The following is a 125,415-nucleotide window of genomic DNA, read 5'->3' as shown; positions in this document are numbered from 1 at the left end:
TTTATTGAAGCACAAAGTTAAACAAAGTACAAGAAAGCAAAAAGCCCTCCCGAGAGTGAGTGCCTTGGTGCCGTTACAGGGGTGGTAAGAAAGAACAGAAAAGTAGACGTCCAGAGTTTAACAGAGTATAAGAAAACACAGAAGCCCTCTCGGGAGTGAGTGCCTTGCAGCCGCTGCAAACAGGGGAGAGAGGAAGAGCGCTCCCTCCCAACTTTACTACGGCCCTTTATAGCCCAATCTCACACCTCCTCCTGCTGTTATCAGGAGGAGGGGGCATATTAAGATGCTCTTCATACAACAGTTTCATGACTTGGTCTCGGGGGCTAGCATGACAAATAACTTTCCCACGTGAAAACACCTCCCACCTGGGCACTGCCTCGGCCTTCTATCCATATTTTCACATTACTTAAGACACTTTTGGGGTGGTCTTATCTCGATTCACACATCCACTCCCTTACAGTAGCCCAGGTGCGCCTCCAAACCCCCTTTCCAAGACACACTCCCCGCTACTTGACCTCCCCTCTGGCGATGCTGGGTCAAAAGTGCACTGTGTACAAAGGTGAACTTCTAAAAAGGTGGGGGTGCAGTACTCCTAGTGGAAAAAAACCAGGCCTTGGGCAGAGCAGGCCTCAGTCCTCTCCACTCACCTAAGACATGCAATGTTCCAGTGTGTGAGTGACAATATATGTGACAAATAATATATGTGACCATTAATTCAGATTAATATAGGTACTAATAAATGATATAGTAAAATACCAATATCAGATGATAAAAATATCCAACACATTAACTTCAAAAACAAAACATCTTTGTGATTTGGTGGCACAGACTCGATTCACTAGATTAAAACCTTTAAGAGAGGAGAGTGTTAACAGTAATAAACATATTCGGACTGAGATACTTAATTAAAATGACACCCATCGATCTGTGTTTGGATTGGAGGTGTCTGATTTGAATGAAAATTTTGCGTTGCTTGTTGCATTTTGGCAGATGTAGAAGTATTTTTGTGAACAGCGAAATAAAAATAGGATTTTACTAGCGTGAGATTTTTTTTTTTCCTGTTCAGAGAATTGTAAAACAGAAGTCATTGTGGTTACCTCTGAATGTTATCAACAGACAACAAAGAGACTACGAGCTCTTGCACTTGATCATGAAGTGTTGTAATCAAACAAAAATTACAATAATGGATATTCAAATAAACTATAGAAAGTGTCAGTGCAGGGCAACAATATTCCAACTGAGTTTGTCTGCATGTATCATGGAGCCATGGTTCAGTGGCTGAGGATTCCTAACTGAGATGGACCCTGAATGGAAAACTCTGGATTTGTGTGTATCCCTCCCTCTCTGCCAATACACCTCCTCCTTCAAGTTCCTCCTTCTTAGCTGCACCAGAGGATTTTGTTAATGGGCATCAGCCAGTAGGCTGGAGTTTCTTGATCCTGTTATCTGCACTGCTTCCTCAGTTCTCACCATGAAAGCCTCAAACATGTGTACAGTGCTGTCCCAGCCATTCATGTGAAGTATGCACACTCCTCTGGAGCTTAGTATCACCCAGGGCATGAGAGGAGGTTCATTCAGCCATTGAGAATAATTAATTTAGAGATGCATTCATTTTGTTACATTCACAAATGGTGAAGGGCAGGAAGTTTGGTCACACAGTTGATCATCTAAAATAAAAACTTCATAGAATCCTCGTGATCTGTATATTCCAGCTTTCGCTCCACCTCTTCTATACAACACAAATAAACCACTTAGAGACTTTATCATAGCTCCGCCAGCAAGCCTTCTATCATTCGTGAGGTCACATGGTTGCTTGTTTTTTGGTTTACTGCTCATTTGGAATTTTTTTTACTCTTATTGCCTTTAAGCACATTATTACAGGCCGATAACATCACAAGGCATCTTGTGACTCAGAACCGTCGTGAAATCAAGCTCGATTCATCATATTAAAGAAGGAGAGGAGGAAAAATAAGTAAATGAATAAATAAAATGGGAAAAAAGGAAGACAGGAGTGAAGCGAGAAACATATTCTAGGTATTATTGACTCTACAATTACTGCAACTAGATAATAAAATTGATAATACTATGGGCATAAGAGTTCCAGGCAAGATATTTGGTAACTGGTTTCTATTGTCTTGTAAAAGTAGGCATTTTTAGCTGTAGCCGGGCAGTTATGTTTTCCATCTTATATACATGCTTCACCTTCTGTAGCCATTGGACAATTGTGGGAGGGTCAGGCTTCCTCTAATTAATAGTAATCATCTAGCAATCATCAGCAAAATATGTAACATGTAGCATTGTTCCATGGTAAACATGTGGTCAGGAAACACATCTAGTAGAAATAATAAAAGGTCAATTGGAAGATTCATTACTAAAATATTTCCCAGTTCCTCCTTAATATTTATCCAAAATGTCTGTATCCTTGGACAGTCCCAAAATATATGAGTGTGGTCTCCCACCATGTCACAGTTCCTCCAGCATTTATTGCTGCTGTGGTTCTTAGATGCAAAGGTTGTTAATGGTGTCCTGAAGAGCCTCATTTTGGTCTTCCAGTTAAATTCTTTCCAAAGTTGGCTTCCACTCCCCTTGTGACATTTGAAGCATGTCCTCCCAGGAGTCATCGTCCATTACTCTGTTCAGTTCCAGTTCCCATTGATGTTTTTTATGTTGCATGTTTCCAGACATATCCAGCATTAGTTTTTTATACAGAAGGGAAACGTGTCTTTTTTTTTGTTACAAGGTGGTGTTCAGACAGAAATATGAAGTGGTTTTTCTGTGTGGGAGGGTTCCTTTCTGATATATTCCCAGGCTATGTTTTGTAACAGCTTCTAATTTGTAAAACTTTATAGAGAACACTTTGGGGTAAGTCAAACTCATCTCTAAGTTGTGTAAATGGTTTAAATACCTGTCCATTGAGGAGTTGTGTTAATATAGTCAATCCATTTTCTGCCCATCTTGTATAAGCCCTGTCAGATGGAGGTGCTAAAAAACTCTATATTTCCTGCAATTGGCACAGCCCTTGACAGTGCTACACTTCCTCTAAGTTTCTTTTGGACTAGATTCTATATTTTCAGTGTGTTCTTAATCCATATGGTTTCAATTTTAATGCTTTATGATTTATGGCTCAAAAAATGGAGTGCAGATAGGGATATTTGAAAATTTAAATGATGATATTTGGAAGGATTAAGGATAGTTTTTGAACACAGGACTCTCTTAACCAGAAATTTTAACATTAAAAAAACAACAAAAATTATTTTTGCTTGCGTTTAATCCACCCCACCCAAAAAAATTAAAGCTCCGTCCATCCCGTGCACTCCCTACAAAAAAAATCAGTGACTTATATTTGAGCCAAGTCAGTCTGTGTTGTGGACACACGTCATGGTTTAACAATATTCCTCACATCATTTCAGGAAGGAACTGCAGTAAAACTGTCGTGGACACATTGGTCTGTCCTCAGAAGTAAACTCCTACTGAGCAGTTATTGAAGCAGACCAGTGACTCACTGCTCAGCATCTCATGACTGCGCTAACGTGAAAATCTTTAAACTTATGACAGCAATCATGAAGTTGTTAATACTGAAGTTGTATATTGTGATAAATTAAAGAAAGTCAGCTGGGATAAAACAGATGATTGCATTCACAGTGAGATGTTTGCTGCTTTTAATCTCACTGATGCAAACCACAGGTAGAACTAAACACCCCGCTTCAGATGTCATTAGTCCATTAAATGGACATTATTTGCAGTAATCAGCTTCATTGATATGGGCTAGTAGGGTAGTAGGTTGAGCAGCTTGTTATCATTGGTGTGGACGATCACTGACAAAGACCGAAATAGGACTACATCTTCTACAAATCCAACAGAGCAGCTCGTCAGAGAGCCTCTTACACCCCAGCACCAAACATCACTGCCCATCTAAACCACAGGATGATATGGGACGTTGTTGCTGTTTCATCATTTTCCATTATTAATGCTGGAGGGTTTAAGTTGATTATTTATTTTTTAGGATGCATTACAGTTTCAGCCTCATGTACATAAGCCCATTGACAATGTATTTTCAATTCAATTCAATTTTATATATACAGCACCAAATTACAACAAACAGGCACTTTATATTGTAAGTTAAGACCCTACAATAATCACACGCAAAACCCAACAGTCAGTCTAATCTTAAAAATAGAGAGGGTGTCTGTGTCCTGAATCCAAACTGGGAGCTGGCTCCACAAAAGAGGGGCCTGAAAGCTGAAGGCTCTGCCTCCCATTCTACTAGTAAGCCAACCGGCTGAGCAACAAGTGCTCTATTGGGGTGATATGGTACTGTGAGGTCTTTAAGATAAGATGGGATCTGATTACTCAAGACCTTGTATGTGAGAAGAAGAATTTTAAATTCTATTCTGGATTTAACAGGGAGCCAATGAAGAGAATCCAATTTGGGAGAAATATGCTCTCTCTTTCTAGTCCCCATCAGTACTCTAGCTGCAGCATTTTGTATCAGCTGAAGGCTTTTCAGGGAGCTTTCAGGACAGAATTATAATAATGAATAATAATAGTCCAGCCTCTACTGATCAGATCCACCAATGACTCCTACACAGTCAGTTTTAGCTAACTGCTTCAGCTAGCTGACATCAGTTGGCTGGTGAACCATCAGCTGAGTAATCAGCTGTTCCAGTTACAGTCTCCATTCCAGTTGCATTTGATTCTTCACACGGCTCCAATACGAGCTGCTGATGAAGCTACTGAACAAACCGAAAGAGGTACTTACAGTTAGCATGTGGTGAATCCAGTAAAGGGTTCCAATTGACACACACACACACACACACACACACACACACACACACACACACACACACACACACACACACACACACACACACACACACACACACACACACACCTGAGGAGTCCTGCAAGGAAAATGAGGCTGAGACAGTAGATGGCTCCAGGACCATCCCTGAAGAGGCCTGTGTGGCTGCAGAGGTAGATGGCCCCTCATCAGACTCCAGGACCATGTCTGTGGCTGCTGTGGAAGTATCTGACTCCTCATTTTGGACAGTGGCTGCTCCAGCTCCAAAATAGTTCAGAAGTGCCCCTGAATTTACAATTAAGATAATATTATAAGTTAGATGACACTTACATCATACATGCATCAGTTACCCTATTAAAATGACCATGATGCACTTTATTAACATTTGTTATCATCCTATTAACTAAGCACAACACACAACAATTTATTTTAAAAGATATATGATATGTAGCTTACAAAATGCTATGTCAATGTATATTATAAGTTATTCAATTTAGTACAGCGTCTAGCAATAAAAACAAATCCACAGTCAGAACATATGTGTGAATTTGCACTTGTTGTGTTGCAAACACAAACCAGACTAAGTTGTCTGAGTGAAATTAGTTGCATGACATGATGCCTCAATTCTAATTCTAATTCAGCAAAACTAAAAACCAAATACAGTCGCCCTCTGTGACTAATTAGCAACATATTAGCAAGAGGCTAATAAATAGCCTATCGCCTAATGTCAATCACGTCACTCACAGAAATCTGCATACCTTTATCCTTTGCCCGTTTCTCCTCTTCTTCTTTTTCTAAACTGTGCACCTGATGGCTTCTTTGGTCTTTTACCTTGATCCATATTACCTTTCACAAGTCCCTTCACCCATCAATCAACCAGAGTCACGTGACGTAAACAAATTCACATAGCCTATGACTTTTTTTTTCTTTTTTACATTTTTCACATAGGTAACCCAATTAATTACATGAAGGTATGTGGGTCTATGTTAATTTTAGGAATGAAATACAATTTATTTTAAAGCAGTTTGTGTTGTGTGGCCTGGGATCAGTCTATCCCCTCGCCTCGCACCCCTCCCCCTTGCCTCCTCTTACACACACAACCTGTACGACTCTCACTCCGCAGCAAGTTGATGTGACAGTGAGGGCGCCCTAGCGCCCACTTCACTAATCTGACATGGAAATGAGCGGTAGTCTAACCCTAACCCTCTACCTAACCCCCAAAACTGACGAGTTTTGTTTTGAGTTTTTTTTTTTTTTTTTTGATACAGTTGGCAAAGTGGTTCAATACTACTTTATTACTTAATTTGGGTATCACTACCGAGCTCATGTTAGTCATGAGCTTCAGGTACCGCGGTCAAGTGAGCCCTAATTTGCGAAGACGCAGTCAAGCTAGCCGCACATAGAATTACGTTGCCCATTTATACCGCATATTACGGTACGGCTGCCAGTCGCCCTAAATAACACATCGGAAGTGTTGTTATCCTTCAATGTACACCATTGCAATGCATTTTTCATAAAAAAAAATACTGTCACGCCTCTAAATACTCAGCTTTGTAAAGGTGTAATTTATTTATCATCTCAATCTTTTAAAACAAAAATGAATTCATGTATACTCCACTTTTTTACTCAAAGTGACATTTTTGAGGTGTATTCATAGGAGTGCTGTTCTAGGTGACGCAGAGCTTTCGCCTGATTCTTGCTCACCTTGACCCCCACTGTATATGGACTGACTTTCATCTCAAATAACTGTACGGTTTTCGAGAAAATTGCTTTCAAAATCCCAAGTACAGTAATGTATTATATTGGTATTTTTCAACTGTATTCATAGGAGCGCTGTTCGAGGTGACGCAGCTATTTCTCTGCCAGTGGCACATGCCTATTTTACCGATCAGAAGATTTTAAAATTTACAGTGGAGGAATTCCAAGTACATTAGATAAGGACATTGCAGATGGAGCTGTCAGGCAGGAGGAATAGAGGAATAACACAAAGGAAACTCATGGATGTATTGAAGGAGCACATGCAGAGGGGTGATGTGATGGAGGAAAATAATACAGTGAGTTACCAGCTGAAGTGACGAAGAAGATCCAAAAGAATATTACTAACAAACATTCAACTTATCTTGTTCTTAAACAGACATAATTAGGGCCATAACAATTTTCAGATCCTTTGGTGGTTTACTGTGGTCACTGTTGCCCCATTATTGTTAAGACCCTGTCTTTGAATTACTGTAGTTGCAGTTGTATTTAATCTGGGTTTGTCAATAAAAGACAGTGGTTTAATAATACTGTCAATTCAACTTTTGTCTTTCTTCAGTCTGTGCTAATTTGTGAGACTTTACTATTGACACAGTCAGTGCACTACTAGGGCAATTTGTATGTAAAGCTTGCAAGCAATCCAAGAAAACAAACATATAACAATAAAACTATTGTCCATTTTTACCTGCTGGTTTTTTATTTTTTTCTACATTATTTGAAATCGTAGTACAAGCATGTTCTACATGGCCATGACCTCTCAACATCTTCTCACATGAATAGTTTGTAATTTTAGAAAACATCCTTTAGAGGCCTTATAGCTACCTACCTACTGACATTATCATTGATAATTATACAATTTTCACAGTTGAAAAAAATTTATGGTGCTTTCCATCATCACAGAATCTTTTGCTTTCAAGAAATATTTATGTCTCCTTTTTAAAGCAGTTGTAACATTTAACTATTTAATACTGCAACATAGCCAGTATTTGACAGCTTGACAATGCCAACTTCCCAGAGGGCCGTTCTTTTTCATATTAATTTAGTGTGCTATTATCAGATCTGTTTCTCATAGGTTACATAAAATCAAGTTTTACTTCACTGTTAAAACACTTACAAAGTTTTACCACATCTGTAAAGCAGCCATTCAAAAAATCAGGAGTCCTGTGTCCCACTTGAAAACAAGAATTCCATGGGCCAGTAATCTTAAATATTCAATATAATTAAAATACGTTAATGTAGTTCCTCAAAATTTAACAAATAAAAACACTCATGTTTAATATAAATAAATAAATAACTTTATAAAAAATATGTTACTACTTATTTGATATTTTCTGATATGAATTACAGAGTTAAAGAATTTATTACTGCGGCCCACCTGGAGTACCTTTGTAGCCCACCAGGGTGCCCTGGTGACATGGATTACTTTGGCGCAATCTTTGATTGCAAACTGAGACAATATTTAATTGATCTTTTTTGTTTTGTTCGTTATATTTGTAATTAAAATGAAAATGCATAGAATAATCATAGTGCTTGACTTTAGATGGCCAAAGCAGTAATGAAAGCCTTCCCAGAGAAACCAAAGATGAAATTTGGGACCACTAAAAAAGAGATGGCCCAAGCACGAAGGTCTTTGGCCCAGACAATTATTGATGCCTCAGGTGGATAAGATTTTATTGTTAAATTCAAGTCTGTATATTAAGCAATATTACTAATCTTAGATTTGGTTTTAGTATTTGACAGCGACAACAACTGTGCCATGTGTGCATCAAGTAAGCCACCATGTGCAGGGCCATCCACCACTGACTGGGTACAGTAGTCCTTTATATATAATTTCCTTTTCATTCATTCATTTCTTAAGTACATTGTTCTCTAGGACAAAGTATTTTCCTGTTTAGGAGAACATTGATGTATTTATGTCAAACTCATCTACTTGGACAGTTATAACACCCAGTTATTTGTTACAGATACAGTGTGATAGCTGTATTCAATTCAATTCAATTCAATTCAATTTTATTTATATAGCGCCAAATCACAACAAACTGTCGCCTCAAGGCGCTTTGTATTGTGGGTAAAGACCCTACAATAATACAGAGAAAACCCAACAGTCAAAACGACCCCCTATGAGCAGCACTTGGCGACAGTGGAAAGGAAAAACTCCCTTTTAACAGGAAGAAACCTCCAGCAGAACCAGGCTCAGGGAGGGGCAGTCATCTGCCACGACCGGTTGGGCTGAGGGGAGAGAAAGACATGCTGTGGAAGAGAGCCAGAGATTAATATCAATTAATGATTAAATGCAGAGTGGAGTATAAACAAAGTAAATAAGGTGAATGAGAAACAGTGCATTATGTGAACCCCCCAGCAGACTAGGCCTATAGCAGCATAACTAAGGGATGGTTCAGGGTCACCTGATCCAGCCCTAACTATAAGCTTTATCATAAAGGAAAGTTTTAAGCCTAATCTTAAAAATAGAGAGGGTGTCTGTCTCCCGAATCCAAGCTGGGAGCTGGTTCCACAGAAGAGGCGCCTGAAAGCTGAAGGCTCTGCCTCCCATTTTACTCTTAAGTATCCTAGGAACCACAAGTAAGCCAGCAGTCTGAGAGCGAAGTGCTCTATTGGGGTGATATGGTACTATGAGGTCTTTGAGATAAGATGGTGCCTGATTATTCAAGACCTTGTATGTGAGGAGAAGAATTTTAAATTCTATTCTAGATTTAACAGGGAGCCAATGAAGAGAAGCCAATATGGGAGAAATATGCTCTCTTTCTAGTCCCTGTCAGTACTCTAGCTGCAGCATTTTGGATCAGCTGAAGGCTTTTCAGGAAGCTTTTAGGACAGCCTGATAATAACGAATTACAATAGTCCAGCCTAGAAGTAATAAATGCATGAATGAGCTTTTCAGCATCACTCTGAGAAAGGATGTTTCTAATTTTAGAAATATTGCGCAAATGCAAAAAAGCGGTCCTGCATATTTGTTTAATATGTGCATTGAAGGACATATCCTGGTCAAAAATCACTCCAAGATTTCTCACAGTGTTACTGGAGGCCAAAGTAATGCCATCCAAAGTATCTGGTTAGACACCATGTTTCTAAGATTTGTGGGGCCGAGAACAAGAATTTCAGTTTTATCTGAATTTAGAAGCAGGAAATTAGAGGTCATCCAGGCCTTAATATCTTTAAGACATTCCTGCAGTTTAACTAATTGATGTGTGTCATCTGGCTTCATTGATAGGTAAAGCTGAGTATCATCTGCATAACAATGAAAATTGATGCAGTGCTTTCTAATAATACTGCCTAAGGGAAGCATGTATAATGTAAATAAAATTGGTCCTAGCACAGAACCCTGTGGAACTCCATAATTAACCTTAGTGTGTGAAGAAGACTCCCCATTTACATGAACAAATTGGAGTCTATGAGATAAATATGATTCAAACCACTGCAGTGCAGTACCTTTAATACATATAGCAAGCTCTAATCTCTGTAATAAAATGTTATGGTCAACAGTATCAAAAGCTGCACTGAGATCCAACAGGACAAGAACAGAAATGAGTCCACTGTCAGAGGCTGTAAGAAGATCATTTGTAACCTTCACTAATGCTGTTTCTGTACTGTGATGAATTCTGAAACCTGACTGAAACTCTTCAAATAAACCGTTCCTCTGCAGATGATCAGTTAGCTGTTTTACAACTACTCTTTCAAGAATCTTTGAGAGAAAAGGAAGGTTGGAGATTGGCCTATAATTAGCTAAGACAGCTGGGTCAAGTGATGGCTTTTTAAGCAGAGGTTTAATTACAGCCACCTTGAAGGTCTGTGGTACATAGCCAACTAATAAAGACTGATTGATCATTTTTAAGATTGAAGCATCAATAATTGGAAAGACTTCTTTGAACAGTCTAGTAGGAATGGGATCTAACAAACATGTTGCTGGTTTGGAGGAAGTAACTATTGAAGTTAACTCTGAAAGATCAACTGGAGTAAAAGAGTCTAAACAAATACCAGCAGTGCTGAAAGCAGCCGAACATGAAGAATAATCTTTGAGATGGTTATGAATAATTTTTTCTCGAATGTCTAAAATTTTATTTGTAAAGAAATCCATGAAGTCACTACTAGTTAACGTGAAAGGAATACTCGGCTCTACAGAGCTCTGACTCTTTGTCAGCCTGGCTACAGTGCTGAAAAGAAACCTGGGGTTGTTCTTATTCTCTTCAATTAATGATGAATAGTAAGATGTCCTAGCTTTACGGAGGGCTTTTTTATAGAGCAACAAACTCTTTTTCCAGGCTAAATGAGCATCTTCTAATTTAGTGAGACGCCATTCCCTCTCCAGCTTTCGGGTTATCTGCTTTAAGCGGTGCGTTCGTGAATTATACCACGGAGTCAGGCACTTCTGATTTGAAGCTTTCCTTTTCAGAGGAGCCACAGTATCCAAAGTTATACGCAGTGAGGATGTAAAACTATTGACGAGATAATCGACCTCACTGGGAGCAGAGTTTAGGTAGCTGCTCTGCACTGTGTTGGCACATGGCACTGAAGAGCATAACAATGAAGGAATTAGATCCTTAAACTTAGTTACAGCACTTTCAGAAAGACTTCTACTGTAATAAAACTTATTCCCCACTGCTGTGTAATCCATTAAAGTAAATGTAAATGTTACTAAGAAATGATCAGACAGGAGGGGGCTTTCAGGGAATACTGTTAAGTCTTCAGTTTCTATGCCATATGTTAGGACAAGATCCAGAGTATGATTAAAGTGGTGGGTGGGCTCCTTTACATTTTGAGAGAAGCCAATTGAATCTAACAATAGATTAAATGCAGTGTTGAGGCTGTCATTCTCAGCATCTACATGGATGTTAAAATCACCCACTATAATTATTTTATCTGAACTGAGCACTAAATCAGATAAAAAGTCTGAGAAATCAGACAGAAACTCTGAGTAAGGACCAGGTGGACGATAGATAATAACAAATAAAACAGGTTTTTGATTTTCCCAATTAGGATGGACAAGACTAAGAGTCAGGCTTTCAAAAGAATGAAAACTTTGTCTGGGTCTTTGATTAATTAATAAGCTGGAATTGAAGATTGCAGCTAATCCTCCTCCTCGACCTGTGCTTCGAGCATTCTGACAGTTACTGTGACTCGGGGGTGTTGATTCATTTAAACTAACATATTCATCCTGCTGTAACCAGGTTTCTGTAAGGCAGAATAAATCAATACGTTGATCAACTATTAAATCATTTACTAACAGGGACTTGGAAGAGAGAGACCTAATGTTTAACAATCCACATTTAATTGTTTTATTTTTTGGTGCAGTTGATGAAGCTGTATTATTTATTGTTTTTGAATTTTTATGCTTAAATAGCTTTTTGCTGATTTTAGCTTTGGTTTTTGGTGGTCTGGGAGCAGGCACCGACTCTATGGGGATGGGGTTTTGGGGGGATGGCAGGAGGAGAGAAGCTGCAGAGAGGCGTGTAAGACTGCAACTCTGCTTCCTGGTCTCAACCCTGGGTAGTCAGTTTTTAGGAGGGTTAATAAATTTGGCCAGATTTCTAGAAATGAGAGCTGCTCCATCCAAAGTGGGATGGATGCCGTCTCTCCTAACAAGACCAGGTTTTCCCCAGAAACTTTGCCAGTTATCTATGAAGCCCACGTCATTTTTTGGACACCACTCAGACAGCCAGCGATTCAAGGAGAACATGCGGCTAAACATGTGGCTCCTGGTCTGATTGGGGAGGGGCCCAGAGAAAACTACAGAGTCCGACATCGTTTTTGCAAAGTTACACACCGAGTCAATATTAATTTTAGTGACCTCCGATTGGCGTAACCGGGTGTCATTACTGCCGACGTGAATAACGATCTTACCAAATCTACGATTAGCCTTAGCCAGCAGTTTCAAATTTCCATGAATGTCGCCTGCTCTGGCCCCTGGAAGACATTTGACTATGGTCGCCGGTGTCTCTAGCTTCACGTTTCTCAAAACAGAGTCGCCAATAACCAGAGTTTGTTCCTCGGCGGGTGTGTCGCCGAGTGGAGAAAAACGGTTAGAGACGTGAACAGGTTGGTGGTGTACCCGGGGCTTCTGCTTAGGACTACGCTTCCTCCTCACCGTCACCCAACCGGCCTGTTTTCCCTGCTGCTCGGGATCTGCTGGGGGGGGAGCTAACGGCGGCTAAGCTACCATGGTCCACACCCGCTACAGGGGCCTGGCTAGATGCAGGATTTTCCAGGGTGCGGAGCCGAGTCTCCAATTCAGAAAGCCTGGCCTCCAGAGCTACAGACAGACTACATTTATTACAAGTACCGTTACTGCTAAAGGAGGCCGAGGAGTAACTAAACATGTGACACCCAGAGCAGGAAAGTGCAGGAGAGACAGGAGAAGAAGCCATGCTGGTAGTGAGTCGGCTAAGGGCTAAGCTACTAGCTGAGCTAAGCTAGCGAATTTCTAAAAACAAATAAAGTGAGTAATGTGAATACAGGTGATTCAGCAAAGAGTATGCTATTTAAAGTAGGTGAAGATTACACTAAAATATATTATTATCCAGATAAATCGAGTTATACAGATATAACAGCTAACAGACAGCAAAACACTGTGCTCCGAAACAGGAACAGGAAGTGATACAATACCGCAGTGAGAGCCAACACCAAGTGACAGCGCCACCACTGACAAAGTGTGCGCTGGTTCCACTCAGAATGCCTGGATATAGAAAAAGCCCAGCTTGTCCAAGCACGCAGCACAGACTGGAATTGCGTTCTGTGCCTGAAATAAGTCCCCATGTCAAAAATGTATTGTTACTGCTTTATAAAAGCAAGATATTTTAAATATTAAGTGGTTTTTTTTTTTTTGAACATGACTTTCTAGATTTAATTATCACTGTTCATGCATGAATGTTCTATATTGCCAGTGTGTTTAATCAGAAATCTTTTTCAAAATCTTTTTCAAATACATAGTTGGAATTCATCTTTGTCCTTTCTATCATTCTGAAATTGTCATTCACTGTCTTGACTGGGACTCCAATTTCAATACACAAGCACTAAGGTCCGGTAATATCACAAACTAACCACTTATTAGCGGTATCACATTTGGTAGAAACTTTATATAACCTTGAAACTATGCATATATTTGAATACATTAAAACTGATTTTGTCTTATTATTGTGGGTCCCAAAGAGTACACCAATTTTAGGAACAAATAAAGTACAGAAATGTAACTGGTTTTTGAAAGCAATTTTCTCGAAAACCGTACAGTTATTTGAGATGAAAGTCAGTCCATATACAGTGGGGGTCAAGGTGAGCAAGAATCAGCTGAAAGCTCTGCGTCACCTCGAACAGCGCTCCTATGAATACAGTTGAAAAATACCAATATAATACATTACTGTACTTGGGATTTTGAAAGCAATTTTCTCGAAAACCGTACAGTTATTTGAGATGAAAGTCAGTTCATATACAGTGGGGGTCAAGGTGAGCAAGAATCAGGCGAAAGCTCTGCGTCACCTCGAACAGTCCTCCTATGAATACACCTCAAAAATGTCACTTTGAGTAAAAAAGTGGAGTATACATGAATTCATTTTTGTTTTAAAAGATTAAGATGATAAATAAAATTCACCTTTACAAAGCTGAGTATTTAGAGGCTTGACAGTATTTTTTTTTATGAAAAATGCATTGCAATGGTGTATATTGAAGGATAACAACACTTCCGATGTGTTATTTAGGGCGACTGGCAGCCGTACCGTAATATGCGGTATAAATGGGCAACGTAAATCTATGTGCGGCTAGCTTGACTGCGTCTTCGAAAATGAGGGCTCACTTGACCGCGGTCTTCAGGTTTGTCATGGCAGCCTTTTTTTTTTTTTTTTTTTTTTGTCATGGCAACCTACGTATGCTCTTACAGAAACCTGTGGATAGATGGAAAAATGCACCATATCAGCCAATCAGAAAATTATGCGGTAACACGATGCACTAAAAAAGTAGACTACTTTGGTTTGTTTTGGCGTGAGATGGTGTTGTCCGCGCGCTCTTCATTGCGCGTGCGCGTTCTTTATCGAGCGCGCGCACGCGACTTCAAAGAAGCAACGTCATCATCCTTCGAGCCTTTCACCAACAATAGAACTGAACACTAATTAACAATTTGTCAATTTGTCTTCGAAGAAAGCTGACACAGCTTTGTGAAGAACGAAAAAAGACATTTAAACCTTTGAGAAATATTGAATCTGAGGACAAAATGTCCAGTTTGCCCGAGACAGAAACGAAAACGGTAGGAAAAACAACTTTGGCAAAATTTTTAGGCCATATGTCAAGAAAATAAGAAAACACAATTTTTTGAAATCTGTTGAAAACTTGTTTAAAACTAGAACTTATATTGTTACTTATTAGGCAAATAAGAAACTAAATTCATGTTTTTGTACCCAAATTTGGGGAGACTGGACTTTTCTAAGAAGTCAGAAATGAATCCAGTGTAACACTCAACTACTAAAACAAATTTCTCTGTTCAGGAATGCCACTAAATAACTAATCCGCCTTCCTAATCAAAAAAATAACCAAGTACTTTACTTTAGTATGACGTTAGAAAACAATATATATTTTCCACACATTGTTAATATCTAACATTGAATTGTTAATCTGTCATGTAACCTTAATGCTTCAAGTTAATTATTTTATCTGTTGTGTTTTTTCATGCGGACAGCTTTCATGATTTTAAAGTGCCATCACAATGAGAACTTTTTGTTGATGTGTGACACCTGTCTCCTTACTAACACTTGTCTGTCTTTCTTAGATCCCATCAGATGAATTTGATGAAATCAGCCGTAGTCATCTAGACATGCCTTTGTTCACTTTTCCAGTTTTTAAGGAAACCGTCAGCAATTGGATGGATAATTTATCAGATGAGTAAGTCACACGTTTAACATCATCAAGCAAATTATCACCATAGACACAGAAATACAGCAGCTAATTTTTTTTCTCAATCATTTTCAATGTTTTTTCTTCAGTGATTGGTTGGATTTACACAATGATGAAAATGGCATACATAAGCTTGCCCTGATATCCGACATGTCCCAGGCACTTATAGAAGAAAATGCCATCTTTTTACTGAATCACATAAGAATCCAGATTTCAGCCAACCCACATGAACATGTTCCCATGGACAACAAAAGCTCCTCTGCTGACACTTCTAAGCTGTAAGTCTAACGCTTCCTCAACAGCAAACACAGTTTTATGCACTCATATTTTGTTCTTCTTAAATAAAGCACATTGCATGATCATCAGGTGATTGTGAAAGTTTAAAGAGCAACAGAATTGCTTCCTGTTGCCTATTAGAATATTTTCCATTGTGTTAAAAATTCATTTGTGTGTTTTGTTCTAATGAAGCCCTTAAGTTATGGAAAAACAGGGAGAAATAACTAAACACCTGACTAAATTCTCTTTTCCTTTTCTAAGGGTGAATAGTCAACCTCTGTTTGATGGGTGCAGTTACTGCAGGGTGACGCAGGATGATGTTCAGTCCAGCTTTGGAGACGTTCTTGATACCTGTTTTGGTCAGTTCATGGGAACAGTACAAAGGCGGTCCTTTGACTCAGCCAGGATTTGTACTTTACTTTCCGTGGAGATTGCAAAGCATGTGAACTCAGCCCTGAGTCATAGTACAGTGCAGACATCTGTGCGATCACGTAGATTCACACCACAATCAAAGTTGAAAGAAATAGCTCATCATGTGATCAACATTTTTTGCATATGCAAGAGCATGACGCATGCTCCACCTTCTGCTCAATGCAGCCAGAGTAGTGGTGCAAAGTGTCCTTGCTGCTCAGGCTTAAAGGGAGATGTCAACATTCAACCAGACCGTTCAGAAGGCCGCATAGTGGTTCTGCCTCTGCCAGGGGATATGATTCCTGGCTTCTCAAACTTTGAAGATGTTCAAGAAAGCCCTGAAGAGACCTGCAGAAAGACCCTTGAGCAGCGCCGTGCGGAGAGCTTTAAAAGAACTCGCTCCACAAAGCAGAGAACTGATTCTTTGTCACGTTCGACTGCATGTCTACTTCCACAGCTTCCTAAGTGTTCAGTTGATGAGAAGTTTCTCAAGACCTGTCTTATAAATTTAATCGATCACATTACTTACAAAACCCATAAATCAGTTATAAACGTGAGGTTCTATCAAATATTGGCTTGTGTGACAGAGAGTCTTGTGGGAGAAGAGAGTTACACTGCACCAAAAAGTGCTAAAAACTTCCACATCCCCATCTACAAAGAACTGTGTCAGAAATTTACATCCAAATATAACCTTCAGGCTTTGATGGAAAAGTGTGATCCGGCTTTTGTAGCTGCCTTTGTGGAGACGCTAAAAGGACAGCTTAAAAAATCCATGGAAAAAAAAAGCAAGTTTAAGATGTTGAGAAAATTTAGAAGGAACAACAAGATGCCTTTGTGTGCCTGTGAGACTAAAGCAGCAGAGTCTCACAGTGAAGAAAATAAAAAGGAGAACAGACAGCGCAGCGGTATCAAGAGGATATGCGCTTCCATATTTAGTAGTTTGAGGAATGCATTCACTTGCTGCATAACCAAGCAGTCAGCAGCAAAAACAAGTGAATAATTATCTTGAAAAATGACCATAAGTTCATTTTAAAAGCTAAATAATATTTCAAGTGTGTAAAATTTTGTGTAAAAACTGCGCTAGCTTGAGAATTTAGGGTTGAGTCCCAGCTCTACTTGGTCAAGCTCTTAATTCTAAAAAAGATCTATGTAATGTGATGTTACAACCCTCTTTTCAAATGGAACAATTTCTAGTATTTTAAAGTAGCCTAAACTAATGCACAGGCAGAATGCTGCCCCTCTCTGAGCCTGGTTCTGCTGGAGGTTTCTTCCTGTTAAAAAGGATGTTTTTCCTCCCCACTGTCGCCTAGTGCTTGCTCGTAGGGGATTGTCTGATCATCGGGGGTTTCTCCCTAATGCTGTGGGGGTTTTTACCTTGCAGTTTTGATCAGTCAGACTACAGGACAGTTTTTAAAATCGGACTCTGTCCACCATAGATTGATTTTGAATGAAAGGAGGGTTGTAAAAGCAGCATGGTGGTTCTGTGGGCCCTCCCACAGTACAAACATGCACCTTAATTGGACATTCAATTGTTCACATAATTTGGCTCTTATTTGAAAATAAAGTTAATCAGAAAATGAAATAAATGCATGTTTGTGTCTTTCTCAAGAACGTTTGACTTGTTGACTTGTAGTAAATCTAATCAACCACAATATGGAGACAAACACTGTGACCCACAGAAACTGAAACACACCTGTCACTGGTTTTGTTGTTGTCAGTTAGATGTAATAATAAATGCATTACTAAATATTTGACTCAAAGGAACACTAGATCCTGTAATAGAGACGTTTTGGCTCAGAGTGAAAATATCCTGATGCTCCTACTCAGTAGTTTTGATTTTAGCCTAAATGATGAAGGTGTGTTTAGTCCCATTAGCAGCTTTTTGCTGTTTTGAGAGACAGCACAGAATGAAAAACTGAGACTTCATGATTCTTTCTTTTCTTTTATTAAAGGTTTGTTTCTGTTTTTTTATAGTATGATGTTTTTTTTTTTCATTTGAAGCATGTATTTTTGTTTAATCCATCCATCCATTCGCTTCCGCACATCCTGTTAAGGGTCGCGGGGGGGGCTGGAGCCTATCCCAGCTGTCATAGGGCGAGAGGCAGGGTACACCCTGGACAGGTCGCCAGCCTGTTGCAGGGCCAACACAGAGGGACAGACAACCTTTCACACTCACATTCACGCTCTCATTCACACCTATGGGCAATTTAGATTAGCCAATTAACCTAACCCCAGTAAGTGCATGTCTTTGGCATGTGGGAGGAAACCGGAGTACCCGGAGGAAACCCACGCAAGCACGGGGAGAACATGCAAACTCCACAGAGAGAGAGGGAGAGGGAGAGATGGTATTCTAACTGTGAGGCAGCAGTGCTAACCACTACGCCACCGTGCTGGTCTACCGTTTAGCACCTTTTTTATTTGTTTGTTCACATTGTATTTTATCCCTATTGTGGTCGGTTGCTTCAGTTGTTAGTCTGTGTCCTTTTCCACTTGTCTATATTCAGACTGGAACAGTGTGAATATAGACACAGTCCACAACAAGCAGGGTTTAATGCTTTACGAGGTTCATGTTAGAGTACATAACTACTCTCTTTAACTAGAGTCTACATTTCTGTAGATGTGCTTAAACTCTCTTAACCCTTCCGATTGATTATCAGCGGTAGTTATTTTCAGTATGGATGTAATACTCCCTCTGACCATAATGTGGTCCTGCTACACTTCACATTTCACATACATCAGCATCATCATATCGCACTGTTTAGCTGACACAACAAGTACACAGTTCAAAATCTTAAGTTGACAGAACTTTATCGTTTACACTTTTGAGTTGGCTCAACTTATTTATGTCTCTCAGGTCAAAGTTGGACCAACGTTTCTCCAAGGTGAAATATTGAGTTAGTGCAGCTTTTTATAGTTGCTCTTTATCCTCTCAAGGATATTCGAGTGTGCGTGGGAGTTTGCCCAACCAGTCTACATGTGCTTTGTAGACTTGGAGAAGGCATTCGACCGTGTCCCTCGGGGTGTCCTTTGGGAGGTTCTGCGGGAGTATGGGGTGTCTGGCCCATTGTTGTGGGCCATTCAGTCCTTGTACAACCACAGTGAGAGCTTGGTGGGGAGAGGGAAGCCTGGGCTTCTCTGCTTAGGCTTCTGCCCCCGCGACCCGGCCCCGGATAAGCGGAAGAAAATGGATGGATGGATGATGGCAGTGAAAATCTCTGAATACCAGCCATAGACAGCAGCACAAACCATGAAGTACAATCAGCACCAAACATGCAGAATGTGGCTGCAGAGAAGGTCCATAAATACTGCTGTCTCTCCTTCCTTACAGATTTCATGTTTATACCGATCACTAATCTTTAATTACTAAATACTAATTAATGTTGTTCCAGGAGCCTCACTGAAACTGACCAATCACATTTTAGTGACATGCGACGCTCTGCGACACTGAGGGAGAAATGAGACTGGAGAAATGTTAAATGCTGAACCGAAAACTGACCTGAAACCATGTTATCCAAAGTGCCAGATAAACAGCTGGCAGCAGTGTGGGCATACTGGTATGCTGTGGGCCCACAATGAATTCAAAAACAAACCAAAAATAAACAAAGTAAATAAGGTGAATGAGAAACAGTGCATTATGTGAACCCCCCAGCAGACTAGGCCTATAGCAGCATAACTAAGGGATGGTTCAGGGTCACCTGATCCAGCCCTAACTATAAGCTTTATCATAAAGGAAGATTTACATAAAATTTAGACCTACTTGTGTTGAACTGGCCTTTGAATCTCGAACCAGTCAAGGTTAATAAAGGTTTGGGCAATCTGAGGTTAGCTAGGACAAAAATACAGAATATGAGGAAAATATATTATTGTTGCAAATTTGCTTTCAGCCTTCATGGACTTTGGCATTAAGTGTGTCAAGTGTATCACTGGAATATGTTTATGATATTCAGTATTTTGGGCTTTAGGCTGGGTTTTTCTGCAATCATGTACAGAAGTGTGTGAATGTGTTTCCTTGCTCGGAAGTCTTCAGTAGTGCAAATATGTTATTTGGACACAGGATGGCGCTGTTGACCACAGACTCCTTCAGTCTGGCCAGCATTGAATCATGAATTTTGTCATTCATGACTTTCTTTCACATTTAACCTGGAAGTTGGATTCAACTTAATCAGACTATTTTAAATTACCATTCAATAGTAATATTATTGAAACTGAATTGACAGTAAAGAGTAGTTTTGTATCTTCTTTTAAGAATCACAAACGCATACAAGTTTGAAATGTAGATATTCTCTCTATCACAAACAGTATGTGGAGCAAAATATTCTGTGATGCACCTTGAGGTGAATGTTTGTTGTTTTGGTGCTATATATTTAAGTAAAACTGTATTGAATATTATGTGTGATTACAGTCAATGTTTTTGAATTTAACGAGTACATAAAGTGAAAAGTCTCTTTTCTACCTGGTTTCTTTTGAGGAGTTAGCAGACCACAGCAGTTCAACATCGCACCTGTGAAACAAGCATTTCTTAGCCATAAAAATAATAAAAACAATAAAATGACTAAACGTTTCCACATTAATCTCATCGGATAATGCTCTGCTTATGATTACATCAGAGAATGTGTGACTTTAATGAGTTGACTTGCAGCATTTTACTTGTTTTTGTTTTATTCTCTTGTTTTTTTTTTAAATATTACGTTATACTGACTGATTGCTTGAGGGTTAGAATTTTGCCTATTTTTCCTCTGATATAGTTAACAATCAACCAGTACTGTCACCGTTGCAGCTATCTGCTTCACTGAGTTTAAAATTAGAACTGTCTCACTGTGAATGCAATCAGTGCTGCAGAACAGCTACATTTCTTTGTAGTATCATGACATACACATATGAGCACAGTTTGTGAAGTACTTCAGTGTGAAAGCACCCAGACTGTCCTTTTCATAGGTTTTCATATCAGCACACAGTTCATGGATGCTGAGCAGTGTCATTAAGCTGCTTAAATAAATGCACAGTAGGAGCTTACCTTTAATTAAAAACTGATGTATCTGCGACCATTTCATTGCAGTGTGTTTTTCCACTTTAATTTTGTGTGTGACTCCAAATCCAGGCCTCCATTGGTTAATAAATTTGATTTCCATTGATGATTTTTGTGTGTTGACAACAACTTTGTACAGAACAAAGTATTCAATGAGAATATTTCATTCATTCAGATCTAGGATGTGTTATTTGAGTGTTCCCTTTAATTTTTTGAGCAGTGTATTTTATTAAAGTTGACATTTTAAAATATTCTGCTTTCAGGTAGATTTATCTGCCAGTTAAGTTATACAACACATCATCAAACCACAGTGGCTTGATGATGTGAGTTTTGTCACATACACTACTGACTTCATGGAGGTGTTGCTAAAGTATTCACTCAGCCATCCAAATCATTGAATTCAGGTGTTCCAATCACTTTAATGGCCACAGGTGTGTAAAACCAATTTTATTATTTTAAACTGCAACCTTGGTTCTACAAACATCTGTGAAAGAATGGGTCGCTCTCAGGAACTCAGTGAATTCCAGCGTGTTACCGTGATAAGATGCTACCTGTGCAACAAGTTCAGTCGTGAAATTTCCTCATTACTAAATATTCCACAGTCAACTGTTAGTGGGATTACAACAAAGTAGAAGTGATTGGGAACGACAGCAACTCAGACATGAAGTGGCCACGTAAAATCACAGAGCAGGGTTAGCGGATGCTGAGGCGCGTAGTAAACAGAGGTCATTGACTTTGTGCAGATTCACTAAAGACCTCCAAACTTCATGTGGTCTTCAGAGGAGCTCAAGAACAGTGCGTAGAGAGCTTCATGGGTTTCCATAGCCGAGCAGCTGCATGCAAGGCTTACATCACAAAGCACAATGCAAAGTGTCGGATGCAGTGGTACAAAGCACACCACCACTGGACTCTAGAGCAGTGGAGATGTGTTCTCTGGAGTGATGAATCACACTTCTGTCTGGCAACCCGATGGATGAGTCTGGGTTTGGTGGTTGCCAAAAGAACAGTACTTGTCTGACGGCATTGTGCCAAGTGTAAAGTTTGGTGGAGGGTGGATTATGGTGTGGGGTTGTTTTTCAGGAGTTCGGCTCAGTCCCTTAGTTAGTCCCTTAGAACTCTTAATGCTTCATCATATCAAGACATTTTGGGCAGTTTCAACCTCCCAACTTTGTGGGCACGGTTTGGGGATAGCCCCTTCCTGTTCCAACATGACTGCACACCAGTGTACAAAGCAGGTCCATAAAGACATGGATGGGCGAGTTTTGATATGAAAGAACTTGACTGGCCTCCACAGAGTCCTGACCTCAACACCTTTGATTTAGAGCAGAGACTGTGAGCCAGGCCTTATCATCCAACATCAGTATCTGACCTCACAAGTGTACTTCTGGAAGAATGATCAAAAACGCACTCCTATACCAGAAGAAGCTGTTATAGTTGGAAAGGTCTACACATGTGTAGATGCGCTGCAGTACAGGAGTTACTGAAAGGAAAGAGAACTAGAATGACCTGCAAGTGAGTCAAGTGATGACTACACAGGTGCTGGATTGGTTACCATATTATTGTTTGTGTGCTTTCAAAGTGAGATTATTCTCTCTTATTTTTAACATATTGTTTCTCATCAATACTGGCACTTGTATTCTGTGACAGCTCTAATCCAAGTATTGAGAAAATTTGGAATAGGAAAAAATTACTGCACTGAAACATGTTTTAGATTAAATGAATGAAGTTTTGTAATTAGCAAAGTATATTTTATTAAATAGTGCTGTCTCTCACTATACTGCCTGTGTTAAACTATTTTACCCAGTGTCTTCTGCAGGTTCTCAGAGGGATGACCTGCCAGGCTGTACTTCACTGTCACACAGCCCTCTGCTGCCTCTGAGGGCAGAATTACAGTGTTTGAAGTCATGTTAATGACTGTCATCGAATACCTAAACAACAACATGAGATGGTGCTGCTCTGACCCTGAAAAAGTGCTGTGATTGGTGGACAGTGACAGACACTTCCTTTGGTAAATCCCATGTGACTGAGATGTCAACCACAGTTGGCATCAGAGCAAATCGCAGCGACTGCATCACCTGAAAAATAATGAAAAACTCTCCAAATATACACAAAGAGCTGGAACAGACATTTTACTCACTGCAGGTCTGATCTCAAATATCAATCCAATCCAATCCAACTTTATTTAAAGAGCCCTTTAAAAGACAACAAAGTTGAACAAAGTGCGTTCAAGATAAAAGACAGCAATACAACACAACACAAAAAATAATAATAATTTAAAAAGGATTAACCATAAAAGGAGCTCTAAAAAATATAAAAACAGTGCCCAAAATGACTCAAACTAACTAGAGACTAGCATTTTGAAATGCCTTAGAGAAAAAGTTTGTTTTTAAGTGAGATTTAAAGACATCTAGTGTTGGGGCCAGCTTAGCATAGAGGGGCAACTCATTCCATAGTTTGGGCGCCACCACAGCAAAAGCTCAGTCGCCCCGGTGTTTCAGTCTGGACTTGGGGACATCAAGTTGTGATTAAAGTCACTAGAAAATAAATTTAAATCAGTGCAATGTCTTCTGAAGTCATGCATGCAAGATTGTTTGTGCTTTGTAATTGTTTAACACTTTTTTTTTTGGTACTTTGTTTTTCCTGTGTATTCTAATGCATTTAACTCCTGAGTTGAAGAAAGAGGATAATAAAATGTGAATTTGAAAACTAAAAACTTCACTAATTTGTAATCGCCCAGCTCAGCAGAGGCCTGCCCTGCCTCCACCACAGCAGTGCAGTGGTGAGCATCTTTGTAATAATTCAACAGCAGTAATACTCATATAACTGCAAAATCAAAGCATTCTCTGAGATACTGATTCCCAGCCTTTTTCATCTGAAGTTGCATCTGTCACAGTGCAGCAATGTGGCAGGCAGGATGAGGACCCAAAATGCAGACTTGAGAGACTTGTGTAAACTTAAAGAAAACCACTTTCTTGTCTTTCTTTCTTTTCTTTTGTAGGCTTATGGCTTATGAGGAAAATAATCCAGAGAACAATGTAACAAGGGAAGAGCAGAGACAGCTGGGAATAAACCAGCCGAGACACACAGTTTAAGAGTTTATCAGCTTGAGTACTGATATTAATTTTGTGCATCAGGGAGACAACATGATAAGTTGGAGTCTGTCAGTTCAGAAACCACACACACACACACACACACACACACACACACACACACACACACAAGTGTGTTTTGCTATCTTTGTGGGGAATTTCCATTGACTTCCATTCATTTCTACAGCCTAAACCTTACCTTTACCCTTTTCCTAACCCTAACCATCACATACCTAACCCTAACCCTAACCTAAACTCAGTTCATACCTTAGCCCTAACTCTGACCCCTGACCCAAAAACAGGGTTTCCCCTTGTGGGGACAAGGTTCCAGTCCCCACAAGGAGCAATTGGTCCCCACAACGTAGTATATGTCAGGAAAATTGTCCCCACAAGGTATTATAAACATACGCACACACACACGCACACACACACACATACAGTTTTGTCAACAGAAGAGCACAACACAGTATCAAAGTTTGCCGGTGCAGCTATGCCACACTGAGCTTTATTATAGTTGGACTCAAAAACAGCATTATAATCAGCTGGAACAGAAACACAAATCTACCAGCTAAGAAACAGAAGCCAGAGTCTGAATATTTAGAGTGCCGGGAACTGAAGCTTCGTTTTTTAAGTTTTTCATGTTCTTTCTCTGAACATGAAAAACTAAGGAAAAATGTCTGTTTAACTCACATTTCTGGAATCAGAAGAACCTTCGTCAGCAGATGCTGTCCAAACAGCCGTCTCTGGGTGCGATGATTTCTCAAAATTTTTGTGCAACCCCCCCCCAAATCGTGCAATGCTAATTTTTGCTCATGTGGATCCCAAATTTTGTTTGGGTCCAGGAGTGCCTCCAGTCATTTGCATTTTAGTTTTATTTTGCACTCTTTAACAGCCTCTGAAGTTGTAAAAGAAGAAAAACACTCCATCATTCATATTTAAAAGTCAGATTATGTGCATAACTAAGGACAGAAAAAACACAGAATTTTAAAAGTATAACTACGTAAATCAGTATCATAACTTAAAATCTCCACAATTTCTTACTCTGTGACTATAGATATGTCTCTTACACACACACAACAATTCTTACAAAAAAAATACTAAGACAGATTCTGTATCTGACACATGGTACATGTTGCAAGGCACTGAAGAATATTTATGTGGTTTATGTGACAGACAACAATCTCAGCGTGCATTAGCCTCAGTGTACACAGAAACAAGTGTTACCTTCCTGCAGGTGAACAGGAAACACTAGTAAACTGCAAAGCTTTCCTTTTACTAGTACTTGTATGGAACCACGTGCAATGTCCATTAGATCATTAGATCTGCAGCTGCTTGCCAAAGTCTCCCACTGATCACTTTCTTTCACATTTTAGACACTAAAATTCCCTCTTGGGTGTTTTATGGCTTGCCAGGGCAGGGGTGTGAGGCCCAGCAACAAAACTATCTTCTCATCTCTTGTTTCTCTTTCAATTTAAACTCAAACACCAAACAGTTCGGTTCAAAGAACCAAAACAACCTAAAACAACAGAAAACCAAAAGCTGAGACATCCTGTATTCTTCATCACCTCAACCACAGTTCAATCCCACAAGCTCAACACTCTCTTTGGAGTTGTCTAGCAACTGATTCCCCTCTTTGCAAAGCCTGAATTGAGAGAGCGGAAAGAGTTGTAGCGTCTGCAGTTGTGAAAAGCACTGCTTTTTTTTTTTTTTTTGGTTTCGTGAGGAACACAGAGTGTGATAGATGACAATGAGGGGGGTTGGGGTAGGCCCCGGCTGGTAATATATGCAGCCCTATTGTTGCGATTCAATGCACCGTACTTTAATGGGGAGGTAAGGAGGGGCAAGGCGAGCTATGATGAGATATCTTTTGCCCCACGGTGCAGCCCTAAAGCTAAGAAACACACCCAAGACTGCACAGTGTCAACCAATCTTATATCTGAAGAAAGTGCCTCTTCAGTTCAGGTCTGGGTTCTTTTTTTTTTTTTTTTATATCTCTGAGGAGCAGATTACTGGCAAAAGCTCAAGGACACATAAATATGAAGACTTTGTTAATTTGTTAAAAAGACAAGAATGCTGTGATACTGCAGCGATTTTCTCCACTGACAACTTATGATATAAGTCTACGTTGTCACACTTCTCTGTACTCTGGATGCAGTGCTACTGATCAAATTCTACAGAGAGAGAGAGATACAGGATGAACTGAGGTGAGACTGTTTTTACCAAATTCTCTGGTTTTGACTAAAGCTCTGAACACATGTTTGAATTTCCCTGCTAATATAAACGCTAATAAAATATGGCATACAGTAGCTCATTTTTGCACTGGACTGTGGGTATGAGGCCAAGAAATTGCTTAAAGTGACCAACACTAAATAAGTTTTTGCTTTTCTGAAATTAAAACCAGGGAATGGTTATCAGTACTGTGACAGGAAACTTTTATTTGTCTCAAATGAAGAGACCATGACAGGAGCTTTGTGAAAGCACAGACTATGACAACAATAGCAAAGAATGTATCTGAATTAAGATGACAAAGAACAATAGGAGCCTCTGTGCAGGCAAGAGAAAAACCTGAGAGGATCTCTGAGGGGTGATGGTAAGGAGTGGGTGATGACATAAGAGCACACACAGGGTTGAGTGGCACAGAATGATCAAATTAGCACAAAACTTTGTTGAAAAATAGAGATCAGGTCAGTTCACATGCTTTCAGTTAAATGACTAGATCATGAAGCATTGCAAGAATCATTTCAGGCTAATGACAGTGTTTTTATTTTACAATGGGACCTGCTCACTCTTTCCTCCAGAGCACAATGTCACAGGGCAGAGGAATCTGGGAAAGAAGTCAGAGGCAGGTGCACCCGTTTGCCCTCGCTTACCTTCTTCTCCTGGCTTCACCGTGCATGGGCTTCCTGCCTAACTTTTGGTCTTGGGTGTTAACCCTGTCCTGGGAGTCGCACACTCACCAGTATATTACAGAGCGAACCATCCTAAATGTCACCCTGGAGACCCTAAGGGGAATTAAGAAACCTGAGGGAAACCATGAGAAAGAGCAGGTGAGATCGTGTTTGCTGAAGGAGTGACATCAGTGGCTCATAAAATCATTAAATGACCACTTTACTGCATTAAAATGGAACAATTTCATATATGGAAATTTAACAGAATTTGACCACAGAATTAATTTTTTAATGTCTAACCATCCCAGATCAGACTAGACCGTGGATTTTGGAGAGCTGTCGGAGAGGTGGTGAAATCCAATGCAGCCATGGACTTCCGGAGCTCCACCAGGTCTGACCCAGTCTACCACTTTGATTCAGAGCGTATTGAAGACGCCACAGTCATGTTACGACAGTTCTGGACAAACACCGTGCTCTCAGTACGGGCCAAAGAATACCAAAGTGCCCGTCGTAGCTTGGGTCAGCTGTTTCATTCACTGCAGGTAAGCTGCCACACAGAATTTAATGTGAACAACAGGGGAAAGGTTAGCTTGTGTATGTTTTATAAATTTGGCAAAGTGAAATGTTCTGGGTTTTTTTTAAACATCTGCTTTGTCAGGACTTCTACAGCCACAGTAACTGGGTGGAGATGGGCCAGCACTCCATATACCTCCACTTGCTTCAGCCAGAGGAGCCTGCTGTGCCTGTAGCTAAAGGTAATTCATGTATGTCATCATGCTATGGCTCATTTTAAGGACCAAAAATTGCTCATTGGCCAGGATGATAATGACATATTATTATAAAGGCTCTCTTGACCAAGTTAGTCTTTGTAATCATTCTTTTAAAACGGGGTTTTAAAAGATTCAGTTTAAATCATTCATTTAGAATTTAGAATAATTTATTGTCATTATATACAATGAAATTGCGTTCCAGAACACTCATCCAAGAAATACAAACAACAAAACAAACATGGGGAGACAAGCGTCTGAGGTCATGCAGCCGTTACAGGCGCTACCATTAGCAGGAAAACAGCACTAAGGAGAAGAGGGGAGTGGCTGCCAGCGGAGATGAGTATCCAGTATACTGTGATGGCCAGCCAGCTTCCTCTATAAGCAGGTCATGATAAGATGGAGTAGTCAGCCTTGGTTGCCAGGATACCAGTTCATACAGGTCACAACACGGGCGGGGGCGAAGAGCATCTGTTTACACAACATCTCCAGGAGACAATTTAGATAGACAGCCATCCAAGGCCGTCTGGGAGCCAAATTCCAAATACTACAATTGTTTTGGTTCAGGCCGTCATAACTGATTGCTGACAGACCTTACAGTTTTCTGGTTACCTCTCAGAAATCCAATCATCCCAATTTTTGGTTCTACTCCACCACGCAGAAAATATTGCATTTAGCACAGACACCCAACATTTCTGGAAGCCTGGATGTACATAAATCAATATAAGATATTCATCACACCATCCAAAAAGAATAAAAAATAATTCATGATTATAAATAAATTCATTTCAAAAGTTGGTGCCCTAAATCCATTCACGAAAAAGTTTATTTACGCAACACAGTGACACTAATTTATGGTTAACATTGCTGCGAATATGTATTCAGTCCTAAGAAGGAAATCCCATTTAAGCAAACGATGTAAAAAAAATAAAGTTGTCATAATTTCTGCTTTCAGAGGACACACCTACCTGTCTGGAGTGCTTCAGTACTACCTGTCGAAACAACCTTCTGGCAACACTGAAAACCACACAGGAAGACTCCCAGCTGCTCACCACTGGATATTTCAGCACTTTCCCCCCAAAACCTCAGGGTATGTCAGGATAACTTCAGCCACCTGCAGGCGTAGTGCTGCCACAAAAAAAAAAAAAAAAAAAATCAATAATGATACAGAATAGAGAATATTTTAAAGATTTTTTTTTTCAATTCCTTTTCAGTCTGTAAAGCTGTAAAGACATCATTTATTTTCCAGGTAAATGCAGTCATGGAGGTATTCTAGACAGAAGCCGCTACAAGAGTGCCAAAGGGGGCATCAACAAGGACAGCACCTCACCGCTCTTCTCCCCTCACCATTACCTCCATGACAAAGCTGCCACGTTGGCTACTGAGGCCACCCTGACTGTGCTGAGAGACCTCAGAGACACTGTGGGCCATAGAAACTTTCTCAAGTAAGCTTCAACCGCTGTTACATCGGCCTGAACTGAAGGGTTGTTGCTTCTCAAATGTCTCCTTACAAGATTCAGGTGATGATTGACCTTTCTGTGACAGACTCTTCAGTGTGAACCAGGGTCCTGCGCTGGTTTTTGTCATGGACACCACAGGTAGCATGTTTGAGGAGATCTACGCTGCTCGTCTTCGGGCTCTCTCCATCATACAGAGCCGAGCCAACAGCCCAGAGCAGCTTGGTACCTTTCTGCTGGTGCCCTTCCACGATCCAGGTGACAGCGGGTCAGAAACAGTATATGTGGAGCTGAAGGACAGATCAGCATGAAGAGCTTTTAGCCCCTGTATTGTGTGACTATGTGCACCACAATACACACATCGTTATATACTTTCGTTCATGATTTTTTTTAAAAATCTTTTCTGTGTGTAGAGGGTGCAGAAATTTGTCCCATACTAACTGTATGTTCTAAACAAAATTTGTGCCATTTTTACTGTTTCCCTGGGTCTCATGAATAATTGTGTGAACCTCGATATAGACCTCTATGACTACTTCTTGACAGCTTAAAGAGCAGAGTCAGTCTTATCCAACTGTCAGTAAGAAAACAAATAAGTGTATTTCTCAAGGTGATGAAGCATTTCATTAAACAGACCGTAAGGGCCTGTAAAAATTGCTCTTGTAATTACATTAGATTTCAAAGCTTTCAAAAAGCGGTTACTTATCCAGATCTTTAATAATTTCTACTTACTGTACTGATCAGGAGTGGGACCAGTATATGAGACTGATGATCCAGACCAGTTCATGCAGCACATGGAGAAGCTGATGGCCCTCGGAGGAGGGGATGAACCAGAGATGTGCCTTTCTGCCATCCAGGTACTTTTAAAGGATAAATACTCATGGGAAATAAGTGATGTGTGTGTGTGATTACATTTACAGTTTCTATAGATGCACATGCAGCAGCTAACGTGCTCTCTTGTTATTAGCTGGCACTCACTCACAGTCCACCGCTGTCAGAGATCTTCGTTTTCACCGATGCTTCCCCTAAAGATGCCCATTTGTTCGATGCGGTAAAGGCCCTCTCGCTTGAGAAACAGAGCAAGGTAGGTGCACCTTTGAAAGGAATTCTTCTTCCTCTCTCACACTACATTATTTTCAGTACAATTCAGAGTTGTTTTGAGATTATCAGCAAAGAAAAACACAAGTCCAGAGACGCTGTTTAGGAATACCCTATCTTTAAAAATATTCCAAATAGTCTTCACCTTATGTCACTGAAAATGTAGACCTTTGATAAGAGCGCAGATACAGATTATATGTGTTTCTTCAGAGAAATGGTAAGGTACTGCATGAATTCACTTTTCAGATGGGTTTCAATGGAAATCAGAATTTCCTGGAGAAACTGTGACTGCTGAAAGCTGGTGATTACCTGGCTGATGGAGCCAGCAGGACACACAGTGTATTGTAGTTTTAGTGACTGGCCGGAGGGTGGTGTTATTGTATCGTGAACATTTTTGACTAAGAGACTCAGATCACCAGGGGCCAGCTCTATTGCAGAGCACATTTGCAGTTTTTGAAATATTGATGAGTTCTCATTAAAAAAAAAAAAAAAAAAACATCACAATAACAAACTCATCTTGTTTACCTTCTTGTACTCAGTGTGCAGTTTGGGGAGAAAGTGTGGGGACTGCAGTCAAGCAAACTGTATTTCAGCATCCTTCCAGCTGTCACTCATTCTGGCCTCATTTTCCCACAGGTGACTTTTCTTCTTACTGAAGACCCCAACTACACCAAAGAGAGCCGAGGCAGACTGATGAGGAAGAGGAGGAGTAAGGGCCGTTTATCCCCTGATCGTTTTGCTCTCTACTCTTCATTGGCCTCTCTGTCAGGAGGACTAACAATATTCACCACCAACTCCGACATACACAAGGTCTCTACAATAGTGGAGGACAGCACAGCAGCTGACAAGGTGCAACAATAAGACCCTGAGATATGAAGCTGTTAACATGCAACCTTTTCTCTTTTAACCAAATGCAGTTTTCCTTGTTTTATTTCACTAAGTCCAGTGGTCTTGATTTCCCACCTTCATAATTCATCTATTGTTTCAAATTAGAAAGTTGTTTAAGGTCGTTATTTGTATTACGACTGATCAGCAGTTCTTCTCTTTTCAGAGACCAAATCTGCCAAACAACTGCTATTAGTAATGGGTTAATAACACCAATGCAATTTTATTTTCTCCATGATGATCAACATTTCTACAGCTTTTTAAGAAAGCAGTCTATGACAGCTGCAGCTTTGTGTCTAACATAAATGTGTCTCAATTTTATAAAATGCTACATTACAAAGTGACTGTAAATTCAGGTGTATTTTCACCACTTCTGTTACCTGACAAAGAAAACAACAGCTATTTTGTACACAAAAACCATGCAAAGTATTTTCTTATTTTTTTCTACTTCTTCTCAAATAAAGTTATTTATTTCTCAAAAAGTCTTTCGGGATACTTTTTCTTCTCCGTCCTCAGGTGACCCTCCTCCATGTGGAAAGTGACCAGGAGCTGATGTCTGTTCATACATTCAGAGTTGACAGCTCAGTAAAAAATGTCACCCTACATCTGTCTGGCACTATGTTAGAGTGTATCCTTACCAGTCCCTCAGGTAAATAAGACCAGTCTTTTACTTTTTTTTCTTTGGTTTTTGAGGGTTTGCTGTTGGTTTGAGGCTGTTTATGCTTCTCTTCTCAGACCAAAGCCAGTCTCTGCTGAAGGAGGAAGGCCCCCTCGCAGAGCTGGAACGCTTTCAGGGACTGTACCGCATCAGCCTCTTTTCTCCTTTACAGCCTGGCCAGTGGAAACTCCAAGCCAAGAGTGAAGGCCACCTCACATTCAATGTTATAGGTAAAAGAAATGACATGGTGGACATCAAGCTGATCAACTGGCAATGCAATTACAGCTCTACTGTATTATGAGACAAAAAGTATTTGTCTGTTGATCTGCTCCACCAGGTGACAGCAGTGTCGACTTCCTGTATTATTTTGCAACTGTAACCAATGAGACTCACCCAGGTCTGGCCAGAGTGGAGGGTAATCCCATTGCAGGTGAGAGATTTTGATGAATTTACATAATAATAGTGATGTATTAGTGGCAGCATACTCATAGGGATGCACCCTTATGATTTTCAGGTGTTCCTGCCTTACTGGTGGTGGCTGTTACAGGCCTGGCTTCAGATAAGGAGGCATCATTTAGTCATGCAACACTGCTGGGGGCTGAAGGGGAGAGTCTTCAGCAGGTGAAGCTGAACTCCTCCTCTTCATCCATCTATTCTTTGGAGGAGCTGGTAGGCTTGGTGGACCCTGTCCCCAGAGTCCCCTTCTGCATTCAGCTTTCAGGCCAGGACAGCAGAGGAAACAAACTGGAGAGGGTTTCCACAGAGATGGTGCAGCCCACTCACATTCAGATACAGGTAACTAGCAGTAATGCTGAACATGCTTCTGCGGGAGAAAGTAAAGTTTTTGATTACCTGAAATATTTTCTCAAGTGATGACCTTTCCTTGGCCAGTGGTCCACGCGGTTTTCACACAGTCAGTTTCACATGTTGTTCAGGTGCTTTCTGTTCCCCACGTCGTGCCTGGTCAGAGTGCAACGGTGGCCTATGGCATCCAAAACCACGGTGCGGGACGACTCTTTAGTTTGACAGCTGATGACGACTGTGGATTTCTTCAGACGAGAGAGCCGCGCAGGTACAGAGAAAAGTAAATGAATGCATCAGGTGCAGAGTGAACCCAGAAGAACTTATCTCACTACCTTATTTCTTATGTCTCCTTTGCTGGCATTCACTTTAAAGTCATGTACAGGTAATTGTGTGATTTGCACACTATTTAAACAAAATAAGGAAGTTAAACAAAATCATTTTTAAAAGCAGTCATATGATACAGCACTGTGCATAAGTCATGAGTCACCCCTCATTTATTTTAAATTTGCTTCCAAGGAGACAGACAGGCTATGTCACGATTTTTTGAAGTGGTCTTCAGCGGGAGTTCTCCAGGCTTTTCTGAAGGGCTTTCAAAGTTGTTCTTTGGAATTTGGCTGCTTTTCCACTCATTTTCAGTCCAGTCCTTGTACCTGATCATTTTCAGAAGAATGCTTTTTGTTTGTTAAGCCACTGACCAATGAGTTATTAAAGCCTCAAAAAGGCACCTACGCATGGGATGAACTAGTGTTGTGTCTACACATAACAGAAAACTTAGTAAAGAACCAATTTTAAATTGTATCTCCAGGTACTTTGACACTAGAACCCTGTCACAAAAACATATTTGTTACCATTTCTTTCTTTTTGTGAAAAGGCCAAATATAAGTTTTCCATGAACTAACAAGGTGATTCCCAAAGAGCTATTAGTCAGAAACATGATATATCTCAGCATGATGTGCAGTAATCATCATAAATAAATGAATACAGTAAATAAATAAAGTTTCCGAAAGTCATGTCCTTAAGAAAGCGGAAAAAAAATCCAGCAAAGACCTGACACGAAGCATCTGGCCCTTCAGGTGATCATCTACTGCTCACTGAAACTTCATCAGCTTCATCAGGAATGGTGTCAGTGGACGGGTAGCTGTCCAGAAGCCATTCTTAAGGACGGGAAACGGAGAAAAGGCTAAAGTATGCCATATTACTGTACTGAAAATCAGTGGTAGCAGGTCTTAGATAATGACAACAGTGTGTCTACAGCCATCTGTTAAAAACGATCCAGGCTCTGTCATGGTTTGAGGCTACATTTTAAGATGTGGTGTTGGCAATCTTGTTAAAATTGATGGAATTTTGAATGCAGAAAGTGTGAGCACATTTTGGTCCAGATTGGCAGTGGTTTCATTTTTCAGCATGACAACGATCCCACTGCCAATGCAGTAAAAGCATACCTGGAAAGAAAAACGTGCAATGGAACGCTGTCAGTCATGGATTGGCCTCCCCAGAGCCTGGACTTAAACATTAATGAAGCAGCGTGGGATCATCTTGACAGAGAACAGAACAAAAGGCAGCCAACATCCAAAGAAGAGCTTTGACTGTCCTTCAAGAAGCCTGGAGAACTGTTCCTGAAGACTGCTTAAAGAAATTACAAGGAAGCCTGAGTTCAGGCTGTGTTGAAGAATAAATGTGGTTACATGTTGGCTTTGAAACTCATTAAATTGTACAGACTGTTTTTGCCTTATATACGTCATTCCTGTGTATGTCTGGATATTTTAATAAATAACTGTGCCTATTTCCCTTTTTTTTCTTAGCAAAACATAAATGAAGTGAGGGGTGACTCAAGACTTTTGCACAGTACTATAAGTATATAAGAAAAAAAAAATTTACAATGAGGGTTTTTTGCCCTACAGGTTCCCTGTATCAGAACAAGAGTCTTTCCATGGCCAGGTGTCCCTCCACATTCCTGCCACAGCTCAGGCAGGGGCGACAGTCACTCTTACACTCACCGTACACGATCTCGATTCTCCTGACTCCGATTATGCAGTGGCCTATTTGACTGTGGTCCCCCAGGTGAGGAATAAGAGAAAAACTGCAGGATATCCTGCCTTTCATGCCTAAGTCTGAAGTGCTTTTTGGTTTTTCATGTGCATGATGATGTTCTCTGTTGCCTACAGGATTCAGATACATCCCCACCATCCTGCTCAGCTGCACGAATCCAGTCTAACTGTTCTACAATTTGTAATGCAACTAGCTGGAGTGTGTCTCTGGCTGTTTCAGACATTGGTCGCTCTGGCCTTCATGCTCTCCAGCTGCAGACGGGTGAAGGAATTCTGACTTTATTCCGCAGTCCTCCACCTTCAGAGGACAGTCTTGGAGAACCTGACCTCAACCAGCAACAGATACAGAGGGACAAAACTACAAAGGGGGGCTACCTCCATCACCAGACTGGAGACCCCCCTTTGAATGTTTCTGAATGGGTGCTAGATTCATCTCGGTCACTGTGGGTGAGGTATACATCCAGCTGTTGTTCTGCTCAGGCAGAGATGTTAGTTTGGGACAAAGCTGGAAATATGAAACGCTGCCATCTAACACCTGGTCAGAAGCGGCAGCTACGAAACAGCAGTACAGAAAATGGACAGAAAACGCCCACAGGCTGCTTTTTCTTGTTGTTAGGACTGCTGCTGTTTCCTCTGCCTTAGGCTGATGTGATTACAAATGTTTTGCTGGTCAATATTATGTGTTGATCACTTCACTCCATCAGTCCAGGTAGTGACGGTACAAAGCTTGTTCTCTTTTGGAGGACAAAAATCAGAAAAACAATGAATATTTTTTTTTCCTGAAATGCACAGAGTAAAGAATAATTCATCTTTTATTGCTCTCCATTTTATTTGGCTACAACTACCTGCATCACTACCTGGGTCTACCTGGGTTTGGGTTTGAGAGTCTTTTGGATGAGAGGTAAATAGAATAGAATAGAATAGAATAGAATAGAATAGAATAGAATAAAATAGAATGCCTTTATTGCCATTATACAGAATGTACAATGAGATTGGAGGGCCGCTCCTGTTCAGTGCCATTCTGTAGAAAGTCAAACTCTCTAAAATATAAAATAGAACTTATACAGAAAATAAAACAGAATGTATAAAAATACATTGAGCCAAAAATAAAATAAGTATATACATATAACAGTGAAGATAGTGAGTATTGCACTTGGTGAATGAATATTGGCTTTGACACAATATAGAACTGATGGATATTGTTCAGTATGAATAATATAATATTGCACAGAGATGTGGGTATTGCACAGTTAGAGTGGGTGAGCGTGAGAGTTCAGGGTGGTGATTGCTCTGGCGAAGAAACTGTTCTTAAGTCTATTTGTTCTGGCTTTGATGCACCTGTAGCTCCTGCCAGAGGGCAGCAGGTCAAACAGGTCAAAGCCAGGGTGTGAGCTGTCCTTCGTTAGGTTTTTGGCTCTGCTGAGGCAGCACGAGGTGTAGATGTCTGTCAGGGAGGGGAGAGGGCTGTGTTTTCAAGAAACGAAAAGAAGTCCAGTTGCCCTTTAAGCAAGAGGGAACAAGGAACAAACCTACTGTAACACTAGAAAATACATAAAGCAAATATAACATTTAACAAACCAAGAACCAACAGAATATTTACAAAAAAAAAAAAAAGCTTGAAAGACAAAAAACCCTCAAAATGCTGAGCAAACTAAACCAAGACCATGACATGAACACCATGAAGCAGTGGGTGAATAAATATACATTTGTGCAAAATTTGCTTGTGTAATTGTAGAAATCACACAAGATTTTCACAAACAATCACAGCTTAATTTATTCACATGGGCACGATGCAAAAAGCATTTCTTCAACACATGAACAAAAAAGATAAACACTGTAACAGACCGTGTGATTTCTGCAACACTATTCAGAGCAGTGTTAAACAGTGGCTCATAATCAGAGCATGACTAACTTTACCTATGCAAATTCAGCCCAAGCTTTCATGGGTTTTCACTTTTTTCCTTTGAGGTAAGAAGGCTGGAAAAAAGGGAATTTTGCAGAGTCATGCAGCTTGTTTATACTTAACTGAAAGATCACAAGAATGCATTGAGAAAGGCTCCTTTCGTGCCTCAGCTGCATAATTTTAACTTGCAAACCGTTCAAGTACTTTTCCATGACCCCTTATTAACCTTCACTGTTGCAAAATCCTGTTACTCAGTAATTCATCTGAAATTCAGCCCCCCATCTTCAGAGAACCACCTTGGAGAGCATGGCCTTGACCAGCAACAGATACTGAGGGAAAAAACAACCTCAACATAACCACAAGGCCTCCTTAGAGACAGAAGACACTCCCTCAACTGCATCACCCGTTTTCTGCTTCAACCGCAGGATTTTAACTTGCAGTCTCACTGCGTTTTCATGACCACAGACACCGATCATTATGACCAGTGGTGAAGTGGACAGCACTTCATCATGGTATGTGTGAGTCTGCAGGATATATTAGGGAGCAAGCGAACATTTTGTCCTCAAAGTTAATGTGTAACAAGTTAGCAGTTTGACAAGGCCAAATTGTGATGGCTTGATGGCTGGGTCAGAGCATCTCAAATCTGCAGCTCTTGTGGGGCGTTTCCTGATCTGCAGTGGTCAGTATCTATCAAAAATGGTCCAAGTAAGGAACAGTGGTGAACCAGGAACAGGGTCATGGGTGGGCCTCACCTCAGAAGTTGCAGGACTTAAAAGATCTGTCGCTAACATCTTGGTGCCAGATACCACAGCACAGCTTCAGGAGTCTAGTTGAGTCCGTACCTGGATGGGTCAGGCTGGCAGCAGAAGGGTGACCAACTCAACATTAGTCAGGTGGTCATAATATTTTGCTTGATCCTTGTGTGGTTTATTTCAAACCTTTACTTTGGCCATCATAAAAGACTGTCAGGAAAAGCTCAACACAGGCAAACCAGCTGAGACTCCTGTAGCACATGTAAATTTGAATCTTTCATTTATCTAAAATGCATCTACAAAAACATTCGAATAGAACAAGAAATCTGCATATACATGAAACCAATGTAGTGAAAATACATTTCCTCAGTTATTCATTTGAAATTCATTCTCAGCCTGAGGTTAATCAATATTTCCACTGAAAACTTATTAACTGATGGAGCAGTTGCTCATTACTCAAAATAGAATAAGCAGAGTATATAAAGGCAGTGATAACCAGGGCACAAAGCACAGAGGTATCAGTGAGTTCACCCTGAACTTTTGGATATGTGGAAAAGAAAATGCGCACAAAGAGAAATTCAGCCAGAGGTGGAAGAGCGAGGACACTGGGGAAATAAGGTGGAATTTCTCCTGGCTGTGGCAGGAAATGTTGTCGGCTTGGGGAACGTGTGGCGGTTTCCTTACCTCTGTTACAAAAATGGAGGCGGTAAGCAAACCAGAAGCTCACTACACTCCTAACACCTATATTTAATTTAGTTAATACATTTATTTAAAATTCACTACACAAAAGTTGTGTTAATGTTGTAGGATTTTGTTGATTGTTAACAGCACAGGCACATTAAACTCCAAACAATAACATATAGCTAGCTAAAAAGAAAAAAGTCCACAGCAACACAGCACCAGGATCATTTTGATCAAAATGGAAGAAAACACTAGTAGTAATATATAAGAATCTGCCTCTTATAGTTTTAATTGCTAAATCAACTTTCACAAATGAATGAAAGCTCTAAAAGTGCAATTCATTAGTAAGAATTTCTTTTTCCCATATGGTGTCTTACCTTTGGCAGTGCATACAGATAGTTATTAATACCAAAATGACCTAAAAGCTCCTAACTTCAGAACTAATTAAACTTCAATCACATTATGCTGCCTTTACTGCAGACCATTATGAGCCCATAGTATGAGAAACTGAAACATGCCATAGTGGATCGTTTGTATCCGAACCATATACTAGATCCACTATTTCAGCCATTATTTTAGAGTGTGCGTGTTACCCAGAATCTCTACAGCAGGTATGTTTGTTGTTTATGTTGCAAATTTAGGTGCATTCCTGGTACCATATCTGGTATTTGTGGTAACCTGTGGCTTACCCCTCTTCCTGCTGGAGACAACTGTGGGACAGTACACCCAGGAGGGAGGCATTACCTGCTGGAGGAAGCTATGCCCACTAGCAGAAGGTATATTGTTAAGGTCCTTCTAATAACAAGAAAACATCATGTAGAGTACCAGCCAAAAGTCTGGACACACTTAACTTTTGTCTCGTACTGTCCTTCTTTTCTACAAATATCTACCGTGAGTCACAGTGTTGTACAACTGTGGCTCAAACTGTAGTTAACAAGTTAACAAGTAGTTAAAGCTAAATCCATTCTGTACTTATTGCAACACTGAATTTAAGAGTGCATGCCTTAATTGAGAACAAACATAACTGGCAACATTGTGCTTTGCAATTGTCAGTGATTTGCTACTATTCAGTCTGAACTGAATAAGATGTAACATTTATGCATTAAAATTTCTAAAAGTTATTAGACTAATATTGTATATTTTGTTCAGTTGTGTACATCATCTCAAATATTTTCCAATAATGTTCAAAGGATAAATAAAAGATGAATAAATGACACCATTTTAGAGCTGACCAACATGAAATGCACCCATCCCAGCATCTGTCTTTATATACAGCCTTTGTTAATATCATGTTAGCTAACATCACTTCCAGATATTTCACTAAAATTAATGATGCTGTATTTGGCTGAACTTTGACAATGGGACAAACTATTGATTTGCATGTCATTGAATGAGATAAGTATTCGATGTAAAGGTTGGAATAGGAGAAACTGATTCTGTGGACAGGTGTGCTTTATACACATAATAACTTGAGCTGAGGAGTATCTGTAATTGACTGATTGATTGTAATTTGTGTGCCACATGGGCACACAGCCAACCTGTGGAAGACAGAAAATTGGCTGGGTTATATACTGCAGAATCAAATACTTACTTCACTCAGTGACATGCAAATCAATTGATAATTTTATGTAAAGTGTTTTTTCTGGGTTTTTGTTTGATCCTCTGTCTCTCCAATAAAAATAAACTACCATGAAAATAAATGTTCTTTACTTTATAAATGAGCAAATATAAATGTGCAAGATATTAATCAGAGCAGCTACCTAAAATCTGCTCCCAAAGAGGTAGATTATCCCGTCAATAGTTTTACATCTTTACTGCGTATAACTCTGGATACTGTGGCTCCTCTGAAAAGGAAAGCCTGACTCTGTGGTATAACACACAAACACGCAGCCTACAGCAGATAACCCATAAGCTCGAGAGGAAATGGCATCTCACTAATTTAGAAGATGCTCATTTAGCCTGTAAAAAGAGTTTGTTGCTCTATAAAAAAGTCCTCTGTAAAACTAGGACATCTTACTATTCATCACTAATCGAAGAAAATAAGAACTGAAGCCAGTTTTAAAAAGAGTTAGAGCTTTGTTGAGCCAAGTATTCCTTTAACTTCAACTAGTAATGACTTTATGAATTTCTTCACAAATAAAATTAGTGAAAAAATTATTCATAACGGTCTTAAGGACATATCTTTATGTTCACCTACTTTCAGTACTGTTGGTATTTGTTTAGACTCTCTCTCCAATTGATCTTTCTGAGTTAACTTCAATTGTTACTTCCTCCGCCCTGCAACAGGCTGGCGACCTGTTCAGGGTGTACCCTGCCTCTCGCCCTGTGACAGCTGGGATAGGCTCCAGCCCCCCCCGCGACCCTTAACAGGATGTGCGGAAGCGAATGGATGGATGGATGTTACTTCCTCCAAGCCATCAACATGTTTATTAGACCCCATACCTTCATGTCTTCTCAAAGAAGCCGTACCATTAATTAATGCTTCAATCTTAAATAGGATCAGTCTATCTTTATTAGTTGGCTATGTACCACAGGCTTTTAAGGTGGCAGTAATTAAACCGTTACTTAAAAAATCATCACTTGACCCAGCTAATCTCCAACCTTCCTTTTCTCTCAAAAATTCATAAAAGAGTAGATCATCTCCAGAGGAATGGTTTATTGTATCAGTTTCAAAGTTTCAGTCAGGGTTCAGAATTCACACTAGTGAAGGTTAAAAATGATCTTCTTATGGCCTCATACAGTGGACTCATCTCTGTGCTTGTAACTTTCGATACTGTTGACTATAATATTTTATTAGAGAGATTAGAGCATGCCATAGGTATTAAGGGTGCTGCACTGCAGTGATTTGAATCATATTTATCTAATAGACTGTAATTTGTTCATGTAAATGGGGAGTCTTCTTCATGCACTAAGGTTAATTATAGAGTTCCACACGGTTCTGTGCTAGGACCAATTCTATTTATATTAAACATGCTACCCTTAGGCAGCATTATTAGAAAGCATGGCATACATTTTCATTGTTATGCAGATGACACCCAGCTTTATCTGTCCATGAAGCCAGATGACAGAAATCAATGAGTTAAGCTGCAGGAATGTCTTAAAGACATAAAGGCCTGGATGATTCTGAAGGCAAAAGAGAGTCCAACACAGTACTAGCTTCATTTTACTCAATAAAGTATCTGGTGAGAGTATTTTGTTTCTATTTTGAGTAAATTGTGTAAAACGTGTTTTCTAATAGTATTTTAATTATCTTTTCGCATTTTTTACTAGCGTGTTTGTATACTCGGTCATAACCTGAGGGTAAAGCCATTTTAGTAACTTTGAAACAGTCTGAGTGGCGGATAAATGGAGATTTTTGTAATATTTGCCTGTAAATATGGCCTTTCAGGGATTGGCTATGGTGGACAGCTGATCATCTTCTACAGCTGTATGACCTACATCATTATTCTGTCCTGGGCTTTGCTCTACTTTGTGTTCTCCTTCAGCTCTCAGCTCCCCTGGGCCTCCTGCAACAACTATTGGAACACAGGTAAAATGCAAAGATTGTAAGGCATGCAGATATTTTTGTGATTTATATTACTTTTATAGGTTTTCCATCTTTGTCAATAACTGTTTTTTTTTCTCAATAACAAGCTGTCATGACTGTTAAATTATTTAAGCTATTGTCTTGACACTTTTCCCACCATCCTTTCAGATGACTGTGTAGATTTTTCATCAAAAAATGACACCGTCCACTGGACCAGTCAGACTAACTCAACTTCTGCAGCCACAGAATTTTGGGAGTACGTTTATATAGATGGACTGAAAAAGCCTGCAGACTATTCTCCACATCCCAATTATCCCAAGTTATTTAAAGCTCAATAAAACATTTTGTACCTTTTGCATCTCTTTTACTTCTAGACGACGAGTGTTGGCGATCTCAGGGGGCATTGAGGAACTAGGCAGCATCCAGTGGGAGACACTGTTGTGCCTAATTGCTATGTGGGTCATCTGCTACTTTTGTATCTGGAAAGGGGTCCGATCTACAGGAAAGGTATGTTTACAGGCTGCAGTGAATAGCTCTGAATACAGTACAAGTACATATGCAGTAAACTTTTAAATGCCTTAAACCATTACTTTTTCCCACAGGTGGTATATTTCACTGCTACCTTCCCTTATGTGATGTTGTTAATTCTTTTGATTCGTGGCCTCTCTCTTCCTGGTGCATCACAAGGAGTGATGTTTTATCTTCTGCCTGAACCCTCCCGACTAAAAGACCCTCAGGTACAAGCTCAAGGCTATGACAGTGTAGAGTGTAGGTGGGCAAGTGCAATACTGTGGCTTTGTTGGAACAGGTGTGGATGGAGGCTGGGGCTCAGATCTTCTTCTCGTACAGTATCGGCGTGGGCTCCCTAACCGTGTTGGGAAGCTACAACAAATACAATAACAACTGCTATAAGTAAGCACTGGTGAATGAGTGAATGAGCTTAACTTTGGTAGGCATATTAAAATCCTCATATTGCTGCATGCGGTGACTTCACAGAGCTTGCACTTTGTTTTTGTGATTTGCAGTGACTGTCTGATGCTGTGTTTGCTGAACAGTGTTACCAGCATTGTAGCTGGTTTTGCTGTGTTCTCAGTGCTGGGATTCATGGCTCATGAGCAAGGCGTTCCCATTGCAGAAGTGGCCGAGTCAGGTATATATCACAAATATGCAACCCCATCCTCCTGGAAGCAGTGTTACATTGCTTTACAATATTATGGCAACATGCCACAGCTGGACTTAAATTTGCTCAGATTTAGGAATGATCTTCGTGGACTCTTTTAGATTATGGAGTGCCTCATAAAGTGATCTGTTGACCTATTAGTTAGATTCTTCAGTAGTGGGCTTATACCTAATCTATGGAAGCGTGTTTCAGCCGCTCAAAACAATGTTTTTGCCATCCAAAAGTCAAAATTTCAGATTATTATGTCAAAGTTTTGGGATAGGTATCTCAAAATTTCAACACAGAAGTTTAAGTCAGTAAGTCAAAATTTTGAGATACCTAACTTGAAGTATTTGCCTGGCAAAAAAATGTTTTCTTCAGTGGCAGAAACAAACCATGTTCAGCATCATTCGGGTTCCAACGGGCAGGCTGCGGTGTAATGCCTGCTTTGGTGCCATCTTGTGGACAGTCAAACACATGAGTAGCACAGTAACACTTGATTTACCCCTAAGCTGATATGAGCAGGCACAAGTGGCTGACAAAGCTGTTACATTCTCTGCATTCCTGCTGTCTAGCATCATTTGGTTGTGTTTCAGGTCCAGGCCTGGCATTCATTGCATATCCTCAGGCTGTAGCCATGATGCCCCTGCCTCAACTGTGGTCCATCTGTTTCTTTGTTATGCTCATTCTCTTGGGTCTGGACACACAAGTAAGACAAGCATGTTGATGAACTCTCTTTAGAACATTGCACTGATGCTTTTAAATGTACTCTGCGTGTTTCGTCCGTTCTCTGAACAGTTTGTTGCCATGGAGGTGGTGATGACGTCTGTCATAGATATGTTTCCCAAAGTGATGCGCAGGGCAGGTCGAAGGGAGATTTTTCTCTTTCTCTTCTGCATCGTATGTTTCTTCTCTCAGCTTGTCATGATCACTGAGGTCTGTATGTAATGCATCACTGCCGAAAGTGGTTTTAGAAATGTGTCTGTGGGTCTGAAAGAAAATATTAAACTAACCAAGCATTTGTATGCATATATGTCTGTATGTATCCTATTTCCTCCTTAAGAGGTGGGCCAATCTGACAAAAACTTTAAGACTATGAAAAAGCACCGCGGGCCTTTCTAGTATAAATTCATTTTCTGATTTTGGTGAGAAAAATCAATGCATATAAAAAAAGTATGTGTGTCATTGTTTCTAGGGAGGAATGTTTGTGTTCCAGTTGTTTGACTATTACGCTTGTAACGGAGCCTGCATCCTCTTTCTCTGTGTGTTTGAAGCCCTGGCCCTGGGCTGGGTATTCGGTAGGTATCCTTTGATATCTTATTAAATGCTTTTCAGACTACTACCTGCTGTCTCTGACTGTTACCAGGAAAACTAATGACGTCACCATAATGACATAATCAAGGACATTTTCTCAGATTTAGGAATGATCATTGTGGACACTTGTTAAGACATTATAATGCCGTTATTACAGGACTGAGTATGACTCCTCTTGGCTGGTAACTGGTCTCTATGTGTCATTTCCACTCACACTAAGTGTGGCCATTATACACCATTTATCTGATCTCTTCTCCTATCAAGGGGCAGATCGGTTGTACGACATAATAAAGGACATGACAGGCATAAGGGCCAACTTCTTCTTTAAAATCTGCTGGCTCTACCTCACACCGCTGGTCTCACTGGTGAGCTGGGCTTTAAGAATTCAAACAGCTACAGACATTAAGACAGACAACATGTCCACACTCAAGTTTCCACCTACTAAACCATATCCTTTTGTTTTCTCAGGGCTCTTTTATATGTTCTTTAATTGAGTACCAGCCTCTGACCTTTAATCGGTGGTACGTCTACCCATCCTGGGCATATGTGCTGGGGTGGGCACTGGCCCTCTCCTCCATCCTGCTTGTGCCAGGACTGGCCCTGTTTAAGCTGGGCACTGGGACTGGGACGCTAAGTCAGGTGGGATGACTGATTTAAAATTAAATATATATTGTTAAATAAAAATGACACTATAATATGCAACAATCCAACTAACCGTAGCTTCCTAGTACAGGCTCACATCCCAACTAGATATGTTCTAGTTTTTTAGAATTGTAATAAAACTTTTAAAAACAGACGGTCACTAACCTGCTTGTGAATATTTCCTCAATTTTGCAGCGTTTCCGTCACCTGTGCCAGCCTGACCTTAAAAACTTAGAGAACCAAAGGAGAGAAACTGAACTGCAGTCCATCAAAGAGGAACTTCTGGAGCACGTCACACCAAACTGATATAAAAGGTCATCTGGTCCTGAAATCTGCATAACAACAAAGATTTGGAGCTGAATGCGATATCACTTTCTCTGCTTTTTCTTCTTTTTTTAAATCATCTTTACACATTTTAGCCATATCATACTGATTGTGGATCCTGAGCCTGCTAAGAAACATATCACTCCATGTGTTGTGGAATTGAACTGAAGTTTTCCTTCTTATTGCTATTAGCAAACCTCACTCTATTTTGCAATGCAGAAATACAGTTAACTACCACTGACCAGTGTCTGTGCTATGTTTCAGTTTTCTAAACCACAAAGTGCTACAGTACCTGGGCACTTTGCAGTTACTGAGCTGACCAGGAACTACTCTGGATACTTAAGTATTCTGGAGTCAAACATGAAGCCATCTATCTGACAGCTAAAGCTGGGCTCAAACTGGTTCATGCAACAGGACAATGGTCCCAAGCACAGCAGCAAATCTACAACAGAAAGACTGAAAGAAAAAGAATCTAAGTGTGGCAGTGTTCCAAAGTCCAGACATCAACCCAACTGAAATGCTGTGGTGAGACCTTAACAGAGCTGTGCATAAACAAATGCCTGCAAACCTGGACTGCAGAGGCTTGAAGATGGTTTTAATGGCTCCCACCAACACGGTCATGTTATCATGACAGTTAAAATAAAAAGAGCTGATTGATTGATTTCATTTTATAAAAAGAATTTAGAGCAAGAAATCTACAGAATATGATGGCCCAAGGGTGCAGATCCTAGAAAGAATTTAAATTTATGCTGCAGCATGCAACAATTTAAAATGATCTCTATTCCTATCTCTCATATTAGATAGATAGATGTAGTCATCAGGCAGATGGAACATGAGAAATACCAAGGCCTGAGAGAAGAAATAGAGGATGTGGAAGGTGACAGTAACAGTGTTTCCCCGGAACAATCGGAACGCTTGGGGCAGTGACCCCCAAACTGGGAGAGTGGCTCCCAGTGGTAGTTCAAATGCTTGAACTTTCATTCTTCCTTTCAGTTCATGCAATCCACCTCCTCCACTACCCAAGAGCTTCGTCCAAGCCTCCATCTTGGTCTCCACCACCACCAGCGCCTAGACTCTGGGATTCCCTTCTGCTTCAATGGGCCGTCGGAGTCTAATCACCACACAGCAAATTGTACTTATCAACAAATCATGTTCAATTTATGCTAATGATCTCTCCTTAATGAAATAATATTTCAGATCAAGAAAAGTGTAATCACACAATATAAAGATGACAACTACTTTTAGTTGACTAGTACAATGACAAAGCTCTCCTGTGGTTGCTAGGGAACATGTTGGCATCATATCTTATGTAGATAAAAACCTTCAGGGGCCGAAGACACACCTGTATGCCAAGTTTGGTTGCTCAACTCCTGCTTGTGTAAGAAGAGCTGGCAGCCAAAGAAACACAATAACACACACAGACAGACTTTATGTAGTAAGACAGCAAATATCTTTTTCATATTACTTGTAAATGATGGGTTAACTAACTAAAATATTGCAGACCATCTATTCTTTTTATACTTTGAGAGAGGGGAGGGCATGCTGTACATGAAGCCAAAAATCACATCTTGTTCTGAAACAGTGCTTTGACCCCAGTGCAGTAAAATAAATGAAAAGGGCAAAAAACATTTTTGCATAAAGTATGATATTCCTGTCACACCTGATCTGTATTTTGATCCAACATTTAAAAGGACCAATAATGTAAAGTGTTCGCTTTTGGAAACCCATTTTCCCCAACAGTCTCTGTGAGAAGAATAATTTTATTTTCATGTGTCAGTAGGTTATTTAATAAGAAAAAAGACACACAGTGCAGAAAAGACCCCAAAATCCAGCAACTATACTAGAAAGGAAACTACTTCCATGGCTTTCAGGAAGCAGAGACGGTGCTGCACGTCTCCTACCCTGCCAGTTTCCATGGCAGCAGCTCGATTAATTCAAGGTTAAGTAAACATGTGGCACAAAAACACAATAATATGAGACTCACCATGAAAAGATTCATGCTGAAAAGACTATTTTTCACATATTGCTTTATTTAAATAGCTTAATTAAGAAAAATCAATAGTAAAAACTACTTTAAGTTTCAGAAATGTGTTCATATGCACAAAGGAGAATAATCTTGCACATAGCCACTCAGCTGGCATACGTTTATACCCAAACACTGTCAAACTTTCAAACCTATAAAGCAAACTGTTTTCCATCTGTGAGAAAAACAAATAACCGTTTGAAACCATCAAGTAGTTGCTTGATCCAAAAAAACAAAATCAAAGAAAAAAAATTAAATGAAAAGGAAAAGAGGATGAAAGTAGAAATAAAGCTGCTATATGAAAGAATGTGGTGTGAGTGGATACATAGAGCTTGTGGTGGAATTGCCGCCATTTTCATGAAATGTGGGCTGTGATTGTAAAAAAAAAAGAAAAAAAAAAAAGGTAATGATCAACAACAGCATGAACATCACAATAGCCTGTGATGGTGAAGTGCCCTGCTTATTAAAAAAATAAATTAAAAAAAAAAAAAAAAAAGCTGTAAGGCTTTGTGGAAAAGAAATTGGACAGAAATCCAATTGTCCAGTGTAGCGTTGTGCAGTTTACTTTGTGAGCCTTTAGCTTCAGCTGTGCTTTTTACGAAGGCACAGATAATAATCACCCTGATACAATATATCAAAGAACCGTTATTTATTCATCTTTCCTTGAATGTGGTTGATTTGACACAACAGAAACACCAACCAAACTTAATACATACTGCATAAAGTGCAGTCTCCGTTCTCCTTGGGAAACATTTTATTTTCTCTTTTATTTTCTTTAAGTGTATCTTAAGCAGATATACCATCATCTGTCATCAGATGGTGACTCTGGATATAACTGCACTTAAGTGCATTAATTACGGACCAGCTGTATAATGTCTGAAAGCTGTAACACATACAGTTAGTACTAAAGCTGGGTCATTGCTGGCTTTCCATGGACCAGCAGAAATATTCTGTCTCCTGTAACACTGGGTTTAAATTATCATAAAACTAATCATCCACAGCTAAAACCTCACCCTTCAAAAGGCACTTCAGACTGGGCTAACCAGTAGAACTATCAGGAGGTGTAAAGCTAACTCTGTCTGTGGATGTCTCACCGGCCTTGAGCTTCCCGTCTTGTTTTGGCTGACGCTGCTGTTGTGCAACAGCTTGTGGCCCGTTGGTGTCACCTTTGGAAATACTTTCTGGTGGACTGGCGGAATCTGGCCAAGAAGAGGTTTGGAAATTCTGCAGGACTTTAAGGTTGGGATAACTGCCAGACTTGGCCATAGCTCGATAGAGATGTTCCCAAACAGTGACACCATTCAGGTTGATGCTGGGGTTGCTGGCAGCCTGGCAGAGCAGCTCCGTGTGCTGCCGCAGCTGGGTAAGGTCCCGCTGTGTGGCGTTGCTTTGACGCATCAGCTCCTTTGTGCGCAACGTAATGTCCAACAGACCTGACTGTCTGAGGATTTTTACTGTGTTCAGGAAACGGCGGTGGCGAATACTAGCAGTGGCGTGTCTGTGAAGCCCAACCGAACTGGTTGTGAATAAGGAGTAGCTGGTGTCCTGACTGGACTCAGATGGAGACCTCTGGCTCATGGAAGCAGTGGTGGGACTAGAGGCAGATAATCTATCTCTGGGTGGAGAAGAACATGGCACGCCAGCAGCTGAGACTGCCAACTTAGGCTGTTTATGAAGGTGTCGCTCTGGCAGACCCTTAGTCACAGCTGGGTCTTCACTCTTTTGTTCTGTGCATGCTCTTTTGTTGAGATTCTGGGATTCGTGGATCGATGAAAATTTATCAGGTGACTTCTTGCTGGGATGTGGTGCTATGCGTGGATAGGAGTTCAGAATGGGTAAGTAGGAACCAGGTATTTTCTGTCCTGCAACATTAAACTTTCGGGACGAGGGCTTTGGAAGCTGGAAGGTAGCAGGCAACAAGCCGGGCTGCTGGAAAAGGATCATTTGGGGAGAACCAGAATGGCTGATGCCTTTGATGCTGTTTTTCCAGAGAAGCTGACCTCTTTTCCTGATCTCACCTGGCTGCTGGAACAAGAAAGAAAGAAAGAAGACAATAAAAACAACACACTGAGAAAACAATGACCCAGTGAGCAGAATCAGAAGAGGAGGTGCACAGTACATTTGTTGGGAACATTACTTTCCCAGTCCTGTAAGTGTGTATCCCATTCTTCCCTTCACTGTCTACAGCTACACCTCTTTACCTGCTTAAGCATCATGTCCTTGATGTAGGTGGGTGGCTGGTGATGTCCTTCAGGCATCACTGGAGGACTCCCAGAATTCCTTTGCACATGTTCTTGGTTTTGTGATGTTTCTCCATTTTCACCGGCTCTGGACTGGCTTTTGTTTCTCTGCTGGTCCTCCACATCTGCCTGCTGCCAGTCTGAGCCATCTGCAGGAACGTTAGAAGAGGGAGAACTAAGAAAAGCTAACAGCTGAAGGCCAAGTTCAAGGGAATAGTTGAACTTCTTGTGACACACGGTGGCAGAGACCCCACCCTCCTTACTACCTTATCATGCAGTACCAAGTTAAAAAAGGCAAACATTTACTTTATTTTCACTAAAAGGAAGAAAGGACAGACATGCACGCTTTCGTACCGTCAACATTTCTCTTCCACCATCAGGACGGTAATTTTATTTACTGTACTTTTGTTTTTTTTTTTAGAAATAAAATTATTATACAGATACTCTTAAATGGCTCAAGCTACATAAGAAGGCCCAATGACACAAGCTTGCATTTAACACCAAATAAATATGATTTCATACACCCTTTATTTCCACATGCATGAAAAGTTAAATCTGAAACTAACAAAACATCTTTGTTCCAACTTTTTCATTTTGGATCCAAGGAGATGTTTAAGCCATTATGTATGCATGGCTGAAATGAACGTGCCAATGCCTGCACTGACTTGTATAGAATATAGAAGTGCTCTGAAAATAAAGCATGCCATTGTTACTAACTGGTTATATGTTTGCTATGTTTAGTTGGACTCACCAGAGAAGCCGGAGTCCTTTTCTGAGCTGCAGTGGGAGCCCCGTCTGCTGGAATCATCTGCGCCTGTAGTGTCACGTATTGCCAGCAGAGCGGTATTGTTGCTCTTATCTTTAGCATTCTTGCTGAGTGTAGAGCGAGGGCTGTGCTCATCCAAGGAAGGCTGTTCCTTTGGCATACTGGACCCTATCAAGATATTCAGATTGCCTCCATTTTATCTATGGCCGTAACAGGTTTATCATGCATATAAGTCACAGCATACTTCATGCTATAAGATGGTCATTGTTTTGTTTAATTTTTTAAAAAAATTTAATACTTTGTTTCACTTGACGCATCATTAAAATGCCCTAGACAATAAGAATAATAACCAGAGTTGCATAGATGGTACTAAAATCACTTACTAAAACACAGTTGGATAGCTGCTTATTAAGTACCATATCATATTCCAGATCTTGTATATTTAGTACTCCACTGCACCATGCACTGTTAGCTATAGTTTTTTTTTGTTTGGGTTTTTTTTTTTGGGGTGGGGTGGGGTGGGGTGGGGGGGCAAAGACACATTTTTTGGGATAATTTTGTAAATCACCACGGTGGATTTTGAAGCACAGACTACTTTAATTTCAAGGAGTTTAACAAAAATACTGCATTAACTGTTGAGGAATTACTGCCATTTTTATACACAGTCCCCTATTTTTAGAGGCTCAACTGTAATTAGACAAAAAGCAGTTTTATGGCCAGGTGAGGTTCAGCACCTTGGTTTTTTTTTTTTTTTTTTTTTTTACTTCATGAGACAATAAACAGATAAAAAGATTGGGCAATAATTCTAAGAGTTGAATGCATTCACTATCTTTTCACTTAAACACACACACACACACACACACACACACCTACCTCTGAGACAGAGCAAAAACTTTAAGATCAACAATCTGGAACATTCTTAAAAAGAATAAACACATTGGTCAGCTCAGCAACACCAAAAGACCAAAAGAAAATAAAGAAAATGACTAAAGTAGATGATGGCAGAATTTCCTTGGTTAAGAAAACAACTTCACAGCATCTCCTCAAGTCAACAACAGTTGAATTTCAAGGTTGCGGGTGTGCCATTGTCAAGGTCTATGATCAAGAGACGCCTTCAAGAATGGAAATAGAGACGGTTTAAAGCAAGGCGCAAAACACTGTTTACACTCAAGAACGTGAAAGCCGACTTTGCCAGAACAGTTCTGTTGAGAAAAGTATGGAGAAGGAAAGACAGCTCATGAACTAAAACATGCCATCATCTGTCAAACATGGAGATAATGTAATGGCATAGGCACTTATGGCTACATATGGAACCGGACCATTAGTGTTTATTGATGAGCAGCGCGAGGAATTGTGAAGTGAACAAACCTATGCTCTCTGCTCAGATTCAACCAAATGCTGCAAAGCACGTGACAGCACTTCAGTGTAAATGGATACTGGCCTAAAGCACACTGCAAAAGCAGCCCCAGAGTTTCTAAAAGGCAAAGAAATTAGAAATTCTTCAACAGCTAAGTCTGACCTCAGCCCAACAAAGTATACTTTTTCCATTAAATACAAAACTGAAAGCAGAAAGACTCACAAACAAGCAGTGGCTGAAAGCAGCTGCAGTAAAGGCCTGGTGAAGCATCTTAAGGGAGGAAACAGCATTTGGTGAGGTCAGGCACTCACTGAGTGCAAAGGAATTTCATCAAGTATTAAAAACACTTTTTATTTAAAATTGTTTGTCATACATTTAAGCCTCCAAAAAGTGATGATTATATATAAAAAAATAGCTGTAATTCCTAAATAGTAAATGCAATATTTTTGTGAAACCACTTGAAAGCCTGCACTTCAATCAGCTCTTGTTTGATTTATAATCCATTATGGTGGTGCACAGAGGCAAAATTACAAAAATTGTCTCTTTCCAACAACTTGTGGACCTAACTGTAGAAAACCCAGTGCCTTTGGGGTTAGCCTGCAAAGGGAAAAAAAAAAAAAAAAAAAAAAAAAAAAAAAAAAGCACTATGGCACAACAGACACTTGTTTCTCCCAATGGCCTGTGAGAAATGACAGTGAAGGGGCCTTTATCAAATAAATAAACAAATGTGTTTGAAGTTTGCTCATAAAGAAATGAACAGTCTATAATTCTGATGGTAGTGTAATTAATGGAGAGACAGAATATCAACCAAAAACCCAGAAAACACACACACACACACACACACACACACACACACACACACACACACACACACACACACACACACACACACACACACACACACACACACACACACAGTAGCGGATACATACTCAAATACTGTTCATTTCCTTGTGAGCGAGCAAACTTACAAATTCAGCAGGGAATCAAATAACTATTCCCCCCTGTTTATCTGCATACATTTTGTTATTTAATTAGGACTCAACTGTACCATGTATATGCACTCAAATACATATAGCTTTATTAAAAAGTTAGAAAACCAGGAGCCTGTTGATTTTAACTTTTCAACAATACATCTCACAAACTTTCAAATGGTTTGCAGCTTACCTGCTTGACCCCACACCACTGTCTGCTCAGCTGTGATGTGTACTCTGCTACATGTGCTGTAGACAGCCACTCACCTGGAGAAACCACGTGCTGACGCCATTTCTAAATTACCCCAAGCATCTTTTTCTGCATTGTTCTGTAAAACAAACAGGAAAGGAAAGGACGAAACAAGTGCTCAAATTAGTTCATACTGTACGACACAGACGCTTATCAGCTGGATCATTTCAGCTGATAAGCTGAAGTGATCCAGTTGCCCAACCATTACTCAGGGTCTAATGGAAATACTAAAATGACTCACAATTAAGTTAAAATGCACAGAGAACTCCTCATGTTGCACACAAACTGTAGTTACAATCTGATAATATCCCTCTGTGCTCTCTACTGTGTCTCAAAGATGGTTGGGGTGATAAGGATTTAACTGCAGCAACATGTACGGTTGTGCAGTGGAAGGACTGGCATTTTAACTTTAACACTTAAATGCATAAGTGGGTCAAAAATGACCCGGTGAAGTTGTTTTTGTGCAATATCTTCATAATGAAAAGTTATTTCATATTCCTGCTATTCCTCGAAAAACACATTTAAAATGCCAATTAAAATTTTAAATTTACCTTTTATACATTTTACAAAATTCTAGTTTTATGTATTACTACCCCAGTCTTCCATAGGTGGGTCAAAAATGAGTTTCATTCATTTCATTCATTCATTTCATGGGGACCTTTGTTTACCAGCTGTGACTGTCAGGAATATAGTCACCCCTTGAGATGATTATTTTGCACAGCAAGAACTGATACATGCAAGTATTATCTTCATTTTACACCTCAGAAAAGTGTGTGTGTGTGTTACAGTGATGACTATTGCGTGAAAGAATGTGTTTCTTATTGTCTATCATCAAATTTCAAAACCCAAGAAGTCAAGTTGAAGGCTACCTCTAACTGCAAACCCCAATCACTGAAACAATGGGAAGATGTGGGGTGACAAAAGCCACACCTCAGCTGAAGGAAAAAAGCAGACAGGGCCAACCACAGAGAAAGGTGTGTCAGATCTGCCCAAGTAACAGATCATAAAGTCAGAAGTCGTTGTGAGAAATGCGATGTATCTGTGTGCAGTGATCACAGCCAGAAACAAGCAGTTTGCCACAACTGTGTACAGTGAAAAGGGAAAGGAACTCTCTCTCGCACGCGCACACACACACACACACACACACACACACACACACACACACACACACACACACACACACACACACACGCATAAACAGCATAAACACAAAATGGGTGTTGACATTGTTTGATCGCTGTTGTGTACCCCCCCCCCCCCCCTTTCAAAATGTTAAAAATGCCGAAAAAAATTGAAAAGTAAAAAGTATTTCAAACATGAAGTCATTTTTGTGCGGCTCAAAATATAACACAAACGATTATTCTTAACCAAAATGACAAAAGTGGCATAGAAACACACTGATTCTCACCTGGGTCATTTCTGACCCACTTATTATGGGAAAGCGTGGAGTCCAGCCACTCGTGTATCTAAGGGTTAATGGCTTCACCGCTCTTTGAGAATTTGAAGATATTATCCTACCAGTGGCGTCAGCTCGACTGATCAGATTATCACAGTGTTGATATTTTCGGAGCGGTTCCGTGAAGGCACCACAGCTCGCTGTCAGCTGAAAAGCAGCACCTCCACCCCCCCACCCCCCAGTTATGTAACACTCAACTTTAAGTCCGGCCCTCTGCCTACATACACTTCCTCTCTCTCACACACATACACACACAAAACAAAACAAAAAAAAAAACACATAGTATCCACGTCGGTCGATATTTAAATGCTGTGCATAGATTTAGCTGTTCACATCAGCTAATCGTAAAAGCGCAGTAGGGTATAATTGGCTGTTTACAAAGGGCTAGTTTCTCCCTTCTCTTCTTTTTTATGCCGCCGATAAAAGCTGAAGTTTACCAGTAGGTGCCATGTTGCAGTTGTTGTGCATCCACTATGCAGCAGAAACAATTTATTTGACGCACTTTGTCAAATTTGCCGTTTTACAAAAGTAGAGTTAAAATGGTTTGAAATTAAGCAACGTCCGTCTGTCAAACTGTCCGAGTTAAACAGTGTATCCGATTCATTTCAAAGTAAAACACACCGCTAAAAGCATAGCCTTAAAACAAACAAACAAAAACAAAAAAAAACACAGTTCTGTGAATATAACAAGCATTCTTTTACAATACTCGGAGCAATAAATAGCTGCTTATTTACTATACACTCTTCAGTCAGTACTTACCTACACGTTTATCCAACCGGGTCAAATGCGACGCTTTTGTTTTGAAATTACGATGGCTAAATTTTTCTTAGCTTGACGTCACAGTTTACAGCGGCGATCCGAAAAAGTGAACAAAACATAACCAGTGTCGACACGCTATCACTCGATCCTGTGAGCAGGAACAACACTGAGGAGCGGTGACACAATTAACCGTACGCCTGGTAAGCGTCTACCCGTTTTACCTTAACTGAACCCACAGCCGCCTGTTGGACCACCTACCAGGCACAATAAAAACCAGCTCTCTCCGCCAGCTGAACTCCCATTGGTCCATGAGATAACTCCAAGAGCCAATCATAGGAAGCACGTGCTGCAGGAAGACAGCGCTAGTGCAGGAAACCAAGAGGGTCATCAAAAGACATATCTGGGAAAGGTCACATTTGGTCATAAATATTAAATGTAAGAAAATGCTAAAATAATAATGTAGGGAAAATAAAATAAAAACTACCAGTGACACACGGAAATTGATTGCATCATCGTGCTTCTTGAGAACTCGTTTTGCAGGACAGATGTAGGGCAAAAGTCATTCAGAAAAGTGGTGGTTTAAATTATTGAAAGTTTGAAAATGTGCACGTGTTTATTTACGATTTGTGAGCAATGCATGGTACAGAGTTACCAGCAGTGTACTGACTGAGCCACTTTGGGTGCTTGCAGGTATGTAAAGGAGCAGTCATCTGCAACCTGTAAGACTTTGATTTAGACCTACTTCGGTTTAAAAACGTATTCTTTTAAAGGTAAATGCCACCAATAAACATATTTGGGGACTGAAGGTGGCAGCAAGTCTATCACTGCGCTGTAGCTGAGATTGCAAGATTGACTGTATCACTATGGTGTCAGTGTGTAACAGTGCATAGCTCCATAGCCAGACTTTGTCATTTAAGTAGTCTTTCAAATGGTCTTTGAGGGTTTCTGAAGGCCTTTCAAAGTTTCTTTGAACATTGACTGTTTTGTCACTCATTTTCAGTCCAGTCCTTGTTCCTGACCATTTTCCGAGGAACTTGACACTAATCTATGAATCATTCAAGCATGAAAAAGGCTCTTAACTCACAGGATGAGGCACGCCTACACACAGACAACGTAAGAGCCAAATTGCATCTTTGTGCACGGTTACTGGCAGCCTGTCACAAAAAATATTTGTTCCCATTTCTTTAGTTGAATCTGTGGGAAAAAAAAAAAAAAAAAAAAAAATGCTAAAGATAACAGAGTCACAGGTGTAAAATAGCATTTTTCCACCATCAAGGTGATTCCCAAAGAGCCATTAGCCAAAAACCTGGCATATCTCAGCATGGTGTGCAGTGTGTCCTTAAAGAAAATATAGGAAACTGAACAAGTGGAAGTCAAAAGTGGTAAACCTTCAAAATGAACAACAACAAAAAAAATAAAAATAATAAATTCAACAGTTGAACAGTATCTGAAACGTCCTATCATGCTGCTGCTGGACTTCATGTGGAATACAGCTATGCAAAAAACAAACAGCCAAATGTCAATAATCAGCAGCAGACACTTTATTTTTACATTAAAACATCCTCAAATAAGTTGACAGACAGACCACATCCGCTCCACAAATGACAAGACAATGATACGTCAATACAGTACAAATATTTTTTTTAAATCAGCTGCAAGATAAGATCATAAAACAGGTGTGACACAAAGCTGGCCAGTTCGTACGCCTGGCAACAAATCTTACTTGTTCTTCACCCAATTACTTGTCAACTCTCCAGGATCCATAGCCAAGATGATACTGCTTTGGCTAGAGGCTTTGCCTCAAAGGAATCCAGTTCTCAAGTTATACTAGTGTACTGTAACTAGTTTGTACTAGTTCAGCACTTTTGAATGCTTCTTTGAAGTATATAATTAAGTTGTTTCAAATCAGGTATGTCAACTTCATACACCCAGTAGACTGGAGGCGTTTTTCAGTCCTGGGTGTCTGCTGACCTGCATGGTTTCTGGGCACGAAAATTTAAGAAAGGTAGCACGGGTTTCTCGAGTGTGAGCCTTGGCAGCAACACTGGCGAGAATATGCATGATCTTCAGAAGAGTAGCCTCACTGAAAAACAGAGCATACAGACAGTAAACTGATGGGTGAGATGCATGCTGACCACCAAGAGAAAAAAAAAAAAAAAAAAAAAAGACTAAGTAACAAAGCTTTGAATACAGCAGGTATAAATGTGGTCACTAATTGGTTTGCGACGGATGATGCACACCTGCCAACATGGATGCTGGACACCAAACACCAGGCGGCCTCCCCCTCTGGTGTAGGAGGCTCCTGCAGGACTTGGCGGGCCAAACAGAGGGCTGCTCCAGCCAGCTGAGCTGGTAGAAACACCACACAATGGCCCTCCAGGAGCGACAGCTCCAGCAGATAACGAGCCATCCAGGTCACCTAATGCCACAGACAATAGGATGGGATGACACTCTATAACTTACTGACAAATGTGCACAAAACATAATGTGCATCTACCATGGCACTGCAGCGAGCAATAGAGGCGAAGAGGAGGAGGAAATGCAGAGGTGGGGAATAGGACAGCTCAAACTTGAGGCCAGAGAGGACTTTGCGTTCCATTCGCAGAAGCTGATGTTTAGTGTAGGTGTGGTCCATCAAGGAGCAGAGTCCAGACACCTGGATCAATCACCACAAGACCAAAAATCTTTAGGATAAAATAAAAAGTGCCTTTGCTTGTAAGATTAATAATACTAGTGTATCTCATAACATAAGTTCATTTTTTTGTAATTCAATTAAAAGAAAAAAGGAAAATTTTCATATACTCTATATTCATTACACAAAGTGAAATATTTTAAATGCATTGCTTTTTCATTTTGATCATTACATTTATAGTGCATGAAAATCATAAATCTCAAATTATGAGAATATTTTGAAAAAAAAAATATTTAAAATAAGTTTATACACTCAGTACTTGGTTGGTGCTCCTTTAGCACAAATTACTGCACCAATGCTGGCTGGCCAATTAGTCACAGTAATCAAATAGATATGGATTACAAAGTTATTTGAGATGCACTAGCACATGCGCAAGGATTATTTTGATCACTTAATATACTGCATCAGTAACGCTGTGGAGGCACCATACCTCAGGGAGGAGACACTCTTCTTTCTTGGCAGCAATGAAGAGACAAACCATGCCAAGGAGCTGCAGGTTGGCTGTGGTCACCTTGATCAGTCGCAGGGAGCAGTTGAGGAGGTGTATGGCCAGATAGAGGGTCTCATCTTGAAAGTGCATGATCTCCTGGCAGAAAAGAGGACATTCAGACTGTATATACAAGATTTACATACATAGCCACAGTGATGTCAACCACTGACTTGTGGACTACTGCTCTGAAACAGTTTTAATTTTTGCATGTTGTTGTGGTCATGTTGTGGCCTTCTTGGAGCCAGACATGACTGTATATGGACTTGAGGGTGAAGCGTCAGGTTATCAGCTAATGCTTGCAAGCTGCAGTCAACCACATAGCTGCAGTGCACAGCTGCAAAGACTCGAGTCACACACCCCCCAAATTCCTTTATATTTAGCTTCCCACGAGTCAGTTTCTTTTAATCTTATAAAAGTAGTCTTTTAGTAGTTCTCCAGGCTTGTTGAACGTATTTCAAAGGTTTTTGTTGGACATTGGCTGCTTTGTCATTCATTTTCAGTCCAGTCGTTGTACCTAATCATTTTCAGAAGAATGTTTCTGTCAAGCCATTTAACACCAACCTATGAATCACTCAAGCAAAAAAATTTTTAAATTGTATCTTTGTGCACCTTGGTACTAGCAGTCTGTCACAAAACCACATTTGGTCCCATTTCTTAAATTGAATCTATGAAGAGAAAAAAAAAATGATAATATAAAAACCTATGGCCATAACTTATTGGGTACAGGGTAACCCAAAATTATCCCTCACTTTCACAAATGTCCTGTGTCCCTTTCCCATTATCCAACTTCCTGTTTTGCTGTTTAACAAGCAGCCCAACACAAGGATGTTGTCTTTGATTAACTGAAAATGAATCCATTAAGAGCGACTTACATGAACCTGAATGAGCCAGTCCACCAGAATAGCTCGAGTGGCGTCAGTAAAATACCTGGGGAGGTCTGCACTGGGAAGACAGTTGTGTGTTTGGGTTCTCTAAAGGGTGAAAACATAACAGGCACACTAAATAGAGGACTACAGTGCAATAAGTGTTTGTGCACCTCATGTACAATTACTGGTGAGATGTGCACACAGCACACTTTAAGTACCAGGTTAACTCAGATTAAGACGAGGTTTAGTGCCAGCTCACCATCATGTCCAAAAACATCTCCCAGGCATATGTCCGGTCCCATATGAGGTCTAGTTTCTCTAGTGCTTTCTCTACTTCATGGCGCAACAAGCTGGGAACCAGCACCTGTAGGCTAGGAAGACCCTGCAGGCCATGAGGGTAAAGAAGCACAGGCTCTTCTACACACCCATCTGCCACACAGGGTGGGACAGGAGCACAAGTTGATACAAAGAAAAAAAGTTAATATCTCCTCTTATGAGCACTGACAATTTGATTTTATGTACTGTTCATCCTAAATATTGGAACTGTTATTTTGGAGTGGGTGTCTAATATTTGAAAACATACCAATTACTTTACCAGGGGACCATGTCCTACTGTCCTCATGAAACCCCATGATGATGCCTTCACTGGTTTGCAATGATAGCCTCCTTTCCTGCAGAAAACGCGGTACATCAGTGCAAAATGCATCTCAAGTGGCAACTGTTTTATGACAAGGAAAATAAAAATACTAATTCTAACCCAAACTTATATTACTCCAAAGGAGAGGTCCTTCACATCCTCACAGATTTCCTGGAACCCCTTACTCACACTTAAGACTTAGCTGGAAAAAGATGGCAGGTTTTGGGTGAAGATGACAGAAAGCATACCCATCTGCGTTCTGGTTCCATTTTGACCAGGTTCATCCTGGACTCGTCTGCTTCTACAGGCTGCCAATGATCTATAGGCCCAGAGGCGTTAGCCCAGGTTCTTAGTGGGGCACGCCTTTCATCCGCCTGAAGGGATAACAGACAGTACAGATACTTGTGTGATTCTGACATTAACTTTGCATGCCTACACATTTTTGCCTCCGTCCTTAATTTTGATTATATGCAGCTACAGTAGAGCTTGTAAACCAAGCAGTTGACGGTAAAGCCATTGAATTACTTATTCAAAAAGTGTTTCACTTCTGGTCATCATGGTTATGGCAGGTGAATGCAATTACTCTAGAAAGTTGCAGTTTGAGAAGAGGGACTGCCCCTTTACGGCCTCACAGCAAAATAATTAGTGAGGCCGTAAAGGGGTCCAATAAAGGAATATTAGTGAGGTAAAGGTTACTTTTCCTTCTTCATTCCTCCATCAGATTGCTCAAACGCTCACTGCATTCAAGCTCAGGAATGTAGACTAACAAACACAACAAGGGTTAAGGGAGGAAAATAAAGGAGACGGAATTTGCACCCCATACTTGCTCAAGTGACACCACCTGATTTGACGATTATACTACATATGATTAAGACTGGGTCTGTGGAGCACACCGAGCAAACCTTCTTGTGTAAGTCCAGCAGAGGCTTGGTGTCGCAGAACCCAGTCCTGGCCATGGTCACAGCCGAAGACAGCGTTCTCATGCCCGGCCGCTGCAGCTACTTATCCACGGGTGTCGGCGGAGGCCTGGAGCAGCGTCCTGCAGCCAGAAGAGCCGCTAATTAAGAGCGGGAGCCACACTGATTGGGGCGGGGTCACCGGTGTCAAGGTAGGCAGGTTAGAACTTCCGGTGGATTTTCAGATAAATAGAGTTCTGCTCAACAAAATAAAAATAAATAAAAATAATAAGTGAAATGTTTTGGCCACCGTTACGTTTGAGTGAGACTGAAAAAGAACACTTTTAATATGCTTTCAGGGACAGCACGGTGGTACTGCTGCCTCACAGAATAACATTTAGAAGGTTTGGGTTCGATTCCACCTTGGCCCGGGCCTCTCTGTGGAGTTTGCATGTTCTCCCCGTGTCTGTGTGGGTTTCCTCCCACAGTCCAAAGACATGCAGTTTCTGGGGTTAGGTTAATTGGCCACTCTAAATTGTCCATAGGTGTGAATGTGAGTATGAATGATTGTCTGTCTCTCTGTTTTAGCTCTGCGACAGGCTGGCGACCTGTACAGGGTGTACCCTGCCTCTCGCCCTGTGTCAGCTGGGATAGCCCCCCCCCGAACAGGACAAGAGGATGGATGGATGGAAGTAATATGCTTTCAGTAATCGCGCTACTTATGCAACCCCAAGAAGATGTAAGCAAAGTAACTTTTATTTTAATGTAGTTCTGGGAGTGAGAAAAAATAGAACTCCGTCTCAGTAAATGACACTAATTATGTAACATTAATGTAAACATTAGTTTTACATTGTTAGTTGAAAGCCCCTCCTTTTCCCTGAAATATTATCCAGGACATGGATTGCATGTACAGGTATACAGCGACATAATTCATGAAAGACACACACAGAGAACTTCAGTAAAAATATTTACTGGCACATTATAGTTGCAAATGTTATAAGCTACCATACTGTAGCAGGTATCACCCGTTACATTGTAAAGTCTTGCAAAGGGGGGGGGCTGGAAATGTCTTCCAGGACAAAGTCCTCCCCTTAGATTGCTTTTTTATTCTTTTTCATTGCCCTCTGAGCCTCAACTAACAGCAACAAGCAAAAACATAAAAATAAAAAAAAAATCTCTGTTATACCGGCATCAGGTAAGACATTCCTGACTGCTGATCACATTCAAATATACAAAGAAGCAAGGTAACCATAGTAAAGCTGCAAATCAAACACTACGAAGCTGCAGGCCTCCCCTTCTACTGATGCTGCATTCCCCATCTAGCTTCTTTTTGGTATTTACAAAATAATAAAGAGGCACTTGTTGTGCCCGTGTAAGCCTACAGGAGAGGTCAGGGGTATTTAACTTGCATGTTTAGCTGTGAAGCATTGCTTAAAGCGTGGCCAGCAGTGAGGTTCAGTGTATGGCTTCACAACCAATATCAAAAGAAGTCCAGCAGCACCCCCTTATGGCCATGATAGCAATGAAGGCAAATCCACAGTGGAGTCCATCAGTGCAATGGTTCTGATATCCGGTCCTGCTGTTTCCAAAAAAGCAGGACGCTAGGCTAGAGTATGATGGCTGTGCCTGAGCCAGTGAGAAGAGGTGCTGGAGTTGTGAACTGTAAATCAAAGCCATTTCATCACAACATCATCATCATCATCATCTGCAGGAACCGGGGCCTGTTGAGTCTGTGTCCATTTCACCACTTTCACTCGCAGTCACGCCGTCACCCCATCACACTCACACAAACTTAAAATTGAAGAAATAAAGATGTGACACGAGGGACATCCCCGAGAATGCTGATTTCTTTAACTAAATATTTATACACCTAAGTTCAGTCACATACTGCTGGGGCAAATATCTCCTTAGTTTACAAAAAACTCAAGTCCCCCACCAGCCCAATTCAATAAGGCTACTGCAATATGAGCTAAGTCAAATTATGAAATTCAGTTTTTGATGTGTGATAATGCAAGTCAAATGAATTACCATCAGCTACATAAGCAATCCTCGTGTGATGCCTTTGAAATGAAGAACTTAAAAGAAAGCGGTTTTAAAAAAAAGTTTAATATATATCTTATATAACGTATACTTAAACAAGACAATGTGTCTTCAAAGGTCTGAGAAACAGACGGGAAAAAAGGATGGAGGAAAAAAAAAAAAAAATCAAACAGAAACAAAACAATGACATACAAAAAAAGAAAAAAAATGCTTCTGATGTTCTTTTAGTGAAGCTCAAAGAACCACCAACATCCTCTTCCAGCATTATGGAAAACAATTTTATCACTTCGAAGACTTTTCAATATCACGTTCAGGGCTTTATCATCTCAACGATTCGGCTCATGTTTCCATTGGTTCCTCCTTTCTCGCAGGCCGCTGGTCAAACAGCTCACGCAGCTTTTAGTCTGATTGTAAGCCTGCAGACTGTTGCTCCAGACGTACAGCTACACAGATTTTTCTTAAGTGCTTCAACACACAATTTCAGAAAACACAAAAACTCTAAACATCAAACGTGGAATCATGTGAAGTGTTTAACAGGTCAATCAAACTTTGGCCTCTTACCAACAACTGAATGCTCATTCTTTGAACACGGGCAGACACTTAAGAGATAAACTTGAAATAAAAAAAGAACAAACAAAAAGAAACTGTTACTACTGATTGAAAAGAAAAGACTGAGGGAGTGAGGACAGCGAATATCTGCCGTCCTCTGGATTGGTCTCTGTGGACAGGTTGGGGGAAAACTGTGGTCAAATGCCTTGTCTCTAATCTCCTCTTCCTTTCTGCTCTTACTGCTTCGACATTTAAGAGCGACTGGCCTGAGCGAGATCTTACTTAGACTTCCAACCAGCTACAAGGTTTGGATACAGACACCTGGATGTAAGAGCCTGTCTGCTGCACCACTTCAAGATAAACAAGTAACAGCCACGCACAAGATCCCAGTTTGTAATCCAGACTGTCAACTTAAGCCAGCCAATCATAAATTACATGCCTGTTCCCTTTAAAAAAAAAAAAAAAAAAAAAAACCCTATTTAGTGTGCTCTGTTGTTTCCTCTCCTGTCAATATTTCAGCAAAAGTTTAAAGTAAAAAAAAAAAAAAAAAAGTACATAAAAACAGACACAAATGGATGGCTGAGACACAAAATGCTTGTTTATACATTCTCTTGCACTCTATGCACATACGTTCACACATCTGCTCACCCATTCGCATACACACACAGACACACACTCACGCACGCGCAGTGCAAACACAGTAATGGCAACCCCTCCTCGGTCATCTCTTCTTCCTAATTGTCCACATCCCAACTGTAGGAAAGTCCCACTCTTGATTTGTAACAGCAAGTTCCAGAAAGAGCACTTGTTAAAAAAAAAAAAAATATGCAGAAATATGGCTTTACATTTAAAACCGTAACAAGTGATGAAATAAAAATTTGTCTCCCACCTCCCCTCCCCCAAATTGTTGCCATTTTTCCTAATCTTGATTATACTGTTGTTTTGTAAAATTCTATCAAGTATGCTCATGTAGATTTATGCAGTGCATGAGTGGGTTGATTTGGTGTGTGTTTATTTGTGTGTGAAGCATGGAACAGCTGGTAAAGAGGTGTTACTTGCTGGCATAACCTGGTTTTCAAAGTGTCAAGGCTCTGATGTGTTGCAGCAGAGGTCCTGCAGGGAAGTCTAATGCCAGCCCTGAGAGGACATACAGAGACAAAGCTGCCAGTCTATCCACACCAACCTGCTGAGGTCAGTCACTTGGGGTCTGTGTGCGTCCGTTTTCTACTCTATGATCCGTGTCTAGTCTGATTTACCAGGATGTGTGTGTGTGTGTGTGTGTGTGTGTGTGTTAGACAGAATGAAAATGTGTCTTGTGCCACGTTATTTTTTTTTTCTTCCCTTTTCTTTCTTTCTTTTTTTTTTTTTTTTTTTTTTTTTAAATTGTGTCATTCAAATTTCCTCAGCAGTGCAAGTGTGTATGTGGGATTGTGATCACGTGTCAGCCTGCCTGCTCATTCAAAAGTCTGAGGGATCATTCCCGTATGCTGGCAGAGTACGAGAACTGAGGGAAGTGAGTACGCTGATCTGAATCCTCTGGGTCTAAACTGTCATCTGGAAGGAAGAGAAGACGACAATACAAAGATGAAACCAAAGCTTAGAAAAACAAATCCGAGCACAAAGAAAAGCTGCCACGCAAAGAATGGACTTACACTTATCTGGAGGAGTTATTGTAATAGATTGTGCTGTGAACTCATCGTCAAAGTAGCGCGTGTCAGTCTCTGATGTTACATGGGGCTTGAAGGGTGGAATAAGCTGAGGAGAAGAAGGAAATCAGTCAGTTCACATTCAGATCATCTAGTTTCCCATCGTCTGTTTTGATCTCACCTTTTTGTCAATGACATCCTGCCAGTTAATGGAGGTGAAGAACTTGTGGCTCATCACTTCTTTGGCATCGTCTGGACCACCTCCGAGCCTGTAAATACAACAAAAACACTCATCATCACTACCCACACACCAGCTACAAATAAATGTACAAAACACAGTCATTAAACAGGCACAACAAGCACTTATGTTGGTCTCCGCTGCCTTACATTTACCCATTTCTAGATAAATTTATTTTTCATTTCCGTGCCATTTATAAATGTGTTACGAAGCCTGTAGGCAGTCCTTAATGTGCTAATATTAGCAGTTCTCTAACTATTACCAGAAACACGGAGCCTGGTCAAAACAACAATTAATTATGTTCCTGTTTATGGCCTTTATCCTGAGCCAAAACAAATCAAGAAGGAACATGGGCTTGAATAACATGGTTACTCCTTTTATAGCTGAATACGTGTTGCCCCTGAGCACAGTGGAAGATTCAGAAAACTAAACAAGTGGAACAGCAGCAGCTGTACTGCTGCATCTTCAAGAAATGTATCTCTTGTGCTACAGATTTCAAGCTTTAATAAAAGCCACTGTTTTTTGTTTTAACTACAAACAAATCTTAAGTTTATCTTTGTCTTGAAACTTTAAAAAAAAGATAAAAACACTACAAAAAAAAAAAAAAAGACACCAGTGTTACAAAATGACTCTATCCCTAATTATTTGTCATAATCTTCATTGCGTAGTCCTTATTGTGATGGCATAACTTACATCGGCTGCACATAAATTACCTCTGTTTGGGATCTTTTTTAAGCAGGCCTGCCAGCAAGGCCTTGGCTTCAGGAGCGAGGTTCTTGGGAAAGCGGATCTCCTCCATAAGGATAAGCTCAAAGAGGCGCTCGTGGTCCTGGTTGTAAAAAGGCAATCGACCGCACATCATCTCATACATCACCACGCCCAGTCCCCACCAGTCCACTGCTCGACCATAGTCATTGTCCTCCAGTACCTGACGAGGTAGAAGTGAAAAGTGTTGAGAAAGAAACTAAACAATAGAAATGTCACAGTTAACATTTTTTTCTATCACAAAAAATAGCAACTTTGAATACTGTGACTGGTCCTCATTAGTACTGTTTATCATCTATCACACAGGACATTCAGTCTTTTAAAAAAAAAAAAAAAAAAAGGAGCAAGCTTGGAATACTATTCTTTTTTTCTGCCAGATCTTTATTCTTGTGGAAGCCATAGCAGCCGAGCAACAATGCCACAAAGCTGCTGCAAGATGTTCAAACATGAACAACCGCCTTTCTACATAATCCTGGTGACAACATACTCATGGCAGTGAAAGCCACCGTTGAGTTACCTCTGGTGCCAAGTACTCCGGGGTTCCACAGAAGGTTTTCATGGTGGCGCCGTCTGTGATCCCTTCTTTACACAGCCCAAAGTCCGTTATCTTTATGTGGCCGTCCTTGTCTAACATGAGGTTCTCCAGCTGTGCAGGTAGAGATTCAAATTAGAGGCAAATCAGCTGACAACTATGCTGGGAAAATAATTTAAAAAATAGCATATTTCATGTATATTTATAAGTTCTTATTTGTTGTCCTATTTTTCTATGCGGTCAGCAGCGTCATTGCACAAAACTTAGATGTTCCATGCGTTGCAGCAAAGGTCCTGCAGGGAGCAATGACCCAATCAACTCACTACTCCCTTATCAGCTCGTGGTAAAACAAAAAAAAAAAAAAAATCCCTCCTACATATTTAGACTATATTACTGTTATACAGCCAAAGCCTGTAATCATCCCACCTTCAGGTCCCTGTAAACGACATTGCGTGAATGAAGATACTCCAGCGCTGACACTATTTCTGCACCGTAGAATCGAGCCCTGTCTTCTGTGAATACTCTGTCCCGGGATAGGTGAAAGAAGAGCTGCAAGAGGATGAGAAACAGGAATTAGGAAAATGCATCGTAGTGTACTTCATGTATTTTTGTTGTTTCAACCCTTCTGCAATTGATTATCTTCCAAAAGATCATTCAAAGAAATAACAACACGAAGAAAAAGAGGAAGACTTACTTCTCCTCCATTTGCATACTCCATCACGAAGCATAGCCGGTCGTGTGTTTGAAATGCATATTTTAGTGTCTGCGAAAGAGGAAAGCTGAATGACTGACTGTGTTATGTTGATGCTCCTGTCATTTTTGGAAAGCAGAAATTAAGACAACAATAGATGCACCGGTTACCCACCGTTAGAAAAGGATGCCGCGTATTTTGGAGAACTCTGCTTTCTGTTACTGTGTGCGCCACCTCGTCCTAAAGACACACACACACACAAACACTCAGTACTTGGAGTGCAAACATCATACTAACTGCTCAGAATTCTGCTACTACACAAATGAAAGATTTTACTGCGATGTGACAGGACTAACTTTAGCAATGATGACTTCTTTGCGCAGGATTTTCATGGCATAATACATCCCTGTGGCCTTCTCCTTCACCAGGATCACTTTACCAAACGTCCCCTTACCCAGCAGCTTCAGGTAATCAAAGTCACTCATCGTCTGTGAGAACAAAGGTCAAACATTAGCAGCGACAAGGATTCATAGGCCTTCTGGTGCTCTCAAACCAAACTGAACTCAAAGATGCTATAAATGTTTCATCTTTGAACTCTGATCGACCAAAGAATGTTGATAAATATATCATAACTGCCTCTGTCTAAGCTGTACAGAAACAGCACTCTGACGCTGCTGATGTATCCAAACACATGTCGTGGGTGGCTAATCAGAAGGTTGGTGCGATTCCTGACTCCCCCAGTCTGTGTGCCAAAGTATCCTTGGGCAAGATATTGAAACCCAAGTTGCCCCCAATGCTTTTATTAGAGCATGAGACAGGTCACAATTTGAATTATATTGCAGAAATACAAAGTAAAGCAGGACATTTATGTCGGGATTTGACCATAAAGGATGGGAACATTTTCCCCTGATAAAGTAAGAAATTTGACTTCTTTAAAAGGACCACAAACTTGTACTTGATCGGTGCAAATTAAACAGCTATACATACTGTAAACCTTTTAACACTAGATGACAACCTCACCGGTCAACAGACAAGTCTGTAAAAAGAAAAACGTTCAATATCACTTGACATGATTTAGCACTGGATAAAATATATAACAAAATGTTACCCTGAACTCATTTAAAGGTTGCTTCGCTAAAAACGGTAGGGAAAAAAAAAAAAAAGCTTTGAGAAAGAGGCTTAAAGTTTGAACAACTTGCTCAATAAAGATGAGCTTAGCTGGACAAACACAGCAAACACTCAGCTGCCAGGCACTGCTTGTGCAAATACTGACCACTTTTGTGCGGGATTTGGACACAGCAATCTCCATCTCCTCTGTGCCACTGCTGTCACTCGGGGAGCCAAATTTGATCTCCATGGGCTCCTCATCCTGCTGCTGACTCTTCAGGCTGTTTGCTACAGCCTGGATCGATCGCATCCATTCCTCCCTGATCAGAAGGAAGCACACACATCGAAGTAGTCAAAACAAAAATAAATATTAATGGAAAACAGTAGGCTAGCATGCTAAGTTTAGAAGGTAGAGGATAATCTGTGTGCTAGTCATCTAGGGGCTGCTGGGATTTGCTACTTGGCAGGGGCGATGTTAACAAAACCCAATGACGAATGCTTGGGTTAGAGGTGAATAATCAGGCCTCATCTGACCCTGAATACTCCTTAGATTATGATGGCTGTTCGTACTTCCAAACTAAATGGCTTTCAGTGAATGTGGTGAACAATGACCCATTTAGCCAGTCTAAATGGGTCTAAAGTCTAGATTAAAGTCTGGTCCTTTCTATGTCTTTCTCTCTTTATTCTGTTGAAGCAGTTTTAAGATGTGATCATTCAAAATGATCCTAAACTATACACTAAAACCAACTTCATTCCAGGAAACATATTTAGTGAAACACTTTTCAAAAATAGACATCACCATAGCTTGTATCATATACATTTGAACACATTGCCAAAGCTGTGAGACTGTGACCACACTAACCTGATGGAATCTGAAACACATTGCTTTCTTTTTCAGTCTGGCCTTCTGGCCCTACAAACTAAGCCTACAACTGCACCTCAAGATTGATGTGTCAGACTATAAAACTCTGCTCTTGTTTTAAATCTGTATTTATGTTTACACTGCGCTCAAATAGGAATCAAGTGACATGTGATTTTTGTGTTAGTTTCAATTCAGCAGCACAAAAGGAGGTTTGCCTCAGTGAACACCAGGACTGCAAACGTGTGATCAGTTCACTCCATTAAACGTGTCATTTGTTTGAAACAAAGGAAAGAGCAAACTGCAGCTCAGAGCAATTAAAGATTGAGTCTGGCTCCAGTGAAACAGCAACTGTAACTGATAAAAGGAGAAACAAGGCTTTAGAAATAAGCATTATTGGGCCTGGGCAGAATTTATTTGATCTTTTTCCAAACAATATTTATGGTCATATTTATAATACTTATGTATTATGAATGGACAAATTATTCAGAAACCCAAAGTGTGGAGAAAAAAAAAGAAGAAGCTATTTTCACAAGTAAACCAAATCTTCAGATGCGTCAGCCAAAAACCACTATAATCTACACTTCTCCCACAGAGGGAACAGGTCTTACCTCTCATTGTTGCTGTCTACATGGAAGGTCCGCTCGATAACGGAGGTCCACTGCAGACACCGAATGACAAACGTATTGGGCTTGGGGCGCTCTGTCTTCATCAGCTGGCACTCTACAAAGCACAGTAACATCAGCTGAGGGCACCGACAAAGAGAAAACGAAATAATGCCCAGCACTTAATATGGCACTGACTAAAATTTGCCAGCCAGGACAGAAAGCTGACCTGCAACAGAGAAGTTGTTGAGCGGTGGGAGGTTGTGGTCACTGGATACCTCGGGCTTCTCTTTGTAGCCGATGAAGGAGCCATCGCTCTTCAAGATGAAGTAACGAGGACGCCACGTTTTAATGTATTCACCTGGAACACAGATTTTTGAGCGAGCCTGGTAATGTTTGACTTTCCTATAGATGAACTACAACATTATTAGACTGGGAATTAAATCATGCTGTCACAGCTGTTCTCCATCAATAAAGAAACTCCTCACAAGCCCACAGAGGAGTAGTTAATACTCAAAATATAAAATTATGTCATTTAATGTAGACACAGGTGAAGGATGGTGAAAACAAAGGGCCCCTTACCTCTCTTGTGGAGCCATCCCTCTCTCACAACACTGACTTCATTCATGCTGGGGCAGAAGACTGTCTGGGTAGGGAGGGGGCTGCAGACAGGTTGGTGGAAATTGTGCGAGCTGTTCTTATTGGTCAAGTGCCTCACTGTGGCTCAGATATTTGAAGAAAAAAAAAAAAAATCAGCAATACCTGGAGAAAAGAACCAACAAGCTCAGTTAAATTCAGAATAACCCATATGAGCACGAAAGGTAAAACACAACAAAGAGCGGTGCAGCTTTACCACACAAGTCACAGAGATCAGCTTCATTCACTTGGGTAAGAAGACCAATAAATAGACAGAGAAGCAAATTCATATTTCATAAAAAGCAAAAACTTTACCTGACTTTTGACAATTCAGTTCCTCACTTTGAAATTTTTAGAAAAACACAACCTCAAGTATTTTTTCTTTTTACACTGAAGGATACTGAAAAATAAATGTGAGAAGACACAGTGCCTAAAGGAAGTAAAACTACAAGCAGCAAGAAAACGGTGAAGACAAACTGAAACTGACACACACACAGAAAAAGTGTCGCTCTTGATGCCTATCTGACTGCTGTCATCAGCAATGTACTTGAGTAAAATCTCCACCTTCTAAGGCACCTTATGCCGCCTCCACAACAAAAGAAAACTGCTGCAATTTGCACATCATTATCATGACCACTCCGGGTGCATTCATCATCTCATGCAAATCTCTCTGACAAATCTCACCCCCCCTCTTCCCCCCGGTGTTTTCGCTGTCAAGTTATAGCCAAACATGGTAGATCCTCGTATTCTAGCAATGGCCAAGTGAAAGTGATCAGGAAATCAATGCCTCTGATCTAACAGTGAGCGAAATGGCTGAAAAGCTCTGTAATGTCAAACGCAGCGGCTCTTGTTAAATGTTTGTGGAGAGGCCTTGGTGATCCAGGGTCAGTCCTGAATCAACAGCTTATGTTAGATAATAGGTTTACCGGAATTTCACAGTGTTTCGGTGAAAATGATGTGGTTGAATATTACAGTGCGTACAGTCACAAAGACTTGTTTGAACTGCCTTGTTTACAAAGATAAAGCGGATAAGGCTTCCCTCGACTATCAGACTTTTTTTTTTTATGACTATCCTTTAGTTATCATAGCTTGGCCAGAATAATAGGCAATTGCTCTCTGAGATAATAAACAAGAACGACATTTCCTTGTAAACTTACACCCCTTTGTTTTTACAGACATGACCTCTCCTTACAACACACTCAGTCAAGCGTTAAGGTTGTTTTTGCCCTGAAATGTAGCTACTCTTAAAGAAACAGAGCGTAAACAATACATATACAACTACTCTGTTAGAAAAGAACATTTAACTTAACATCTAAAACTAAGCACCGTACACAGCACGACCCCAAGCTGCCAAACGTAAACATTACCGTAACGTTAACGCGTCCACATCCTCCAGCGGTGTCGCTAGCTAACCGAAACAAAGTCAACAAATGCTCCCTTCCAAGTCCACAGCGGGCTCAAAAGCCTTTCTAGCTTATGAGTAACAGACCAGTTACAACACCTCAACTAAACATTATAGCCGATGTGCAGCTAGGCCAAGTGGCATGTCAGGTAGCAGCGAGGACACTGACCGTGACCGCATTACGACCAAACAAGGCAGCTAGCCAAAATATCCCTCAAGCTAACAGCTAGTTAGCATGTCACTTAGCCGTTTGCGGTATTTCTCGTTACTCTGGTTTATTCTTACCTCGACTCCGGCGACACCGAACAAGTCCCAGCCGTCGTTTCTTTAAAGAGGCTCAGAGCTACGCTATCTGGGAGCTCCCCTCACACTGGAAGCGTGTGTGTATTGAACTCTGTCAATGATCACACAGCTTAGCTGACTACTCGCCGAGCTTGTTCTCTTCTCTCACAACAACAGCGGCAGCGGCGTGCGTGCTCAAGTCGCTGCTGCAGCGGTCTGTGAAACCTACGAGAGCAGACTCCACTGAGGTGCGAAGTGGCGGGGCAGGTAAACGCGACTACAAATAATTAAGAAAACAAAAATCCAGAAGAAAAGAAAACACCTCTTTGGGGTTTAGTAAGGTTAGTTGCCTCCTTAGCACTGAAGCCCTCCGTCCCAGCCAGACAAGTACAGCGGCCCCGCAGACTCACACTAAAGGAAGTGACGTACGAGACCAGAGAGGGTCCACTGCACCTGAACGGTCAGTGTGAAAGTACATGAAGTACTTTGCTGTAACCTTAACCTGACAAAGCTGGACTGTGCGCCAGGGGAGGCACTCATTTGAAACAAGCCAAATGAATCTTAATAGCTCTCAGTTTAAGAGTTTAAAGAACAAACAGGGAGTCACTGCTACAATGTAACCTGTAATGTGGAGGGATTAAAAAAGACAGAAGCAATTTTCTGAGCATTACATGTTTTATTATTAAAATGTCATTCTAAAACTGCTCCTTTGCAATCCAGCATGTGAATCACTTCCGATGCCTTCGGTGCTATCAGAGAGCTTTGCTTTGCTGTCTTTGCTGCTTTCGCTGCAGGTAGCGAGCACGAGCATCGCTGACTGTGGTTTCGTTGTTTCGCTTCTCCAGCTTCTTTATGGCATCCTCATTAGAAACCTCTGCAAGAAGAAAAAAAATAGCAAAGCACAATACATGTTAACCCTTTTAAATTCAGTCTCTTTGATCCACTTTTTGATGGTTCTTGCCAGTAACGTGAGCAGGGACCAAACGCACAACATTTATAACGTAACATGAACTAAATACATTATTCTGAAAACCTGATTGTCTTTTGGCGGCTTCTCTGGAGTCCCATTTTATCATCTCCTCGTCTGTAACTTCTTCTCTTGCCACACTGCTCAGTTCATAGACGTCCACTTCATGGAGCTTGGGTAATAAGTCCTTCACCCACTCATATCGAATAGGACAAACAGTCCGGATGTACACCCGTGACGTTGCCAGCACATCATGGAAGATGACCCAGTTCAGCTCTGCCTCCTGGTCAAATAGCTTGAAGCCACAAAAAAAAAAAGGAGGAGTCAGACTAAAATTATGTTGCTGTTTGAATGTAGAGAATTATTTAAAACTAAAAGATTTTTAAAAAGAATTACTGATGAGGATGGATGAATGTGAACCATCGATCCATGGCCATCCATTGTGCAAAACACCTTTCCAATAGACCTATGTGGGATGGAATAAAATGATCCAGCAACAACCACCATAAATTTATTATGCTCTATATGTAAGGAATCCTAAAAGGAGGCTGCATATCATAATTTCAGATACCTTCTGGCAACGTTGGTGAAATATCCTGTGCAAAGGCATTGCCTAAAGAGTTCACTCTTGTTGCCATCAAATGTTTCTACAGGGAAATCTCTTTTCTAGAAGGCAAGCAGACAGATCCACAAATAATGATAACCCACAGTGTGCACTTCAGTCTGGCAGTGATGTGAAAAAGCTTTACCTGCTGGAGTCGGTGGAGGATGTCTCGCAGCTGAGTCTCCACACTAAAGGCTGACTTCAGCGCCCTCCAGTGGACCCAGTTCTCTTTACACCACGCTGAAGGTCGGTCACTATAGAGCGCATGAGAGGCTCACACAGCAGCTTACATATAAAGTCATGCAATATGAAGTTATAGATGAATAAGGGAAAAAAATAGAAATGCATCTTGCAGTACTAATAGATAACTTTCTTCACCTGGATTTGCAGGACTGAAACACACTGAGAAGTGTGGCAAAGTCATTCATACTGCCAGTCTTTGCAGCCAGCGCTCTGTGCTTCTTATCTGCCTCTTTCTGCTTATCTGGGTGGCCTGAGAGGAGCAAGAGATCAGCCAATACTCTGTAAACTGAAAGCTTTATTTCATAACTCATCACCTGCATTCACCTTTTTGTAGAACATGTAATAAATAGATCAATAGTCTGTATTAGTCTGTATTTCAGTCACATCAACTGAAGGGCCAGCTTTTTGTCTCCATTTGCAGACTTTTCCAACATATTGCTTACCTGGCCTGATGAAAATGTTCTCCACCGACAGCATGGCAGCTACAGGAAGCAGCAAGTCTTGGCAGCCCAGTGAGGCAGCCTTGAGCAGGGCTCTGGTCAGGCCTGGGTGCAGGGGGAACTCCACCATCAGCTCCCCGAGCTTTGTCACATTTCCTCGTCTACAGCCCAGTCATCAAAGAGATAAGAGGATAAGAGCTCATGACATTTACACAAGACTGCCACTGCTGTGCCTGGATAAGCACAAATACAGTGGATTTAAAACATCTACACACCCTTGATAAAATGCCATGTTTTTGCGATAGTCGTGGCTGTGGCTCAGGAGGTAGAGCAGGTCATCTACTAACTGGAAGGTTGGTGGTTCAATTCCTACAAAGGATCTCTTGCCCAAGGATACTTTGGGAAGATAGCCATACCTTCTGAAATTATGGCCCAGAAGTTCAACATTGAATTACGCCACAACTCTTTTTCCCACATACTTTTGGAAGACTCGATGTAATGCTGCTGCAAATTTTAGCTGGGCTTGGATTTTTCTCCATGAGAAAAGGCTTCAGTCTTGCCATCCTTGGCCACAGGGACTGCTGTCACATGTGGTACACGACCAGTTCTTGCCAGAAATTCCTGCAGCTCTTTTAATGTTGTTGTAGGCCTTTTGGGAGCCTCCCTGATCATTTTTCTTCTTGGCTTTTCATCAGTTTCTTCCAGTTCCCGGCAAAGTCGCTGTGGCTCAGGTGGTAAAGCGGGTTGTCTACCAGTCAGAAGGTCGGTGGATTGATCCCTCTGATGCTTTGTAAGTGCTCCGTGGACCAGCTTTTGCAGTGTGACGCAACAAAATCCTACTAGAAGGGCTGAACGTTTAAGTGATGGCAGGTGCGTACTGACCTGTATTTAACATGAATTTGAATGTGATTGGTTCATTTTGAACACAGTCATGTTCCTACACATTCAGATTAGTTTGTTTTTCAATTGGACTGTAGAGGTTATAGGTGACATTAAAGGTGGAAACAGTTCTGAAGTGATTTATCTTGCTCGCATAATTTCACATTACAAAAATATGCCATTTTAACAGAGGTGTCTAGACTTTTACAGCCACTGCACTCACCTGTCGATGGCATCAAACTGGTAGAGCTGTTTTAGTGCTTCTAGTATGAACCTCTCCTCTGGACAATCCAGATAAGGAAACCTTAAAAAGAAAGCAACATTTTATAATGAAGGCACTGTGAGTTAAATTACACTAAATAAGACAGAGACACACTGAGGTAAAAGCTTACCGGATGACATCATGAATACCCAGGCACTTGAGTGTGAGTATCACAGCCGTCAGACTCGTTCTCTGGATCTCCGGAATAGTGTATTCATGCATGCACTTCTCCCAGAATTCCTTGTTATAGATTCGAAAACACTTCCCAGCTGAGGTTCTTCCAGCTCGGCCCGCTCTCTGCTGCGCTTCACTCCTGATGACAATAAATAAATAAATCCCACCCGTCCCCAAAAAGTCTCTGTTGGCATCTTTTTTCATGGCACCAATAAAAAGCTATATGCAGGCCTGAAATTACTTTTAAAATTTTCAGAGACTCACTTTGAAATAGGGACAACCTCCAAGATATCCATGCCAACCCTCGAGTTGTGGTTGAGCTGCTTCACAAAGCCGCTGTCCACAATGTACCTACAAGTGGACAATAATGGCGTGACGACGTGTTTTACAAAGGTGTCAGAGAAAGTGGTAAACCACTGGACCCACGGTCTGTACTCACTTTATGCCATCGATGGTGAGAGAGGTTGCAGCAATGTTTGTGGCCACGACACACTTTCGTATTCCTGGAGGCGGTGGCTGAAAGATCTGCCTCTGTTGATCTATGACAGGACAAAAAGTGATGACATCACACGCCAAGTTGGCACCCACTTTAATTTGACGCAGCTGTTGTGTATTTACCAGTCGGCATGGATCCGTAAAGAGGCAAAATGAGAAGGCCCTCCACTGTTTGGTCTGTTACATCATAGCGGTAGTCTATGCACTCAGCTTTCTCAAACAACAAGTCACAGGCGTGCTCAATCTCAGACTGACCTGTCACAAACAAAGGGAATAATGTGGCTGATCCTTTTTTTTTTTTTTTTTTTACATGATATCTTCTAGTCTTGATATTTGATGAAGACCAATCGTTTCTTGCCTGTCAAAAACACCAGAATATCTCCAGCCATTTCACTAGTGTGCACCTCCAGAGCCACTTTCACGACCTGTGTAGCAGCAGGTGCAAAATGTGATAAATACATCAAACTACAGCATACCTAAGCTTACCTAATCACTAATAATTATTACTGGCTATATAAAGATTGCAGAAATTTACAGGGAAAGCAGTGCCTGACTTTGAAATGACCCTGAGTACCTCTTTCAAATAACCAGTGCTTTCTACATCTTTAGGTCCTACAGCTGTGCCAAATGTGCAGGTTACAGGAAACGTCCTCCCGGGAATAGTGAAGACGGGGCAGTTGCTGAGAAAAGCCGACAGTTTCTCAGTTTCCAGCGTGGCCGACATCACCACCACCTTCAAAGGGAAGGATCGGCCCTTGGTGGCCTTTGCTGGGTTGGTGAAGATTTTCTTTAACAAACCCAGGAGAATATCCTGTATTAAAACACATAAAAGAAAAAAATTAAAGAACAAACTTTCACCAAAAGGTGGCGGTGTTTTAACAGATAATTTTAGTGTAGTTGTACACCTGATCCATCATTGCAATCTTCTATGTATATATTTGCTATCTTGAAGCTGACTTCAAACTAATCTAACGTGTCTACAGTTTTTATTTGTTTTAGAGACTACACAGACTGTGCTCTTCTACATTTGATAAGTATAACTGTAGCATGAATTCTGTGGAAATTCTGAGCTAAAACTAGTTTGCATAATTTATCTCATGTTGGACTCACGGCGGGTTGGATGACATCTGAAAAGTCAATAATTATGCCGGAAGTTTGCTGATGGCTCTCAAGAGCATCTGGTTGAGGTGCAACTTGCTAAGGGACATTTAACCAAATATTAATGAGGGTGTATGTATATATTAAGCCTGTATATACTTTTTTAACACTATTTATTAGAGAAAAAACAAAATAAATTAAAACTTGTGCCCCCAATTCTTGTTGTTTTTTTTTTTTAGGTCATTAAAGATGTGCGCTGTACAATCATTCCAACCTGGAAAAACAAAAGTTCAAAGAAATCATTAAAATCCCCAAATTACCATGACTTTCATGCCGTGATGAGTATATGTAAACTTCTGACCACAACTGTAACTCTACAACACAATTAATAGCTGATGTAATACAGTTTGATATTTTTGAAAGGTTTTAAACTGTTTTAAATTAGGGGTTCTGTTTTGTTTTTTCTTCACAGCAGGTACCGCTAATGTAGGCTGGAGGCTTTGGTTTAAGGAAGGTGATAAGCTTTATATGTCAATGTGTCAACGATATGGTGTTAACGGCTGAGCAAACATGGTGACTCACTGTGTTGAGGCTGCGTTCATGGACCTCATCCAAGATTACGACACTGTACTGAGACAGTGCAGGGTCCGCCAGGGTCTCTCGCAGCAAACAGCCGTCCGTCATGTACTTCACCATCGTATCCTGGCTCAGACGCAATCAGGACTTTGTGTTAGCAAATATTCACGAGTATTTTCTGCAGGAGATTTTTATTTTCTTTTACCTGTGATGTGCAGTCATCAAAGCGGACCTGGTAGCCAACCTCCTTTCCCAGAGTGCACTGCATCTCCTGGGCTACTCTCTGGGCCACAGTGATGGCAGCCACCCTGCGGGGCTGGGTGATGCCAATTTTGCCATCTTTACAAAAACCTACAAAAAAAAAAAGGAAGAAGACTTTCATCACTGTTTTCATTTAATTGGCAACCACACTAATCAAACGGTTCCGTTCATTTATCCTATGTTTATATGTTGACTTTAAATGTGTATGTTTTTGTATAAAAGCCAGCTTACCTGCTTCATGCAGGTACTGAGGGAGTTGTGTGGTTTTCCCGCTGCCAGTCTCACCGGTGACCACCAGGAAGCTGCTGTCTCTGACAGCTTGAATGAGTTTGCGTTTGTGTTGATAGATGGGCAGAAGTTTGGACTCGTTTCCTTTTGAGCTCCATTTCGCTAATTTGGACATAACCGGTCAAAATAAGTGTGGTGAGTTTAACACACGGAACAATTACTGGCCTCAAAAGTGCGGAGCACAGTGGAATTAATGTTTGTGGCCACAATCTTTATAAAACATTACAAAACATTAGCGTATTTAAAAATTCCTTCCACTCGTTTCGAAGGCGACACGCTACTTCCGTGACTTCCGCAAACTAAACCAAATCTCCATTTCTATTGGTCCACGCATGGACACATGATCCACACTCCTTCACAATAAAAGTCTGGATGGATTTTTTTTTTTTCGCACTTAAACCTTACACAGAAAGTTGCCAATACCACTATACAATAAAAATATAAAAACTGAAAAGATTATGTTTGTTTTGCTCAGCAAACTTGAACTTGAAACCCACCATTTATAAAGATACTTTTTATTTGAAATAAAAGTTCATAAATACATGAATGCATACATCACACAACCTGCACCTTTAACAGAGAATAAGCAAGTCTCCAACCAGCTGGTGAAATCTGTCTCCACCACTGTATCTAATATAGGTGAGTTATAATATTCATCCATCCATCTTTTTCTGCTTATCCATATATATAAGTTGCACCTTTTTACAGTTTTAACTCTCTGCCATAAGGAGGTTAGGTGTGTTGGGTGGTTACAGTTTTCTTCTGTTGAAGCTTCAGGAAACAATAGCCTCACTCTGGTGTGAGTGGGTTTGAGCTACATTGTAATCCAGGCCTCCACGAGTGGTTTGAGCCATGACAAGAAGAGATGACAGCAGCTGCAGCCATTTCCTGAAATCCTCCCATGCAAAAGATAGTGAGATCTCACTCACCTGCTTAGGGGCAGACACCACTGAAGATCACTGTTTCAGGACCTTTATCACTTAAAAAGATTCTGAAAGTGCTTAATCTCACATTGGTAATGTTATTGTTCAAAAGTGGTCATATAAAAGGTAACTGATTAAAAGTTCATTGAAAATAGGACAGTGTGAGTGCCAATATTATAATCAGTAGTTTTCTGCACATATAAAATATTTTTTGCTTGCTCTGACTACAAAGAGATACTAAAACCAGAACGAGGTATAAGCCAAGAGAAAGACAAAGGCCAGGACCAAAGAACACTGCCAGTAAATGTATTGACTCTAATGTCTGTTTGTGAAAGAATCTAAAATAAAAGCTAACATGTAGCTGGATTTGAGAGCATGGAGTGACCAGAAGACTGAAGCTGAATGTAGAGATAAAAGATTAAGAGAGAAAGAAACTGATACTACAAGACAATCATAACAAAAATGCACAGCATTTTAAATAACATGCTCCAGTTTTTAATCAGCCCACTTTTTACTCCACTTGAGAAATGATTGCTCCAATTTGGGGTATCAGAATCAGGCACAGCAGTTTTCTGTGACAGAAACACAAATTGCCAGGAGCTGATGTAGCTTCATATTTAGGTTGTTGCTCCCAAAGGAAACTATGGAAGACTCTACTACAGGAAGTTGAACCCTGGACTATATATAAACCACAGTGGGTTGTGAAAGTGTTGTGGGCAAAACAAATAAAAAATAAAAACTGGAACTACGCCTAGTCTCAGAACAGAAAAGTACCAGATGCCACTTGTTACACAAATATTAAAAACATGACATTAAGTGCTGTTCTCCATTCCAACTTTATAATTATACAGCAAACAGTAAGGAATAGAGCGACATGATTTTACAATGATTTATTTTTTTATTCCTTCCATAAACACTATTCAGCAAAGAATTTGCAAGGAAAAAAACGGCAGGAAATTAGATTAACTTAGATTAACACAGCAGAATTAATATTATTTTCTTATTTATCTGCACAGTTAGCTAAATATTTATTTAGCTTCTTTTAAGATTTTTCCTTCTCCTTTATCTTATACTTCCTTTTGTTTTTTCCGCTTCTGAAGATGAAAGTGAGGTGGAGGAAGGTTTCTGTGGCTCTTCACTTTTGTGTTCCTCTACATTAAAAAAACAAAACAATAGTTTTTATTTAAAAATTACCCAATTATTATTGCATGTAATTACTGGATCTTGACAATTGTAAAATATTTAAAATGTACACTGAAAATGTTGATAATCACATCATTACATGCAGTAGGATTACAGCGTTGCACTATAAGCAACAATGTAAGCACAATTATTCCAATAATCTGACATTTGTGTTAAAGGAACTTTTTTACATCAGGTTATTGGGATGACAAATAATAATAGTAATTATTAGACTGTCATCATTTAGATTTATTTTGGAATCATGATCTATATTTAATGAGTAATTAAAATACGTCCATATTATTTTCTAGTTAAGAAGCTGTTATACAAAGGAAAATGGGCTAAATCTTTGTCTTTCTAGTGCGTACCAGGCAAAAAAACATTAAACTGACAGATCTGAACGTGTTGCTTACCCTCAGTACCTGCATGTGTGGGACTGTTTGCAGTGTCCTGAGTTTTGTTGTTATGGAGAACTGAAATAGAAATGAAAAAGGTGTTTAATGACCAATCAGCCTCCCACTAACCCACCCAGATTCTTTTACCTACTTTACTGACTGAGAATGTCAGTCATAGCAGGTTCTCACCTCTGCATTTCTTGCAGCAGTATAAGCCACCAACACTGAGCAGAAGGAGAGCAGCCACACGAGCACCCATGTGAATCAGTGGCTGAATACTTCCACTTGAATCTGCATAATAAGTTGTGGTTTTACAAGGTGTCTGTTACAGGAAACAGCATTTGTCCTGTGTTGGGCCTTGAGGTCTGTGAACTCTGCTGCTGCTTAGAATTGAATAAACTTAAAATGAACAAATAGAAATTCACTCACTTCTGCCATCCACCACTTGAAGACAGGTCCATCCACAATTGTAACATCCCAGATCAGCTTTTTCAAGCTCATCAATTCTGATGGAGAAGTTCCCGTCTGAGGCCTGGATTGGAAAGACTTTCACTCGGCCGTTTCTGGGGTCCAGGAACATAATGTGGCCTTCAGGTGTAAGTTTGACCAAATCTGCCTTCTCTTTGGCAGTGTGGCTCCAAATCACCCATTTGGGGTTGCTTGTTTTAATAGAGCACGGTAGAAACAAAGATGAGCCAAGCGAAGCTCTCAGGCTGATCTTTTCACAATATTCCAAATCCCCACAAGATTCTTGATGTTAAAGGGAAAAAAGAAACACAAGCACAAGTTCAGGCCACTCATTTTATACTCAAATAGCCAAATAGCCACAAAAATATATGAATTTCACTGTATTAGACAACAAAACGTCAAAGTAGTTATTTGAAAGGAAGACACCACAAGCAGTGTATTTTACTATAAATACAAATACACCCCCCCCCCCCCCCCCCCCCCAAAAAAGACCAAAAAACAAATTAAACAAAAAATGAGTTGTCTAAATACTGTAAGTGTAATTTTCATTTTGGAACTATTCGCTGGGTAAACCTGACAGAATAAACCTGACAGAATAATGTGTAAGTATAAATAAACAAATAACCAAGACAAAAAGCAAACAAATCTTTTAAAAAACAAAACAAAAAACTAAATTAAGGTAAAACGTCTTTATTAACTGAAAATAAATAGACTGGGTTATTTTCACACTTTTCAGACTTCAGAAGCACCTACCATTTGAAGGCACACAGGTGAGGCACAGGGTTAAAAGGAAAGTCGGCCTGGCAGCGTCCATCTTCATCAGCATCTCTACAATGTGAGCAGCGCCCTGACGGTGATGGCATGCTAAACTGTAAGCAGCCTGGAACAAAACCACAACACCACTAGGGGCGCAGCTATATACTTTCTGAGGTGTATGCGGACACCTTTTTAGCCTCCCCCAACCCATGCACGCACACACACACACACACCGTCTGTGTGTGCGTGTGTTTGTGTGTGTGTGTGTGTGTGGGGGGGGGGGGGCAACAGGAAGAGAGGACGTGGAGGAGCAAAGGGCACCTAATCAGCTCCATGCCTCTGTTATTGATCATATGCATTGCACATAGTGCATACCCACTTTTTGCGCCACTGCCACTAGTTTCAGTTATTCAGAGTCCTTAGGAAGTTCTTTTTTTTTTCTTTTCTTTTTCAGTTGGCGCAGACAAAAAACAGAAATGAGTCCATCCTAGCTTTTTTTTTTTTTTTTTTTTTAATGTAAGAACCAAAAAGCATATTTTCTCTTTAATTTCTTCCTTTTCCTTCCCCACAAAATAATTACCACTTAAGATTTTGTGTTCAGTGGTGGGTGGGCCTGGACCCTCTCCGTGCTTCTGATTGGTTCAATCACTCACATCTTCTTATTCCCTTCAAAATAAAAGTTCTACTTCTTTAATTGCGCAGGGTGAACAGAGAAACAGCTGAATCACAGAAGTAAAACGCACAGTAAACCGTGAAGCGGACAGGTGGTGTAGCTTGTTTTGGTCTAATAATCCATAATGCCCAATCAGACTTTAGCAAAACACAAAGCAGAAACAACACAGTAAGTTCAGTGTGAACTTACTATAACATAATTTTAACCCTCTCTCTAAAATCAGCCAGTGAGTTTCAGTTTTACTTAAGTGGGAAACATTATAGTGAAACCGTATCTGCTTGTCTTTTACCATTTTAAAATAGAGATCAAAGCTCTCAAACTCTTCTGTAGACCTTTAACGCATGTTCAGGTAGTTTTTTTTTTTGTTTTGTTTTTGTTTTTAGTGGTGTGGTAGACCAGAAAGGACGGGGGTCACTCCAAACTCCATCAGTTCTCATTTTGTGCACTTTGCGCGGTTTGGCACTTAATTTAAGTTGAGAGGCTATGTCTGAGAAGCCATAAGAGTTAGTGTCCCGAGGGTATGATCACATTAAACTACATGCAAAACAATGAAAAACATTAGTTTAAAATAACATCTTACCAATCCGATTAATGTGTCTGAGGACACAATCAATATGCCCCTGTGATGCAGTCATTCAATTTGTTAGGATTTTGCCCTGTATGAATAAAATTGAATTGAATTTCTTTAGTCTCTTAACCACACAAAGGCTGACATGAAGAAAAAAAAATCACCCTGCCACCCTTGGTATGGAATTACCTGTGAGCCCGTGAATCTGCTCAAGCACTCGCAAAGCAGACACTATGATTTATGCTTTGTGCGGTGTTCTCCGTGGGCAGATCACTAAAGCTACCAGCTTTCTGAACCTTTGGTCTCCTATTTTTGTCAAATTAGGTCTCTTTGTTTGTTTACAGTACAGCAGAGATCCAGAGAGCAAATCAGAAGGATGTTACATACATTAATGATGATTTCACAGTCTACATAGAACATATTAATTAATATGAACAGTAGCATTTAACAATATTCATATCACACTAAACATGGCTTTAACAGGATGGCTGCCACTAAATTGAAGCAACAGACTACAAATTCAATTCAATTCAATTCAATTTTATTTATATAGCGCCAAATCACAGCAGTCGCCTCAAGGCGCTTTATATTGTAAGGTAAAGACCATCCGATAATTACAGAGAAAACCTAACAGTCAAAATGACCCCAATGAGCAAGCAAATCAATCAAAAGAATTTATTGTCATTATACGTCAAGACATACAATGAGATTACGTTCCAGAACACCCATCCGAGAGGACAGACAAATCAAAACAAACAGTGGAGATAAGTGTCTGCGGCTGCAGCCATCAAAGGCGCTGCCGTTTTGAAAGAATATGGAAACATAGTGAATACAATGGGTAAATAGGAGAAAAAAAAGGTATGAGGTTAAAAACAACCTCACATAGCATAGTGTGCACACAAAATTGCATGGAACCACTAGGGAGGGGTGTACTGTGGAGTAGGGTACTGAGGAGGCAGCCAGCTCCCCCCTCGGCTAGCAGTTCATGATAAGGTGGAGTAGTCAGCCTTGGTTGCCAGGATACCAGTTCACACAGGTCACAAAGAGATGGTGTGCTGGGGGATAGAGCATCTGTTTACACACAGCCTGGAGAAGATGAGATACCGGCTGAATCAAGGCCGGATAGGGAGCCAAAAGTCCAGATAATACAAGCTGTTTTTACAGACTGTCACTGTTTAATTTCTGACAGCCTTCAGTCTCTGACACTCTCGGTAGCGTCTCCAATCATCCGAATTCTCATGGCTCCTTCCCTTGTCATGCCGGACTTACGCTTCACCAAGATTTAACCCATTTTCGCCTTAGAGCATGGCCAAAGCTGGCCTGCGAGCCTCCAGGTTCGCGTCCACCTTGCGGTTCAGCTCTACCAGGTACTGAGTCTGTGTGTCTACTGCTCTGCACAACACTTCATACTGAGCAGCCAACTCACCTAAGCCACCAACAACTGCCCAGATTTTCAGAATTTCACGATAAAACAGGTATCCCCCAAGGCCAATCAGAAGAGATCCTGTTATCCATAGGCCAAATATGTACATGTCTTCTACATCCTCGATGGACAGGGCCGTCAAGCACATCATCTTCCAGTCACCCCAGGAATCCATGATGTAGCCAGCCGGAGATGTCCCAGCGGGACAGGAGGGTTCTCCTTCCCTCCGTCTCCTCATGGAGAAAATCTGATCAATAGCACTGAGTGACCAGCTGACCAAATCCATAGTTTTAGTTTCCAGTTCGGACAATGTGTAGAGAGAGGCTCTTAAGCACAGCAAAGCAGCAAAGCAGGGCAGATAAGGTATGGGTTGGGAGAGAACGAAAAGGCGTCTACCTCTGCCGAGGGCGAGAAGATAACACTTGGTGACCTTTTAACAGGAATGATATCCTGGTATCCTGTGTAGATTCTGCACCATAAAGTGAGTGTTTGTACGAATTCAAAAACTTTAATGTAAAAGCAATTTTATTAGCAGTTTTCTTTTTGTCCTAGTGTATGGAGTGGCAGTGTGATATTTTTTATGTTTGTAGTTTAACTGCTTAAAGTTAAATGGACTGCCGTGTGTGGTGAAGAGACTGAAGAAAGCGACTGAAACAACACTGTACAGGTTATCTGCTTTGCTACAAATAGTCCTTCAACTTTGTAATATTCAGGTCAACATAATTGAGCCATTGCCTCAAGTTTGATAACCAAACTGATGTATTATACTGAAAACCCACCACCAGGGCTGTTCGTACTATTTGTAGGGGTCTTCATGTTCCTTTTGGCTGAAAACTCAAACTCAATTAAAACCAAAGTTTCCAAAAAAATCACTGGGATGAGCAGGTTCTGGTACAGGCTGTTTATTAGACATATTAGTTACACAAAACACAGACAAAGACCAAAACACAGACAGTAACATAGACTGAGATACTGTACACAGAGAGAGAGATGGAGAGAAGAAGAAATAAGAGAGAAACACAGAGACAGAGAAAGATGCAGAAAACAGAAAAAAGAAGACAGGAAAGAGAAAAGCAAAAAAGAGTAAGAGTAAGAGCGTGAGACGAAGAGTGGACAACATTTATATCTTAAAGGTGATAACTGCCCACTTGCCTTTGACCCCCTCCTAATTTACATAAAGTCTCAACCCATGAAACCTGAACCCCAACCAATCACCTGTTGAGGCTCTGCCAACTCTTGTCCCATATGGGCTAAAGAAACAAACATCACCAGGGTACCTCAATGATTTATGACAGCTCTGGCAGGTGTCATAATGAAGCATCTTCTTTCTATTAAAAACTAAAATCTATGATACAAAAACACAGGTGGGTCTGTGGAACTCCATTTTTGGAGCGTACCTGTCATAAGACTTCCTAAAATACAACATGAGGTTACAAAAGTCATGTGAAACAGAGATGTTCTTGCATCCCACCAAGGACTCAAGCACATCAGATATAACAGATATTTTATACATTGTGTTTTATTTTCTGTATATTTTTATATTATATTATTATATTTTTATTTTTGTTTTAGAGAGTTTGACTTTCTATTGCACTTTCTATGGCACTGAACAGGAGTGGCCCTCCAATCTCATTGTACATCCTGTATAATGACAATAAAGGCATTCTATTCTATTCTATTCTATTCTAAAATGAATGAATAAAAGAAATGACTAATATTAACAAGAGTAGCCTATAGAGAACTTACAGAGCTCTTCTTGTAAAAGCAAATATGTTTGGTTCAATAATGCATTCGGATCATGATTCCATTTGCAAAAACTGTCAGACATGACAGGCTTAAAAAGTATCAAGAAGCCAGTGATGTTACAACACAGTGTTTTACTCACTTTTAGAAGCTTTTAGAATAGTTCCCTGAGATAACTCACCAGTGTACACCAAATATTTTAGTAAAGAAAATAAGAGTCAAAGGCCAGCCCACAGAGTGACATTTTGTTCAGTTCTTCAGGCAGTAAATACCAGAGCTCTGAGCACCAGAAATCTCTAGTCCACATCATTTTAGGATGCTATACCTGTACATCCAGACTGCCAGTGCTGATTTTCATTCTTGTTTAAAGGTAGAGGTAATAAATGAACTTATCCATTTTGAAAGTCTTTCTAATTTTCTTTGTGCTCTGCAGGATAACCTCACCCTGCAGGTTTCCCCTTTTGTCCCATATGTCAATGAAGTGCATCGCAGTAAGCCCTCCAAAGCTGCCCGTTTGACCTGTGCTCTTGTGTGGCTGAAAATGGCCACAAAGTCAGCCTTTCCAAATTACTGTTGCACATAATGTGATCCACTGGCATTAGAGGAGCAGCAGTGATTCATGATGAGGGACTGAATGTGCATGGCTAACCGACTTAGACTGGCAACACAAACAGAGCTTTTATTTTATCAGCATGATGACCATAAACTAAACTTCAGGCTGGGTGTTTTAAAATGGCAGTCACAGCAGCTGAGGAAGCGGCTGTGGTTGCAACCCAGACTGCAGCTCAGGTGGGCTGTGTGGTCACTGGGTTTGAGACTCCTATTTCCTCCCAGCAGCTGAACTTACTGCTCTGACAGAAACCTGTAAACTGGCATCTGGACAACCTGTTAGCATGTTATAGTGAATGTATAATCATACGCACTGCTAATTTCAAAACCCCAAAACCAAAAGTAAAAACATGATTTGCTATTTTTGGGGGTGAATGGTGAAGTTAATACATCATGTTGCCATTTAAAATAAATATATCTTGCACATTTCTTTTCTTTGTTAGTTTTGTTTTGTGAGCATACTGCAGATAACCATGACCTCTCTTTTTGAAGCCACTGCAACTCACACTTGGGTGAACACATGTGAAAAAATATGAGGTCTCAGTGTTACTAAGAACTAGAGCCATAAGAGGCAGCAGGTTTTGAAAGGGAAGTGGCAAAAAAAAACCAAAACCCCACATACATACTGTGCAGTGAGATAGTGTTTCCCCCCCTCTTCATGATTTCTTTTTTTGCATACAAGTCACACCCACTTTTTTCCACATGAAACAAATTTTAATATTAGACAAAGATAACCCGAGTAAATATAAAATATAAATGATGACTTCATTTATTAAGGGACAAAAAAAGCTGGTTCCATTGATTATAGCAAGCTGTCCAGGTCCTGAAGCAGCAAAGCACCCTCAGACCATCACACTACCCCCACCATGTTTGACTGTATGATGTTCTTTTTATGAAATGCTGTGTTAGTTTAATGCCAGCGGACTCAAACCTTCCTTTTTATTTGTTATTGATGATCTTGAAACATGTAAGTGTTGCAAATATGGTGAAAACTAAGAAATTAGGAAAGGGGGAAATATTTTTTCACAGCATTGTATATATTAAACACACATATGCAAAAAAAAAAAGGGGGGGGTGGGGGTGGGGGTGGTGCTGTTCTTTCTTTCCTACTTATGATGTATAAGTAAAAAGCAAGGCACGGGCCTGTGTGATTTTATAGTGATGGAACAAATACTGTTTATTTATTTGTGATTTGGAATTTCAAGGAAAAACATCAAATTAAATTAATTAGATTATATAGAAACCCCAAACAAAACACAGCAGAATTTAGAACAACTGTCTTTTTTTAACCTGTGAATAATTTTATTTGTAGAACTTTATTAATTTAATATCTTTTTAGGCTTTTTGTTTTTGCTCTTCTCCTTTTTTTCTTTTTTTCTCTTATTCTGAAGATGAACGTGAGTAGGAGGAAGGTTCTGTGGCTCTTCATCTTTCTTCCCCTGAGAAGAGACACGAGAACAGATTTTATTTCAGATTTCCCAAACACGATCATTATTGGATCATTCTGGCTGAGTGACAAAATCATAAATTATTTACAATAAAATAAACACTAGCAGTGTCGATGCTCACATCATTATGCATCATTATTCTTTTGACATACTTTTTACAACAAATCCCATTTATTTTGGAATCACAAACTAATTATATTATAATGAATTAAATATATTATGGATGGTCTATTATATGGATCTGTCATACAGTTTTTTTTAAAAGCTGAACTTAAGAAAGTAAATTAATGATTTTTAAAGCAAATGTTGTAGTTGTAGTTTATATCCAGCTAATACACATTAAACTTCATTGAGCTTCAACTTTAAATGTCAGACTTTGCAGATTCTCACCTCTGCATTTTTTGTAGCTGCAGTAGCCACCAACACTTAGCAGAAGGAGCGCAGCCACACCAGCACAGATGTAAATCGGCAGCCGCATGTCTCCACTTGTACCTGATTGTGATTTTACAAATTGTACATGACAGGAAAATTTTTTTTTTTTAATTTATCCAAAGGTGACAAATCTTGGGCTTTGAGATTTTTCACCATGGAAAGAAAGAAACTGTGCAGGCTGCTGATTAGTACTAGATAAACTTAAAATCTACAAATATAAATCCACTTACTTCTTGCAGCCAACACCACTTGAACACATTGCTCCCCCTGTACACAGCTGTAAAATCCTAGATCATCCTTTTCAAGTTTATCAATTCTGATGGAGAAGTTCCCCTCTGAGCTCTGGTTTGGAAAGACTTTCACTCGGCCGTTTCTGGGGTCCACAAACATAACGCTCCCTTCAGTTAAGAGATGGAGCAACTTCCCTGTGGAACTGTGGCTCCATGTCACCCGTTTGGAGTGTTTTTTTTGAACACTGCATGGCAGGAGCACAGATGAGCCCAGTGAAGTGCTCAGTCTGTGGACTTCATCAGCTTTTTTTAAATGCTCACAAGATTCTTCATCTTAAAGAAAAAAATGAAACAGAAGAGCAAGTTCAGATCATTCATCTCGTACTCAAATGACCAAAGAGCCATCAGAAGGACCTCTTACTGATGGCGTTGACCGAGCTTGTTAAATTCACTAACAATCTTACACAACCTGTCTATACACAGCAGTACCAAAAAGTCCTTAAGTACCCAAAATACAATTTGAAATATATGAATTTCACTGTATTAGACAACAAAATACTAAAGAAAGTGGGAGTTCTTTTTTTTTTTAAAGGAAAGCAGCACAAGCACTATATTGTACAAAAAAAAGTGTTAGAAGATAAAACCGATATACTGATGAAAAACGTAAAGAAAATATTTATATTATTAGTTTAGTTTCAGTAAAACTGCGACTTGAGTTTCCTTCAAACTTGATGACAGATCTGTGGGATTTAGGTTTGAGTCTCCTGGAAAACAGTCTTTATCAGGTGGCTGGCAGACTGAGTTTTGCTTTCTAAATACTTCTGCATACTTTAGAGTTCACAAATTCAGCTTCCACAGAAGCACCTACCGTTCGAAGACACGCAGGTGAAGCACAGGGTGAAGAGGAAAGTCCACCTCGCAGCGTCCATCTTCATCACCTCGCACAATGTGAGCAGCGCCCTGACGGTGATGATGGTTTATTAAGCTCTTAAGCATCACCACCAGTTTCAGTTATTCACAGTCCTTCAGGAAGTCTGTTTGTCTTTTCTTTTTGTCAGGCAGAATTAGCGCAGACGAAAAAACAGGAACGGCTCATTTTCTCCCTTTTTTTTTTTTTTTTTTTTAGTAAGAACTAAAAATCTATACACATATATACACACATATTTTCTGCTTAATTTCTCCCCTTTCATTCCCTACAAAATAATGCACCACTTAATATTTTGTGTTCAGTGGTGGGTGGGCCTGGACCGCCTCCTTGCTTCTGATTGGTTCAATCTCTGACGTTTTTGTTTGTTGTACCCTTCAAAATAAAAGTTCTACCTCCTTACTTGGAGACGAGCAGCGTGAACAGAGAAACAGTATGGATGCTTCCACAGCCAAACACAGACGCAGAGGAAAACAGACCGACCGACAAGGCAATAATAACATTATACAGCAGACTTAAATTGCAGGGTTTTAATGCAAATTTACATTTAGTTGGTGATTTCAACTGAGTCAAAATTAATTCAATGCTTCTCCACTGAGAGGTGCTGCACCTTAATTTGTCTTATGACTAACGTTTTTGCTACAGTTTATGGCAATGCTTTAATTGAGTAAGTATTCAGTAGAAATGTAATCTCTTGGTGGAATAGCGAACACACTTTTTTTTTTTTTCTTAAATGGAGAATTTCCTTATTTCACCGAGTTCCTGTTAAAGGTCAGAGTTCAGTCATATTTAACTGAAAGCAGCCAGGGCGGTTTTCCAAGTCTGCAATGAGTGTAAAGGTAAGTCAATAAAGGCCGTTTTAAGAAATTTCTCAGCTTTAAATTTTAAATATTTTAGTACAGCTTTGGATGAGCCATTTTAAATAAAGATAAAGCCATCATGATCCGGACTGTCTGAGTCCGTGATCATGATCCGTTAGCTGTGGAAGTGGACTCGGACGCGGTTTGCTGACCCGTTACGGAGCCATTGATCCCGACAGACGGATACCGTTAATCACCTTAATCACCGATTTAGGTGATTTTTTTTTCAGTAAAAAAATATGTTGACGGTATTTAAGTCACTTTAAATATGTTTAGTTCAGTTTTCAAGTCTTTAAATCATTTCAGCCTCATCTTCACGCAAACATTCACATCATCTCCAAGTTCCAGACATTTTTCCATCAGTGACCTTTTACAACGCGACCAATAATCGATCACTGATCAGTGTGTTCTGCGTCTAAAGCTTCATACAGATCAGTGTGATGTAACAGTGATGCTACAGTAACTACACTAAATGTTTCAGTGGAACTGATCAGTCTGACAGCTGCAGCTGCGCTCATTGTGATGATGTCACTCATCAGTGACATCATCACTGTCTCCGTCCTTACAGCCTGTTGACGAGTGAATGACTGTAAAAGCTTCATGTTGCACAAAAATAACGATCTAACGTCTAACTGGGATTTCAGTGCTTTAAAAACATCTGCAGATGAATTCGCTCCTCTGACTTTATGAATGAGGAAATGAATCGGAGTGTCAGACAGGTGGTTCAGGTGCAGGAGGGGAAACGTTTGCTGGATAAAACCTGCCAGCGACCAGGTTAGGTTAACAGAGTCTGTTACAATGGTAAGAGATCCAGAGTTGGAGTTAACTCTGTTTCTGGAACTGAAAAACAAAATTTCCCCCATTTTAGGGTCAACAGAGTTTTTAGCTTAACTTCCTGGAATAGGCCCCATATTTAAAAGTTCTGGATTATGAAGTAATCACATTTTATTGTCTGTTCATTTGCAGCTGGTCAAAAGTGACTTCAAGATTCCTTTTAGGTTATTCTTTAAGACATTCTTGAAGTTTAATGGGTATGTGTCATCAGGCTTCATGGATAGACAGGCTGGGTATCATCTGCATAACAATAAGAATGGATGCTATGTCTTCTAATAATACTGCCCAAGGGAAGCATGTATAATGTAAATAGAACCTAGCACAGAACCCTGTGGAACTCCATAATTAACCTTAGTGTGGTAGAAGACTCCCCATTTACATGAATAAATTGGAGTCAATTAGATAAATATGGTTCAAACCAATGCAGAGCAGTACTTTTAATGCCTATGGCATGCTCTAATCTCTGTAATAAAATGTTACAGTCAACAGTGTTGAAGTTTCACTGAGGTCTAGCAGGAGAAGCACAGAGATGAGTCCACTGGCAATAAGATGATCATTTTTAACCTTCACTCATGCTGTTTCTGTACTGTGATGAATTCTGACAGAAACTCTTCAAATAAACCGTTCCTCTAGAGATGATCAGTTAGCGGTTTTACAACTACTCTTTCAAGACTTTTTGAGACAAAGGGAAGGTTGGAAATGGCAAACAAACCAAAACACAAACATTTTCTCATTTTGTTCAGTGGATGGCACCTAAGTTGAGAGAGGTAACGATTGAGAAGCCACAACAATTAGTGTCCCGGGGTATTCTCGCAAACTACACACCATTAAAAACAAACAAACAAACAGTAGTTTAAAATAGCGCATCATACCAATGTGCACAATATGCCTAATTAATATGTCTGAAGACACAACCAGTAAGCCCCTGTGATGCTGTGATCCAATCTTAGGCCAGGTACTCAGTCATTTACATCCATGTGCTGGTCCGGTCTAATATATAGACTATAATACTGGTTCTGGCACTACTTGGCTGAGATGAGTGAAACCGATTTACTGAACAAAAGTTGACACTGAAGTGGACATCCACATTTCTACACTTTTTCAGACAATAAAGCAGTTTAGCTGATATAGTGCGACATCTGCTGGTCGTTTATTGTAACTACTCAACACCGCCGCTGCTGCTCACACATGCGCTCCTTGCCATTTATATATATATATACAGTGGCGGTCCTAGCCTGTTTGGCGCCCTGGGCGAGCATCCCCGCCGGCGCCCCCCCCCCCCCCCCCCCACACACACACACAATAGCGATCGCCGCACTACTACACTTGGGGGGGTAATGAGCGACTGCTGTGTGGTGTATGTAGCTTTCTGCCATGGTCTGACAGACAGGCTTTAACAGAAGGTCCCCCCACCATCACAGGCACACTCAGAATTTCTTTTAAATTTTTATTTGAAAAAACATGGAAGAAACTGAAATATTACACAGCTTCTGCTTACCTTTATCTTTGCTTGTTTCTCCTCTTCTTCTTTTCTCTTTTTCCTAAACTGTGCACCTGATGGCTTTGACCTTTTCCTTTCCATCTGCCACAATTCGCCACCACCACCGCCCATCCCCAGGGTTGTCAGATCTGACTGACAGTTGCCAGCCCAACACAACAAAACCTCCACTGAAACTCATGTTAATAGCACCAGGTGTGATATATATTTAAATATACAAGCTTTGGGTAACTTGTTAAAATTTTGGCTGCTTTTCACCATATTTGGTAGGTTTTTAGGAAGTTTTTATTGTAAAATTATATATCTATATAATTTTATAATTATATAGAAATATCTATATAATATTCCACCCCAATGTGTTCACAAGCTGCCCAATCTGGCAACACTGCGCCATCCACCAACATTTGTCCAAACTGTCTAGATTCGTATTTGTGTTATTTTTTTTATCAGGATTCGGGTTCACACAAATACTGTGATTTAATGACCATATTTACAGTATTATAAATGAAATTGGCTTTGTGTTCTATCAGTTGTGTGCATCTAATTTTATTAGACGCACAGATTCATTCTGTGGAACATGGGAGGAAAAAAAAAAAAAGAGTCAGTTTTGCATATCTCGCAAAAGTTTTGCGAGATCCTGAGTTACTTTTGCGAGATCTCGCAAAACTTTTCAATATTAGGACATACACTTCGCGTTAATCTTGATATGGCAGTGTCCGTGAGGATGAAAGGTTTGGCGAGAGACTGCCAGCAAAAGTCGCCTTTATTTATAATTCAGCGGTTACTGTTGGCTGTAACCAGGCCCAAACTGTACAGGCATGAATGAATGAACCCGGCTGACAGTCTCACTCTCACGCCGTCACTGCTTCACTCGACTCGCACCCCAGGCTGAGAGGAGAAGGGGGCGGGGCAGCGCTGTGTGTGTGACGATCGAGTGAAGCAGTGACAGCGAGACAGAGAATCCCCCGCCTGCCCTTTTTCTTCTGTTACAACCTGTCTGACCATGGCAGAAAGCTACATGCAATACACAGCAAGCAGAGGGCGCCCATTATCCCACAAGTGGAGCAGTGCGGTAGGCGTTGCTGCGGCGATCGCAATGCGTTGGGGGGAGGGGGGCGGTCATGCCGCCCTAGATGAAATGCCGCCCTGGGCGGCTGCCCATGTCGCCCATATCAGAAACCGCCACTGTATATATATATATGTATGTGTATATATATGTATATGTATATATATATATGTATATATATGTGTATATATATGTATATGTATATGTGTATATATATATATGTATATGTATATGTATGTATATGTATATATATGTGTATATATATGTATATGTATATGTGTATATATATATATGTATATGTATATGTATGTATATGTATATATATATGTATATATATATGCGTATATATATGTATATATATATGTATATGTATATATGTATATATATATATATATATATGTATACATGTGTATATATATATGTGTATATATATGTATATATGTGTATATATATGTATATGTATATATATATACATATATGTATATATATGTATATATATATACATATATATACATATATATATATACATATATATGTATATATATATGTATATATATGTATATATATATGTAACAGTAACCCAGCAACTCAAAAAGCTATCTGCAAACAGTGAGGTGTCTGTGCCCACACAGCATACAGCATGAGCACCGTGTGGTCACCCTGTGGTGTTATCTGTTTAACACCATGGGTCCCCCTCCCCCTCCAGATGCTAAAGTTACAAAAACACTGTGTGTGTGTGTGTGTGTGTGTGTTTGTGTGTGTGGTGAGGAGGGATTTTTATTCATATTCCCTTTAAGAAAACCACAAAAATTCTTGTATTTTTCTTTATAAAATGCAGTGAAAACACAGTTTTTATTTTTAAAAAGTATTACTTGAATCTCTTACATACAAATTCAGAATAACAACCTGTATGTTTCTCTACATTCCCTCAACTCTGAGCATAAAGATAAACATGTACACAGAAGCCATTTTTGAGTATCATCATCATGCTGTCAATTTGTCTATGAAGAGACTGATGAACTTTATTAAAACAGCCTTTAAACATGAACACTTCAGTGAAATACAGTGCAGTTACACTACAAACAAATACAATAAGACGCGGATCACCTCAAAGGGGTAAAAAAAGTTCAAACTTCATTCTCTACAGCCAGTTGAGCTGGCCTGTGCTTGTGTTGGAAATTGGGTTTTTGTATTACAGCATTATCTCATCGCCCACAGATGAAGTCAGCACTCACTATCTTTGGTTTTCTTTTTCCCATGGGCTGCTGCAAAAACAAACCGGTGAGAGAAGAACAGAATCAGTATTTTTGTGTTTCTTACTGTGACACAGTCATAAATAATTCTGATTATTTCAAACTCAAACCACCTCTTTTTTGATTCTCCGCCTGCTTTGACATGGCTTGTTGCTTGCGGAGATCGTGTTGGTTAACTGTGTAATAAAATAGAGTCAAAATCTGACAGAACTGAAACAATAATAATAATAATAATAATATTATACAAAATTGCTCATTCTACCGTAATAATGCTGGCTGAAACTTGCTTGCCGTAATCTGCTGAAAAGCTCTAATGGGGGTAAGAGAAGATGGAGTTACTTCACACTGTTGCAATGTAGGAGTCACCAATAATACAGACTGCAGTAAATTAATTGACTTTGATTCCACACCTAAAGGAAACCACTGTCTGGTTCTCTGACTTTCCGCCTGTTCAAAGCGAAACTGATCCAAGTTCGGATAAATCCCGCTGCTGCTTTGACTGGGCTGCTGAGGCTGAGTGCTGTCTAGATACCGCACATGTCCGGGTGGATCACGGCGGTTTCTGCTGGGTTCAGCACTTGCCGGACGCTGTTCATCATTTTCTGTTGTTCAAGAAAATCATTTAAGAAACATTAAAACTGTTAAAAATACACTGAACATTTGTTCTTTTCTTTTTTTTAGGTGTGATACAATGATTTTAAAATATGTTTTTTTAAGAAGGGAGAGGAAAAGATGAGTAAACTCACCATAAACAAGATCATTACTGTAGGATCCTGGTGCATGTTGTACGTGCAGATGTGCGCCTACAGGTATGTTGATTGTTGTTACAGGTGGAACGCTGGGATCTGGAGGGAAACATTAGGCAGAGCAACTAAAACACTAAAACACAACAAAAACCTCAAATCATTGTCTAAAGCTGTACATGAACAGGTGCAAGGTAGATCAGTTAGATCAGTTAGGTGTTGGATAGACTTTTTTTGTGTACCATGCTATTGGAAATCTTTGTAAAATCCCCTTGAATTAAAGCTGAAAGTCAGTACTTCAGCCACATATTGATTGATTTAAACTCCACTGTGGTGGCGCACAGAGGCAAAACTACCAGAACTGTGTCCAACAAATTATGGACCTAACTGTAGAAAAATAAATGAAACATACACATGGAAACATATATGAAAAAACTGTTTGCAGAGTGAACAATACAAATGAAATTTGTACGGAAAATTAAACATAATGGATGAGCATCAAAGTGGTAAAAACAACAACAAAAACAGGCTATTGGAACAACAGATGAAACTAATAAACTGCACTGGGCTTACATTTATTTTGGAATCACAAGCTCATTATTTTCTAAACATTACTATGAGTAGTCTTTTATATATATATATATATATATATATATATATATATATATATATATATATATATGTTGAACTTGAGTAAATAAATCATTTTAAAACACTGTGTAGCAAATACACATTAAACTGGTGTGACACACAAGGGAAATTATTACTTACCCCGAGTAGCTGCACTATTGGGAATGTTCACACTGCCCTCTGTTTTGTTGTTATCTTTGTTGTTACGGGGAACTAAAATAGAAGCAAAAAGTGAGTTCACTGAACAATCAGCCTCCCAAACAGTCATGAAGTCACCCAGCTTAAATGTCAGACAGATTCTCACCTCTGCATTTCTTGCAGCAGTACCAGCCACCAACACTCAGCAGAAGGAGAGCAGCCACACCAGCACCAATGTAAATCAGCAGCCACATTACTGCTTTTGTATCTGCATGAAAAGTTGTGGTATTATGAGATCTGTATCACAGGAAATAGCTTATTTATTTTTCCAAGGGTGATAAATCTTGGGCCTCGGGCTGCTGATTAGTGCTGGATAAACTTAAAATCTACAAATAAAAATCCACTTACCTCTTTCAGCCAACTCCACTTGAACACAGTGCTTCCCTTGTGCACAGCTGTAAAATCCTAGATCGTCCTTTTCAAGTTCATCAATTCTGATGGAGAAGTTTCCCTCTGAGCCCTGGTTTGGAAAGACTTTCACTCGGCCTTTTCTGGGGTCCACAAATGTAACACTCCCTTCAGTTAAGAGATGGAGCAACTTCCCTGAGGAACTGTGGCTCCATGTCACCTGTTTGGAGTGCTTTTTTTGAAAATTGCATGGCAGGAGCACAGATGAGCCCAGTGAAGCGCTCAGTCTGTGGACTTCATCAGCTTTTTCTAAATGCTCACAAGATTCTGGATGTTAAAGAGAGAAATTAAACCCAAGAGCAAATTTAGGTCACAGGTAACTAATGATTATGACACAGAATAATTATTCCTAAACGATACCTTTGAATTAGCTGATTAAACACATCAACAATCTCATATGGTCTGCCCACACACTGCCAAAAACTGGCCTTAAATAATAAATGTTAAAATATGCATACGATTTTATGTTTCAACACAATACTAATATCTTAGGCGAATATACCGCAGCATCAAAAAGTATTTAAATACTGAAGCTACGGTTACAGATATTCAAATACGCACGCACGCACACACACACGCACGCACACACACACACACACACACGCATGCACATACACACACACAAAGTTAAGCTCAGTTAAGTTTTAGTCAAAGTTATGATAAATGTTTCCTCTGTGTTTCATGAACGTTCTGTGGGATTTAGTGTTTTGTCGGGTTTCTGGTAGACTTTGGATCAGGATCTTGCTGAGCGATCAACTCTTCTGTTTTTTTGACTAGTTTATCAGTATTTTTTTTTTTTTCTGCATTTGCTTCCACACACTTTCATCAGTTAATACGAGTTCACCTGCATCACTGTCAGCAAAGAACAGGCACGGATGGTCCTGTTTTCTCCATAGAAACATTTTAATCATCAGATCCCCGAAGGTTAAGCTGATTAATCTAACAACTGTGGTCTTTCAGGTGACGTTTATTATTTAATTCTATAGATGTGTCATTTTCACAACTTGCTTCTTCTAAGATGATTTTTAGCGGCTGTCACCTTGAATTTTACGGTTGAAAACTCTGTTAGAAAATCTGTTCAATGAAATGTCTTTTTCTGTTAACCAAATATGCGATAACATCACCAAGCTTATGAAAGTTATCTCATAGTGTAACTGTCTAAATACATTAAATGTACTTTTGCTTGGCAGATTTATGAACTACTCGCTGGGTGAATTCAAATATTCAGCCAAAACCATTCAAAGAAAACCTGGCAGAATAATCTACAAATATTTTTTTAATATAGTACAGTAAAACAGATCTTTAATTTTAAATCACATGGTCACATTTTTTCAGAGTTCTCCTTCTTCTTCTTCAAAAAACAACTTACCATTTGAAGACACTGAAGTGAAGCACAGGCTGAGAAGGAAAGTCCACCTGGCAGAGTGCATCTTCACCAGCATCTCGCACAATGTGAGCAGCTCCCTGGCGATGCTACTCTGACCTCTTTAAGCATCACGGAACAAAACCACGAGACCACCAGTTACAGTTTTTCCAAGAGGCGTTCCACATTAACAGCAGCAGGATGATTAACACAACGATTATTTGAACTGAATGGCAGTCATGTTGAAATTTTAACCCAGGTGACTAAATAATTATATTTCACACAATGGTGATGTACTTTTGGCTGATAGTAGGACGCAGACTGCTGCGACAGTCTGCTGCAGACCACTTCCTGTGAAAGCCTGCTGAAGTTTCCGGAGCGCGGGGCCTCATGATGAAACACAGAAAGATGAATGTATGAAGTGATCATGGTGCAATCAGAAGAAATGTTTTAAACAAGCTTTTCTTTTACCCACCTAAAATCTGAGTGTTGCCAGGCAAACTGCTCAAATTCACCACCGCAAGTTCACATTACCTCAGTTGCTTTTGTAGAAATATGTAAATATACAGTAATGCTTACTGTGGTTTATGATCTTGCCACTGGTATGTAAATTAAAGATCATGGTACTTCTGCCACTTAAAACCGCACCTCTGCAGTGTTTTGTCATGGTTGAAGGTTTCACAAATACTGTGGGTAAAGTTTTCTAGTGGGTCTAAGTTCACTGCTTTGGTGGGCCTGTGTCACCTCAAAATCTCAACACTGGCTGTGGAAAAGGATCAATTCTGTTTTTAGAGTTTGTGCTTCAGTTATATTTAATGTGTCATTTGCAAACCAAAGGTATTTTTTGGTCATTGTGTGGCATAAATAATCACTGTATGAATTTAACGGATTTGTAAAGAGACTCAGAATTTCACCATAAATTGACTTTATCTGTCAGGTCACGGGTTAACCAGTTGATGCCACATGTGTTTTCTGATGCTGTCATTGGCAGCTGTCCTTATTTTTGGACTGAAATGAACCCTGCAGGAACACAGGAGTCACACCTTAAAGGAAAAACAGTAAATCATGTTCATCACAGGGAAGGGTGGATTTGTGGCATATTTAACAAACATTTGAACCTTTTTGGTACCTCTGTACATCACACAAAAAATACAAATAAATTAATGAATAAAGAAAATCACATTTCAAACTTCAAACACAGTTTAAAAGCAGTGATGTACAGTGCTGTGCAGTGGGTTTTCGCCTCCTACTGGCTGTTTACTCTAAAAGCTTCTACTGAAGCTCTCCCTTAAATACATTTGTGTCTTAACATTGGCATCAAACTGTAGGCTGACAACCGCATGGCCTAAAGTGTCTGGAAGTCATTGACTACAAAAATGGAGGAATTCAAGAAATGAGAGCTCTGCTTTTACACAAACTATATAGACATAATCTTTAAATTCAAGTATTTTCAGTCCATTGGCTTTTTGAGCACGTGTTACAAAAAAGTTCAGTTGGTATCATGAACGATCAAATTAGAATTTGGTAGTCAAAAAAAAAAAAAAAAGTCACTGTGACATGACAAAATACTTTTGGGACAATAACTACACAATCTAAAAGAATTAAATAATGAAGTGGTTACATGTCAAAAAGGCCAAAGGTCAACAGAAGGGGAGGTTACATTTGGTTGAATACTGAACTGGTGCCAGTATATTAAATTCCTTGCAAAACTTGATAGTCTTCTCAAACACTGTGACATTGTGACAGACATGGATGCACATTGCAACTTGCCCTGTTGGCAGAGGCATGTAACTACAAGGTTTTCATTTTAGTTCGATCTTTTTATTGCATTACACACACACACACACACACACACACACACACACACACACACACACACACACACTACTGTGCAAGCGTCTTGAGCCACCCCTCATTACTTTACATTTTGCTTCCAAAGAGGTCTTGAGCCAATGATTCTCCAGGCTTTATGAAGGTCTTTCATAGTTTTTCTTTGGACATCAGCTGCTTTTCCCACCAGCATTTTTTTCTATGTATAGCAGAAAACTCAGTCAATTTTAAAATTGTGTTTTTAGGCACTTTGTTGGCTCACACTTGAGCTGCCAGTCTATCCCTGTAATTGTGACTTCCATTTTCATCCCCTTGTTCAGCTGGTGCCATGACATCCCAGCAGTGATGCAGATGTTATGTTATGTTATGAAGGGAAACTCAGGGATGCTTTGATGCTATGTTTACTATAATAAAAATCCATAACAGCATTTTCTTACCAGTTCTGAACAGTGTCACCAGCAAGCAAGATGTGGGACTCCTAGGCAAACCTTTTATAGGTCACTAATTGAAAATGAGCTCATCAGGATATATGCTATTCAGCTGGGTAGTTGGGCTGAATTTTATTTATTTTCTTATGTAATGGGAATAAATTATTGTTTCCCATTATATATTCACAGACTGCACTAACCATAATATAAGCAAGTAATAATTTCAGTGTATTGTGTGAAAGTCATAATTTCAGTATATTAGGTGTTGATTTTCAGTATATTAATCATAACACAGATGACTGTCTTCAAATAAAAATGAATTGGAGATGCTTCAGCTTGATTTTAATTGAACATGGTTTAAACCCCAGTCTACCTGAGGATCGTCACTGACAAAAGTTTACCCATCTTCTGATGACTGCTTCCAGCAAGATGAGTTCTCTGTACTCAAATGGCCTCCACAGTCCCCAGATGTCAACTCGACAGAGTTGGACCCAGCATCAGGAAGGTGTACCTAATAAAGTGTCCAGTGAGAGGATATTCGCATTTATTTTCTATTTCATTTATGACATTTAGCTTGGTTGCCCATGCTAGCCCCATTGAACCAAAACAACAGCTGTCACTTCTTCTTCACAGACGCGCTTTTTGTAGTTTTTTTATTTTCGGAAGATTGTAGTTTCAGCTCGGGAAACATACGTCAACAAAATGCGCCGCCGCATAATTACAAATATAAGCGTGAACCGAGCTTACACAAGTCTCCTTCACACTTCACCTTTCCTTCACCTTATGCCGTTTTCCATCGATGGTAAAGTATTTCGAAAACGGAGACAACAGGTATTTAATTTAATCTTTTCGACTATTCAGCCGTCCTCTCGGCTCCCGGACATGAATAACGAGCACAACGTCCGACTAACTTCCGGCCTTTAAACCAATCAACTTAGCCTTTTTTCAGACGCGTCCATACGTGCAAAGGGATTGGCTTGTTCAATTTCCATCACCTCTTTTTGAATTTGGTCTTAGTTCACATGGGACTGTTTATTTTCATGAACTTCATGTAGTCAGACAGGCGTATTTTCAGACACTACAGATTAGTACTGCATCAGCGGCAAGAATTGCTGACCTCTAAGGTGAGATTGTTTTATTACCGTTTGCCTTGAAAAACAGACGTTACTGAACTGTTTGTAGGATAAAGTCATCTCGTTTATTTCGACGTAACAATCAGTCACTTGCTGGAGGTTTAAAACATTCACGTTAACTTTTCTGAAACTGCAGAGTTTATCGTCAGGTACCTCTTTGGGTAGTTGAAAATATGTCGCGCAACAATGTTAACCAGTGCTAACTCGTTAGCTCGTGTTTAACACGGCTTTTTTTGTTTTATAGTTTCCTGGGTGTAAATCCCTTTTTTGAATAAAGGGTCAGCCAAGATGGAGATGAACTTGGCTGGAAAGGCTCTTCTCGCCTGGGTAAGCTGAGTTATGTTCGCTGACAGTACAGTGAAATTACTAAGTACACCAACACTTAAAGTTTTTAGTCACCATTTTTTCTCCAAACTATAATTTTATAGGTGAACAGTTTAAAACTGTGTGACACAGAGCTAACCATCGAGGACTTACAGGACGGGCTGGTCTTACTGAAGCTTGTTAATAAACTGTAAGTATGCTGAAACGTTTAGCCTGCGTGAACAGGGGCTGGCAAAGTTTTAAACATGTTGTGTCTGCTATTGAAAAATACAGCGGTCTTGATTTCTTGCACTAAACCTTTTGTGTAATTTATTTATTTATTATTTCTGTCGTCACAGGAAAAAGCAGCCCACCGCCTGTTTGAACGCTTCCTCTGATGATCCGTTCAGAGTCGTTGCAAAGTTCCTAGAAAGTGAGTTTCTTTCTTTTAAAACCTCTTTGAAACATGATTTTAATACAAGCTATAATGTAATAAAGCACCACAGCCTTTTGGTTCCAGCTGTTCTGCTGCATAACTTGTTCGTCTGAGACAAGTGAAGCTGGAGACTTTATTAGATAAAGACTGAAGTGCATGTGGATAAAAGAGATTTTTATAGTCTGTCTGGGGGCATTTTGTATTTCAGAAAATGTCAATGTAGGCAGTCAGAGCTCCTGTTTTAAAGGCACTGTTTTCTCTCTGATAAATAAAACAGATCTTTTGCACCTTTGGACACACCCTGCATTCCTGTTGGGCGTGGTCCAAAGTGTGTCCTGGTAAATGGAGTGGTTATTAGCACTTTTCTACTCTTACCAAATGCTTTTAAGACTACAATAAACATTCACTTCTTCATACACCACTTACTAGATTCTCAGTTATCCAGGTCATGGTAGTCTCAAGAGATTGAAAAAAAATGCAACTGGGAGCTTAGATTTTTTTTTTATTTTTTGAAAGAAGAGAGGCTTCTTGACATTTAAAATTAAAAGGTGGAGAGTCCCAGGTATTTAAACTCTAGTGGGGGTTGACCCACTATTTATCATGTGCATCATCACATGAGCCAAGGTGTGAAAAAAAGAAGCCTCTTGGATAAGAGATGAAATGTGTTTAAAAAGAAAAATCAAAGTGCAGTTGCCTTTTTTTTACATATTTCTTTTTTTTCTTCAAGCTCTTGAGACCACTTAATTCTAGGCATATTAAGATCTAACACACACTCCAGTGGACCGGTTTCTGTTTGGGATTCAGTATCTTGCCCAAGGACACTTCAGTACTTCAGAACTGACTTTGAGATTGGCAGATGAATGCTTTCCTTCCTCACTGTAAAAATATCTTGTTAATAGCATGCTCTCAATGCTACTTTTTCCACTTAGGTTAAGCGGCTAACAGGGGGGGAAAAAAACTTAGCTTTTGCTGACCTTGAGTGAATTAATTTTTGTGTATTTTGTTTTTTAGGGGACTGCAGATTTAATGGGAGCAAGGGCACTTCACTATATTGGGACCACATAAGAGATGGCATCAATGCAACAGCTGAAATTTCAAAGGTACAAAAAGTTGCAATAATAATAAAAGCAAAAAAAAAAAAAAAAAAAAAAAAAAGGGCAGCACGGTGGCGCAGTGGTTAGCACTGCTGCCTCACAGATAGAATACCATCTGGAAGGCCTGGGTTCGATTCCACCTTGGCCCAGGCCTCTCCCTCTCTCTGTGTGGAGTTTGCATGTTCTCCCCGTGCTTGCGTGGGATTCCTCCGGGTACTCCGGTTTCCTCCCACATTCCAAAGACATGCACTTACTGGGGTTAGGTTAATTGGCTATTCTAAATTGCCCATAGGTGTGAATGTGTGTGTGAAAGGTTGTTCGTCTCTCTGTGTTGGCCCTGTGACAGGCTGGCGACCTGTTCAGGGTGTACCCTGCCTCTCGCCCTATGACAGCTGGGATAGGCTCCAGCCCCCCCGCGACCCTGAACAGGATAAGCGGAAGCAAATGGATGGATGGATGGAAAAAAAAAAAAAAGAGAGGCTCACAAGAAAACACTCATCAGACTTTTTATTGTGATGTCACCAGGTGCTCTTATTGCTTGTATATCACGATATGATGAATGACCACAGCACTCTGAACATGCTGGACTGTGATGTGGAGGTAAATTGTGGCCACACATATACATTTCAATTCATTTGTCATGGGTTGAGTGGTGTTATGATTATAAGTCTGTATATGTATTTATTCCCACCCTGCTAGCGGGAACTAGCACACCTAACTAGTTCCTTTGTGATGGAGCGTGAGGGCTGTGTTTATCTGAGCGATGACCTTGATGCTCATTTGAGAGGAAGAAGTAAGTCACAAATATGTCAGTTTTTAATTTCTTCATGATATTCCATAATAAGTATTAAGATCTCTAGCAACACCATCTCACTGGTTTGGCTTTTATGTGTAATCTGTGCCTCAGATTTGACTCTCTCGCAAGAAATATTTGAGCAATCAGTGACCACCTCTACCTCCAACGTGTCAGCCCTCTCCTCGCTCTACTGTGATGAGTCTCCCGTCTTCCACCGAACAAATAAAATTAAATTTGTGGACATAGAAACTGTGGCTTCTTCCTCAGTGAGGTATCAGATTATAACATTCATCTTATGATAATTGATTCAAACTTTTAACCTATATGAAAAAAGTCTACAGGATGTTATCATTTAGTTGTAAATGCATATCTTTCTGATCTGCTTTATTCACACAGCAGTTCTCCTCTGGAGGAGGTAATGAACACACCTAAATTTCAGCTGAGGAAAATACAGCGACAGATGATCAAGGAGCGAGACTACAGAGACGGTTTGGAGAAGGAGCTGGCCAGCAAGATAGCGCTCATTGAACAGAGAGGTACTGGCTTTAAATGAGTGGGTTTTGGATAAAATGCATTTTGTTAGACTGATGAGAAATGGGTGAAACTTTTTTTTAAAATAATTAAATATGTAATGTGTTGTGTAATGCTGTCTGTCTTTTCATTTTGGTTGTTCATACCTCGCCTGGTTTCAAATTAGACTTTGCTCCATACTTTGCTTCTTTTCAGAGTCTCACATTAACCAGTTGCAGTACCGCCTGGATAAACTGAAAGAAGAGCAGGGTGATCAGGAGCATGTTACCAGAGAACAAATCAGTGAGCTTGAGATCAAGAACAGTGAGTAAGTACCCAAGAACAGCGATCAACTCTCGTTTTATCAAAGTGATAAAACCAACAGAGCAAATGAGCTGTTAGTTATAGATTTTTTTTTTTTTTTTTTTTTTTGCATTTTTGGCCACAGCGGCTTTTGTCTACAGTGGAGAGTGACAGTAAATGGGGGGGAAAGATACGGGGGAAGACACGCGGGCAAATTGGCGACGGGCCGGGACGTGAACCCGTGTCGCCCGCACCGCAACGCGGCGTGTGTATGTGGTCGCCGGCTTCACCACTAAGCCACCCAGGCGCCCAGTTATAGATATTTTTAAAGCTTTTGCAGGATGTAGGTTATATAAATAGTTATTTTAATGTGAAATCTGTCTGTTTGCGAACGCCTCCTGCACAATTAGGAGCTGAAGAACCAAAATTGGCTCGTGGGTATGTTTTAGGCCCCTGAAGGTTCTGCTCTAAATCAGATATCGTCATCTTGTTGCCTAGTAACCACATTACAACAGGCTAAAGTGACCAATTTGTAGCATTTATGCACCTATAACACCTTACAAAAACATTCGATCAATTTAACTTCACAGCAGTATCTAACTTACATCCACAAAAATTACTAATGATATTTTATGTCACCATGTTGCCCAGTGACCACCAAACTACAGACTAAAATCACAGACTAAAAAGTTATGTAACATGTAACATGTGCTAGTGTAATATAATGTGTCTCATGGACTACTCACAACATACTTTTATAGTCTTTACATTGTGTTTGTTAAAATAAAATAAATATTTAATAGCTAAAGACTTTTGTGTAAAAACATTTGAAGAAACCCCTTCACTCCTTTTTTTTTTTTTTTTTGCCCAGCTTACAAAAACGTCTTCAAGAGACAGTGAAGCAAAATAAAGACCTCAAGACAAACACTTCATTTATGGAGCGCAAAGTGGATGAACTTACAGAAGAGAACGGAGTGCTTTCTTCTCAGGTAATAAAAAAAAAAAATTAACATTTTCTCTCTGATCAATGTTAAGTTAAATCTGTGATTCCGAATTCTCATTCATGAGGGGATTCAGTAACAGCCATGTGTTTCATGTACCCGGTGGGTTTGACATTAGTTGAAACCCTTCATGTCGTGTCAATGTTGAGATTCAAACTTTCTCGTAATATTTCTTTAAGGCTTTCTTTGAACATTTTCTCAGGTGAGAGCAGTGTGCTCACAGCTTGCCATCTTTGAGACAGAAGTTGGCAGACTGACAGAAAATCAAGCATCTTCTCAGGAGGAGTGGAGAAACAAGACAAGCCTCCTACGGTCCGAGCTCGACCAAACAACTGCTCAAAAGGTAGACTACAGAGTCACGACAGATTTCCTGTAACATCTCCTTCAAAGAAATCTAAATGCGAAAGACAATGAATTGGAACCATCACTTCTATTAAAGAATCAGGAAGAAGCACACCCTGAAATACTCATGTCTTCCTCTTGTCTCATACATAAAGAAGAGAAATATTAGTATTGTGTTGATTTTTAACTAATCGTATTTCTCAGTTACATTTTGGGTTTTCTGTGCAAAGGGGTTTAATGTAAGCTGCTTCCTCTCTCACCTCTCAGGAGCTCCTCACTGAACAAATTCAGATCCTCCAAGGAAAGATTTCCTGTTTGGAGGATGAAATAAAAAGGGCCAGTCAGGAAGACGTAGGAGAGAATATGGGACCTGTAGTAGAGGTAAGGTGCAGCATTATATGTAAAAACTAACAGTTTTGTAATCAAGCATTTAAAAAATGTTGTCATAAATGATACAAAATCTTGATTTTGTTTTTTGTTTGATTTGCTAATAATTGTTAATTCTTCTTAAATTGCCAGAGAGAAATGCTGGAGACTGAAATCAGGGGTTTGAAGAGTGAGCTGGAGAACACACATTCCTCCCTGACGAAGGCTGAGCTGGAGATTCAAGCTAAAACTCAGCAGCTGGAGGGATACCAGCAAGAAATCAGGGAGATAACTGAACAGAGGACAGTTCTTCAGGAAGAGATTCGGGTTCTCAAGCTTCAACTTGAGGAAGTGGAGCAGCAAAAAACTGAGCAGATGGACAGGCTTCAACAGCACATTGCTGCGTGTGAACAAGAAATTGAAAAACTACAGGAAATTAAGAAAGCAAAGGAAGATCTTCTTTGTCAGACTGAAGAAAAGGTGAATGATCTTGAGACAAAGTTAGCGGCTGCTACTTCTCTGTTGGCTGTTAAAGAGCACCAAATTAACAGTCTCAAAGATGAAGTTGACATGCTTACAGATGAAACTAACAAAAACAAAGATGAAATTCAAGCCAAAGAAGAAGAACTTGCCAAGTTACTTTTTGAGAAGTCTAACGTTCAAGCAATTCTCCAGGACAAAATCCAGATCTTAACAGCTCAAGTGGAAGACCTTAGCTCATCTCTGAAACAGGCTGAGCAGGAAATTCACCTTAAGCACGAATTACTGGATAAAACCCAACAAGAGACTGTCCAGCAAAGAGAGCTACTTCAACAACAGAGTGCTCAGCACATGGAGGCCTTCCAGAAGCAGAAGATGGCATCTGAAGATGAGATAAAGAGGCTAAATGCAGAGATTCACACTAAGGAAGAACAGCTCACTCAGCTAAAAACTGAGGCCACTACACGCACTGAATTGTTACAGCAGGAGGCTGACGCTCTGAACTACCAAATAAAAAGCATGAGCCAATCACTTGAGATCTCCAAGGACCAGGTTCAAGCGAAAGAAGCTCTGATAGCCAAGCAGCAAGAGGAAAGCAATGTGCAGATTGAGGAACTTAGGAAACACATTGCAGTTCTTGAGGAAGATATCAGTAAACTGAAGCAGGAGCTCCAGACCAAAGAGATTCAGGTAGATAAGATGAAGTCTGACAGCTGCAAGGAGTCAGAGACCCTACAGAATGAGATCCAAACTCTCCAGGATCAAGTACAAAATTTGAATGAATCACTGAGGACTACAACAGAGCAGGTTCAGGCTAAAGAAAACCTGCTGGCACAGAAAGAATTGGAGTTTTCTCAGGAAAAGGATTCACTTCAAAATATGATGATGACCTCTGAAGAGGAGATAAAAAGGCTGAGGGAGCAAGTCGAGGCCAAAGAGGAACAACTGGTCACGCTTAGAAAAGAGGGCTCCATACACTCGGACACGCTACAGCAAGAGATCCAATCTCTAAAAAACCAGCTGGATGATATGAGAGACTCTCTCACAAAGGCAGAGGGGAAGGTTCAGACTCAACTAGTCATGCTTAACAAACAGGAACAGGAGAGCGCTCAGCAGAAGGAGCTTCTGCAGCAACAACTGTCTGCTTCTGAGGAAGCGATGAGCAGGATGAAAAATGAGATCCAAGCAAAGGAGGAGCAGATGGCTCAGCTAAAAACGGAGGCCTCTACATGCACTGAATTGTTGCAACAGGAGGTTGACAGTCTTAACAACAACATCAAAAACATGAGCCATTCTCTTGAGATTGCCAAGGACCAGGTTCAAGCAAAAGAAGCTCTGATAGCCAAGCATCAAGAGGAATGCGCCTTTCAGATTGAGGAACTTAGGAAAACCATTGCAGTTCTTAATGAAGAAATCAGTCAACTGAAGCAGGAGCTCCAGACCAAAGAGATTCAGGTAGATAAGATGAAGTCTGACAGCTGCAAAGAGTCAGAGACCCTGCAGAATGAGATCCAAACTCTCCAGGATCAAGTACAAAATTTGAATGAATCACTGAGGACTACAACAGAGCAGGTTCAGGCTAAAGAAAACCTGCTGGCACAGAAAGAATTGGAGTTTTCTCAGGAAAAGGATTCACTTCAAAATATGATGATGACCTCGGAAGAGGAGATAAAAAGGCTGAGGGAGCAAGTCGAGGCCAAAGAGGAACAACTGGTCACACTTAGAAAAGAGGGCTCCATACATTCGGACACGCTACAGCAAGAGATCCAAACTCTAAAAAACCAGCTGGATGATATGAGAGACTCTCTCACAAAGGCAGAGGGGAAGGTTCAGACTCAACTAGTCATGCTTAACAAACAGGAACAGGAGAGCGCTCAGCAGAAGGAGCTTCTGCAGCAACAACTGTCTACTTCTGAGGAAGAGATGAGCAGGATGAAAAATGAGATCCAAGCAAAGGAGGAGCAGATGGCTCAGCTAAAAACGGAGGCCTCTACATGCACTGAATTGTTGCAACAGGAGGTTGACAGTCTTAACAACAACATCAAAAACATGAGCCATTCTCTTGAGATTGCCAAGGACCAGGTTCAAGCAAAAGAAGCTCTGATAGCCAAGCATCAAGAGGAATGCACCTTTCAGATTGAGGAACTTAGGAAAACCATTGCAGTTCTTGAGGAAGAAATCAGTCAACTGAAGCAGGAGCTCCAAACTAAAGAATTTGAGGTAGCAAAGATGAAGTCTGACACCTGCAAGGAGTCAGAGACCCTACAGAATGAGATCCAAACTGTCCAGGATCAAGTACAGTGTTTGAATGAATCGCTGAAGACTGCAACAGAGCAGGTTCAGGCTAAAGAAAACCTGCTGGCACAGAAAGAATTGGAGTTTTCTCAGGAAAAGGATTCACTTCAAAATATGATGATGACCTCTGAAGAGGAGATAAAAAGGCTGAGGGAGCAAGTCGAGGCCAAAGAGAAACAACTGGTCACGCTTAGAAAAGAGGGCTCCATCCATTCGGACACGCTACAGCAAGAGATCCAAACTCTAAAAAACCAGCTGGATGATATGAGAGACTCTCTCTCAAAGGCAGAGGGGAAGGTTCAGACTCAACTAGTCATGCTTAACAAACAGGAACAGGAGAGCGCTCAGCAGAAGGAGCTTCTGCAGCAACAACTGTCTGCTTCTGAGGAAGAGATGAGCAGGATGAAAAATGAGATCCAAGCAAAGGAGGAGCAGATGGTAATACTGAAGGCTGACAGCTCAGAGCAGTGGGATTTGCAACATCAAGAGATCCAAAGTTTAAAGAAACAGGTAGAGACTCTTGGCTCCTCGCTGAGGAAGGCTGAGGCAGACATGCAGTCCAAGGAGGATCTGTTGTCTCAGCAAAAGCAAGAAAATGCTCGACAACAGGAGGAACTCCAAAGCCTTCAGGAAAAAGTTCATCAAGTGGACATCCTGCAGAAACAGATTTCAGCACGTGAAGAAGAAATTCAAAGTGAGAAAGAACGCCTCCTCCTGGAAGCTGAGGAGAAGCTTAAAACCCTTCAGACAGAGTTGTCCCTTGTGAACACCCTTGTCGCTGATAAAGACCAAAAAATATATGCACTCAGAGAGGAAGTCACTGCTCAGTCTAATTTGGTGCAAAAAGCAAGAGTTGAAGCAGAAGTCAGTGAGAAAACTATGGCTGAGATAAAAGAGGAGGGCTCCAAACAGATTGATGTTCTCCAACATGAGATGCAGAATCTGAAAAAGGAGGTCGAAACCATTTCTCAAAGACTTCTTGTTAAAGAGCAGGAATTACTTGAAACTCAGCAGGAGTCTGCTCAGCAGATAAACCTCCTCCAGCAACAACTTGCATCAGCAAATGGAGAGCTGAACCAACACAAAGAGACACTATCTGCAAACCTTAGGTTGAAAGAGTTGCAGGTTACAACACTCAAAGAGAAGGAGGTTCTTGTTCAGGAAAAAGAGGCACTTCTCACCAGGATATTCCAGGCAGAAAAGGATCAGGGAATTCTGCAGAAACAAGTCGAAGCCATGGTCTGTGAGAAAGAGAGACTTCTTCAGGCCAATCAGGCCATAGAGAGAGAGAATGCAGTCTCACGTAAGTTTGAATCTGTACTGCAACAAGAGCTGGAAATACTGAAACTGGAGAATGAGAAATTGTTGAAGGAGAGAGAGAAATCCAAAGAAATGGAGCTGATCAGGAGAGAGCTACAGGAACAGCTTGCAACAAAATCAGAGGCTGCTGAACACTACAAGGCTCAGGTTGGTGTGACTACAAACAGTCCACACAGAAACACTCACATATATTGTAATTTGTTGTGCTTTACTTTCTGTCTGATAAATACTCTGGACTTACGTGAATCCCACAGATGGAGAAGGCTGCAAGTCATTACGACAGCAAGAAGCAGCTTCTCCAGAAAAGCCAAGAGGAAGTGGATGCGCTCAAAAGTTCTCTTGAAGTTAAAGAACGTGAAATGCAGACTATTATCATGGAGAAAAAGCTGCTTCAACTGGATTTGGACAAGGCCAAAACCAACGAGAAGACACTTTCAAGCAAGGTGGCCAGCTTGGAGGCACAGGTTGGTACTGTGGTTTGAGGCATGAAGACTGAACACTGAGCAGAAACATCCTCACATAGAAGAAATTGAAAACATACTTTCTTTCTTTTGTATTTTAATCTGTTCTGTCACTATCTTTATTTGTAGCTGACCTTTGCTGACCATAACTTGAGAGCACAGAACAAGATTCATTCCAATGGAGGCAGTGCAGCAGGCTTGGGTTTCTTTGAGGCCCCCTACTCAGACTCAGGTGTTTTTACTAGAGCACAGGTGAAGAGAGCCATGAGCTCAGACAGCCTAGACCAGAGCACGCTGGAAGGCACTCTGAACTCCACAAGGTAAAAGCTGGGTTAAAGTCTCAGAATTGTTTCTTACCTAACAGACACATTGGCGTTGTCAGGGTCAGTGGCCCATCTCAACAACACACCTGTGATGTTTCATTACTGCTTTTGCACTGACAAAACCCATCCTGGTAGACACCTGCTAACCCACTAAAATCACCTGTGTGTATGTTGCTGCATACAGAGACTCACTGTGTGAAGCAGGTGCTATTTTTATGCTGCTGATTTTTGGAAAACTGTTCTGGGAATAGTGATTTTAATGCACACGACTCTGTTTTTTATATTTTAACCCTTGCAGAAAGCTGTCAGAGCCCGGTGAATCCAGCACGCCACTTGCTCGCAGCTCAGAACGCTTGGCAGCCAAACGCCGCGAGTCGCTGGAAACTTTGTACTTTACACCTATAAACACCAGGCAAGTCAAGATGTGTGCTTGTAGTTGTTACAGGGAGAGTTTTTTAAAGGACAGAGATGCTTTTATCCTGCTGAGTGTTGAAAGTGGTCTTTCTCCTTTACCGGTCTGTTTTTTTAGCCCTACATTAGGTTGTGATTATTTGCTTGGATTCATATTCCACTGAAATTTTTAATATTGTCATCAAGGCAAGATTTCAGAATCAGCAGTAAGTCTGTCTTGTCCCCTGATCATGTGATTACAGAGCTACAGTATTTGAAACCCTTTAATGAGCCTACATTTATTTTCCTAGTTACTGTAGTCCATAAAGTGTTATGATTCAGACCCTTTAACATTTGTTCCTAATTTTAATTGTATGAAATTGTACAATTGTACAGATGTCTAACTTTGATTTGATTTTATTGGGGGAAAAAAATCACTGATCTATCTGCTTCAAACATCTCATGAAAAACTTTTTTTTTTTTTTTTTAATGTTCTTCCAGGACCAGGGCAGAAGGAAATATGAATTCAACCCTAAAAAATCCAACTTCATCTGTCAAACGGCGCAGAACCACACAGGTTATAAACATCACTATGACCAAGGTGGAGGAAACTCACACAGACTTACTGCATGCTCACAATAACACACACACACTGAAATTTGTATATTTCAATATTCACTGTACATGCTGCTTTTTTATTTATTTTTTTTTAAACCAATTATTTTAATTTATCTACTAATAGATTTCTCTAATGAGGAATCTCACCAGCTCACTTTTGTTTCACACTGAAAGACTATTTGACTATTAGCCCTGTGTACATCTCTGATTTGTTGCAGTACTTCTTACTTCCCCCCAGCACTGTAACAGTACATTTAAATATTGCATCTAGTGTCATAAGTTTCCCTCTCTAAGTATCCCTGCACTCCCACTCAAGTATTACTGTAGCTTTGACTGTTGCTTTCTGATCTGTTGAAGACTCCTGGCTGCAGTGAAGCTGATGAGACCTTCTACAGCCTGGCTTTAGCGCGCTCCCAGCCGAACCTTTCCAATGCCATCTCTGCCCAGCCTGTGTGTACGGAGCTGTTTAACAGCCCTGCCAGAAGGACCAGAAGGACCAGCTGTGCCAGTGACCAACTCACTGGGCTTCCAGGGTACAGACGGAGCACCATCCATGCACAACGTAAGCAAATACCTGAATTAAGTTAAAGGATGAGTTTTCCTCCTTCCTTGAGAACTTCCAAGATCTGAACTTTGTTTTTTTTGTTTTTGGTTTGGGGGTTTTTTCGCTTTAAGAAATGTTACATGAATCCTGACTCCCTTATTTATATCTTCCTTGAGATTTAAGAACCACAATGATCATACATAAGATATTTATAACATCAGACTGCTATACCCTGAATTAGTATATAAAAACACCAGGTTTCAGATATGCAGTGACTTCCGATTTTAATTAGTCATTTTATTGTAAATGGAAAACTCATTGATGGCACAGCAACAAAAAAAGTATCCACTTGACAAAATAATATTTAACTTTGGAACTCTCTGACTTTTGATTTAGAGAGAAGCTGCAGTATCCTTTTTTATTCTTTATAGTCATAACAATTAATTCTGCTTCACTGTGGCAACAATCATAATTAAAATTATTTGGTCGTTATTGATTTAACAATTATTAAACATGACTACCTGCAGATTTTTAAGTTCCCCTATCCTCTATAACTTGGACTTTAACAGAGGGGCAAACATAAAGGAAACTGAATGCAATACAATGATTGCTTTATCTTGTTTTAATAATTGGTTGAAGCCAAAATTGGAACTGATATAAAAATTAAATTGACTGCATGTCCATGGTAGCAACTGTAAAATTTCAGCACGGCATGTGTGTGTTAATTATTTCCCTCTAACGGTTTCCCTTCAGCCGTCAGTACCTTCTGCGTGGGAGCAGAGAACGAGCCTGACGGTGCACCTGAAGACTGGCTGAGGATTGCTGAGCTCCAGTCCAGGAACAAGGCCTGTCTGCCTCATCTGAAGAGCAGCTACCCTGTAGAGTCTGAGGTGATGAGAGGAACACTGGAACACTGCACAGTGCAGCAAACAGATGCCAAATGTGTCATACAGTGATTTAATTCCTAATTAGAAGTCAGTTTATTGAGTACAGAAGTTTAATCGTTGTTAAGTTATCGTTGAGCCATCATGGCAGTATGGAGTTGTTGTAATAATTACTGGAGAGTCAGTGTCTTTGTCCAGTGCTGAAAGATGGTTTGAGTATTAAATTATTGTCCTGCTATTATTAAAAAAAAAAAAAATCCTCCTTTCTTCTTGCAGACTGGCAGAAATGGTCCATTGGTGTTCACAGAGGAAGAGTTACGTTCAGGCGACCCGTCTGACACAATCCGTCGGGTGTCCATGATTCCAGGCCAGCTGCGGGATTCCCTCATCTCCCATCGGCACTCTCTCATGTTGGGACAGGCGGGGGCTGCTGCCGGCACTCGTCCCGACCGTCTGTCCTTGATGCCAGGCCAGCTACCGTCAAAGACTCTCAGCTCCTATGAGCTGAGAAGCCCAAAAGGCACAAATCGGGCTTCATCAAACCTGTCTCTACATCAGATGTCACCTGAGGTTGGTTGAACAGTTGAAGTAGTATGAACAGGAATATTTGATATATTCTGACTTAATCAGCCTTCTAGAAATGTTTTAACGGGATGTAGTATAATATGTGTTTCACCTTTATTTTTGGTCCAGCTCTTTATTTAAAATTAATTAAAATTCACTTTTAAGTGGAAGAAGTCAGTTAAAGGGATCCTTGTTAAAAATGCTGACAGTGTTTTGAGTGTTATTCTCCAAACTATAATAATCAATGAATAGCAGATGCATAGTTACTGAACAGTCACCAGAGCTAAGTAGAAAAACGTTAAAAATGGAGCCTAATGTTTGTTTTTTATCTCAAACTGAAGCAAAAGACAAGAGCCAGCTGTTTCCCTCGTCCACTCACCCCCAAGAACAAGAACATGAGCAGTGGACGTTCCAGCTCTTCTCTCCACCCGGCCCCCAGTCCAGTGAGCAATTTTATCCTAAATTTTGTGGAAAATGTGACAATTTTATTCATACTGTTAAATCCGTTTATGAGCGCTGTGCTAAGATTGACTTGCATTATTGTCAGGCTGACCGGAGGCAGTCGATGATGTTTACGATTGAAAACACCCCAAAAAAGGACAACTACCTGAAGAAACATCTGAACAAGCTGCGCGGCTCTGCACGAAAATCCCCAGGCAACAGTTTGAAAAAGTTGCCTGCTCCGACAAGTGCCCGCAAATGCCAGGAACAAAAGCCGTCGGGGAGTTCACGTGCCATGAGACAAGCTGGAAAAGTTGGAAGCTTCAAATCACCGCAGGTGGCAACGAAAGGATCGAGGAAATCTCCCCAAGCCACTGGCAGATTTACAAAGTCTCCTGGATTGACAGCCAGCGCTCGCAAGGTAAACATACACAGACAAATCTTCATTTTAAAGGAGACACTTTAATCATTCAAGGTGGAGTTTTCTCATTTTGTACTTTGTGCATTTTACCTGAAGAACAATAAGAAATGTTACTGACAGTAAGCATCAGTTCCTCAGGTAGAGATCTTCTGGTGCCCTTTTTTTTTCCAGTCATAACCCTCAGCTGTATAACGGTGCATCTCAAAAGATTTGAATATCATGAAAGTTTTTTTTTTTCTTCTTCTTTTTAAGAAATGTAGGTAAACTGTCATATATGTAGAGTGAAATATTTCAAGCTTCCTATTGCAATTTGTTGATTAATAATAATTAATCATTTTGATGTATAGCTCATGAAAGTCAGAAATCCAGTATCTTAGATTTTTAGAATATTTCCTAACAATAACAAGAAGAACTAGTAAGATCAATCAGAAAGGTTTACATTATATAAATGTTAAAAGTAAGTTCATTTACACACAGCATTTGGTTGGGGCTCCTTTATGGTAAATTCCTGTATCGAGGCGGTGTGGTAGGTGTAGGAGGTGTGGAGCGTGTGACACTGTCAGGAGGCTTTGATGGTGACCTTCAGCTCATCTGTATTTGTGGATCGAGTGTTCCTTCAGGGTTGACCATAGATTCTCTGCAGAGGTCAGTTCAGTTCAGGCGAGCACAGTAAGAACATGGTCAGCAAACTATTTAGTATTAGTGCATTGCCCATAGAATCAAAACTAAGTCCTGTTGGAAAAGGAAATTGGCATCTTCATATTAGATGGAAGTATGAAGTATCTAAAATCTCCTGTTGGACACTGTTGACAGTGAAACCATCAGCTCCAGAAATCATCACAAGACTGCGGAAACTTCACACTGGACTTCACACACTTTGGATTTTTTGCCTCTCCACGCTTGAATATTAATTAAATGAATAAACTCCAAATAAAATATTCTAATTTCAGAGCTTCATGAGCTATAAGCCACATTCATCAAAATTTAAACAAACAAACAAAAAAAAATTTACTTTGCATGTAATGAATACAGGACATATACATGGAAAAAATGTTTTCACAATATTCTGATTATTTTGAGCTGTAATGGTAAACAGCTGAGGGGTCATGACTGGGGGAAAAAAAGACAAGGAGAAAAAACAGGAGCAGTCTTTTTTTTTTTCTATAATTAGTGATACTCCATTACTAACAAACTGAGTGCATACCATTGATGCATGGTACACAATCTGATGAGGAGATGAAGACACAATAACTTGTAATAAAAGTTAACTGCAGAAGGAAGATGACCTCACACGAAGTCGTAAAAGTTTCACATTAATAGAAACTGAGTCACCTTAGCTCATTTTGTGGCAGTTTCTGTGGTGTTGTTTCCCTACAGGCTGGTTGGTGGTTGTCACACTAACAGAACAGCCCATGGTGTGTGGGGTTTTTTTTTTTATATAAATAATCAGATGGACGTCCACATTTCTCACGAGTGAAACACTAATAACACTTGAGTGAATTCAGATGTCATTAAATATTGTGTTAAAATGCATTTTCCTCTGAGTTCTGGTTTAATCTTTATTTTTTTTCTTTCTTCCAAACTTGCAGGTGATGCGAAAGATGAAAGTCTGAAGACCGATCGCCTCCTCCTTCCACCCACGCCTTCACATACACACAAGTAGTTCATCAGGACTTTTTTGTTAACAGTCCTCCATTTTTTTTTTTTCCTGTATTCTATGTACACGTTTGTCACTGAAATGGTTTAAATGACATTTCAGGAAATTCTGGATCTGTTTATTGTGCGACGATTGAATTTTATATTTTTAAAAAAAAAAATTTCTCATTGATTTGAGAGTTCTAGCACTTCATTTCACTGATGGTGCCATAAGCTGTCAGAACAATATGCATTAATGAGTCATGCAAATGTTTGGTAATGCTAATTATTAAATCAGTTTCATTTACCAAAAAGTGTCCAGTTTGTGTTTCCTACCCAAAATGCAATTATAGTTTTCAGAGGGTGCACTCTCTCTTTGATCAAGATATTGCTGGAGGAGGTGTGGTTGGAAAAATCCTATTGTGAGTAAGATACTTTTAGTACTATTGCTTTTAAATGTCATTGAGATTTAATGTATTAATATTCTGTTCAAAGAATTTGGATGTAAAATCCAATATTAGATGTCCAACTAATGACAAAGCTTCATCATTAGCCTATAAATGGTAAAACTATGTACACTGAATAGTCAAAATTGTACTTTATTGCATCACTCTACTGTGCAACTCCAGAGACCGTTCTGTATAAATGAGCTGCAGAAAGATGGCGCTAGTGTCCCTGTAATGTTCAGCATGGGACTTCAGACTGCTTTGTAACCTGGATATTTAAAATAGCTAATTCATAGTATGTCAAACATAATTTAGATTCAGCTTATGCAGTCTTGCTATTTCGAGCCTAATTTCAATAATAAACATAACATTTTTGCACAGAATTTGAATATAATAGATCATTGTCATATATCATTATACTAAAATTAAGATATCCAATTTAAAATATAATTTTATTCTGTACTTCCTCCAGCAACACCTTGATCCAGGACGCATCATAGTCCATTGACATTTCTGTTTTTGGGGTAGTTGTGACTACACTTGGGCACTGGGTGTCTCTGTTTTGGTGTTTGCTGGGTGCTTTGTTCTGCAGGAGCTTATTGGATGTTGCTGTATGACCTACACCTGAGGCCGGAGAGCTGAGATATTAAAGCTCCCTTCTTCCTGTAGACTCTGACTGATTGATTCAGCTCCCTGTTTGTTATTGTGCAGTTTTGTCTTGGAATGAGAGCACAATTCAGTTATTTTTGTTAAAGGATTTTTAAAGACCAATATTCATATTTAGTGATTAAAAATATGATATATTTGGCTGATATCGTTTTCTTTCAGACTCATAAAACATAAATTGGTGTCCCTAATATTTATATGTTATGTGTAGTTATTTATGACTCATCAAAATAACATGACAATGCAGTTTAAAAAGAAACTTGCTTCATTGTCACAACACAGGATGATTACTTGTTTGTTCTCTCCTGACTGCTTGAATCAGCTGGATGTTCCTGGAGTTCCAAATACTTGTTGCCAACTGGGAAGTTGCAGAGTGCCCTCTGGTGGACAAACATAAATAACATCAACAGTCACATAAGTAAACACATATGTGTATACTTATGTGTTTACTCTTCAAATATGTGTAACACAATATTCATATTCCTGGATGTTTAGTACCCTTTGCACACTGGCTGTATTTTATGTGGAGAGTAAACAACATGGAGGATTTCAGGCTGCTAATGTTATGATAATCTATGCTAATGACATGCAGCCTCTTTCTCATGTCTGATTGGCTTAGCCTAATCACGTGATCATATTTTGCTGTGTGATTGGCTATACCTATTTGACTATTATTGAAACGACTGAAACGATTTCAGCAAATAGTGCAGATCATTGCAGTCATCATTGAGCAATATTAAATTCATACCTACTGTTCGGCAATATTACTCACTTCTAAACAGCACAGTAGTTGCATTGCTTTGTACATGTTGCCTTATGATTACCGTGATGTTATAGATAATGCATTGATATCAGCAGATTATGTAGTATGCAGTAATATTCATGTACCGATATATTGGTTGGACTCTAGTTTGGAGTTAATGAAGCAGCTGTTGTGGATTTTTACATTTTATTTATTTTTTTGATAGTGTGTCAAAAGTGTTTGCACAGGTTAAAGATGTCAACCGAGACACATTCGAGGTTGCAGGTGTTTTTGCCATTGTTACTTCACCAGGTTTGTGGTTTTGAATGTGTAAGTAGTCACTACTAGTAGCAGCTGAAAACTAGGGGTAAAGCTCAGTTAGATTCTGGTTAGCCAGAGTTACAGGGTTGTGGTGATGGGGTGGTGTAAGGGTTACTGAGCTTTAGCTGTTTGGAGCCCCCCCCCCCTTTTTTTTTTCTTTTCAGTTTGTATATTTGCAGTTATTTCTTTAGTTTCTCAGTTTTGGTTTCTGTTGTTGCATCTGCCTCTAGTGAAACTGGGTTACAGTAACTTTTGAGCAGCAGAAAGAGCTGCATGCAGGCTAAGTATGAGCAGTACAGATGTTGATGGTCGGGCCTCTATTTCTCCTGGGCCTTTACTTTCTTGTGATGTCAGGAGCAATATTTGTTTTGTGTCCCAGTTTTGTCATCAGGATCCTGACACATTCTTACCTTTGGCACATGCAACAAAAATTAAAGACAGGCCCCATGCTGACTTGGCTGGTTGCCATATATGACCTGATGATCCACTACCTCCTGTTGTGATGGCATCTCTGCAGTTATGGCCTAATGATATTAAAGGTGTTTATAGTTACACAAACTATATGCGGTGAAAAGGCAGAACCTGAACTTGAGCAGGATGAGACAGAGAGTGTTGTGGTCATATCTGTATCTATATCTGACTCACTCTGGGCTTTTTCCTGTTTTCACTGAGCTATCAGCCGAGCAACATGCCGATCCTACTCTGAGTGAGTTTTTTTGATTGCATCCCTGCTGAAGAAGGCAAAAGTGATGCAAAAGGTTACACGCTTCATGACTCTTAGCCAATGCTACATATTAGGGGAACATTTTGTTGGTAGGCCAGTGCTGCAGATGGTTGCACCCACTAAGGTTGTGAGGACATCCCCTGATCAACTGGGGCATTTGAAAGTTTGTAAGGCTTGCAACTATATTCGTATGTATTTTTGGCCTCGTCTAAAAAGGAATGCACACAGTTATATTAGAACCTGTCATATGTGTCAAGTGACAGCAAAACCAAGCCTGACCGTTTAACCATGCATTACAAAGGTTGCTGAGGCTTTAAACCAGTTGCGTATATCAAGAATGTGAAAGAGAAATTAAGTTCTGCCATGTCAGTTTGCACAAACCTTTTCACACCAGGGTTTCACAGTTCTGTGAAACTGAGAGGACGTGTGAACACCCATTCGACCTGTGCTGATGGTAGAAACTATGGGAAATTTATCATCGGCTGGTTTCATTATCTGGCTTCACTTAACACTAGAACTCCCAAAGGCGGTCATTTTGACTACAAACCAATGTAACTAGAATCCTGATTTTCCTTAAATGTGTGTATATTATATTTGAACATTGTCATTTTATTCAAATTACAAGACATAAAAGGGTTAAGAGTATGCCTACCTAGAACTCCCATAACCCACTAATAATTATTATGATGTTTTGCAAATAATATAAAAATGTAATTTATAATCAATACAAACTAACTTTGCCAATCAACTAAAGATGGTCATTTCCATGATTTCCATGATCATAGCAGTCATATCGAGAATAGGCATGTATACAGTCTAATTTTGGTAAAATTGGATACTTTTTGATCCCTGATGGCTACCACCTGCTGCCTGCTCTTAACACTACTGTGACCTTTAAGACTAAGAATCTACGTAGACATACATTCCCACTATTGTTGTTCCTTGCCACGACCATCTTTAGCTGATTGGTAACATTGCAGTTACATTGTGTTGGTCCATTTAGGAACTGGCACTGATGAATATCCATTGCCCCCAACCGAGAAGGAGCTTATGTGCTTCCTGGATTTGGTGGTCTACTACTGTGATGGGTTTTGTAAGAACATTTCATCTGTGGTTGCTCTAACGGAACTAACGGCTAAAAGCAAGTATGTGTGGTCAGCTGCCGTCCTGCTTTCTTGGTGTTCCTGTCCTAGCAGCAGGTGCTGCATTAGTTCAACTACTATGTGTTGTTCAAGTGCTAGATTGATGCATTGGCTTTTGTTTTTGCAGTTATGCTACATCGATAAAGTTTACATCCACGCATCATGAGCATGAATGTCATGGTAATGTGGGGCTTTTAATGATTTCCTTGAACTGTTCTTTTTCCATACTGGAGTGATTGTACAGCGCACATCTTTGACAACTTTAAAAGGCAAGAATTGGGTGCAGAAGTTTGAATTAATTTAGGATCTTCTCTAATCCACACAGGGTCAAAAGTATAGATAAAGGCTCAAACAAATGTATACACTCACACTAATATTTGGTTACCATAAATGTCCCTTAGCAAGTTGCACCTCGACCAGAAGTGTTTGTAGCTGTAAACAAGCTTCTCACATAATTCTGGCTGCATATTTGATCACTTGTCTTGGCAGAATTGGAAGAATTCATTTATATTTGTTGGTTTCCTGACACAAGCCCAGCTTTTAAACATAGTCCATCCATTTTCATTAGGGTTGAGGTCAGGGCTTTGGGAAGGCCAATCCAAAAGGTTTTTTTTAAAGCTTATTTTTTTGGACATTTTTGCCTTTATTGGATAGTGGAGTAATGAAGTTTAGACAGGAAGTAGGCGCTGTGCTGAGCTGCTGGTGCTCATTCTTCTCTGCGAGGGCGAGAGGAAGGTTGCTGGTTTGAGATGAGCGTGGGGCAAGAATGGAAGGTAAAGCTAGCACTGGAAAAGAATGAAAGATAAAACTAAACATAAAAGGAAATGGAAAGGCAGTGCTGCTGCCCCTGTTTCAGACTGAACAAGCTGGCCATCCTTATGCACATCCTGCAACACAGCATCTTCACTTTCTGCAGTAATCCGGTTGGAGTAACTAGTTCCTTACTAACTAGAGCCAGGCGTCCTTAAGGAGGGTCAAAGGCTAAAATTATTTGAAAATTCATGTTATTTTTAGCTCCAAGCAAGTACATTAAAAAGTATAAAACTGGCACAGCAAGAATGTAGACTAACAGCGCTGTTTGTTGCCACATGCCTAGTGTTAGTCTGCACAGATTATTTATAGAAAATAGCTGAGATGTGCCTACATCATTCTGCAAACCCACAGCAGTGACTCTTCAGTGCTCGTGTGACAGAAGAACTGAAATGTGTGGAGTGGAAAGACTCAACCCTCATTTGAGCATGCTCCCTCTAAACAGAGGACATGAATGTAAGCAGGTACTGCAGGTACTTCAAGATAAAGTCAGAGCAGAAAGCTGCTGAAGTTAGGAGACGTTAAATGATCCTACAAGTGAAAGTGGGTCAAACTGGATGCCAAGGGTTTGAGTCTCAAAATTGGAACAAATAGAGCGATGTGATTGGCAGCGATTTGGGGTCCTTGGGAGAGGAGCGAGGAGCAAGTTGGAACAAATGCGGAGCTGCAATTGGTCGCAAGTTGGAACAGATACCTCTGTGATTGGCTGTAAGTTAGAACAACTGTAACAGAGAAGAAAGGGACCCAAGAGCAATGTTGCTAACTTAGCAACTTTTCAGACCTCCTTACTGATTTTTTTTTCCTTTAAAAAGAGACAAATTTAGTGACGTTTTCCGGTGATTTTGACAACACCCAAGGGGCATCCCCTGGATACCACTCAGGATACCTAAGGTATCCTGAGGGGGGGGGCTGAATTTCCTAACCAATTTCCCCTCATCTGAAAGTGACAGTTTGGGTTTTTTTTTGGCAAAACTGTGACAAATCCGATAAAGTTGCACCTACATGCAAGTGATGATCTTTAATTTTGCAGTTGTTTATGTAAATCTACATTTCTCCCTCTGAGATCTTCACTCGGTTCCTTGGAATTTCCCATGTTTTTGAGTATTGGTCAAGCCAATGACTGCAGTCAAGTAAATAATTTTTATGCAGGTAAAGCAAAACTACCAGCTGCAGTCAATCACAATCACTAATGGGAAGTTAATAGGCCTTAACAAATTACTCGTCAAGACACTGCAGAAGTTTCAGCACCACTTATTGAAAGATTTAAATTAATTAATATATTTGAGGTTGTGTGGCTTAGAAAAAAAAAAATCAATTCAAACTTGTGCACCTAATTCTTAAAGTCGGTAAAGATGTATGCTGTACAATCCGTCCACCCTGGAAAAAAAAACAGTTCAAAGAAATCACCAAAATACCCTGGAAGATGAAAAATAATTTTGAAGAATTGCTGACATCATGGAAAAATGCAGTCCTGTGACACAAGCTAGCACAAAGTGGTTTTCAGAACATTGGAGGGTGTTTATATGTCTACAAGGACAGTTTTTTTTGGCATTGTGATTGCACCATAACCACATAAGAGACACTGAACTTCACAGGTATGTTGCTGAAACTGAAGTAATGTCAGGTGTGAGGAGTCTATATATGTGTTTACATTTTCAAAGATGAGTGTGGTCCAAGAATGTCGCTGTTGCCTTGCAAGATTGGCTTCAGTTGCATTTGTCACTCAACAATTTGTGGTGCTTTTCATGTGTTAGCCCAGTGCAACAAAATAAAATTTCCAGCTGGAGAAAAAAAAAAAATGTGTGCAGATATCGTTGCTTTTATAATGCAGCAAAGTCAAATTCGATTTTTATTCTGTCTTACTCTATGTGCATTTCTTCATAGCTGCATGCCCTTAACAGCAAGAGCTTCTAGTAGGATGTTATCAACAGCAGCCCCAGTGCATAACTGCAGTTCAGCAAGTTGATGTAAAAAGCTCCAAATCTCACCTTTGTAGGGAAGCATGCATCACATGCACGATACTAGATTTTCCAGGTAAGCAAAACGCAGAAAGCTGATTCTGTTCACCTGGATGTAGCGAGACTGAAGAAGTCACTTGTGTGAGTGATGAAATGTTTCTCCCACTGAAAACACTGAACAGAATCAACACTCTGAGAAATGCTGATGTAGATGACAGGCACATGTTTGGCACTCAGTAGTAATATTTGTAAGATTTTTTTTTTTTTTTTCACACTGAAGCAATAAACGCTCGGTGACATAATGAACAGTTGGGATCCGGACGAATGCAATCCTGTCACAGAAGCACGAGCACTGACAGTGAAAGCACGATAGAATTCCTTAAATGTGAAGTGCTAAAAATCAAATCTCTTGGATACGGGTTCTTTAATTAAGTTTAAGTAACACACACATTTCTGCAATAATACAACTCTGAGCAGAAAGGCAACAGTGTGCGCACTCAGACTGCAACAATATTATAGGTAAAGACAATATAAATGATGAACTTCAGTAAAACAGCAATCAAACATCAACAGCACAGGAAGTGAATTACAGTGCAGTTATAATACAAACAAATACATTAAAGACATGGATCACCTCAAAGAAGTAAATTTAAAAAGTCACTGGAGTTTTAAACTCTGTCCTTCAGTCTCTACAGCCGGTTGAGCTGGTCTGTGCTCATGTTGTAAATCGGGTTATTGTATTCACAGTCTGAAAAGGAAAAAGAGAGCAGTTCAGTGCACAGTATTATAAAATTATGCTAACATGCTCACAGATGAAGTCAGCACTCACTGTCTTTGGCTTTCTTTTTCCCACGGCCTGCTGCAA

The 125,415-nt window shown here is 40.1% G+C and overlaps 11 protein-coding genes across 31 annotated transcripts in view; 4 read left to right on the top strand and 7 right to left on the bottom strand.

The window, feature by feature from the left end:
- Positions 1 to 14,658: 14,658 nt before the first annotated feature.
- LOC115791094 (uncharacterized) lies at positions 14,659 to 17,606 on the top strand. Its single transcript, XM_030745193.1, has 4 exons — positions 14,659 to 14,801; positions 15,321 to 15,433; positions 15,535 to 15,723; positions 15,983 to 17,606. The coding sequence occupies exons 1-4, from the start codon at positions 14,769 to 14,771 to the stop codon at positions 17,130 to 17,132; spliced, it is 1,485 nt and encodes a 494-aa protein (XP_030601053.1). The 5' UTR covers positions 14,659 to 14,768; the 3' UTR covers positions 17,133 to 17,606.
- Positions 17,607 to 26,217: 8,611 nt separating this feature from the next.
- On the top strand, positions 26,218 to 35,668 carry vwa7 (von Willebrand factor A domain containing 7). The gene is made up of 17 exons (XM_030743501.1): positions 26,218 to 26,451; positions 27,046 to 27,294; positions 27,444 to 27,677; positions 27,794 to 27,890; positions 28,858 to 28,992; positions 29,152 to 29,347; positions 29,448 to 29,617; positions 30,101 to 30,213; positions 30,324 to 30,440; positions 31,091 to 31,303; positions 31,856 to 31,988; positions 32,075 to 32,227; positions 32,335 to 32,427; positions 32,512 to 32,792; positions 32,933 to 33,069; positions 34,703 to 34,862; positions 34,967 to 35,668. The coding sequence occupies exons 2-17, from the start codon at positions 27,052 to 27,054 to the stop codon at positions 35,489 to 35,491; spliced, it is 3,000 nt and encodes a 999-aa protein (XP_030599361.1). The 5' UTR covers positions 26,218 to 26,451; positions 27,046 to 27,051; the 3' UTR covers positions 35,492 to 35,668.
- Positions 35,669 to 37,979: 2,311 nt separating this feature from the next.
- Positions 37,980 to 47,479, top strand: LOC115789922 (sodium- and chloride-dependent GABA transporter 2-like). Of its 2 annotated transcripts, none has more exons than XM_030743503.1 (14): positions 37,980 to 38,210; positions 38,827 to 38,961; positions 41,574 to 41,714; positions 41,880 to 41,967; positions 42,086 to 42,218; positions 42,314 to 42,448; positions 42,520 to 42,623; positions 42,737 to 42,861; positions 43,467 to 43,579; positions 43,669 to 43,770; positions 44,066 to 44,168; positions 44,449 to 44,549; positions 44,653 to 44,823; positions 45,022 to 47,479. In XM_030743503.1, exons 1-14 carry the CDS (start codon positions 38,051 to 38,053, stop codon positions 45,130 to 45,132), a joined length of 1,722 nt encoding a protein of 573 aa, XP_030599363.1. In that variant the 5' UTR covers positions 37,980 to 38,050; the 3' UTR covers positions 45,133 to 47,479. The 2 variants fall into 2 exon arrangements, with proteins under 2 accessions (XP_030599363.1, XP_030599362.1); XM_030743502.1 differs by having other exon boundaries at positions 43,669 to 43,806.
- A 321-nt stretch (positions 47,480 to 47,800) lies between these two features.
- Positions 47,801 to 55,257, bottom strand: LOC115789923 (CLOCK-interacting pacemaker). Of its 6 annotated transcripts, none has more exons than XM_030743504.1 (5): positions 54,976 to 55,257; positions 52,704 to 52,839; positions 50,165 to 50,347; positions 49,375 to 49,562; positions 47,801 to 49,198 (listed from the first exon to the last, which is right to left on the bottom strand). In XM_030743504.1, the coding sequence occupies exons 3-5, from the start codon at positions 50,337 to 50,339 to the stop codon at positions 48,212 to 48,214; spliced, it is 1,350 nt and encodes a 449-aa protein (XP_030599364.1). In that variant the 5' UTR covers positions 50,340 to 50,347; positions 52,704 to 52,839; positions 54,976 to 55,257; the 3' UTR covers positions 47,801 to 48,211. The 6 variants fall into 6 exon arrangements, with proteins under 6 accessions (XP_030599364.1, XP_030599370.1, XP_030599368.1 ...); XM_030743510.1 differs by having other exon boundaries at positions 47,801 to 49,195; XM_030743508.1 differs by having other exon boundaries at positions 52,778 to 52,839.
- A 1,422-nt stretch (positions 55,258 to 56,679) lies between these two features.
- Positions 56,680 to 60,762, bottom strand: ccnp (cyclin P). The gene is made up of 9 exons (XM_030745159.1): positions 60,563 to 60,762; positions 59,909 to 60,034; positions 59,607 to 59,694; positions 59,283 to 59,452; positions 59,030 to 59,128; positions 58,098 to 58,253; positions 57,473 to 57,631; positions 57,216 to 57,394; positions 56,680 to 57,058 (listed from the first exon to the last, which is right to left on the bottom strand). The coding sequence occupies exons 1-9, from the start codon at positions 60,641 to 60,643 to the stop codon at positions 56,896 to 56,898; spliced, it is 1,221 nt and encodes a 406-aa protein (XP_030601019.1). The 5' UTR covers positions 60,644 to 60,762; the 3' UTR covers positions 56,680 to 56,895.
- Positions 60,763 to 61,510: 748 nt separating this feature from the next.
- akt2 (v-akt murine thymoma viral oncogene homolog 2) lies at positions 61,511 to 72,313 on the bottom strand. 3 transcript variants are annotated; one of them, XM_030745253.1, is made up of 14 exons: positions 71,912 to 72,313; positions 70,171 to 70,350; positions 69,818 to 69,949; positions 69,595 to 69,706; positions 68,291 to 68,444; positions 67,374 to 67,505; positions 67,192 to 67,257; positions 67,021 to 67,089; positions 66,753 to 66,875; positions 66,312 to 66,440; positions 65,743 to 65,957; positions 64,973 to 65,060; positions 64,798 to 64,900; positions 61,511 to 64,699 (listed from the first exon to the last, which is right to left on the bottom strand). In XM_030745253.1, exons 2-14 carry the CDS (start codon positions 70,214 to 70,216, stop codon positions 64,620 to 64,622), a joined length of 1,449 nt encoding a protein of 482 aa, XP_030601113.1. In that variant the 5' UTR covers positions 70,217 to 70,350; positions 71,912 to 72,313; the 3' UTR covers positions 61,511 to 64,619. The 3 variants fall into 3 exon arrangements, with proteins under 3 accessions (XP_030601113.1, XP_030601116.1, XP_030601114.1); XM_030745256.1 differs by having other exon boundaries at positions 70,171 to 70,280; XM_030745254.1 differs by lacking the exon at positions 71,912 to 72,313 and adding an exon at positions 71,592 to 71,786.
- A 251-nt stretch (positions 72,314 to 72,564) lies between these two features.
- Positions 72,565 to 78,478, bottom strand: dhx40 (DEAH (Asp-Glu-Ala-His) box polypeptide 40). 2 transcript variants are annotated; one of them, XM_030745251.1, is made up of 17 exons: positions 78,139 to 78,478; positions 77,852 to 77,997; positions 77,653 to 77,772; positions 76,547 to 76,783; positions 76,331 to 76,397; positions 76,096 to 76,227; positions 75,917 to 76,016; positions 75,742 to 75,828; positions 75,434 to 75,616; positions 75,265 to 75,345; positions 74,166 to 74,323; positions 73,858 to 73,972; positions 73,625 to 73,733; positions 73,447 to 73,541; positions 73,272 to 73,341; positions 72,942 to 73,170; positions 72,565 to 72,782 (listed from the first exon to the last, which is right to left on the bottom strand). In XM_030745251.1, exons 1-17 carry the CDS (start codon positions 78,308 to 78,310, stop codon positions 72,661 to 72,663), a joined length of 2,223 nt encoding a protein of 740 aa, XP_030601111.1. In that variant the 5' UTR covers positions 78,311 to 78,478; the 3' UTR covers positions 72,565 to 72,660. The 2 variants fall into 2 exon arrangements, with proteins under 2 accessions (XP_030601111.1, XP_030601112.1); XM_030745252.1 differs by lacking the exons at positions 73,272 to 73,341; positions 73,447 to 73,541.
- Positions 78,479 to 80,172: 1,694 nt separating this feature from the next.
- LOC115789924 (uncharacterized) lies at positions 80,173 to 82,025 on the bottom strand. Its single transcript, XM_030743511.1, has 5 exons — positions 81,917 to 82,025; positions 81,125 to 81,445; positions 80,885 to 80,986; positions 80,714 to 80,773; positions 80,173 to 80,269 (listed from the first exon to the last, which is right to left on the bottom strand). The coding sequence occupies exons 1-5, from the start codon at positions 81,987 to 81,989 to the stop codon at positions 80,181 to 80,183; spliced, it is 645 nt and encodes a 214-aa protein (XP_030599371.1). The 5' UTR covers positions 81,990 to 82,025; the 3' UTR covers positions 80,173 to 80,180.
- Positions 82,026 to 90,765: 8,740 nt separating this feature from the next.
- Positions 90,766 to 118,952, top strand: numa1 (nuclear mitotic apparatus protein 1). Of its 10 annotated transcripts, none has more exons than XM_030744135.1 (25): positions 101,964 to 102,205; positions 102,459 to 102,541; positions 102,643 to 102,728; positions 102,877 to 102,950; positions 103,965 to 104,053; positions 104,573 to 104,647; positions 104,747 to 104,840; positions 104,955 to 105,114; positions 105,240 to 105,379; positions 105,570 to 105,681; positions 106,528 to 106,645; positions 106,860 to 107,000; positions 107,267 to 107,380; positions 107,519 to 111,607; positions 111,715 to 111,924; positions 112,051 to 112,241; positions 112,543 to 112,656; positions 113,136 to 113,235; positions 113,610 to 113,814; positions 114,550 to 114,686; positions 114,957 to 115,032; positions 115,135 to 115,250; positions 115,592 to 115,687; positions 115,792 to 116,106; positions 117,696 to 118,952. In XM_030744135.1, the coding sequence occupies exons 2-25, from the start codon at positions 102,503 to 102,505 to the stop codon at positions 117,717 to 117,719; spliced, it is 6,915 nt and encodes a 2,304-aa protein (XP_030599995.1). In that variant the 5' UTR covers positions 101,964 to 102,205; positions 102,459 to 102,502; the 3' UTR covers positions 117,720 to 118,952. The 10 variants fall into 10 exon arrangements, with proteins under 10 accessions (XP_030599989.1, XP_030599987.1, XP_030599995.1 ...); XM_030744133.1 differs by having other exon boundaries at positions 101,965 to 102,205; positions 115,586 to 115,687; XM_030744129.1 differs by lacking the exon at positions 101,964 to 102,205 and adding an exon at positions 90,766 to 90,809 and having other exon boundaries at positions 114,957 to 115,250; positions 115,586 to 115,687.
- On the bottom strand, positions 95,160 to 99,371 carry LOC115790315 (uncharacterized). Of its 2 annotated transcripts, XM_030744138.1 has the most exons (10): positions 99,121 to 99,371; positions 98,830 to 98,945; positions 97,401 to 97,620; positions 97,159 to 97,260; positions 96,996 to 97,067; positions 96,228 to 96,326; positions 95,892 to 96,083; positions 95,744 to 95,791; positions 95,595 to 95,657; positions 95,160 to 95,493 (listed from the first exon to the last, which is right to left on the bottom strand). In XM_030744138.1, exons 2-10 carry the CDS (start codon positions 98,830 to 98,832, stop codon positions 95,453 to 95,455), a joined length of 840 nt encoding a protein of 279 aa, XP_030599998.1. In that variant the 5' UTR covers positions 98,833 to 98,945; positions 99,121 to 99,371; the 3' UTR covers positions 95,160 to 95,452. The 2 variants fall into 2 exon arrangements, with proteins under 2 accessions (XP_030599998.1, XP_030599997.1); XM_030744137.1 differs by having other exon boundaries at positions 98,830 to 99,371.
- A 6,078-nt stretch (positions 118,953 to 125,030) lies between the features above and the next one.
- The window catches only part of LOC115791160 (uncharacterized), a 5,874-nt gene continuing 5,489 nt past the window's right edge, over positions 125,031 to 125,415 (bottom strand). Inside the window, exons 9-10 of one of the 2 annotated variants that reach the window (XM_030745285.1) lie at positions 125,380 to 125,409; positions 125,031 to 125,298 (exon numbers count right to left, since the gene is read on the bottom strand). In XM_030745285.1, the coding sequence (XP_030601145.1) occupies positions 125,240 to 125,298; positions 125,380 to 125,409 (89 nt within the window). In that variant the 3' untranslated portion in view covers positions 125,031 to 125,239. The remainder of the gene's footprint in view (positions 125,299 to 125,379; positions 125,410 to 125,415) is intronic. The other variant, XM_030745286.1, reaches the window with a different exon arrangement.

This window comes from Archocentrus centrarchus, chromosome 13 (genome assembly GCF_007364275.1).
Source record: "Archocentrus centrarchus isolate MPI-CPG fArcCen1 chromosome 13, fArcCen1, whole genome shotgun sequence".
Taxonomy (NCBI): domain Eukaryota; kingdom Metazoa; phylum Chordata; class Actinopteri; order Cichliformes; family Cichlidae; genus Archocentrus; species Archocentrus centrarchus.
The sequence above is the reverse complement of the archived record's forward strand: the minus strand, read 5'-3'. Positions and strand labels throughout refer to the sequence as shown.

Bases quoted from the DNA above. Each gene is read 5' to 3' on its own strand.
- LOC115791094 (XM_030745193.1), top strand. From the start codon at position 14,769: ATGTCCAGTTTGCCCGAGACAGAAACGAAAACG. The intron at 14,802-15,320 runs GTAGGAAAAACA...TGTCTTTCTTAG, and splicing joins CCGAGACAGAAACGAAAACG to ATCCCATCAGATGAATTTGA. The intron at 15,434-15,534 runs GTAAGTCACACG...TTTTTTCTTCAG, and splicing joins ATGGATAATTTATCAGATGA to TGATTGGTTGGATTTACACA.
- vwa7 (XM_030743501.1), top strand. From the start codon at position 27,052: ATGTCACAGGGCAGAGGAATCTGGGAAAGAAGTCAGAGGCAGGTGCAC. The intron at 30,214-30,323 runs GTACTTTTAAAG...TCTTGTTATTAG, and splicing joins TGTGCCTTTCTGCCATCCAG to CTGGCACTCACTCACAGTCC. The intron at 32,228-32,334 runs GTAAAAGAAATG...CTGCTCCACCAG, and splicing joins CCTCACATTCAATGTTATAG to GTGACAGCAGTGTCGACTTC.
- LOC115789922 (XM_030743502.1), top strand. From the start codon at position 38,051: ATGTGGAAAAGAAAATGCGCACAAAGAGAAATTCAGCCAGAGGTGGAA. The intron at 38,962-41,573 runs GTATATTGTTAA...ATGGCCTTTCAG, and splicing joins GCTATGCCCACTAGCAGAAG to GGATTGGCTATGGTGGACAG. The intron at 43,807-44,065 runs GTCTGTATGTAA...CATTGTTTCTAG, and splicing joins AGCTTGTCATGATCACTGAG to GGAGGAATGTTTGTGTTCCA.
- LOC115789923 (XM_030743504.1), bottom strand. From the start codon at position 50,339: ATGCCAAAGGAACAGCCTTCCTTGGATGAGCACAGCCCTCGCTCTACA. The intron at 49,563-50,164 runs GTGAGTCCAACT...ACGTTCCTGCAG, and splicing joins AAAGGACTCCGGCTTCTCTG to ATGGCTCAGACTGGCAGCAG. The intron at 49,199-49,374 runs GTAAAGAGGTGT...TTCTTGTTCCAG, and splicing joins AGGACATGATGCTTAAGCAG to CAGCCAGGTGAGATCAGGAA.
- ccnp (XM_030745159.1), bottom strand. From the start codon at position 60,643: ATGAGAACGCTGTCTTCGGCTGTGACCATGGCCAGGACTGGGTTCTGC. The intron at 59,695-59,908 runs GTATGCTTTCTG...CGTTTTCTGCAG, and splicing joins TGGAACCAGAACGCAGATGG to GAAAGGAGGCTATCATTGCA. The intron at 58,254-59,029 runs GTAAGTCGCTCT...CTTTTCTGCCAG, and splicing joins ACTGGCTCATTCAGGTTCAT to GAGATCATGCACTTTCAAGA.
- akt2 (XM_030745253.1), bottom strand. From the start codon at position 70,216: ATGAATGAAGTCAGTGTTGTGAGAGAGGGATGGCTCCACAAGAGAG. The intron at 67,506-68,290 runs GTCAGTATTTGC...TTGTTCTCACAG, and splicing joins CCAAATCCCGCACAAAAGTG to ACGATGAGTGACTTTGATTA. The intron at 65,958-66,311 runs GTAACTCAACGG...CTACCTCGTCAG, and splicing joins CGGAGTACTTGGCACCAGAG to GTACTGGAGGACAATGACTA.
- dhx40 (XM_030745251.1), bottom strand. From the start codon at position 78,310: ATGTCCAAATTAGCGAAATGGAGCTCAAAAGGAAACGAGTCCAAACTT. The intron at 74,324-75,264 runs GTGAGTGCAGTG...ACTGGGCTGTAG, and splicing joins CAGTTTGATGCCATCGACAG to ACGAGGAAATGTGACAAAGC. The intron at 72,783-72,941 runs GTTTTCAGAATA...TTCTTCTTGCAG, and splicing joins AGCCGCCAAAAGACAATCAG to AGGTTTCTAATGAGGATGCC.
- LOC115789924 (XM_030743511.1), bottom strand. From the start codon at position 81,989: ATGCTGATGAAGATGGACGCTGCCAGGCCGACTTTCCTTTTAACCCTG. The intron at 80,987-81,124 runs GTGAGTGAATTT...CTTATTATGCAG, and splicing joins TCAAGTGGTGGATGGCAGAA to ATTCAAGTGGAAGTATTCAG. The intron at 80,270-80,713 runs GTAAGCAACACG...TTTTTAATGTAG, and splicing joins CACACATGCAGGTACTGAGG to AGGAACACAAAAGTGAAGAG.
- LOC115790315 (XM_030744137.1), bottom strand. The intron at 97,261-97,400 runs GTAAGTGGATTT...CTTTTCATGCAG, and splicing joins AGTGGAGTTGGCTGAAAGAG to ATACAAAAGCAGTAATGTGG. The intron at 95,494-95,594 runs GTGGTTTGAGTT...TTGTTTTTGCAG, and splicing joins GGCGGAGAATCAAAAAAGAG to CAGCCCATGGGAAAAAGAAA.
- numa1 (XM_030744129.1), top strand. From the start codon at position 102,503: ATGGAGATGAACTTGGCTGGAAAGGCTCTTCTCGCCTGG. The intron at 104,648-104,746 runs GTAAATTGTGGC...CCACCCTGCTAG, and splicing joins TGCTGGACTGTGATGTGGAG to CGGGAACTAGCACACCTAAC. The intron at 111,925-112,050 runs GTTGGTACTGTG...CTTTATTTGTAG, and splicing joins TGGCCAGCTTGGAGGCACAG to CTGACCTTTGCTGACCATAA.